The sequence below is a fragment of the Triturus cristatus genome, chromosome 3_2 (genome assembly GCF_964204655.1).
Source record: "Triturus cristatus chromosome 3_2, aTriCri1.1, whole genome shotgun sequence".
NCBI lineage: Eukaryota > Metazoa > Chordata > Amphibia > Caudata > Salamandridae > Triturus > Triturus cristatus.
Genome location: NC_140584.1, coordinates 1,095,507,028 through 1,095,651,206, shown reverse-complemented (window position 1 = coordinate 1,095,651,206; position 144,179 = coordinate 1,095,507,028).

Genomic DNA, 144,179 nt, shown 5'->3' with positions numbered 1-144,179 from the left:
TTCCTCAGCCCGACCCTGTTCAACATTTACATGGCCCCTCTCGCCCGCGTCGCCAGACTGCCAGACCTCAACATCATCTCCTATGCCGACAACACACAGCTGATCCTCTCGCTCACCAAAGACCCTCGCACCACCAAAACCAACCTCCACGAAGGAATGAAAGCCGTTGCCGAGTGGATGAAGAACAGCCGCCTGAAACTGAACTCGGACAAGACGGAGGTCCTCATCCTCAGATCCACCCCCTCAGCATGGGACGACTCCTGGTGGCCAACTGCCCTGGGTGCAGCCCCAACACCCATCGATCACGCACGCAACCTGGGAGTTATCCTCGACGCAACTCTCTCCATGACCAAGCAAGTCAACTCCGTCTCATCCACCTGCTTCAACACCCTCCGCATGCCTCGAAAGATCTTCAGGTGGATCCCCACCGACACAAGAAGAACTGTCACCCAGGCCCTCGTCAGCAGCAGGCTGGACTACGGAAGCGCCATCTACGCGGGAGCCCCGGCCAAACTGCTGAAAAGACTGCAACGCATACAGAACGCCTCTGAATGCCTGATCCTCGACATCCCTCGCCACAGCCACATCACACCCCACCTGAGAGACCTGCACTGGCTTCCCGTCAACAAGAGATCACCTTCAAACTCCTCACCCACGCACACAAGGCACTCCATAACACCGGACCAACATACCTCAACAAACGACTCACCTTGTACACCTGAACAGCCAGCTCCGCTCCGCCGACCGCGCCCTCGCCCTCGCCACCGTCTCCCGCATCCAAAGAATGACCACCGGCGGCAGATTGTATAAATGCCTTGATTGATTGATTGGTTGATGGTTACAAATTACATTAAGAGAATAAAACCCAATGTGCCTTTTATAAGTGACAGTGCGCAGGTATTTGCTCAAGCGATATTTGATAGTTTGTCTTGTGCTCTAGTGTTTTCTCCATGGAGTTTATGATAAAAAATTAGGTCGCCCTTCGTAGAGCTTTGTTTGTGCTGGAAAAATTCTTCCCACATTTGGATCACTAAGATACCGTATATCAAACCAGTCCCAGTAGATATGTTTAACATCTGCCTTCCTCGGGGGTTTTTGATTGTCCCAGGAATCCTTGAGGCCAAGAGTTGTCGTTAGGTTTTTTGACATTAGATATCCACTTAAACCCATGGTTAACATCTAGACTCATTACTTCTGTAAGTGCTTTAGCATAGTTCGTGAGTTCAGTGGTCCGCCTAAGGCGAGCCCAGAAAAGCAACGGGCGTAATTTGGCAATATCGCTGAATGCACGCCTACCCATATCTTACATCAAGGGGGTTAGTGGAACATTCATGGGTAGCATGACCAAATCACTTAAAAACGTATGCTCTGACCAACCAATCTCATCAGCATTATCGAAACCCCATAGCTAGGCTCCATAAAGTGCCGAACTAACTGCCTTTGCATCATAAACCGTGAGTGTCGGGGCAACTGGCCTACTTTGCGAAGAGCAATGTTCTCTGCTTAGTGCCCCGACCGCACGTTTATGGTTCAAAAGCATTTTATCAAGATGGGGCCTCCATTGCATTTTGTCTGAGAGCCGAATACCGAGGTAGTCAAATGTATTGACTCTCTCCAAATGTATCCCGTCTAAGGTGAGATTATTTCTGAAGGATTTGTGGGGGTCAAATATAAACTTGGTCTTAGAAGTGTTTATGATCAGCCCCCGGGAGTTGCAGAAAGATTAGAAACTGTTCAATAGTTTTTGCAACCCGGCTGGGGTCTTAGAGATCAGCAGTGTGTCATCCGCAAACAGGAGAGTGGGTACCTTGTCGCCCGCCAGGGACGGGGCATCAGCTGGAACTTCTTGTAGGAAGCTAACCACCCTATTCACGTAAAGAGAGAACAGGGTGGGTGCCATCACGCAGCCCTGGCGTACTCACCTGTTTACAGGTATCCTTTCTGTCAGCTGACCTTGGGTCCCTCATCTCACCTGTGCATAGTTGCCCTCATGGAACCTGATCAGTAAATTAAGAAGTAGTGGAGGGATGCCCAATTCTCCTAATATTTGCCACAACCTTTTCCTGGGGACCAGGTCAAAGGCAGTCCTTAAATCGATAAAAGCAAGGTAAAGACTGCCTCTGCCTATCACAACAACTTTTCAATGAATCATAAGAAGACAAAAGACCTGATCCACCGTGCCCGAATTGGCCCTAAATCCCGCTTGATATTGGGAGAGGATATCTTCATCCTCAGCCCAAGTTTGGATCCTCTGCAGCAGGACCCTGCCAACTACCTTCTGGATAGCATCAATCAGACAAATTGGTCTGTAATTGGCAGGGTCCTCTCTGGCTCCCTTCTTGAAAATAGGGACCACCTCCGCCCCCTTCCATGATTCCCGTACTGGGAAACCATTAGAATTAATTAATAGAAAAATGTAACGTGCCCGGTTTCATGGATATGCAAGAAACAGGTCTCCAGGGAGGCCATCTGGGCCTGCAGCTTTGGCGGGGACTATCCTACCTATGGCAGTTTCTACCTCAGCCAGCGAGAAAGGTTCGCTGTTGCTACCATCAGAGGGACTGAGGGAATAATCACATTGCCATTCCAGGCAAGCATCAACAGCCCCAGAATAAAGTTTCCCAAAATGGTCATGCCAATCCTTGGATGAGATATGGTTGGGGATTTGATCTGGATCCCTCTTGTCTACCCGTCTAACAAGATTCCAGAAAAGGTTTGTAGCCCTTGATTTGCTAGCATCCTTTAATTTCTGCCAGCGGTTCTCGTCCCAGTTCAGCTTAGCCTGAAGCAAAGCCACTCTATAGTCCTTCCTTGTATTTTTAATAGCAGGGCAATTCTTACTTCTGATTTCTGCAGCTAAAGCCTGTCTCTTAAGTCTGCAATCTTTAGTGTACCATGTCTGCCTGCTCTTTGTTTGCGCACCAAGTTTATTATGCTTGTTAGTTACTTGGAAGTATGCACCAATTATATCTATTGTGCTCAGGTGGATAATAGGGATATTTGCAAGCCCGTTTATACTTGTCGTTGCCTCCTGTAGCTCTACGATATTCTTACTCAATACTTCCCTAATACCATCTATTTTTGAGTCTTGTGCGGCAACCTTGTGCCATTTGAGGGACCTTCTGCAGTTTGAGGGGACCAGCTCTTTAATTGAAGATAACGTGTGGGTACCCAATGGAGGGCAGCGGAGGCTCCATGGAGTCTTCATGGTCACACAAAGGGGGTTATGGTCACTGTCCGTTGTATTACCCACTACCATGTCTATTACATTTCCCCATAGTCTTACGTCTAGTAAGATGTGGTCAATCCGGGAACAGCTCGCTCTAATATAAGTGTAGGCCACCTGGGCGTCTGATATGGATCTACCTTTTGCTGCCCTTAGACCAAATTCCTGGGTAAGGGCATTAAGCTGACTTGCTATCTGCGACCATCTTTTGACAGGAGGTAGACTCAGTGGGGGAACAGACCATTTTTTGTCATCTTCCTCGACTCCCAACATGTCCTCTGCACTTAGGGGCTCAAAAGTACAATTAAAATCTCCTGCAACCACAGCTCTAGAGTGTGACAAGCAACTCGATAAACCTTGCTCCAATAATGTAACCTTAGGTGAAGGTTTGCCCCCTGGAGTCCCCCTTATGTAAACATTAAATAAATCAAGCATTACGCCCCCCCTTGGGCCCTTGACGGAGAGCCTCATGATGTCAGGACTCGCGCTTTGTTGTACAGAGTACAACCCAAAGCGATGTTCACCCAGATGATCAACCCACCCGAGGGGCGCTCTTTCCCTATGGTGATAGCTGGTGAGTGAAAACAGCTATAACCCGATTTGTATAATGGAACCAAACTCCAAGTTTCTGAGAAAACACAAATGTCAAAGACCTCTATCAGTTCGTTCCCGTGGGGCAATGACAATTTCTTGCAAATCCCAGCGACATTCCAGGAAATTATCTTGAGATGGTGTGAGAAAGCTGGATCGTGGGTTGGTTCTCTACTAGGGATATGTTGACAAGGAGACGCAGGGGCTGGTGGCGAGGCAGGAAGTTCAAAGGCTATGGAGAAATTAGCCGCGTGAGCCCTCACAGTATCTATAGGATTTTGACTTTGGGCTATGGTTTCCAAGCTATTTGTGGGCCGCTCAGGACTGATAAAAGGGATTGGGTTATTTTGGGGGCCATGATTAGTTATTGAAGGGATATCATGTGATTCCAGATGTGACTGTGATTCGTTTTCCAGTCAATCAATGGCTTCTAATGGAGACCCTCTGCTTGGGGCCTTTGGTGGATGATGATCGTGTAACCTAGCTACTGTTGTGATAGGAAATCGTCTGAATTGTATAGCTGAGGAGCCAGGGGGGCAAGTACGGTATTCTAGTGTGAGAAGATTTTCAGCGAGATCGGCGTTAGTCAGGGTGAGCTCGATGCCGTCCAAGGATTGAGTAGGGGACATGCATCTCCGAGCCCTGACAATATCTTCTCGTATTACTGAACGGCAGGCCCTAACATGGCGGATCCAATGAATCCCTTTATTATTTAGGGAGTTCTCGTTTTCATAGCCGCCCTTTAGATCTAGTTTAGGGACATTGACCATAAAAACTTTTTGTGTCTGAGGAAGGGGGGAAATTACTGGAAAGCTCCTCTGATCTTTTGCGTGAGGACGTGTAACTAGTGGTGAGCTGGGTGGTTTTCAAGGGCTTGAGGGGGGGCTGGATTCTGATGGTTAAGTATAGGATTGTCAACCTGTTTTTGCTTGGAAGGTGATGGGGCCTGTTTGTGTGGTGCCGGGCGAAACAAAAAAGGTACGTTTCCTGTTGGGCCTCTTTCTTTATGGGCGGGAAAGCAAGCTTGATATGCCAGTGAACGTTGTTCGTGCAAGGGGTGTACAGGCTGCTTGTGATTGTGGGGTGTGTTCTTTGTAGTTAGGAGTTTAACCGTAGTGATGAGCTCTTCAATCATTTTTCTCATGGTTCCTATCTCCAACCTGAGGGAGGTAATGACCTGGAAAATGTTATGGGACGGTGAAATTTCCTCTTCCCTACTCTCAATTGGAGTTGTAGACTGTGACTGCAGCATCTCAACCCCAGGGGCATCAGGCCAATGCTGAAAACCAGTTCGAGCAGATAATAGGGAGTCCAGTTCGGCTCTCACCGATGCTAATGGTGAGATTTGTTGGTTGGGAAGAGGAGACATGGGAAAGAGAAGCGTTCACCTGTTCTACTCTATCTTCCTATAGCGCGTCTTTACTGTGTGCTGGTGCTCCTTTCCGAGGGGGCTTCCGGAACATTATGAGGATGGTGGTTGTGCGTGGAGGGCTTATGCTTTTGGGAGGTGATTCGGTGTTGGTGTGGGGGGATATTGGTTCTGCTTCTAGAATGCCTTTGCATTCATGGATAAGCGTGTCTATTCTGTCCATCACGCAATTACTTGTGGCATGTTTATGTGCTTTCTTTGCCTTTTTCCCCTTTCCTGCCCCCTCCGTTAGGGCCATTTCCTGCCCCTGCCCCCACTACCTCCATCATTTTCCTTTTACCCATCTTTTAGCCCCCAATAAATTAGTATGGCACGGTGCTTGCAGCAGCCCCCAAAATGTTTATACCCGCGGTACCCCAAGTCACAAGTTGTTTTGGAGAGCTTGTATCCTTAGTCCAAGGCCCTGCACAAAATGTTTATAATAGTAGACTCCCCACTTGTATCCTTTGACCGCAAACAGTCCCTTATACAACAGTTATTACAGTACCTTGTCGGGTTGCATCGCAGCTCAAGAGTTGGATGAAAGGGAGGTGGCCCTGCCCTGCTTCTTCCTGGCAATGAAGGCAAGGACGGGCCCGCCCTTGGCCTGGGTGCCGCCTGCACGCGTCCTGCGTCCCAGGGTGCGAGGCAGCGCTTTAAGCGCGGTGGTGGCGACTCCCCCTTGTTAGCGGCGGCGGCAGGAAGGAGACCAGTTGAACCCTGGGACTTGCAGTCCCACCAGGTTGGAGTACGGAATGCCGGGAATGTGGGCAGCAGAGTGGAGGTGCTCCCTGGGGCTGGGACTGCCAGGGAAAAAGTCAAGATGGAGAAAGACGCCCCCAGTGCTGGTCTGACGAGGGTGCCAGCAAAACAAATCACCAGCAGCAGCGTCCCCGCCAAGCACTTATGCAGATGCTAGCTAGTGATGGGGCTCTGTTGTGGTCTTGGTTCAAACACAACTGGAAGACTCTGGGTCAAGAATACTTGAAGTTTATTCAGCAGATGAAATCCTGTGCCTGGCAAACAAAACACCAACAGCTTCTCTCTGTCAAGCTCAACCACCTTAGAACTTTAACAGGTCATAAAGCTTACGTAGTTACCTTCTATGTACACATTACACCATAGATGACACAACCATGTACATTTAAGATTGAACCCAAACAGGAATCTTTATTATAACGGGCTCCTACTTACCTCCTGCTCCACAAGCTCCCTGTTTCTATCGAACTTTGGGGCATATCAGCAACAACCGGAGATAATTATCGCTCAGCGCTCTTAGCGTGAGGATAATTATCGCCGGCTAGCGAGGATTTTTATCGCTGAGATAGCGTGCTATTAGCAACGCTTATCTCCTCATCGATAAAAATCCTCACGCTAACTGGCTAACGTGAGATTATCGCTGGAAACCCAGCGATAATCTCACGTAGTGTGGCGTTAGCTTGTTGATAGGGACTCACAAACTTAGCCATGATATCCACCTTCCATAGGATATCATGGCTAAGTCAGTCCTGAAGCAGGCGTAAGGAAAGTAGCGATAACAGGGGTTATCGCTACTTTTCCTGATGCTATGCTTCATAGCGTGGGGCTTGATGATAGGAGAAATGTCGCTTAGCGACATTTCTCCTGTCATGTTAGGTCAGGAACGCCCACTTTGCATCTCATTAGAGATGCAAAGCTGGGCGTTAGGAATCCCCACGCTAAAGCAAGGTTTCACACGTTAGCGTGACCTTGCTAATTAGGAGATAAAATTATCGCCGCTTTTCGGCCGAAAACGGCCGCAAAAGCGGCGATAATTTTTTATCGCCAGCTTGTAAATATGCCCCTTAGTACTGCATCATTCCTGCCATCTTTTTTATTCACATCAAGCACACGATTTTACAGACAGAAACTCCCATTCTCAAAAGAAACATCTGATAGATATGATAATGACTTTCTTCTTGGTTAAATGTCAGAAGCCATCTTCTGGTCATAGCCGCTGAGGGTAGGACATTTCACGATGGGGCTAGAAGTAGTCTGAGCCAACCCAACTTCTATCTCCTCTGAAAGTACTGAGCGAAAAGGCATTCAATCACTGTCCACTTGTGTTTTATCTTCTAACAGTGTTTCTAGGAGAGACTGATTTATCACTTACAACGTGCAACACCCACTGTGTACTTTGTTTTTCCTTTACATATTTCCATGCAGTTTGTGAGCAGGTGCTCTCCTTTAATATGATTGACTTCTCTTTTGACTTTATTTTCAGCTCGCTTTTTTTCAGTTTATTCGAACTATTTAAGTCTCCTTCTTCTTTGTGGAGGATGGATTACTGACTATGTTTTTTTTCCCGGAGGTTTGGGCGATGGAAAAACAATATTATCTTGTTTAATCCCTCTGGGTTGTAACTGTGCCTTGAAAGTAAGATTTCCCATCTCCTCATTGCTCCTCTGTATGTGTTCATTACCATTCTTTAGACTTGATAGGTCATCTATTAGTGGTACCTCTTTTACTGCTGCTATTGTTCTTCGGTTTATTTTAGGATAATTTCAATCAAGTTCAGGAAGAAATAGTCCTTTATTGAATTGTACTTCTGAGTGGGGTTACCTTTACTACTACTTCCTTCTGTTAGTGGCCTACCGCCCCAGCCCACAAGATTATTAATATTAGCATCACCCACAAATTGAACAGCCCTTCTGATGGCAGACGCCTCACAATGTGCTTCTACCTTTATTTCCTTCCATCCTCTCTTTCCTGTGGGAACAATCCTTTGTTGTTTAATAATCATGTAATGTACCTCTCCTACCTTACGGGGACTTTCTGGAATGAGAAGATTTTCCATTGCCTTCACCCTCTTGTCATCCTTTGCTGATAGCTGTGGCTGCCTTGTACTTGTTCGAAGCCCGTATGGGCATACGGCATTCTTTGTAATTCTTTTTAGAATCCTCTCGATTCTTCCACTTTCATGTTTTTTTCCTTTTGGCTTTCGCAATCGATGTTCACAAAACATCTATGGCGTCTGTGATTTTTCTTATCTTCTTATCCCTCCTGCCTTAGTTACTCTTAATCTCTTCCCTCTCCACCACCATATGGTTCTGTCCACTTAGAGGCTTGTTTCTTTTAGGTTTCCCCATCAGCCTCACTGTACATTTTGAGATGTTCCTTCCAGCTGACATAGAGAATCCCAAGAGCCTCTAATAGCCATAGTTTTCAGTAATCTGTGCCTTAAACAGGGTTTTACAAGATTTAATGATTGACTCCCCTTGATTTTACCTCTACGTGTACCTCCCCCCAACAATGGCCTCTCATTCTCCCTAAATGCAGGAGTGCAGCAATGCCAAAAATGCTAAACCTCAGGAAGCAGATACAGGAGCCAAAACAGGAAGAAAAGCACTTGGCGAGGGGACACCACCTCCACTGATCTTACCGCCACCAAAACCAGCATCCTGTCCACGTCTCTGCTTGAAGCCGCTCCCTGGGGCTCTTTGAGAGGCAAGAGCCACAGCACCAGGAGCGCAAGCCACCCCAGCCGATGCTAACTACCAGTGGCGGTTCCTACATGAGGGCGTAGGGGCGGAGCATCACCAGTCTCAGAGGACAAAGAAGGAGATTGGACTGGTCTGAGGCTGCGGCACTTACACTGTTCATTCTGGTAGCAGTACAGCACAGCCGTGTATAAACACGCTGCACATGCAAGGTGGACGACTTCAATACCACACAAATCCCCCATGTGCAGTGTGTGTCTGTGAGGCAGTGGTGAGGGCAAGCAGGCGCTACTTAGAGCAGCAGCATGCTCGGCTCGACCGGATCTATGACGTAGCTCATAACATCCTTCTAGGATCCCGCCTCCTCCTGTGACTGGCTGACCCTTGTTACTGTCAGCCTATGAGACTAGGAGGCGGGATTTCCAGCACCGCTTCCTTCGGTCTGTGCTGGGTTCCTATTTCCCTCCGGACCCGAGAGACACCTCTCAAACACTGTGTCCGTGACCAAGCTGAAACCGGTGAGTACAAGTGCGCCTTGCCTTGTTTTTCAACAGCCGCCACTGTTAAATGGAGAATAATATGAGAACATTGTTCTTACAGAACTTAATTCTGCATATAGGCATTTATCATGCATTTTCCTCAAGGAAATAATAGCAGACCTCACCTGGTGACATTTACGTGCATGAAAACTGCAGTTGGGGAAAGGTCGGTAATGACTGCAAAATTCCAAATGCAGATATGCGAAGTGATAAGAGACAACGTCTATTTCTGAACTGAATAACCCACTTGTTTTCGGGCCCTTAACATAAACGAGTACGAAAACAGACAACAGCCTAGCACAACTGGTTTGAACCATGGGCCCGTTCAATAGGGCGTGAGGCAGCTCCATACACTTGACCCAAAAGTAGGAACAGTGCATGAAACACCTTTTTACCATACTCAGCACTGGAGCCTTAGCGGCCTGGCGCCTCATCGTCTGCCTTCCATGACTGCCGAATTTAAAGCCTGCGGGGATAAACGGAACGCCCCTCTACTTTCAAAATTCCCCTGGCCGCCCCTGCTAACTACTCCACCCTTCCCACTGTTGCAGCTAAAACACTGGCGAGCCTAGAGGCAGGTGATAAGGTTGAGGTCAAATAGCGTCAGCGGTGAAGCTCAAATAACGCAAGCAGCAGTGGTGAGTTGCTGACTGGTGGTAGAGTGAGCCGAATTTTAAAGGCAAAAACAGGGACATTTCACAAAAATAGAAGAACGGTCTACAATTTTACTTCAAGCGAGCGCACAGAATGACATCGTTCCTCAGCAGAGAACTACAGAACAGGCAGTAAGAACATGCATAAAATGCAATTTTTAAACCCAGTAGCTTGCCTGTTAATTAAATTGCTTAATTTGAAACAACTGATGGTGAGGGCTTAGTAGCTACGTGTGTTAAAATCTTTCCTCGCGATGTCGTGTATTGCCGCGCCGTGTCCGGTATACGTCCTGACGTCTGCAAGTGTGGCAGATCTTTATCGCCATGAAGAAGCCCCTGTTTGGGCGAAATGCGTTGGCTGTTGCTAATGAGATAAAACTGCGTACTACAAGACTCTCTGCTGATGTAATGTTGTAATGTTGTAAGCTTGTAAAGCGCACAGCTGCCCACCAACGGGGGCGTCCCGGCGCTGTGGACCGCTGGGGAACCCGTCCTGGCTATCCCTGTGAGATGGTCCCTTTCTGGGTATCTCCAAGGTGAAACCAGGCATCCCCGGCGTCTGTGGGGGGCCGTTGTAGAGATGAGGCAAGCTTAATGCCCAGAGTTGCCGAGTGTGTTCCTGGTTAGAGTAGGTACCGAGGCGAGAATTATCAAGTCCATTTTGACCCTGGTCCACGACCCTGCCGCGTCGGGAATTGAACCCTGGTCCATGGCCGATTCTCTGCTTACGGGTCTGCCGCCTCTACCTAGTGAGCCACACCTCTCCACAGCCCTGATGACCCGTTCTTCTGTGTCATATCAATTAAATTGCTTTCTATCCATTTTGCCTCTCATCCAACCTGTATGTATGCTTGTATTTGTGATTAAGGGGCAGCTAATCATTTGAGGTGGGCAATCTTATCAGACTATGTGACTTTCCAGGTAGTGCAGTCATCGACGGCCCGGCTGCTCTTCTCCTTTCTGAATTCTAACCGGTGAGCACTCTGCTTGCTTCCTGCTGCACCACCTTGCTTTGCCGCCTCAATACTCCTGGGCAGAGTCAGCACAACATGAAAAATGTAATGTACTGTAATCCAAAATGAATCTAGTGCACTGTTACTGAAGAGTTGTCCTGGTGCTGATACTAAGAACAGTAGGGGTAGAGGCCATACAGCTAGTTAGAGAAAAGCCAGGTTTTCGAGGCTTTTCAGAGGGGCAAGCTATTATTAAAAGAGAGAAGATTAGGGCGTGGCCAAGATGGCGACTGAGGCTCCGAGCTGTCGCTTGTCCAATACCATCCTGCATAGCGATGGGTCTCCTGGAGGGGGCGGAAGGCCCCAACATAAACGTATTTCTTGAAGACTGGTTGCTCTACACCAGGAGCGCAACGCCCATTGGGATCAAAGGGCTTCAGCCCCCCCCCGTCGTGTGTGTCAGCCCAGACTGAGACAGCTTCCCGGGCACACGCACAGTTTTTGAGCTGTTGTGGTCTGGCATCCGTCTTACTGCAGCCGCACCTGAGTACTTCACAGGTCTTTAAAAGACCATTTACTTGTTAACAAGGCTTTGTTGTTCTTTCAACCCTTCTTAGAGCCCCTGAATCTTCACTCTGCCAATTGCTGGAAGAATTAGCCCCCCACCCCTCAAACTTTTTATTACCCTCCCTCCCGAAATGTTACACTAGTTGCACCTCTGGTCAACACGTAGCTGTGAGGAAAGAGGTTCACCTTCTTTTCGGCAGTGCAGGCCCATAGGGTCCCTGGCAGGGCGCCTCCCCCAGGGGTTTCACCCAGACCGGTGGTGGAATCTCTCTTTAATTTTGGTGACTGCCACCATATTTTGCAAGTTGCCCTCAAAAAAGGCCCCTGGCTGGTGGACAATAGCCCATTGAACATATACCCATGCTACACAGTAGATGCACAAAAACAGCGAGTATCGTTCAAACTGAAACTTTGTCAACTCGGCCTACGATATGCACTTATGTTCCCAGCCAAACTACATGTCATGGACTCCAGACACATGCGCTTCTTTATGACACCAGCCAAGGCTTGAGAGTGGCTTGAATCAAAGGGGGTTGCCCTGCCTCTGTGGGACTCACTTCTACCAGCCGATCGGCGACATCAGTGGCCCCGACGGCGGCAATGCAGAAACAGAAACCCCAAAGGTGAACCTGTGGAGGAACAGGCAGCGAAGGAGCGTGCACAGACGATAGCTGAACTGGAATCTCACCGCAGTCAGTCGGCGAGTTCATCTAAACCAGGGCAAGAGTTGGGGTACACGGCATCCACCCACTATTTTCACAGGTTGGACACTGTCCCCCCTTCCAAGAAGTTGGGCTCCACAGAATTATGTTGAACTTGTCCCAGTGTTATATTCAGACAACGGGACACGTTCAGCAGCTCCTGCAAGTTATCTGTGGAAAAGTGTGGCTCAATGGTTAGAGCGGCAGACCCTGATTCAGAGGTCTGGCCTGGGACCAGGGTTCAATCCCTGCCTCGGCGACTCTTGGATTCAATTTCCCCGGGCCTGATAATTCTCGCCTCAGTGCCTATTCTAATCATGGGTCCCACTGTGCAACTCTGGGCAATAGCTTGCTTAATCTCCACACGGGCCCCCACAGTGCTAGGATGCCTGGCTTCACCTTGGGGGTGCCCAGGGGTGGACATCTCACAGGAAAACCAGGAAGGGTTCCACAGCGGTATGAATACAGCGCTACAAGACCCCTGGGTAGAAGTGTGCTATATAAGTTCAAATACATTTACATCTGCTTTCCATTCTCAGCAGCAATGTGCAGGCAGTAATGGGGCTTTTTCACACCTCCAGCTGTGCCAAAGATGAAGGCAGAAGTTAAGGGTCCATCAGGCCTCCTTTTGATCGAGTATCGGACGGGAGGCGGAATAGAACCTCTCAATTAAATGCAAATGCACAGGAGAGGAAACAAAAGCATAAAGCTTGTTATCTCTTCACAGATACTTAAGAGATGCATGCTTTTTACTTTCTTCAGTCTCTGTATATAAGTGCACGCACTGTAAGAATGTCAGATGGGATGGTCTGTCCCATTATTTACACAAATAAAAATAGAAATAGCACTATTGTATTTATTTTATAGGGCTACTCATCCTTATGCAGAGTCTTCCAGTGAGGTCACTTCCTATGATGCCATGTGGGATGTCACACGTCTTAACGTCATATGCTGTGTTGGCAGTCCCCCCACTTCTTTTTATAGGGCTTATGCCCTGATCTAACCGCACAGCAGACCCCCATGAGAGGGAGTGGGCTCATGCTCTGGAGGACATGCCACCGGATCTCCAAAAAATTGGCTCTAGCAGCAGTTAGAGCCAGTTACTTAAGACCAGAAAATAGCTGGTCTTAAAAATGGTGATAAAACTTTGGCCCATATCTCTGCAGGTTTTGGCGCTGGCCAGCGCTGCAAGCATTGTTGCAGTGCTGCCCTGCAACAAAACTACAGTGCAGGAATGCGCACTATCAATAAGATAGTGCGCATACCTGTGCCCCAGTCATGAAAAGTGTTGCTGCGACAAGACAGCGTTGCAACACTTCTCACTACGTCCTTCTTGCGACAGCATGGATGCACTGTAATCACTGGACAGCGCTCCATGACGCAAGTAACGACAGATACATCAGGAATCCTGACGTATCTGCTGGCGCTAAAGTCAAGCATTGCTGCAGTCGTGTCACAACCATGACGCAACTCCAGCAATGCATCGGGCCAGCCTATCCCTGTGGCACTGCCTCACCCTCACGCCTGTCATTAGGCAGGCGGAAGGTACTGACGCAGTACTGTTCAGGAGGGGTGCCCAAATGTCGGCGCTGTTGGAGATCCATCGGTGGTGGTTGCATGCTGCGGTGTCATCGTTTGGAAGCATTGTTGGAGCGTTGGTGCGGAGGGAGTTGACGAGATGTTCTTCGCTGGCCTTGATCCAGCTGCGAGGGGATGCGATCATGGCAGTGGCGTCCAGTGGGCAAGGTGAAGACGTGATGTTACCAATGATGGTCGGTCCAGGAGAGTCCGGTGTTGTGGCTGTAGTTGAAGTACCCGCTGGCGAAGGTGATGTGTTCGACCGTGTGTCCAGCTATGTGGCCTGTTGAGGTGACTTGTCGCTTGCGTCTGATGTCGGTGACCCTCTCCAGGAGGGGTTGGTTCTCTGGTCACTGGGGTTGTCCAGGTGGAACTTATGTGCACCGAGTCAGATGTCCTTGGGGATGGGAGACCCTGGGGTGCAATGAGGTCTACAATGGCATTGGAGAATGGGGGGCCATGGCCCGGGGGGCCTCCACATGAGGGTGCCGAAGAGGATGTTCTTGGGCTTGGTCCGGATATGGGAGTTGACGTGGTCCATGGTCTCCCTTGACACATTTGAGTGCGTTGTCAGTCGGAGTGTGCCTCTGTAGGTGATGGCAATGCCTCCTCCTTGACTGTCGGGGTGCTCCTTACGGGTGATAATGCAGTCGTCAGTGATGGTGAAGGCGACGTCCGGCATGGAGCAGAGGTTGGTCCTGGCAGGCGAGGTGGCGTCCAGGGTTGATGGCGAGGAGAGTGCTGGCGTTGTAGCGGTGGAGTGTCCAAGAGGAATGCTCCTTGGTGCTGAGCACGGTCCAGGGGCAGCAGGACGCAAACAGCGTAGCCTATGGGTTGCCTTTGGCACAGGAGACGACCATTACAACGCAGGCAGTACATCGTTAACAACGCAATTCCGACAACGCGGGTGCCTTAACATCGCATTGTGAGGTCAGTAATGGGGTAAATAAAAGTTATTCATGTGTGTATGGGTTTTGGGGTAAAATTTTAAAATGTAAGTTTTTTTTGCTGCTAAAATTATTAAAAAAGGGGTGTTTTGGGGGCGTAAATTATGAAAAATGGGGTGTTTTTTGGGGTAAAATATGAAAAATGGGGTGAATTTGGGGGTACATTATGAAACATTGGGTGTTTTTTAGGGTAAAATATGGAAAATGGGGTGAATTGTGGGGTAAAATATGAAAAATGGGTGAATTTTGGGCTAAAAAATGGGGAGTGCATTTGTCTCAAATGTGATTTGTGTGTGTGTTTTGGGGACTCAAAAAGGAATTCCAGGGTTCACGGTTGAGTTTGTGGTGCAAAGGTCAGTTTTGGGTTGCACTCACGGAAGTGGGAACAGTGATCTTTTTGTCTCCGCTATGCAACACCAACTCTACTGTTGCAATGTGCCTAGTATCAGTATGCATTGGAATGGAATGCGAGGTGATGGAATGCGTCGCAACAACGTATGTGCCTTTGGCACACGAGTGGTACTCCAGCTGTGCATGGGCTCACAGCGGCCAACATCGAGAAGTGGACAGCTGTAAGGTGGGAAACGTCGGAAATAACACTGGATGATGCATGGATGCGGGGATGTGTGTGTGAACACGTGTTCTTAAAAATATATTGAGGGAAATCTTACCTCGAAGCTGTGTTCCATGTCTTTGGAGCTCCTGCTCTCCTGCGTCTGCTTCCAGGAAAAGGAAGTAGGCAGCCAGGCTCCCTCCCCTGAGACAATCACAACGCTGCGATGCAGCGGTGGGATTGGTAATCGGCAACGGGACAAGTCATGCAGCCAGGGGCCGGAGGGGTGGCCATATTCTCCATGCAGGCTGTAATGCAGCCTGCATTGCGAACAGGGAAGTGCACATGACTGCTTTGGACGGCTTGAGTGGGCCGACCAAACAGCCATTGCGCACTTGAGTGGGCATGCCACTCCGCCCATGCCCTGCTCTGTGGTTGAAGCAGTCCTACCCACCCTCCCACCCCCTGAAGATACATAGCATGATTACATCAGTTGGTTATCCCTTATTAACGTTTGATGGGGTTTGTTGGCTTTTCGGAGCCCACACTTCCTGCTGCTGCTGCTCCTGTGGCCCCGCAAGCCTGTCCTCGCCCATTGCCACCTCCCAGCTGATCATTCCCCCCCCTCACCTACTAAATAGCTGTCGCTGCGCAGTTGCGCAGCGGACGTGCACCGCTGGTGCGCAGAAGGCACGCCTAAGCCAAGCCCGTCTGTGCCTGTCCGCGTCATGACCGCAACCAGCGCCAGGAACCCTGGATCTCCGGCCCCCCACTGCTACAGCACAGCCACCCTCCACGCGCTCAACCCCAGAAAAGTCAGAGACTGCCACCAGGCCTCACCAAACACGACCAATGGCTAGTTCTCCTGCCTCCACTGCCGCCAGACCTTAACCACTACCCCGGACTCCAACACAGCCGACACCAGCACCGGCGACACCCTAAGACACCCTAAGAGGCATCCTCCTAAACATGCGCTCCGTGCACAAACACGCCGTGAAAATCTGTAACCTACTCAAATCTCTCTCGCCCGACAATGACTTCTTCACAGAGATCTTGACCAACGCCTCCTCCACCCCAAACATCAACACCGCCATCCCCGAAGGATACAAGATCCAGAGGAAGGACCGCCCCAACCACCTGGGAGGGGGCCTCGCCATCGCCCACAAGAGCAGCCCCGCCTCAATACCTCCAGTGAAACCTTCCCCTCGGCCGAACACCTGCACGTCCAGATCCAGACCAGCCACAACTCCACACTCTGAGGAACCCTTGTATACAGGCCCCCCGGCCCCCGGAAACCCTTCACCACCACCATCATCGACTTCATCGCACCCCATGCCATCGCCTCAATGAACGACATACTCGTTGGGGACCTGAACTTCCACCTCGACAACCTCAGCGACCCCAACTCCACCATCCTTTGTGACAACTTCGCCTACTTAAACAACTCGTCACGACACAGACCCACAGAGCAGGCAACACCCTCGACCCCATATTTGCGGCAGGAAACAGCATTCACTTCAGCCACACAACGCAAACGCCATGGACAGACCTCCACAGTGTACACTTTGCCGTTGACAAACACAAGGCACCCGAACCAGACCCACACACACCACAGAGGAACTGGAGCAAGGCAACCGACGAGCAACTCAACTCCACCCTCACCCGAGACAACCACACCTGGGCACCGACACCAATATCACAGCCATAGAACTCCACACTTGGATCTCCAACTGCGCATACAAGCTTGCCCCGCTACACAACCCCGACAAACAGCACCCCAGGAAAGCCGCCTGGTTCACCTCCGATCCCCAAGAAGCAAGACACACCTGCAGATGTCTGGAGAAGAACTGGAGAAACACCAAGACACCCAAAATCTACACCACCTACAAGGACGCCATGATGGACTACCACAACCAAATCAGGACCACCAAGAGGGACTTTATCCACAACAAACTCCTCAAAAACTCCACCAACTCGAAGCAACTCTTCAGTGTCATTCATGAATTCAACAACCCATGCAGCAAAGCCTCAGACATCGCCCCATCCCAAGACTTCTGCGATAAGCGTGGAACCTACTTCCTCCTCAAGATCAAAATACTTTACGACAACTTTGCAGAACATTCAGCAGATGCCACAGCCGGCCCACCGCCCCCCAGACACACCAGTCAGCCTACCATCTCCACCTGGATGCCGGTCACAGCCGAAGGCACCGCCTTGACCATGCAAAGGCATCCACTCAGGGACCCCCACCGACCCCTGCCCTCCTCACATCTACCACAGAGCCGCGTCCGCCCTCGCACACGAACTACAATGCACCATCAACACAACCTACAAAACAGGCACCTAAGCAGATGACTGGAAGCGTGCAGAAGTCAGGCCCCTGCTCAAAAAGCCCACAGCTGACCCCACCGACCTCAAGAACTACCGGCCCATCTCGCTCCTCCCCTTCGCAGCCAAAGTTGCAGAGTAAACAGTCAACAGGAAACTGACATGATTCATTGAAGACAATGCCATCCTCGACCCGTCCCAATCCGGATTGCAAAGCAACCACAGCAACAAGGCCGCCCTACTGGCCGTCACAGACGACATCCGCAACCTCCTGGACCAAGGCCACTACGCAGCCCTCATCCAACTCGACCTGTCAGCAGCCTTCGACACTGTCTCCCAACGCACACTAGTCACCACACTACATGACGCCAGCATACAAGGAACAGCCCTAGACTGGATCCGATCATTCCTCACCGGAAGAAGCCAAAGGTTCAGACTGCCACCCTTCCTCTCTGATCCCACGTAAATCACCAGCGGAGTCCCACAGGGGTCATCTCTGAGACCAACCCTCCTCAACATCTACATGGCCCCCTCGCCGCCATCGTCCGACAACATGGCCTCAACATTGTATCCTATGCTGATGACACCCAGCTCATCCTCTCCCTCACCAAAGACCCCACCACCGCCAGACTCAACTTCCAGAAACGAATGCATGACGTTGAAGTCTGGATGAGTAACAGCTGACTGAAGCTCAGCGCTGAGAAGACAGAAGTCCTTGTCCTTGGAACCACCCCTTCAGCATGGGACAACACCTGGTGGCTGCCGCCCTCGAAAGTCCACCTACCCCCTCGGACCACGCCAAAAACCTCGGCATCGTACTGGACTCATCCCTCACCACAAACTGACAGACATACACCGTCACCTCCAGCTGCTTCAACACCCTCCGCATCCCCTGCAAGACCTTCAAATGGATCCCTCCGGAATCAAGGAAGACAGTCACCCAGGCACTCATCACCAGCAGACTGGTGCGCTAACTGCGGTTAGCGATAGTTATCGCCAGGCATTGATAATATGCCCCGTGGTCTTTGGAAAACCAAGGATATGAGGTGATGCTTGAGGTGATAAATGTCCCCGGCTCTGGTCCCAGCACCAAGGAAGAAATCCTGCCCTCCCCAAGAGGAAGTAGAAGCGTGGCAGTAAGATCGGCAGTGTTCCTACGATAGGGAATCATAGAACGGGCACAATGAAAGGCAGCGGTTATCAGGGGAATGAGAGCTGACCCCACCCTACTGTGATAGCTGATTAGGGACAGCGGTGATTGGGAGGTAGTGCAGTGTTTTTTCTGTCTACAATTGGAAGTGATACATGGGTACGCCTCAGATATTAACCCACCTCACGCGCCAAGAGACCTTTTTGTTGAATGTGCGCATAAACATAACATAATATAACAGAACAAGTACTGGGGAAAGGTTATTGGCAGAAAGAGCATCCTGGATATCTGTGGCGCATCTGACCTGTTGCACTGACTTGAGCTTGGGAGGATTTTAGCACCATTTTAAGAGGGGTGACAGCTTTTGCCATTAAGACTGAGAGATGATGATGTGAGGTACTTCATTCTCTTAATAGATCTCTGTTCACACACAGAGTGAAGATTCACATCTTCTCAACATGGTCAGTGCGTCAGCTATAGATGGCTCCAGAGTCCGCCTGGGCACGTGCATGGAAACACTCAGCTCACAGCAATCAGAATGCACAGAGTGGAGGGCAGCAGAGGAGAACTGAGTTCTGCAATTTACAATTGCTGAAAGCAGGTGCAGTAGAGAGAGTGGGCTGTAGAAAAGAGGTCCTCGTCAGCCTCCGAGCAAGGTCACGGCTTTGCTGAGATTGTGCTTCTCTGCACAGTGGATGATGTAGCAAGGGGCGGTGCGGGTGGAACTGGGCAGCTCTGAGTTCCACTTGTTTGTGATGTAGCTGGTAAAACAAAATTTTGTATACCTCCTCTAATTTGCATAAAATTAATTACGTAATCATTCTAAAATTAATTAAAATAACATGTTTGCAGTGGAAGTGTTATTAATCAACCTTTACATCTTGATAAACATAAATACACATGGGACTAAATTGCTAATTGCATGGCAAAACAATTAATTAATTTACTATGGTACCCAAACTAACCTTAGATTGTGGTGAAATAGTAAAATTGCATGATTTATGTTGCTTTGTGATCGTTTGTGCTCTAAAGTTATCAAGTGGTAAGTAATATTGCTTTAAATGTTGCTACAGCTAGGAAAATACTAATATATATTGGGATTAGTATGGGTTTGAACATCAGAAATTTCATTTCTATATTTTAATTGCTGTTATGTCTATTTCTGCTTCAATTGGCATTCAGGCGTACTAGGCCGCAGTACCCAAGATGGCGTTCTCTGAAGCAGATGCTACCATGCGCATGTGATGACTTCTGCGCATGCCCAAATGGCTCTTGAAATCACGAGGTAGCTTGAACTCCTGACATCGTGTTCCCTGCCACGGCCAAAAGTCGGGAACTTGTCCACCAGCCAAAGGATGACCAAATGAAAGTCAAGGAAGAGACAAAGAGAGGACCTATCAGTGGGACCCTTTTTACCTTGGGAAAAAGATACAGCTACTGTTTCCCCGCATGTGAACGGAACAGAAAATATAGATTTGAAAACTTTGTGAAAAGTCACTAGGAAGAACCAGTTTACACTGGGAAATTTCAATAAATTACAGATAACCCCGAACTGTCCAATCAGAACATTTGGTCTGCCCCTAAAGTTGCTATTCTAACATGAAGTAAGGGGGGAAAAAAGGTATAAAACCTATCATCAACCATTAGGAGGAGTGGTTGGAGTTGGAAGGGTTGGTTGCAGCAGCATTCATTCGTCGGTTAGTTCGTGGGGTGTTGGTTGTGGCTGCATATATCTTTGGGTTATTCCTTTGCGTTTCCAAAATTCTATGCTATCAGTCTGAGTGTGGAATTGGTCCATGCTCCGGATTGATGTTCGGACTTTGCTGAAATTCTGAACTTTATTACGCTGTATCCTGTAGTTCGCATACCGGTTTGATCCTTTGGTGAGAATTGGACTGCCTGTTCGAGGGAGTCTTCATTTGAGAATGCAGATAACTCCCTGTTTGACCTGAACCTTTCATCATTTCTCAATTGGTAGTGATTCAATGTACTTCTCTGAAAATCTATGTCTAAAGTAATCTCTGAATGTTCATAATTTTCTCTTTAATAAATTTAATGATCAATTAAGGAGTTTAGAAAATAAATGACAATTTAAGAGTTTAATTTACACCAAGATAAACAAAACTGAAATTAGAAGAATTGAGTTTATGGTTTTTAAATAATTGCAGAAAATATCAAAATTTAAATTGTGTTTTAGTCGGTTCTAATTCACCATCAACCAGTCCAACTTGTTGGTCCATCGACCAAATAGTGGAGTGCCTTGATGTTAAATTCAGGATCCTGAAGCTGTTTATAGAATGTGTATATAATGTAAAAGCAAATTAATCCTGATAGGTAATAAGGTACCCACATGTCCAGCAGCCTTTCTCCTGTGTACAGATTCGGGTGTGATTGAGTGAAGTTAATGAGTGTTGGTGTTATGGGCCCCACCAATGAATGAGTGAATAAATGAGGTGTTGTGATTAAGGATCTGTGACATAAGGAGAATATGTAAATTTTTGTCCTTCGCGCTGGATCAATTTTCTTGGTAGCAAATTGATGATTATTATTGTATTGGTTTGGTGATTATCGATTTATGTTTAACACTATATGTTTAGTATTGTTTACGTTAAGTGTAGTCGGAAAACTTGAAGCTTCCGTGAAGTAGGGAGTGGATTTATGTGGCAAGAGAAGTCACATGGAATTGAACATTGTCTGGTTTCAAGAATTGTGATAGCACCGAATTGTGTTATGTTAGGGAAATCTCTGTATGAATGTGTGTGAGTGGAATATTAATAGGTTCTCTTGTGAAACTCTGTCAAGAAAGCCATGACGACAGAATGAGAAGATGGCGAAATGCGAGCATGACAGAAGGTATGTTTCCTTTGAGAGGTGCTGGAGATACAAGTGGCAGAAAATGTACAGAAAAGAGAAATAACACAGAGTCAGAAGGTTACAGATATGGAGTGAGTGAATCAGAGGATGAAGTGCTGGAGGACATGTTTTATTAAAAAAAAAAAACAGCCATATCAGCAAAATTCTGCGTTGGTGACGCCAAGTGCACCACCACAGGACACTGTAATGAATAAAACATTTGAGCAAATGCCGAGTAATTTTGGGAAAAATTATCCATTTAAAGATTTAGAAATGTCACAGACAGTAAGAATTGAAAATGAAAAATCTGCGGAATTAGCTAGAACTACCCTGGAATTAACTGAAAAGATTAGAGAATTAACAAAGAATATGGAAGCAGTAACTGTGCCTGTAACTATAGGACCAGTGATACCTGTTTTTGATAAACAAAAAGATAGTGAGCATTGCTTAACAGTTCCATATAATACAGTATGCAAAAGGAAAAAGAAAGACGTAGTTCAGGAGAGAATGAATGGAAGGTTACTGCAGGAATATCAGGATTAAGTACCCCAAAAAATGTAACCATAAATCAAAGTCCAGCAAGTAAAACACCTATGGCAACAGAATCAGCAACGGAAACCCCAGAGGGAATGGCAGATAAAATGAGAATAGCGACAACCCCTGTAGGACCAACATCCGAAGAATTAAGTGATTGGTTGAGAAGTTTGCAGAAAAAGGATACAGAACCCCAACCTTTAGATGTGGCAAAGTTAAAAGTGACTTTAGAAGAGTTAATTGTAGGGACAATTCCAACTGAGAAATTAAAAGCATACCAAGATGAGGAATTAATGTTTTTGTGTAAAAGCATAACTTGGAGAGCGAGGACTTTGCATGAAAAGTTAGAAGAGACAGCGAGTGAAATGGGAATAGATTTTGAGAAAATAAGGTCATTACAGAAGCCATACAGGGTAGATTTTTCTGAAAAAGATATTGAAAACTTAAATACTGCAGGGAGATTGACTCAAATTAAAGAATTAATTGCATTGTTAAGAAAATAGTGTGATGTAGATCGATGGAAAACTAGATGGTTTAGAAGGAGAGAGGAGACTACAGACAAGGCCTCTCTAGCTTTCCCAATGAGAGAAAAAGAGCCAGTGGTAACAGAATGTCCCATGAGAGAAATTCCTGGAGGAGGATATGTACATGTTCCATGGACTAGACAGGATATTTTGTCCTTTATAAATGATTTTCCGAGGTTGAGAGAAAAGCCAGTTGAATGGTACAGGCAGGTAGACAGGTTTTTCAAACTTTCAAAGGTGTTGTGGATGGGGAACAACCTTTACAACGCAACTTTTACAACGCACTACACTTACAACGCATTTTTTACAACGCACAATCCATTACAACGCATGACATTACAACGCATGACACTACAACGCATTTTTAAAAACTACCTTTACAACGCATTCCATTACAACGCATACTACCATTACTACGCATACCATTACAACGCATAATATAGTAATTTTTACCCCTATACTATCCAATACTTACCCTACTGTTGCACCCCCTGGAGTTAGAATAGTAATTTTTACCCCTATACTATCCAACACTTACCCTACTGTTGCACCCCCTGGAGTTAGAATAGTAATTTTTACCCCTATACTATCCAACACTTTCCCTACTGTTGCACCCCCTGGAGTTAGAATAGTAATTTTTACCCCTATACTATCCAACATTTACCCTACTGTTGCACACCCTGGAGTTAGAATAGTAATTTTTAACCCTATACTATCCAACACTTACCCTACTGTTGCACCCCCTGGAGTTAGAATAGTAATTTTTACCCCTATACTATCTAATACTTACCTTAAATGCAATGTAATATTATGCGTTGTAATGGTATGCGTTGTAAAGGTAGTATGCGTTGTAATGGAAATGCGTTGTAAAGGTAGTTTTTAAAAATGCGTTGTAGTGTCCTGCGTTGTAATGTCATGCGTTGTAATGGATTGTGCGTTGTAAAAAATGCGTTGTAAGTGCATGCATTGTAAAAGTGTGCGTTGTAACGACATACATCCGTTGTGGATAGATCTGAATGGTCTTTTTGATATAATTGTACCTGCAGATTTATGGGCTGAATGTAAGATTACAATAGATTGGCCAACACAAGAGTATCCTAGGGATCCTAAGACGGGAGCCCCAGATCCAGAAGTAATGAAAAAATATGATCAGGTAATTACTTTTTTGAAAAATAAAGTACCTCTGAAAGAAACAGATTGGGTAAAAATTGACAGAACTCATCAAGAGGTAAAAGAATCAGTACATGCATATACTTTTAAACAATACAGTAGAGATGAGAAATTGAGTGAAAAAGATTTGAGTCATTTTGTTTACAGATTTGTTTATGGTTTAAGGCCTGAAGTCAGTGAAATGATTAAACAGCATACAGTAGATTGGCAAAACAAAAAGATAGACGAAGTGTTACGATATGCAAAATATCTTAGTGATGAAATTGAAGCGAAACATCATAAATTGAAAGAAAAAGCAATGTGGGCACAGGTTAAGGTAGCGGAGCGACAAGAAGCCCAGATAATCGAACAAGCCAATGGAGTAGGGCAAGCAAGACCAAAACCTAATATTGGAAAAGATTAGCATAGATGAAGCTAAAAAGAAGTGGCCATGTCATAATTGCGGAAAATTAGGGCATTGGAAATCCGAGTGTAAATTGCCACCGAAAGCTAATCGTGATAATTCATCATTAAATCCACAGGTGCAGAATGAGGTGAGTTACCAACCGCCGTGACAGCAGCAGGTTGTTACCCAACAGTGTCAGGTGCCAAAGCCACCTTTTCCACAGAACGTAAATCCTCAAAGATACAGTAATGAGACAGGATTCTACAACGAAGAACAGGTAACAAAGCTTCCGCGCGCTGGTGCCATTTCGCAGTATTGGCTGCAACGTGATGAATGTGAGTCGGAAGAGAGTTATTGACGGTGCCTAGGAGAGGAAGAGGAGTGTATACTTGGCGCAACTCTAGAGGTAGACCAGACAGGACCCTTTGTGGATGGAAAGGTGAATGAAGTAAACATTACTTTCCGGTTGGATACTGGTGCTACTCGTTCAACTGTTAGATCAGCTGAAGTGAAAAATCTTCCTCTCTCGGGTGAGACAATCCAAGTGGTTGGAGTTTCTAATAAACAGATAAAAGCTTACCTTACTGATCCTGTAAAAGTTAGAATAGGGAAATTTGCTGATATGCATCGTTTCGTAGTGTGTGACACTAGTCCTGTAAATCTGTTAGGAAGGGACTTACTTTGTAAGATGAATTGCACCATCTTTTGTACACCTGATGGTATAGCCTTTGAAACTCCAGACGATGATGTACTGTATAGAATGACAATGGCTAACCAAGAACCAGAAATTACTGAAGCATTTGTTGTATTTGATTCAGAAAGATTACCTCAGGAGTTAAAAGAAACAGTGAAAACAGAAGTGTGGGATTTCACAGGAGAAGATGTTGGATTAATTAAAAGAGTAGATCTTGTGACAATAACTGTAAAAGAAGGAGTAAATTACACGAACATTCCTCAGTATAAATTAACACCAGAAATAATTGCAGGAGTAACGCCTGTAATAGACAGAATGATTGAACAAGGAATTCTGAGAGAGATAATGAGCATTCCATGTAACTCTCCGATCATGGGTTTGAAAAAGCTGAATGGGACATTTAGAATAGTGCAGGATTTGAGAAAGGTGAATACAATTGTTGTTCCTTGCTGTCCAATTGTGCCAAACCCTTCTGCAATTCTATATCGGATTCCCCATGATGCAGAATGGTACACAGTCATTGATTTGTGTCATGCTTTCTTTTCTATTCCATTGTACCCTGATAGCCAACAAATCTTTGCGTTCCGGTTCGACGAGCGTATTTTGGCATGGTGCCTTATCCCTCAAGGGTATACAGAGAGTTCTTCAATATTTAATCAGATACTAAAGAAGTCGCTGGAAGATTTAAGGATGCCAGAAAGTTCTGTGCTTGTTCAATATATCAATGACCTACTGGTGGCATCGAAGACACGAGAGGCATGTGTGGTTGGCACAGTTACATTGTTAAATCATTTGGCAGATGGAGGACTTAAGGTATCAGCATCAAAATTACAGTTTTGTTTGAAAGAAGTACAATACTTAGGACATAAGATTGAAAAGGGCCTGAGAAAAGTAACAATGGACAGAATTAAAATCATTAAAGGAATGAGAGCCCCAATGACACAGAGAGAGGTCAGAATGATTCTTGGAATGGTGGGATACTGTCGTCAGTGGATCAGCAATTTCTCGTTGATTGCAAAACCATTAGTGCGTTTGACAAAGAGTGATGTGAAAGATCCACTTGAGCTGAATAAGGAAGAGATTAAATCTTTTAAACAATTGAGAGACAGCTTGTGTGAAGCACCAGCTCTTGGAATGCCCGATTATGAAAAAGAATTTGAACTTTATTGCAGTGAGAGAGATGGATGTGCTCTTTCCGTGTTAGTGCAGAGACATGGAAGATTGAGAAGGCCGATTGCTTATTTTTCAGCTGGACTAGATCCAGTAGCTGTAGCATTGCCTGGATGTTTGAAAGCAGGAGCTGCTACTTGTAAAAGTTTGGAACAGAGTGAAGGAATTATAATGGGATATCCTGTGAGAGTGTTTGTTCCCCATGATGTGGCTATCCTTTTGACAAGAAGTAAAACACAGTTCATAACGCACAGTTGTCTAACTAAATATGAAAAGGTGATTTTGGGTGCTACAAATGTGAGTCTTGTAAGATGCACTAATGTGAACCCATCGACATTACTGCCTGATGCTGTGAATGCAGAAGTGAAAGATGATGTTGATCATGATTGTTTGGAAGTGCTCGATTTTTGCACCAAACCGCGTCCTGACAAAAAAGACGTGCCTCTGAAAGAGAGTGACTATGTGATGTTTGTGGATAGGTCATGCCTAAGAACTGGAGAAGGGATTTTGAGTGCTGCATATGCTGTGTGCACCGTAGCGACTGTGTTGGAAGCATCTTGTTTGAGAGGAGTACGATCTGCTCAAGTTGCTGAATTGTTTGCACTGATTAGAGCATGCAAGTTGGGAAAGAATTTGCGAGTCACTGTGGTTACTGACAGCAAGTATGGGTTTGAAGTGGTGCATGATTTTGGGCAAATTTGGTCCCAAAAAGGTTTCTTGACGTTGAGTGGAACTCCAATTAGAAATGCAGAAATAGTTGGAAAATTGCTCGAGGCGATACAGCTGCCTAAACAGATCGCTGTTAAAAAATGTAGTGCACACAGGAAAGGAACCTATTAAGTGTCAGTAGGCAATGAATTTGCCAATGATCTAGCTCAGTGCTGCACACAAAATCAGACTTCCTTAAATCGTAACAGGGAAAAGGAAATGGATTTATGTCCCTTGCTTTTTACTAAAACCGTAAGTACATGGGATGAAGTGAGACAGTTCCAGGAAGAGGCAGGGGAAGAGGAAAGGAAACAGTGGATAAAATCAGGATGTACATAACGACAAGTAGACAGAGTTTGGGTTTACAGAGATGGAAGACCAGTAATGCCTGATCGCATGATCTCTACCATGGCATGGATGTACCATGGGCAGGCCCACATAGGCAGGGATGCCGTGATTAGACTTTTTAAGCAAACTTGCTATAATGCAAAATTTCGGCTTTTAGCTGAGAGCCTTTGTCAAAGATGTCTCATATGCCAGCAATTCAATCCAGGAAGGAAAACTGTAGTGAGCTTGGGAACCATAGGACGGGAGGGAGGTCCTTTCACTCGTATGCAGCTTGATTTCATTGAAATGCCCTCATGCAACAGGTTAAGATATGTATTGTTGATTGTTTGTCTGTTTTCCCGTTGGGTTGAGGCTTACCCGACCAGAAGGAACGATGGAGTTACTGTAGCGAAACATTTACTGAAAGCGTTCATTCCTAGATTTGGTTTTCCAGTAAGGATTGAAACAGATAGAGGGAAGCATTCCAGAATGAAATTATACAGTTGATTTGTGAAGCATTGAATGTACAACAAAAATTACATTGTGCCTACCGACCAGAGGTTTCTGGAGTGGTAGAACAGGTGAATGGCACCATAAAGAACCGATTGGGAAAAATGTGTTTGGCCACAGGTCTCAAATGGCCAGATGTCTTGCCTCTTGTTCTGATGAGCATTAGATCAATTCCTGATAGATAAACTGGTCTCAGCCCCCATGAAAGTCTCATGGGTAGAGCAATGAAACATGTTTTCATTCCTGTCAACAAACTACTGTCTATATCTGATGACTTCGTCTTGGATTATTGCAAAGGATTGGCTGATATGGTACATTCTGTTTTTCATCAGGTTGGACCAGATGCGACAACTCTTGAAAAGAAGCCAGATCATGACTTGAGTCCTGGAGATTGGGTCCGCACAAAGGTACACCGAAGAAGAAGTTGTCTGGTTCCATGCTGGGGAAGACCACGTCAAGTAATTCTGACAACAACAACTGCTGTGAAGTGTGCAGGGGTGAAGAACCGGATTCATGCCAGTCACACTCTTCGAGTCCCAAATCCGGAAGATCAATCTGAAGAAGAATGTCGAGAAGTATCAGATACCAGTTTAGAATCAGAATCAGAAGAATCAAGAACAAGACAAGAACCAGAAGCAGGTGAACAAGGTCCAAGTCTGATCGCTGGACAGGAAAATGTACCACTAAGAAGACGCCTTGAAATTTCTGATACTAGCTCTGAATCTGAGACAGAACCAGTAGGAATACACGAAAGAAAGGGTCATGAAATTGGGAAAACTGAACAAGTAATCTTTGGAAAAGAAATCCCGAATACAAGCACAAGAGAAATTCCCCCAGAGGTTATAGATAGAAGGTGAGAAATTAGATACAGAGAGTGAGGGTGAAGTAATTGCGGAAGAACCCAGAAGAGGTGTAGGGACACAACACACACAGGTAGAAAAAGGGTCAGATAGTCAGCAGGAAGCTTGTGTGGAAGAAACACGAGGAGGGATAGGTACAGATAGTGAACCTGAAATATTGAGGATAAAATCAAAAGAAAGTGAAATCCATACGGAGACGGAATTAGAAGAAAGTGAAGCAGAAAATAAAGGTGGGAGAATTTTGAGGAAGAGAGCTTGGAAAACAGAGCGAGAAAGGAAAGGATCTAATTTGAAAAGGCCGTTGAAAGAAGATATTTGGCCCAACAAAATCAAGAAGTTGAGATACCGATTGACCAGAATAAAGCATGATAATGCTGAACAAGTGAAGGAAGTGTCTAGTCAAGAGACACAAAAGGACACGGATCAGAAGCACTTGCAAAGCACAAAGAGAATAAAGAGGTAAAATCCGAAGTACAAGTCACCGGAATGGACATATATGCCACTTCCTGATATACAAGAGGAAGCTGATAGCCAAGAAAGTCTAAGAGGGACTGTGCAGGAGGTGGACAAGGAAGAAGAAGATTCAGAAATCCTGAGAGTTATCTTGTCGGACACTAGAGAAGAAACGGATGATCAGGAAATTCTGAACAAAGACAGTGAACCTAAGGATAAGGACAAATCATACATGGATTAAGAGACAAAAGAACTCAGAGAGAATTGAAAGACCGGACAAGACACATGACCAGAAAAGAACCAAGTAGGCAACTAAAGACTTAGGTGTAGACAAAGGAAAATTGTTGAAGAAAGAGGCTAAGTCAAAAGACACTGATCATTACCAAAATGGCAAACAATGAAAATAGAAATCCAACATGTGGATTTCTTCGGAGATGGTGTAAAATGTGTTTTTGTTGTACAGGATTTTTTTTTTTTTTTTTTAAAAAACCTTTATTTTCAAAAGTCAGGACACAGCTATTCAGCCGACAACCCGGAGGTTCGGCAGCATCAATACATAGAAACAGAGATGCGTCTCCAGTACCGTGAAAGGAGAAGTGCAAAGATTCAATTTTAATTAAACACAAAAACACACAACAAACCCCAGCAAGGCAAGAACACTGAAATCCCATGATGAAGCCCCCCAGGGGAGGCCGGACCCCACTCATCTAACAGTTACAGTACAGAGTAAAGAGGAGGAAGAGGAACAGCAGAGGCCAAATAGTCCATAAACCATACTGAGCTGGAAAGAAGGTTAGGAGGAAAGCTGTTCCTCGGGAGGATCCAGATCCGGGGCAAGACATATTCCCCCCCTGTATTGATTCCACCGCCCCCAGATGGCGTGCCACTTCCGGGGGCGGCCTCTAGCGCAATAGACCGTCTTCTCCCTTAACATACTCCAGTCCATATTTTCTTTCCACGCGGTCAATGTGGGGGGCCCCGCGGAGCCCCACAATCGCGCGATATCTCTCTTAGCGACCATGTTGCCCAGAGTCACCCATTGGGTCTGCGCCGCATTATGATCAGTGGGCCCCCAGACATTCAGGAGACAACACCGCGCTTCCGGCAGCATAGCAATGCCCGTCACCTCCCCCATCACTGCATGGACTCTCCTCCAAAATTCCGTGATGACACCACATTCCCAAATGATATGCAGGAAAGTACCCACCACACCACATCCCCTCCTGCATAGGCCGTCCTCCGAGAATCCCATGTGAACCAGCCTTGGCCCCGTCACATACACTCGATGCAGTATTTTAAGCTGCACCAGCCTCAGACGCGACGGGATCGCAACCTCCTTAGGAGAGGAAACAGCAGACTGCCAATCCTCGTCATCCAACTCGAGGCCATCCCTAGCCCACTGGTCCCTCAACCCCAGAAGCATATCCGCCCGGACGTTGATCAGTTTCTTATAGATGAGCGAAATCGTGCTCTCGGGCATATGGCCATCAAGGACCCGGTCCTCCAAAGGAGAGGACTCAGGCACCTTCTCACCCTCTATGAGGACTGATCGGAGGGCGTGACGCACCTGCATATAGCGGGAAAACTCAGATGGCCCCAGCTCATACTCCTTCTGCAACTCTTCAAAGGACTTCACCCTCCCCTTAATCAGGACATCTCCGACCCTGGAGATGCCGATCAAGTCCCATTTGTCAAAGCCTTTTGTGTGCCAAAGCCTACCCAGTCTCTCAGATTCAAACAGAGGGGTAGCGAGGGTGAGCCTATCCTTCCAGCCCAGCGAGTCAGTTGCCATCTTCCACACTCGCACCGCCACACCAGTGGGCCCCGTGAGGGACGAGTCCAGGGACCGCGAATACAACGCCCTATAATAGTTACCACCACGCAGCAACCACCTGTCCATGGCATACCCAGGGCTGAGGGCAGGGCCATAAAACCCATGATTAATCGCACTCAGCTGGGTGGCCCAATAGTACCGTCGGATGTCTGGGAGCGCAATGCCCCCGTCGTACCATGGAAGCGTCAACTTTGCAATAGCTATTCGCGGCCGCCCATCCCAAAGCAATGTTCGTTGGAGGCCTTCGACCTCCCGAAAGTATTTGGCCGGAACCCAGTCCAAAGTATTCTGCAGTGCGTAGAGGAAGCGGGGAAGCGACATCATTTTGAACAGAGCCACACGCCCAACGAGGGAGAGCGGCAGCCTCCGCCAGCCTTCAACATCCCGCCTCAGGCGTGCCAGGGGGGGGAGCAGGTTCTTCTCATATCGCACAGCAGAGTCCATGGAGATAAATATCCCCAAATACACGAAACCCTGCTGAGCGACCTGTATCGAACATGTTCTAGGGATCGGGGGAACCTCGCCACTAAGAACATACAAATATGATTTACTCCAGTTGATAACAAGACCCGAGTTCCTACCAAAAGATGTGAGTACGTCACAGACCACTATAAGTGATTTCTTGGGTGAGGCAAGATACAGCAGGATATCATCGGCATAGAGCGAAATACGGTCCTCGTGTTCAGGCGACCATCTAAGGCCCCGTATATCCGGGTGCCAACGTATCCACGCAGCCAGCGGCTCAAGGGCGAGGGCGAACAACAAAGGCGACAGGGGACAACCCTGCCGAGTACCCCTCCCAAGCTGAAACGGAGTCGACGCCCGACCATTCACCACCACACTCGCAAGTGGCCCCTCATACAGCAACCTCACCTAACTCACAAAACCGTGGCCAAAGCCGAACTTGGTCAGCACGGCCCACAAATATGCCCATTCCACCGTGTCGAATGCCATCGTGGCGGCAAGAGACGCCACAATAGCTGGTTCACGCAGTGTGCCCGCCCTGGCGATTACGCCATGAAGGCGCCGAAGATTTAACGCTGTGTTTCGGTGCGGGATGAAGCCGGATTGATCCGGGTGGACCAAGTCACCGAGTACCCTAATCAATCGGGTCGCCAGGATTTTAGCCAGAATTTTCGGCTCTGCGTTAAGAAGTGAGATAGGCCTATATGAGGCGCACTTATCTCGGGGTTTGCCCTCTTTGTGAATAACCACGATCGTCGCCAGTCGCTGGTCCAACGGGAGGGTCCCACTCCCCCGCGCTTCCATAAACATGGCGCGCAGGTGAGGGGCGACCCTATCCGGAAATAGCTTGTACAGGTCGACCGGCAAGCCGTTCGGTCCCGAGGCCTTGCCCGAGTTTAACGCGCGGATAGCCCCCGCCACCTCGTCAACCGTTATGTCACCATCTAGATCGTCCCTATCTATGTCGGAGAGACAGGGCAACTCGATATCACGGAGGAGGTCAGACGAGTCCTCGGGCGGCCTATCCGACACTGAGGCATAAACCCTACAAAAATAGTCCGAGAAACACTGTACAATCCTCTCAGGTTCCACAATCGCCTCTCCCCTCTCTCCCGTCAACTCTGGCACAACTCTATTGACCCGTTCTTTTTTGTCCAGCCAAGCCAGGAGTTTCCCTGCCTTGTCACCAACATCATACAATCGGCCCTGCTGTTCCCTACTGAGGGTCTTAGCGGCGTTCGTCACCAGGTCCTTATACTCAGCTTGCTTCAAGCAAAGCTCATGCAATGAGGACTCTGTAACCTCCTCCTCCAGCGTTCCCTCCAGAGCCGCGATCTCCTCCTCAACCTGCAGAACCTCGCCATCTCTCCGCCGCTTGGCAGCTACTACTAGGGAGAGGGCTTCCCCTCGGAGCACGGTCTTAAATGCTTCCCACAGCGACACTGCCGAGTCCACGGATCCCTGATTATCCTTGAAAAAATTATCTACTTTCTTTACCAGCGCGCTGCGCATCTTGGGGTCTCGGAAATACCACGGGTTGATAGGGGCCACCCTTCCTCCTCCCTCCCGACCTAGATCCAGCCGGATCCACACTGGCGAATGGTCAGATATACCACGCGCCATGTGCCTCGCCTCGGAGACCAATGAGGCATGCGCAGCCAGAGTGAGTAGGTAGTCAATCCTGGAAAGACTACCATGTGCCCCGGAGTGGAACGTGTATTGGCTCTGTGTGGGGTGCCGGAGCCTCCAGCAGTCTATCAGGCCAAGCGTGTCTAGGAAGTCTGGGAGCCACTTCTGAGCCCCCCCTGTGTCTCTGGGCGGGTATCTATCCAGCAGGCCGGAGCCAACAGCGTTGAAATCACCTCCCACCACAAGCATACCCCCCGGGAGATCCAGCAGGGCCCTACCCAGATCTGTGAACGTGGAGGCCTGCAGGGCCGGCGGGACATAAACCGAAACTAAAACCAAAGTTCTTCCCTCCCACCGCCCCGCCACCGCCACAAACCTCCCCCTATCATCAACAATGGTGGAGTCCACCTCAAATGGTAGGGAGGCTCTGACTAGGATGCCCACACCCCTGGACCCAGAGGAGAATCCCGAATGTGCTATGAATTTATAACCCTTCCTATTCAGAGCATAGCACGTATTACCAATAAGGTGCGTCTCCTGCAGCAAGGCAACATCCGGCATTGACCGTTTCAAGAATTGCAAAACAATCCCACGCTTAATGCGATCCCCCAAACCATTAACATTCCAGCTTATAACACTTAAACCCCTACCCCCCATCCTCAAACGTAAAGAGGCCCACCCCACTCCCGAAGAGCCACCATGGAACAGTCCTGGAAAGAATCATCATGCCTTGCAGAAATAAACCCCCCAACAACAAACCCAAAATCCCAGAAACCCCCCCACCCTGCACCCCTGCGGCAGCTTACAAAGCCCCCCCAACTTGCAGTGTGCCTGTCGCCCTACAAAAACCCCAAAAATCTACAAAAAGTACCCCAAGGGAGGAAAAGAGCACCCCTCGTCCTCCCGCCGCCCTCCGCATTGACTGCACTCTATTCAAGTCTTCAAATATAGCCAAATCGAGTCAGACCGGCTCCGAAAAATCAGCCCTGCCCATCCCGGCCACTGTCCCCATCCTCGGCAATGTCCTCCCCCGTCCGTCGCCGGGGCAAAGCGTCCAGCCATTCATCGGCCATAACAGGAGAGTCAAAGAAGAATGTCCGATCTTCGTGCCCCACACGTAGTCTGGCAGGGAAGAGCATGGCATACTTCAGATCCCTCTCCCGGAGCCGCCTCTTCACCCCCAGAAAGCCCTGTCTCTGCCTCTGCACCTGCTGGGTGAAGTCCGGGTAGAAATTCACCGACGCGTTCTGGAAGGGGACCGGGCCCATCACCCCCGATGCTTGCAGGATAGCGTCCCGATCTCGAAAATGAAAGAGCCGAGCGACGATCGGCCTCGGTGGGGCACCCACCTTGGGCCTCCCACCCGGCACTCTATGGGCCCTTTCAACCGCAAAGAACTTTCCAAGACCCTTAGGCTTCAGATGATTAAGCACCAAGTCTTCGACAAGCAGGTCAACCGAAGCCTCATCCGAGGACTCCGGGACCCCGATGACGCGCACGTTGTTGCGCCTGGCCCGGCTCTCGAAATCCTCCAGCCGGCGGGCGGCGAGATCACTCTCGGTCCTCAGCTTACGAACCTCGATCTGCAGTTCCGTGACATCATCGGTGAGGCCCGTGGTCTTGAGGTCCAGGGTCCTAACCCGTTCATTCGTTTTGCCCAAGTCCGCACGGATCAGGTTAACATCCACCAAGATGGCATCCACCTTATGCGCCAGGGCATCAAACTGTCTCCCAATCGAGGTCTGCATCCCTTCGAGCGCGCCCATGACATCCTGTAGCGAAAGCTCCGGGGCCAAAGGCGAGGCCGCCTTCTGGGTATCCGGCGACTGGCTCGACCCACTCGGTGATCCCTTCTGCAGAGCATAGCGGTCCATACTATTGACTTGGGTATAGGCTCCCCGCCTGGTAGACTTAGCCTTCAACCGATCCACCTCTGCTTTGCCCGACATGGTTGATACCAAGCCGGTCAGTCCAGATAAGACGGGTCCCTCTCAATGAAAGGAATCAGGGGTAATCAGTTCTGCAGTGGGCCACCAGAGTAGCCTGCAGAGCGTCCATAGGGTAATAAAGCCACCAAGAGCTCTCCAGGGGCAGGGCTGACAAAGGGAGAGAAAGCGAAAGTGAAAGGACGGGGACCTCCGTCCGACAGTTCACACCTCGCCTGGCCGTTGTTGTTCAACTAGAAGTCGGGCATCCTGCCAACTCTAGCCCCTGGCATCCCTCGGAGATAGGCCGCAATCTTCCGCCAGGCATAAGTCCGGTTCCCGGTGGGCGATCCGACCGCGGGTAGCATCAATCGCCTCCCTGACCGGTCATCCACACGATGCCATGCATACCGACAGGATTAGAGACAGGATAGTCGACGGAGGGCGCGAGGGTCTCGGGAGCTCAGAGATCACGCGGCCATCTTGGTCAAGCGCTAGGCTCCTCCCTCTGTACAGGATTTTTAATGCTTGTTTGAATTATATTAGCAATAACAATTTCATTTAGAGTAACATTTGAAAATATTTGTGGACACACAATAAATGGAACTAATAATGAAAATGCTGGTAATAGTCATGTCACGAAACTGGTAGATAGAACAGAACCTCACTAAGATAAGTCTATAAATGATTTCTCTAAGAATGTTTTTTCAAAGTTATTGTATGAGTATGTAAAGACCATGGACGTTAGAGATTGCTATGTATGCATGCAGTTACCTGAATCTGTATCAGAAGGTGTAACTTATCATCACCTTCCTTTGACCTATGGGATAACTTGTAGTGTCCTAGCGAGTTTGTTTTATAAAACAGGAAAATTCGAATACTATTACACTGACATAGATAATATTTTCTCACAGATTCCTGTAGTTCCTGAACTAAACAAGATAATTAACTTTAGAAGAAGTGTTTAAGAATAACCTTACTTGTAGTTTAAGAAAAGAAGAGAAAACTTTGCTGACCTTGGTAGAGGAGAGGAGAGTTAAAATGCAAAATAAGGTGTCTGGGGAAAAGATGGAAACAACATTTTGGGATGTTGGGAAGGAAAATCATTTAAAGGGAGAATGGCTTTCGATTGGCCCCAGAAAGGGAAGTTATGCATAAGTAGAGATAATACTGTATATGATAATTATTTTGTAGGAGCAAGTGAGTGACATGACTTATACAAAATCATGGGAGGATGGGGATTTAAAGGAGGAAAAGATCCGGTATTCCTGGGAATATATTACATCTGTGGGAACAGAGCTTATTATAGGTTGCCGGATCATTGGTACAGGACTTGTTACGTAGGCCTGGTCTTTCCAAAAATATTTCATGTGGAAAGGGGAGATGACGGATTGCACGAAATAGGTAGACAGCTAACACGTAGAAGAAGGGAGAGTTGGTCAGAAATTATTAGGGATTTCTTTGGAGCACTGATACCAGCAGTTGGATTATCTCTGAATGCACATAAAATTAGAAAATTGTCTACAGTTGTGGATCGTTTCTCAACAAGCACAGCAGGAGGGTTCTTAATGGTAAATACCGAAATGGTTGCCATGAGAGCTATGGTAATGCAAAATCGACTTGCCCTTGACATTTTATTGGCAAAAAAGGGAGGAGTCTGTGGAATGCTGAAAGTACAACATTGCTGTACTTACATTCCTGACGAAAGTCAGAACATAAAGAAATATATTAAGAATATAACTGAATTGCATGAAGAAATTGTTCCAATGGAGGTTGAAGGTGTATGGGAGAAACTTGGTAAGGGTTTTTCCACTATTAAGAATTTATTAACAAAATTAGGTTGCTCCTTTGTGGGAAAAATATTGATACCCTGTGACTTTTGTGATAATATTAGTATTACTAATGAGATTAGGATGTTTGTGCATAAAAAGAAGAAAATTACAAAATAAGATAAAAAGAGAAAACAAGAAAAATAAAGAGAAAGAAATAAGAGAAAGAGAGATAGAAGAAATAGAATTAGAAGAATTTCAAGAAAATATGTACAAGAAAACAAAAGAGGATAGTATGGAGAACACTATGACTTAAACTAACAAATGCAAGTGGAACTAAGTAAAACCATTTCCATAGATACATTTAGTGAAATTAGTGAGTAGTGGTGATGTTTAAAATCACCAAAGGGGGGATTGATGGAGCAGGTAAAACAAAATGTTGTATACCTCCTCTAATTTGCATGAAATTAATTACGTAATTGTAAGACCTGGGGTCACCAAGCCCTAAGGGGGCACACAATAATGGACGCCACACCGTAGGTTCAGTGAAAATCAAACAAGTTTATCTAAGCAGTTCAATGCAAATGCAGTTCATGAGATAAGTATAAGTATAAAGAAATTTCTAAAGCGCTCTAATACCGAAGGTGTCTTGGCGCTGTGGTGTAAATAGTGATGCAAGAGAGCAAATCAGATTATGGTTGGGTCTTAAATAGGTGATGCTTTAGCATTTTCCTGAAGAGGGCATGATCAGGTTGAAGTCGTAGCTCCAAAGGCTGAAGGTTCCACAAACTTGCTGCGCGCCTGCCAAAAGAGCGACCAACCCATCTAGCCAATTTGAATCTGGAGGTACAGATAAGGCCTTGATTAGCAGACGGCAGGGCACGGGGCGGGAGATAGGGTTTAAATCTCTCTCTTCCATCATTGGCACCACCCCCAAAGCGGGCCTGGTGAACCAAACAGAGAGCCTTAAACTTAATCCTCTGCTGGACCGGGAGCCAGTGCAGGGATTTCCTCCCTTCAGAGGTAGGACAGCCCCTGGGTAAGTTCAGGATAACTCGAACTGCAGCATTCTGTAGGGACTGGATTTTTCCCACCTGAAACTTGTCCATCCCCAAAAACAAGGCGTTGCAGTAATCCAGTCTAGACATAAACAAAGAGGCCATCACAGTCTTTTGGAGCGCCTGAGGGATGTAAGGGAGAATTTTCCGGAGAGTTTTTAGGAGATAAAAGCTTGATGATGTTAAGCTATTAATCTGTGCAGACATATCCAGGTTGTCATCCAAAATCACACCCAGATTCCTTACCTTCGCGACCGGAAGGGGGCATTGGCCAGCCGCCGCTGACCACCAAAGGGAGTTCCAGATAGAGGGACCCTTTCCAAACTCCATCACTTCCGTCTTTTCGGTGTTAATTTTTAAGAAACTCAGGCGCATCCAATCTATCACGTCAATCAAGCAAGCATGAAACTTAGCTGCTGTTTGGTCGGGGTGATCCACAGTTGATATTACTAACTGTGAATCATCCGCATAGGAGACCAGCGTGAAGCCGTGACGTCGGACCAAACTAGCCAGAGGTCTAACATAAATATTAAAGAGGGTCGGGGACAGCGCTGACCCCTGCGGAACTCCGCACGGGAGGGAAAAATTGGACGAATGTAGCCCGGACCATTGTAAGCTTTGTGTGCGATTGTCTAAAAAGGCCGCCAGTAGTGCCCACACACGAGCCACAATCCCTACTCCCTTCAGACGTTGGAGCAATACCTCGTGGTTGACGGTATCGAATGCAGCGGATAGATCCAGGAGGACGAGCACTGCTCGCCCCCCTCTGCCCACTGCATCCCTAATCCCCTCGGCTGTGGTCATAAGAGCCGATTCCGTGGAATGTCTAGGTCGGAAACCGTGTTGGGACCTATCCAGTATATCGTTCTTATCGAGATATTCCATCAGACACTGATTTATGGCCTTCTCGGCGATTTTAGGTACTAGCGGAAGGCCGGAAATGGGACGGTAACTAGAAAATTCCGCTGGGTCGAGTGAGGGTTTCTTCAAAAGAGGTTTTACGCTCGCAGTTTTCCACATACTTGGGTAGTGTCCAGCGGCTAGTACTTGGTTAATCAGAGCCGTAAGAGTAGGTATGGTCTTGTCAGCGGCCTGGAGTAGAATATAAGGCGGACAGGGGTCTGATGCGGCTCCCGATTTTATAGAGCCCAGTAGAGTCCCAACCTGATCGCAGGACAAGGGTGGGATAGTTGACAGGCTGCAACTGGATATCTCATGAGGGGGAGACGGGGGACCTACAGTGTTAAGTAGATCAGCATAGATGGTAGTGACCTTATTTATAAAGAAATTGGCTAGCTGATCGCAGAACAACTGATCCGGTCTGAACTGGCTCGTCTGTTGGGAATTTGCCAAGAAAGATACTGTCTTAAACAGTTCCTTAGACGAATTGCCGGCCTCCGAGATTTTCCGAGAGAAGTAATCCCTCTTAGCATTCCTAATGGCGAGTTTATAGTTAGTCAATGCCAGACCATAAGCTTGCTTACAGATCCTGTCGCAGCTTACTCTCCACAACCGTTCCTGCCGCCTACATTCCACCTTAAGTCGTTTCAGCTCTGAGCCATACCAAGGGGCACCAGACTAACGTCTGTTCTGAGTGGCTACCTGAAGAGGGGCGACCTGATTAACAGCATTCGTGATCCAGTCAGTAAATTGCGCAGCGGCTGTATCATTGTCAGTGTCAAGGGTAGGGGGGGGGGGGTACCCAACGTCACAAGAAGGGAAGAATGTGTGATTCTACTCCATCTCCTGAACATAATTCTTGCAGGTCTCTGCGGACCTCCTCCAAGTCTAGCCCTAACTCCAACACTAAAAAGCACAGCCCGATGGTCGGTCCACGGAAGAACTTCCGTCCCAAGATATAAAAGGTCGGGGTGGCTGGAAAAAAGACCATCCAGCGTATGTCCCCCAATATGGGTCGGGTCAGAGACCAACTGCCTGAGACCATATCCCTCCATGCTGTCCACCAGTCTGGCAGTGTCCGAGAGATTCTTAACCTCCAAATGAAAATTGAAGTCCCCAAGAATAATGTAAGACTCAAATTTAGTACAGGACTCCAGATGTTTTTGGAGGGCCCCCAAGAAGACGGCCCGTGGTCCAGGTGGTCTATAGACTAAAAGCCCATGGGAGACAATTATATCTTTAGCAAAAATACTAAATTGTAGTGCATGGGGCATTACTTGAATACATTGACATTAGAATCACCAGCATTTCATTATGGTGCCATAGGCAGTACCTGAATACGTTAGCGTCAGATTCACCAGCAATTCATTATGATGCAATAGGCAGTACCTGAATACATTAGCGTCAGATTCATCAGCAATTCATCATAGTTCCATTGGTAATACCTGGCGAACCTGGGGGAGCGGTAAACACAGCGGTTAACCAGTGCGCTGCGCCACTCCCACCACTAGCGTTTCAACCTGCCGTGGGTACCTTGCTCGGTATCTAGCGATTATCAGCGCTTGAAATAGGGCTGGAAAATGTAGCGCCACACCTGGAAGACTACTAGCGCTTAAGCGCAGACTTTGAGGACCCAGCGCTCCTCGGAATACCCAGGCACTAAGCACTTCAAAGCAGAACTTACGAACACAGCGCTACTCGTAATAATCCAGCATGGGGCACTTCAGAGCAGAGCTCAGGAACACAGCGCTACTCGTAATAATCAAACATTAAACATTGGTGAGCAGAGCTTAGGAATACAGCGCTACTCGTAATGATCAAACATTAAGCATTGGTGAGCAGAGCTTAGGAATACAGCGCTACTCGTAATAATCAAACATTAAGCATTGGTGAGCAGAGCTTAGGAATACAGCGCTACTCGTAATAATCAGGCCGTAGGCACTTGGTCCCCTTTTACGCGGCAGTCTAGAAGCAAGGGGGGCAATCCCACGGAGGGGAATCAGAGTCTCCGATGTCAGGGGGGAATCCCACGGAGGGGAACCAGAGTCTCGGAGTGCGGTGCCGCTCCCGATCGACAGGGGGCGCACCGGGTCTTCCACCAGCCTCCCGGGGAGCAGGGGGGTGAGTCCCAGGCCTCCGCATGGCCACGCTACCTCCCAGCCCCCGGGGGTTACCTCGATCTCGGCATCCTGGGGGGAATCTTCACTGCGGCGACGTCCGTCACGTCTCCGGGCCCTCGCACTCAAGGCGCTCAGCAGTCTGGGGACAGGTCACAGCCTCTCACGCCTCCGACAGCAGCTGCGACGGCAGCAACGGGGCTCCGGGCTTCTCCGCGGGCCCCGACTCGATGAGGGTGCACACTTCAGGCCTCCGGGCCGCGGCGGTGAGCACGCTTCAGGTCCCCACTCCAGGGGGGGTTGACAAATTAAGCGGGAGGGCTGCAAGCTCAGCGCACGACAGGGGACTGACGCAGGGGATCCCAGGCCAGGTCGGGGAGTGCAGGGGTCACAGCGCTAGTACCTGGTTGATCCCCAGCAGTCCAACATTCAATCGTAACGTGAAGTTTCAGCATTCAGTTTTGTCATGCAGTTTCAGCAATTGGTTTCAGCATTCAGTTCTGGCATAAAGTTTCAGCATTCAGTTCTTGCGTAAAGTTTCAGCATTCAGTTCTTGCGGCGCAGATGTCACTGGCGCCCTTGGGGGGTTCTGTTCCTTGGGGTTAGGGATTGAGTTGGTGACTAGTTCCTTCCTAGTCAAGCTTAGCAGATGGCCCCTGGGTTCTCCTGTCACTGGGCTAGATCAGTGGGCTGTACAGGATCCCTCACTCACTTAAAAGGCAGTACCTAAGTCCTGTCACATTCAGAGGCATAAGTCCCTGGCTAGGCCCTACCGCCTAAAACTCCTGCATGGATCCTCCAGGTCTGCTTTACCCCAACTGGCCAACTGACTAGAAAAAGTTCCCTCCCTCTGTTAAGTAGCCCTAGTTCAGGTGACCTCTATCCAAGGCGGCAAAAGTAAAAACCCCACCTCCCTTCTAGAAGGTTCCAGCACATTCCAGGAGCTTCCCCATTCTACCTATGGGACAAAAAAGGCGGGCTGGTGTCGCAACATTGTTGTGGGGTTCCAGCCAGCTCCTGGCAGCTAGGGTGCTACTAGTAAAGACCACTCTGCAGTAGCAGGGGCCTGTGGCAGCCATCTTGGGAGAAGGGAGCACCTGCACCTTAACACTGATTGGCAATGAAAAGGCGCCCGGAGACCTAGGTCCAACATAAAAATGAGGGTGGAAAAAATGAGGCACGATCAAAAATAGATGGGGAGACCACCCTCGGGCTGACAGGTCCAACACGCGTCCCCCCCAGCCGAAAGAGGGGAGAGCTACCCAACCTCTAGAGAGTTCTCATCGCTAAGGCGGAAAAACCTGGAGAGACCGTCAGCATTGGCGTAGTCAACTCCGGGCCGATGTTCCACCCGAAAGTCCATCCCCTGTAGGAAAATGGACCACCTCAACAACTTGGGGTTTTCGCCTCTCATCTGCATGAGCCAGCGAAGGGGCCGGTGGTCGGTCTGAATGAGGAAGTGAGTTCCAAAGAGACATGGCCTCAACTTCTTCAGAGCCCAGACCACCGCGAAGGCTTCTCTCTCAATGGTGCTCCATCGCCGTTCCCGAGGGAGGAGTCTTCTGGAGATGAAGGCCACTGGTTGATCCTGGCCCTCGGTGTTGAGTTGCGAGAGCACCACACCTATGCCGTGCTCTGAGGCGTCTGTCTGTACAATGAATTCCTTACTGAAATCTGGAGTTGCGAGTACTGGAGCGGTACACATCGCATGTTTCAGCGTGTCAAATGCCTCCTGGCAAGCAGCTGTCCATATAACCTTGCGAGGTTGCTTCTTAGATGTCAATTCTGTCAAGGGGATTACGATGGTACCATATCCCTTGACAAACCGGCGGTAATACCCAGTGAGGCCGAGGAAAGCTCGGACCTCTGTTTGGGTCTTGGGGGGCTCCCAAGCCAAGATGGTTTCTATTTTGGCCTGGAGGGGTTGCACCTTACCTCCGCCCACCAGGTGTCCCAGGTACACGACAGATCCCTGTCCAATCTGGCACTTGCTGGCTATAATGGTTAGGCCTGGAGGTGCTGCAGATGGTCCTCCCAGGTGCTGCTGAAGACAGCTATGTCATCCAGGTATGCCGCTGAGAAGGACTCCAGACCAGATAGTACCTGATTCACTAACCGCTGGAATGTGGCCAGAGCATTTTTGAGCCCGAAGAGCATCACTCGGAACTGAAAGTGGCCCTCGGGGGTGGAGAATGCTGTCTTCTCCCTTGCTCCATCGGCCATGGCAATCTGCCAATATCCGGATGTCAGGTCAATGGTGCTGAGGTACCGGGCTGCTCCCAGCCGGTCCACCAGCTCGTCTGCTCGTGGGATGGGGTGAGCATCTGTTTTCGTGACAGAGTTCAACCCCCTGTAGTCCACACAGAACCGAAGTTCCGGTGTGGTACCCGGTGGGGCCGCTTTTGGCACCAACATCACCGGACTAGCCCACGGGCTGCTGGAAGGTTCTATCACCCCCAGCTCCAACATCTTGGCTACCTCACGCTGGATGCTATCCTTCACTCGGTCAGAGAGCCGGTAAGACTTGTTCTTCACCGGGGGGCTGTCCCCTGTGTCCACATCATGGGTACACAGATGAGTGATTCCAGGCGTGAGGGAGAACAATGAGGCGAACTGTCCCAGGTCATGGCGGCAGTCCCTCTGTTGCTCTGGAGTCAAGGATGGGGAAAGGACTACACCTTCTACCGAGCCATCCTTCTCCTGTACCGCTAGAAGGTCAGGAAGAGCTTCACTCTCTTCCTCTTCGCTCCCATCCGTCACCATAAGGAGAGCAAGCTCTGATCGCTCATGGTGCGGCTTCAGGCGGTTGACGCGGAATACCCTCAGGGGCTGTCGGGGGGTCTTTAGATCCACTACGTATGTGGTCTGGCCTCGTTGCTCCACAATGTCATACGGGCCAGTCCACCGGTCCTGGAGGGCACAAAGCTCCCCAGGTTCCATGACCCACACCTTCTGTCCAACGTCCAACTCGACCGTCCGAGCGTTGCGGTCGTACCACTCCTTCATAACGGTCTGGCTAGCCTCTAGGTTCTCTGAGGCCGCCTTCCACAGCTTGGCCATCTGGCTGCGGAACGCCAGCATGTAGCTGACAATGTCATGGGGAAGCTTCTGCGAAGTCTTCTCCCACCCCTCCTTCACTAAACTGAGGGGACCCCTAACGGGATGGCCATAGAGCAACTCAAACGGGCTGAACCCGACTCCCTTCTGCGGTACCTCCCGTAGGAGAACAACAAGCAGGGGAGGAGGACGTCCCATTTACGCCTCAAGCCCTCTGGCAGGCTCCGGATCATTCCCTTCAAGGTTTTGTTGAAGCGGTCTATGAGCCCGTTAGTCTGGGGGTGGTAAGGAGTGGAGAACCGGTAGGTCACTCCACACTCCTTCCACATGGCCTGCATATAGGCCGACATGAAATTCGTGCCCCTGTCTGACACCACGACCTTGGGGAATCCCACTCGGGTAAAAATCCCCAACAGTGCCCGCGCCACCACCGGTGCAGTGATGGTCCTCAGAGGAATAGCCTCTGGGTACTGAGTGGCGTGGTCCACCAAGACCAGAATGAACCGGTGTCCCACTGCGGTCGGAGGGTCCAACGGCCCAACAATGTCAATGCCGACCCTCTCAAAAGGGGCCCCGACCACCGGGAGCGGTTCCAACGGGACCTTCAATTTAGTCCCAGTCTTGCCACTTGCCTGACAAGACTTACAAGTCTTACAAAAGGTGTCTGAGGCGATCTTCATCCTGGGCAAATAAAAATGTGGGACCAACCGCGCAAAGGTTTTGTCCTGACCCAGATGTCCGTCTAAGGGTATCTCGTGCGCTAACTCCAGCAGGAAGGCCTGGTAACATTGGGGGACCATTATGGCCCTCGAAGATCCATGTACCGGCACCTTGGGCTCCCTGTACAGGAGACCATCCTCCCAATACACATGATATCCGCCCGTCTCCTGACTGGCCACTTGGGCTTCGGCCTGTCGCCGCATGCCTTCAAGCGTGGGGCACGCCCTTTGTGCCTGACAAAATTCCTCCCGGGTAGGCCCTCCTTCCACATGCCAGTCGGCAAGGGCCGGCAAGTCCCCCACGGGAACGACATCCACCTCCGCGGACTCCGGGGGCACCTCTGCGGCCTCCCCATCCACCTCACGGGGCGTGTCCTCTACCACCTTCTTCTTTCCACACTTGGCATTGGGTTGGGCTCTAATTCCAGGCTCCAACCCGGGGTGAGTTCCATGCCGGGCAGCCATGGACCGCGTGACTACGCAAGTCCACCCTGGTAATCCCAGCATCTCGGTATGCGCTCGAAACTTGACATCTCTCCACTTGGTATGCTCTAGGTCGTTCCCTAGCAAGCACCCCACAGGCAAGGCAGGGCTCACTGCAACTCTCAGTAGGCCTTTGACTCCTCCCCACTCAAATGGAACACGAGCCACTGGATAGTGACTCACACTGCCGTCAGCCAATACGGCCGGATGGAACTCCTCGGGGACTACTTGGTCTGGGGACACCAGCCGCCTCACTACAGTGGTCACGCTGGCTCCTGTGTCCCTCAGAGCCTCCACCTCCTCCCCGTTAACTTTCACCCTCTGCTGATATTTAGCAGTGTTCGGGGGCAGGGACACTACGGGGACCACCTCTCTATCCCCGAGTGAAACCAGGGTCAGGCCTGTCCACTCCCCTTCCCTATCTAAGGGCAGCTCCACCCCAAGCGCTACACTACTTACCCCGGGGCTCTTCCCGCCCGGTGGGGCTGGGGGTCGCTTGCGACACTTGGGATCTCCTTTGTAGTGTCCAATCTCTCCACATTCGTAGCACCTCACAATCCTTGGCTGCTGACTCCTGTCAGGGTAAGTGGGTTTTGTGGAATTGGACGGGGGTGGGGTTCCTACTCCTTTCCTAAACTTATTTTGGGGGCCTTTTGAGAACTCCACCTTTTTATCTCCCCCCTCTTTCTTCTGGGGGAAACCCTGTCCGCTTTTCGAGCCATCTCCCCCGGGGCCCTTGTGAGACACCCGGGTGCTCACCCAAATATCTGCCTCCTCCGCAAGCTCACGGGGATCCGTTAACTTGCGGTCCACCAGATGTTGGCGCAGCTCCGGAAAGCTCTTATCCAAGAGGTGCTCCCGTAAAAAAAGATTGTACACCCCTTGGTAGTCCTGCACCTCGCTGCCATGCACCCAACCATCTAGTGCCTTACGGGCATAGTCAAAAAAATCCACCCACGTCTGTGTGGACAGCTTATGGCTGCCACGGAACTTCTGCCTATACCTCTCGGGGTTGAGACCAAATTTCTTTAGTAAGGCCTCTTTCATGGGGGCATACCTGACCTGATCCGCCTTGGCTAAGTATAACAGGGTGTCCCTGACATTGGGAGGTATATAGCGATACAAGCCCCCTCCCCAATTGCTCTCGGGAACCCCATGGGCTGTCAAGGCCACCTCGTATGCCTCCAACCACTTGGCAATATCGTCCCCCACTGTGTAGCTGGCAATGACTTTTTTGGGTAAATAAAATTTTGACTCATGGGACTCTAAAGGTACGCTGCCACCATTATCCTTATTGGACGCATTTAACTGGAGGGCGCGCAGCTCCAACTCCTTCAGCTGAAGCTTGTGCGCCAGCTTCTTTTCCTCCATTGCCCATCTCTTGTTTTCTCTCTCTTGTTCCAATTTGGCCAATTCCCTTTCTCTCTCTTGTTCCAACTTGGCCAGCTCCCACTTTAACTGCCTCTCCTCCCTCCTGTCCTCACACTTCTCTGGAGACGCGCTCCTCCTAGACCCTGTCCTACTACTGGCCCCAGAACGTCTCCCTGGGGGCACATTTTCAGACACATCTACGTTTAGTATGTCTAGTGCTTCCTGGGCGCTCTCCTCCACTGGAGGGCGCGCAGCTCCAACTCCTTCAGCTGAAGCTCGTGCGCCAGCTTCTTTTCCTCCATTGCCCATCTCTTGTTTTCTCTCTCTTGTTCCAATTTGGCCAATTACGTTTCTCTCTCTTGTTCCAACTTGGCCAGCTCCCACTTTAACTGCCTCTCCTCCCTCCTGTCCTCATACTCCTCTAGAGACGCGCTCCTCCTAGACCCTGTCCTACTACTGGCCCCACAACGTCTCCCTGGGGGCACATTTTCAGACACATCTACGTTTAGTATGTCTAGTACTTCCTCTGCGCTCTCCTCCTGAGGTGCATCTGGCGCCTCCTGTCCCTCATCCTCTCTCCCCTCTGGGTGGGCCTCTACCCATGCCCTTAAGGCTGTACGGAGTTCCGGTCCTTTGGCCCTCCGCACCCCAGGCACCCCCATCCCCTGCCCGAATTCCCTCAGTTGCCTTACAGTGTACCCCTCGAGGTCGGCTAACCGGAACTCCATCGTGACAGTTGGGGACCTAGATACTAAGGAAGAAAAACTCTAGGATATGGGTGACAGTTGCAAGCTAACCAGGATTTTTACACCCTCAGTCTGGACAGTGGAATGTAATAAGTGCAGTAATAACAGTTGCAGAGCTTCAATACAATAGGCGTGTAATTGTGGCGCCCTCCGCTTCACGGAAGGGTGCTGTATGGTCACAGGTCCTAATCCCACCGCTGCCACCAATGTAAGACCTGGGGTCACCAAGCCCTAAGGGGGTAACGTGACACGAGCGGTTGAGCACCCGAAGGCTTAAGTGTAAAGCGACCATACAACACACACATCCCCTGAAGCAGGAAACGCACACAATAATGGACGCCACACCGTAGGTTCTGTGAAAATCAAACAAGTTTATCTAAGCAGTTTAATGCAAATGAAGTTCATGAGATGGCAAGGGGCATTACTTGAATACATTGACATTAGAATCACCAGCATTTCATTATGGTGCCATAGGCAGTACCTGAATACGTTAGCGTCAGATTCACCAGCAATTCATTATGATGCAATAGGCAGTACCTGAATACATTAGCGTCAGAGTCATCAGCAATTCATCATAGTTCCATTGGTAATACCTGGCGAACCTGGGGGAGCGGTAAACACAGCGGTTAAACAGCGCTACTCGTAATAATCAAACATTAAACATTGGTGAGCAGAGCTTAGGAATACAGCGCTACTCGTAATGATCAAACATTAAGCATTGGTGAGCAGAGCTTAGGAATACAGCGCTACTCGTAATAATCAAACATTAAGTATTGGTGAGCAGAGCTTAGGAATACAGCGCTACTCGTAATAATCAGGCCGTAGGCACTTGGTCCCCTTTTACGCGGCAGTCTAGAAGCAAGGGGGGCAATCCCACGGAGGGGAATCAGAGTCTCCGATGTCAGGGGGGAATCCCACGGAGGGGAACCAGAGTCTCGGAGTGCGGTGCCGCTCCCGATCGACAGGGGGCGCACCGGGTCTTCCACCAGCCTCCCGGGGAGCAGGGGGGTGAGTCCCAGGCCTCCGCATGGCCACGCTACCTCCCAGCCCCCGGGGGTTACCTCGATCTCGGCATCCTGGGGGGAATCTTCACTGCGGCGACGTCCGTCACGTCTCCGGGCCCTCGCACTCAAGGCGCTCAGCAGTCTGGGGACAGGTCACAGCCTCTCACGCCTCCGACAGCAGCTGCGACGGCAGCAACGGGGCTCCGGGATTCTCCGCGGGCCCCGACTCGATGAGGGTGCACACTTCAGGCCTCCGGGCCGCGGCGGTGAGCACGCTTCAGGTCCCCACTCCAGGGGGGGTTGACAAATTAAGCGGGAGGGCTGCAAGCTCAGCGCACGACAGGGGACTGACGCAGGGGATCCCAGGCCAGGTCGGGGAGTGCAGGGGTCACAGCGCTAGTACCTGGTTGATCCCCAGCAGTCCAACATTCAATCGTAACGTGAAGTTTCAGCATTCAGTTTTGTCATGCAGTTTCAGCAATCGGTTTCAGCATTCAGTTCTGGCATAAAGTTTCAGCATTCAGTTCTTGCGTAAAGTTTCAGCATTCAGTTCTTGCGGCGCAGATGTCACTGGCGCCCTTGGGGGGTTCTGTTCCTTGGGGTTAGGGATTGAGTTGGTGACTAGTTCCTTCCTAGTCAAGCTTAGCAGATGGCCCCTGGGTTCTCCTATCACTGGGCTAGATCAGTGGGCTGTACAGGATCCCTCACTCACTTAAAAGGCAGTACCTAAGTCCTGTCACATTCAGAGGCATAAGTCCCTGGCTAGGCCCTACCGCCTAAAACTCCTGCATGGATCCTCCAGGTCTGCTTTACCCCAACTGGCCAACTGACTAGAAAAAGTTCCCTCCCTCTGTTAAGTAGCCCTAGTTCAGGTGACCTCTATCCAAGGCGGCAAAAGTAAAAACCCCACCTCCCTTCTAGAAGGTTCCAGCACATTCCAGGAGCTTCCCCATTCTACCTATGGGACAAAAAAGGCGGGCTGGTGTCGCAACATTGTTGTGGGGTTCCAGCCAGCTCCTGGCAGCTAGGGTGCTACTAGTAAAGACCACTCTGCAGTAGCAGGGGCCTGTGGCAGCCATCTTGGGAGAAGGGAGCACCTGCACCTTAACACTGATTGGCAATGAAAAGGCGCCCGGAGACCTAGGTCCAACATAAAAATGAGGGTGGAAAAAATGAGGCACGATCAAAAATAGATGGGGAGACCACCCTCGGGCTGACAGGTCCAACACGCGTCCCCCCCAGCCGAAAGAGGGGAGAGCTACCCAACCTCTAGAGAGTTCTCATCGCTAAGGCGGAAAAACCTGGAGAGACCGTCAGCATTGGCGTAGTCAACTCCGGGCCGATGTTCCACCCGAAAGTCCATCCCCTGTAGGGAAATGGACCACCTCAACAACTTGGGGTTTTCGCCTCTCATCTGCATGAGCCAGCGAAGGGGCCGGTGGTCGGTCTGAATGAGGAAGTGAGTTCCAAAGAGACATGGCCTCAACTTCTTCAGAGCCCAGACCACCGCGAAGGCTTCTCTCTCAATGGTGCTCCATCGCCGTTCCCGAGGGAGGAGTCTTCTGGAGATGAAGGCCACTGGTTGATCCTGGCCCTCGGTGTTGAGTTGCGAGAGCACCACACCTATGCCGTGCTCTGAGGCGTCTGTCTGTACAATGAATTCCTTACTGAAATCTGGAGTTGCGAGTACTGGAGCGGTACACATCGCATGTTTCAGCGTGTCAAATGCCTCCTGGCAAGCAGCTGTCCATATAACCTTGCGAGGTTGCTTCTTAGATGTCAATTCTGTCAAGGGGATTACGATGGTACCATATCCCTTGACAAACCGGCGGTAATACCCAGTGAGGCCGAGGAAAGCTCGGACCTCTGTTTGGGTCTTGGGGGGCTCCCAAGCCAAGATGGTTTCTATTTTGGCCTGGAGGGGTTGCACCTTACCTCCGCCCACCAGGTGTCCCAGGTACACGACAGATCCCTGTCCAATCTGGCACTTGCTGGCTATAATGGTTAGGCCTGGAGGTGCTGCAGATGGTCCTCCCAGGTGCTGCTGAAGACAGCTATGTCATCCAGGTATGCCGCTGAGAAGGACTCCAGACCAGATAGTACCTGATTCACTAACCGCTGGAATGTGGCCAGAGCATTTTTGAGCCCGAAGAGCATCACTCGGAACTGAAAGTGGCCCTCGGGGGTGGAGAATGCTGTCTTCTCCCTTGCTCCATCGGCCATGGCAATCTGCCAATATCCGGATGTCAGGTCAATGGTGCTGAGGTACCGGGCTGCTCCCAGCCGGTCCACCAGCTCGTCTGCTCGTGGGATGGGGTGAGCATCTGTTTTCGTGACAGAGTTCAACCCCCTGTAGTCCACACAGAACCGAAGTTCCGGTGTGGTACCCGGTGGGGCCGCTTTTGGCACCAACATCACCGGACTAGCCCACGGGCTGCTGGAAGGTTCTATCACCCCCAGCTCCAACATCTTGGCTACCTCACGCTGGATGCTATCCTTCACTCGGTCAGAGAGCCGGTAAGACTTGTTCTTCACCGGGGGGCTGTCCCCTGTGTCCACATCATGGGTACACAGATGAGTGATTCCAGGCGTGAGGGAGAACAATGAGGCGAACTGTCCCAGGTCATGGCGGCAGTCCCTCTGTTGCTCTGGAGTCAAGGATGGGGAAAGGACTACACCTTCTACCGAGCCATCCTTCTCCTGTACCGCTAGAAGGTCAGGAAGAGCTTCACTCTCTTCCTCTTCGCTCCCATCCGTCACCATAAGGAGAGCAAGCTCTGATCGCTCATGGTGCGGCTTCAGGCGGTTGACGCGGAATACCCTCAGGGGCTGTCAGGGGGTCTTTAGATCCACTACGTATGTGGTCTGGCCTCGTTGCTCCACAATGTCATACGGGCCAGTCCACCGGTCCTGGAGGGCACAAAGCTCCCCAGGTTCCATGACCCACACCTTCTGTCCAACATCCAACTCGACCGTCCGAGCGTTGCGGTCGTACCACTCCTTCATAACGGTCTGGCTAGCCTCTAGGTTCTCTGAGGCCGCCTTCCACAGCTTGGCCATCTGGCTGCGGAACGCCAGCATGTAGCTGACAATGTCACGGGGAAGCTTCTGCGAAGTCTTCTCCCACCCCTCCTTCACTAAACTGAGGGGACCCCTAACGGGATGGCCATAGAGCAACTCAAACGGGCTGAACCCGACTCCCTTCTGCGGTACCTCCCGGTAGGAGAACAACAAGCAGGGGAGGAGGACGTCCCATTTACGCCTCAAGCCCTCTGGCAGGCTCCGGATCATTCCCTTCAAGGTTTTGTTGAAGCGGTCTATGAGCCCGTTAGTCTGGGGGTGGTAAGGAGTGGAGAACCGGTAGGTCACTCCACACTCCTTCCACATGGCCTGCATATAGGCCGACATGAAATTTGTGCCCCTGTCTGACACCACGACCTTGGGGAATCCCACTCGGGTAAAAATCCCCAACAGTGCCCGCGCCACCACCGGTGCAGTGATGGTCCTCAGAGGAATAGCCTCTGGGTACCGAGTGGCGTGGTCCACCAAGACCAGAATGAACCGGTGTCCCACTGCGGTCGGAGGGTCCAACGGCCCAACAATGTCAATGCCGACCCTCTCAAAAGGGGCCCCGACCACCGGGAGCGGTTCCAACGGGACCTTCAATTTAGTCCCAGTCTTGCCACTTGCCTGACAAGACTTACAAGTCTTACAAAAGGTGTCTGAGGCGATCTTCATCCTGGGCAAATAAAAATGTGGGACCAACCGCGCAAAGGTTTTGTCCTGACCCAGATGTCCGGCTAAGGGTATCTCGTGCGCTAACTCCAGCAGGAAGGCCTGGTAACATTGGGGGACCATTATGGCCCTCGAAGATCCATGTACCGGCACCTTGGGCTCCCTGTACAGGAGACCATCCTCCCAATACACATGATATCCGCCCGTCTCCTGACTGGCCACTTGGGCTTCGGCCTGTCGCCGCATGCCTTCAAGCGTGGGGCACGTCCTTTGTGCCTGACAAAATTCCTCCCGGGTAGGCCCTCCTTCCCCATGCCAGTCGGCAAGGGCCGGCAAGTCCCCCACGGGAACGACATCCACCTCCGCGGACTCCGGGGGCACCTCTGCGGCCTCCCCATCCACCTCACGGGGCGTGTCCTCTACCACCTTCTTCTTTCCACACTTGGCATTGGGTTGGGCTCTAATTCCAGGCTCCAACCCGGGGTGAGTTCCATGCCGGGCAGCCATGGACCGCGTGACTACGCAAGTCCACCCTGGTAATCCCAGCATCTCGGTATGCGCTCGAAACTTGACATCTCTCCACTTGGTATGCTCTAGGTTGTTCCCTAGCAAGCACCCCACAGGCAAGGCAGGGCTCACTGCAACTCTCAGTAGGCCTTTGACTCCTCCCCACTCAAATGGAACACGAGCCACTGGATAGTGACTCACACTGCCGTCAGCCAATACGGCCGGATGGAACTCCTCGGGGACTACTTGGTCTGGGGACACCAGCCGCCTCACTACAGTGGTCACGCTGGCTCCTGTGTCCCTCAGAGCCTCCACCTCCTCCCCGTTAACTTTCACCCTCTGCTGATATTTAGCAGTGTTCGGGGGCAGGGACACTACGGGGACCACCTCTCTATCCCCGAGTGAAACCAGGGTCAGGCCTGTCCACTCCCCTTCCCTATCTAAGGGCAGCTCCACCCCAAGCGCTACACTACTTACCCCGGGGCTCTTCCCGCCCGGTGGGGCTGGGGGTCGCTTGCGACACTTGGGATCTCCTTTGTAGTGTCCAATCTCCCCACATTCGTAGCACCTCACAATCCTTGGCTGCTGACTCCTGTCAGGGTAAGTGGGTTTTGTGGAATTGGACGGGGGTGGGGTTCCTACTCCTTTCCTAAACTTATTTTGGGGGCCTTTTGAGAACTCCACCTTTTTATCTCCCCCCTCTTTCTTCTGGGGGAAACCCTGTCCGCTTTTCGAGCCATCTCCCCCGGGGCCCTTGTGAGACACCCGGGTGCTCACCCAAATATCTGCCTCCTCCGCAAGCTCACGGGGATCCGTTAACTTGCGGTCCACCAGATGTTGGCGCAGCTCCGGAAAGCTCTTATCCAAGAGGTGCTCCCGTAAAAAAAGATTGTACACCCCTTGGTAGTCCTGCACCTCGCTGCCATGCACCCAACCATCTAGTGCCTTACGGGCATAGTCAAAAAAATCCACCCACGTCTGTGTGGACAGCTTATGGCTGCCACGGAACTTCTGCCTATACCTCTCGGGGTTGAGACCAAATTTCTTTAGTAAGGCCTCTTTCATGGGGGCATACCTGACCTGATCCGCCTTGGCTAAGTATAACAGGGTGTCCCTGACATTGGGAGGTATATAGCGATACAAGCCCCCTCCCCAATTGCTCTCGGGAACCCCATGGGCTGTCAAGGCCACCTCGTATGCCTCCAACCACTTGGCAATATCGTCCCCCACTGTGTAGCTGGCAATGACTTCTTTGGGTAAATAAAATTTTGACTCATGGGACTCTAAAGGTACGCTGCCACCATTATCCTTATTGGACGCATTTAACTGGAGGGCGCGCAGCTCCAACTCCTTCAGCTGAAGCTTGTGCGCCAGCTTCTTTTCCTCCATTGCCCATCTCTTGTTTTCTCTCTCTTGTTCCAATTTGGCCAATTCCCTTTCTCTCTCTTGTTCCAACTTGGCCAGCTCCCACTTTAACTGCCTCTCCTCCCTCCTGTCCTCACACTTCTCTGGAGACGCGCTCCTCCTAGACCCTGTCCTACTACTGGCCCCAGAACGTCTCCCTGGGGGCACATTTTCAGACACATCTACGTTTAGTATGTCTAGTGCTTCCTGGGCGCTCTCCTCCACTGGAGGGCGCGCAGCTCCAACTCCTTCAGCTGAAGCTCGTGCGCCAGCTTCTTTTCCTCCATTGCCCATCTCTTGTTTTCTCTCTCTTGTTCCAATTTGGCCAATTACGTTTCTCTCTCTTGTTCCAACTTGGCCAGCTCCCACTTTAACTGCCTCTCCTCCCTCCTGTCCTCATACTCCTCTAGAGACGCGCTCCTCCTAGACCCTGTCCTACTACTGGCCCCACAACGTCTCCCTGGGGGCACATTTTCAGACACATCTACGTTTAGTATGTCTAGTACTTCCTCTGCGCTCTCCTCCTGAGGTGCATCTGGCGCCTCCTGTCCCTCATCCTCTCTCCCCTCTGGGTGGGCCTCTACCCATGCCCTTAAGGCTGTACGGAGTTCCGGTCCTTTGGCCCTCCGCACCCCAGGCACCCCCATCCCCTGCCCGAATTCCCTCAGTTGCCTTACAGTGTACCCCTCGAGGTCGGCTAACCGGAACTCCATCGTGACAGTTGGGGACCTAGATACTAAGGAAGAAAAACTCTAGGATATGGGTGACAGTTGCAAGCTAACCAGGATATTTACACCCTCAGTCTGGACAGTGGAATGTAATAAGTGCAGTAATAACAGTTGCAGAGCTTCAATACAATAGGCGTGTAATTGTGGCGCCCTCCGCTACACGGAAGGGTGCTGTATGGTCACAGGTCCTAATCCCACCGCTGCCACCAATGTAAGACCTGGGGTCACCAAGCCCTAAGGGGGTAACGTGACACGAGCGGTTGAGCACCCGAAGGCTTAAGTGTAAAGCGACCATACAACACACACATCCCCTGAAGCAGGAAACGCACACAATAATGGACGCCACACCGTAGGTTCTGTGAAAATCAAACAAGTTTATCTAAGCAGTTTAATGCAAATGAAGTTCATGAGATGGCAAGGGGCATTACTTGAATACATTGACATTAGAATCACCAGCATTTCATTATGGTGCCATAGGCAGTACCTGAATACGTTAGCGTCAGATTCACCAGCAATTCATTATGATGCAATAGGCAGTACCTGAATACATTAGCGTCAGAGTCATCAGCAATTCATCATAGTTCCATTGGTAATACCTGGCGAACCTGGGGGAGCGGTAAACACAGCGGTTAAACAGCGCTACTCGTAATAATCAAACATTAAACATTGGTGAGCAGAGCTTAGGAATACAGCGCTACTCGTAATGATCAAACATTAAGCATTAGTGAGCAGAGCTTAGGAATACAGCGCTACTCGTAATAATCAAACATTAAGCATTGGTGAGCAGAGCTTAGGAATACAGCGCTACTCGTAATAATCAGGCCGTAGGCGCTTGGTCCCCTTTTACGCGGCAGTCTAGCAGCAAGGGGGGCAATCCCACGGAGGGGAATCAGAGTCTCCGATGTCAGGGGGGAATCCCACGGAGGGGAACCAGAGTCTCGGAGTGCGGTGCCGCTCCCGATCGACAGGGGGCGCACCTGGTCTTCCACCAGCCTCCCGGGGAGCAGGGGGGTGAGTCCCAGGCCTCCGCATGGCCACGCTACCTCCCAGCCCCCGGGGGTTACCTCGATCTCGGCATCCTGGGGGGAATCTTCACTGCGGCGGTGTCCGTCACGTCTCCGGGCCCTCGCACTCAAGGCGCTCAGTAGCCAGGGGACAGGTCACAGCCTCTCACGCCTCCGACAGCAGCTGCGACGGCAGCGACGGGGCCCCGGGCTTCTCCGCGGGCCCCGACTCGATGAGGGCGCACACTTCAGGCCTCTGGGCCGCGGTGGTGAGCACGCTTCAGGGCCCCACGCCAGGGGGGTTGACAAATTAAGCGGGAGGGCTGCAAGTTCAGCGCTCGACAGGGGACTGACGCAGGGGGTCCCAGGCCAGGTCGGGGAGCGCAGGGGTCACAGCGCTAGTACCTGGTTGATCCCCAGCAGTCCAGCATTCAATCGTAACGTGAAGTTTCAGCATTCAATTTTGTCATGCAGTTTCAGTAATCGGTTTCAGCATTCAGTTCTGGCATAAAGTTTCAGCCTTCAGTTCTTGCGTAAAGTTTCAGCATTCAGTTCTTTCGGCGCAGATGTCACTGGCGCCCTTGGGGGTTCTGTTCCTTGGGGTTAGGGATTGAGTTGGTGACTAGTTCCTTCCTAGTCAAGCTTAGCAGATGGCCCCTGGGTTCTCCTATCACTGGGCTAGATCAGTGGGCTGTACAGGATCCCTCACTCACTTAAAAGGCAGTACCTAAGTCCCGTCACTTTCAGAGGCATAAGTCCCTGGCTAGGTCCTACCGCCTAAAACTCCTGCCTGGATCCTCCAGGTCTGCTTTACCCCAACTGGCCAACTGACTAGAAAAAGTTCCCTACCTCTGTTAAGTAGCCCTAGGTCAGGTGACCTCTATCCAAGGCGGCAAAAGTAAAAACCCCACCTCCATTCTAGAAGGTTCCAGCACATTCCAGTAGCTTCCCCATTCTACCTATGGGACAAAAAAAGGCGGGCTGGTGTCGCAACATTGTTGTGGGGTTCCAGCCAGCTCCTGGCAGCTAGGGTGCTACTAGTAAAGACCACTCTGCAGTAGCAGGGGCCTGTGGCAGCCATCTTGGGAGAAGGGAGCACCTGCACCTTAACACTGATTGGCAATGAAAAGGCGCCCGGAGACCTAGGTCCAACATAAAAATGAGGGTGGAAAAAATGAGGCACGATCAAAAATAGATGGGGAGACCACCCTAGGGCTGACAGGTCCAACAGTAATCATTCTAAAATTAATTAAAATAACATGTTTGCAGTGAAGGTGTTATTAATCAACCTTTATATCTTGATAAACATAAATAGACATGGGACTAAATTGCTAATTGCATGGCAGAACAATTGATTAATTAACTATGATACGCAAACTAACCTTAGATTGTGGTGAAATAGTAAAATTGCATGATTTATGTTGCTTTGTGATCGTTTGTGCTTTAAAGTTATCAAGTGGTAAGTATTATTCCTTTAAATGTTGCTACAGCTAGGAAAATACTAATATATATTGGGATTAGTATGGGTTTGAACATCAGAACTTTCATTTCTATATTTTAATTGCTGTTATGTCTATTTCTGCTTAAGTTGGCATTCGGGCCTATTAGGCCGCAGTACCCAAGATGGCATTCTCTGAAGCAGATGCTACCATGCGCATGTGATGACTTCTGCGCATGCCCAGATGGCTCTTGAAATCACGAGGTAGCTTGAACTCCTGACATCGTGTTCCCTGCGAAAGTCGGGAACTTGTCCGCCAGCCAAAGGATGACCAAATGAAAGTCAAGGAAGAGACAAAGAGAGGACCTATCAGTGGGACACTTTGTACCTTGGGAAAAGATACAGCTACTGTTTCCCCGCATGGGAACAGAACAAAAAATATCGATTTGAAAACTTTGTGAAAAGTCACTAGGAAGAACCAGTTTACACTGGGAAAATTCAATAAACTACAGATAACCCCGAACTGTCCAATCAGAACATTTGGTCTGCCCCAAAAGTTGCTATTCTAACATGAAGTAAGGGGAAAAAAACTGTATAAAACCTAATATCAACCATTAGGAGGAGTGGTTGGAGTTGGAAGGGTTAGTTGCAGCAGCGTTCATTCGTCGGTTCGTTCGTGGGGTGTTGGTTGTGGCTGCATATATCTTTGGGTTATTCCTTTGCGTTTCCAAAATTCTATGCTATCAGTCTGAGTGTGGACTTGGTCCATGCTCTGGATTGATGTTCGGACTTTGCTGAAATTCTGAACTTTATTACGCTGTATCCTGTATTTCGCATGCCGGTTTGATCCTTTGGTGAGAATTGGACTGCCTGTTAGAGGGAGTCTTCATTTGAAAATGCAGATAACTCCCTGTTTGACCTGAACCTTTCATCATTTCTCAATTGGTAATGATTCAATGTACTTTTCTGAAAATCTATGTCTAAAGTAATTTCTGAATGTTCATAATTTTCTCTTTAATAAATTTAATTATCAATTAACAAGTTTAGAAAATAAACGACAATTTAAGAGTTTAATTTACGCCAAGATAAACAAAACTGAAATAATAAGAAATGAGTTTGTGGTTCTTAAATAAATTGCATAAAATATCAAATATTTCCTAGGCTTTAAATTGTGTTTTAGCCGGTTCTAATTCACCATCAACCAGTCCAACGAGTTGGTCCATCGACCAAATAGTGGAGTGCCTTGACGTTAAAGCGGTACAAAAGGGTGTGGTGATGGACGGAGCATCAGAACCAATCAAACACTCACACCCAGTAAACAGATCTGGCTTTGATCCATCACCGTTCTTTAGCCCACTCTGCCACCCCAGTTCAGACATGGCCATATGCAAATCAGTCTGATCCTGTGCCTCATGGGAACAGTCCAGCCCGAACTGCCAAGCCATGCCTTCCCTGGACTGGAAACAAGTTTCCTAGGACCGGTTTCTGGCATTTCAGCCATCTTCAGCCAGGCTTGCTTGAATCCAGTGGCATAGTGAGCAACGGACTCACGTCTGAGCATACCCTGCCAACTTATGGCGAACAAAGCGGTACAAAAGGGGGTGGTGATGGACGGAGCATCAGAACCAATCAAACACTCACACCCAGTCAACAGATCTGGGTTTGATCCATCACCGTTCTTTAGCCCACTCTGCCACCCCAGTTCAGACATGGCCATATGCAAATCAGTCTGACCCTTTGTCTCATGGGAACAGTCCAGCCCGAACTGCCAAGCCATGCCTTCCCTGGACCGGAAACAAGCTTCCTAGGACTGGTTTCTGGCATTTCAGCCGTCTTCAGCCAGGCTTGCTTGAATCCAGTGGCAAAGTGAGCAAGGGACTCACGTCTGAGCATACCCTGCCAACTTATGGCGAACAAAGCGTTACAAAAGGGGGGGGTGATGGACGGAGCATCAGTACCAATCAAACACTCACACCCAGTCAACAGATCTGGGTTTGATCCATCACCGTTCTTTAGCCCACTCTGCCACCCCAGTTCAGACATGGCCATATGCAAATCAGTCTGACCTTGTGCCTCATGGGAACAGTCCAGCCCGAACTGCCAAGCCATGCCTTCCCTGGACCGGAAACAAGCTTCCTAGGACCGGTTTCTGGCATTTCAGCCGTCTTCAGCCAGGCTTGCTTGAATCCAGTGGCAGAGTGAGCAAGGGACTCACGTCTGAGCATACCCTGCCAACTTATGGTGAACAAAGCGGTACAAAAGGGGGTGGTGATGGACGGAGCATCCGAACCAATCCAACACTCATACCCAGTCAACAGATCTGGGTTTGATCCATCACCGTTCTTTAGCCCACTCTGCCACCCCAGTTCAGACATGGCCATATGCAAATCAGTCTGACCCTATGCCTCATGGGAACAGTCCAGCCCGAACTGCCAAGCCATGCCTTCCCTGGACCGGAAACAAGCTTCCTAGGACCGGTTTCTGGCATTTCAGCCGTCTTCAGCCAGGCTTGCTTGAATCCAGTGGCAAAGTGAGCAAGGGACTCACGTCTGAGCATACCCTGCCAACTTATGGCGAACAAAGCGGTACAAAAGGGGGTGGTGATGGACGGAGCATCAGAACCAATCAAACACTCACACCCAGTCAACAGATCTGGGTTTGATCCATCACCGTTCTTTAGCCCACTCTGCCACCCCAGTTCAGACATGGCCATGTGCAAATCAGTCTGACCCTGTGCCTCATGGGAACAGTCCAGCCCGAACTGCCAAGCCATGCCTTCCCTGGACCGGAAACAAGCTTCCTAGGACCGGATGTTAAAGTCAGGATCATGAAGCTGTTTATAGAATGTGTATATAATGTAAAAGCAAATTAATCTGGATAGGTAATAAGGTACCCACATGTTCAGCAGCCTTTCTCCTGTGTACAGATTCTGGTGTGATTGAGTGAAGTTAATGAGTGTTGGTGTTATGGGCCCCACCAATGAATGAGTGAATTAATGAGGTGTTGTGATTAAGGATTTGTGACATAAGGAGAATATGTAAATTTTTGTCCTTTGCGCTGGATCATTTGCATCTCACAATGCGTTGGAATTAGGAACCAGAATACAAAGGGGAAACTTTGCACGTAGAATATTCACTTCACTACCTATGGGCACATGGATACTTACCAAACAATTTGTTATTCCAAATATTTATCTAGCTAGAAGATTCCACGTCACAACTTAGATTGAGGTTCCAATTCCTCTTGAGTAAGGAAACCTAATCCTGTCCCTAACCAAGGCAGCCCTTGGCACTACCTAAGAATTCCATTTCCTTTTGAAGGTCCACGTTCACCACTTCCTATTTAAGAATGGGTTTTTCTTTCTGTGCATCTCAATCTTGCTTATTCCAGCTTGTTGCGTGTACTGGAGTGCGCCAACCTTGTTTCTTTGCTCCAGCTTCATTGTATAGCTTTTTCATGGATCTTCTGTTTCTTCAGTGCCCTTGTAGGATTTTTCTCGCATTCCTTTTTCATTCCTCTGTTTTCTAAAAATGCATCACTTTATTCATCATTTACTTTGCAAATGAGAGAGCTGGTGGCCTATATGGAGTATAGTTAAGTGCATCTAGCCAGTCACACTGGCTGCTACTGAAAAATATTTAACAGTGGCTTTGAAAGTCCTCCCTCAGGAAATGTCAATTAAGTTACTGGTGGATGGTGGACACTGCTGCACTTGCCTAAAGAACGCCATGCAGGGTTGCAGTCTCCTAGTATCTTCATCAAGCGCTATGGTGATCTATTAGTGACTGCACTACACAGCGATGTGGTCTACGCACCGCAGCACTGTTCATGATGACCCTGCACGGCCAGGATTCTGCTGCTGTCTTCTGCACAACACTGCACTTTATTAATGGTTTTCCTCAGTGTGCAGCACTGTGTTAGCTGGTTTGCCAAACACTGCATCCGGTCTGTGTTTTGCTTGGAAACTGAGGAAGTTAGTGGCATAGGGAGCATTCTAAATGTCATCACAATGGCCAGTACTTGCACGCGTTTTGGGAACTCTTTCACTGGGGATTGGAGGATTCCACCAAGGTAGTATTTGAGAATGCCGCTGGCAAACGGCGCGCGGTACTGCACTCTTTTACAGCGGTGCATTCTAGTCTTGATGTCCCCCAGAGGATTGTGGTCCTGTATTTGTTGACGTACACAATACATCACTCGGGCGCGGTTTGTGCTCGCAGTCAGGGCTCTGTTGAAGAGTTCCACGTGGTACTGCACTATATTAATCATTCGCCCAAAGTTAGTCCAGCACCCTGTTTGTGACTTTTGCACACAGTGCGTGCCTTGCTATATTTGTGATGACACCACAAAGATGCACGTTGGTCAGATTTACCACATATTGCTGTCACGAGTTTCCTGGCAGCACTGTTCCCGATAAGTGGTTTTTCCACACATCGCAGCAGGATTCCACAGCACTGAGGTCTATTTGTATCTCTCCACACGGTTCTGCCCTCCGTTCCTGATTCCCCTACACTGTGAGGTTGTTTTATGTATTTTCACATGCTGTTCAATTCAGTTTAACATTTGTCGTTGAATGCTTCGCAGTCCCATTTTACCCATGTTGTGTCGCGGGACGAGGGAGGGATTCCAGGACATGTTAATCAAACTGTTTTCATTATGGGTGATGGTCTAACTCTAGGGAGACATGCTGACTGTACAGTGGCAGTGATATTGACCTCGCACACCCATTAGCTGCCATGCCAGCTGCTCTGACGTTGCAGGTTTGTAGAAGGAAATACTCTGTAGAGAAGAGGCCCAAGTGTGCATTCCAGGGAACAGGGAAAGAACTACCTAACATGAGCATGCAAAACAAAGGGGCATATTATCATGTCCATTATCGTCGCTTTAACGGGACTTTTCGTGCCGCTAATGCAGCGACCGCTAGGTATCGCCCGCTACCTCCTAAATCACTATCGCCATTGCGCAGAAGTTAGCGGGAGTTTTCACCGGGGATAGACGGTGATCAAAAAACTCCCGCTAACTAGCTTTGGCGATAGTTATCACCAGGCATTGATAATATGCCCCCAAGTGATCTGAACTGAAGCGCTATATTCTTTGTCTCTGTTTGTAGAAGTGGGTTCTGTTTTTGGTGGGGGGGGGAGGGGGGTGTCCTATACATCGTAATATTATGGGCGTGGCACAGTCCCATCTTCTTAATGCACAACCCTCCTCCTCCCCCCCAATATGATTCCGAAGGGAACCCTTACTACTGTTCTCTATGCAGTTAATAACTGGCCCAGGGCTTGTTGCTGCCCTGACCTGAGTTAGGATTTATGTTATTGCTTTATTCTTTTGTGAACAGGCGGGGTTGGGAACAATGGTGGGTTTGGGTGACCTCACTGATTGGGACAGAGGGGGGTAATCTGCATGCCAATCATGGCAGCATGCTGTCACATGGATTTTGGAGCTCACTTAGAGTTTGGCATAGAGGGTGACAACTACCCTGCCTGCTATACTATTTGTCTACCCACTCCATCTAGAGTCAGGCAGTCCATCATTTTTCCACTGGCAGAAACCTTAGACTATCCACCCTATTTAAAGCAGATGGCCTGTCAAACATTTATTTTCTTCGGACTGTCAGAAAAAAGATGTCAGCCCTCCACAAAATAAAAAATGACACCCACAGCCTAGGGTAAATCTCCCAGGTCAATATCTGCTTTGGTATTTTGTTTTTCTGAAAACAAAAAAGTTTGTTGAGAGGTCACGTGAAATACTTAACAGAAAACTTGTAATGCCTTCAGAGGAGCCTCCATGACAGTGACAGCTCTGAAGACATAGAGACCTCCACCAAGCAGGTGGAGATCTCTAAATATGGTAGTTTAACCTCCAGCCCCCTTCCTCCCTGGTGGAAGGTGGGCCGCACACCAATCTCTAATTGAGACCCTTTATTCTCTGTAAAGTGCACAAATACCTTATGATGCATTAATCCTGTGTTTAACCATTAATAAAATAAATGAATGAAGTGGTGCGCAAGAGCAAAGGCTCTTACTTACGCCCAAATGCAGAGTTCAAAGAAAACGTACAGCAGATGCCCTTTGTGTAAGTAGGAAGGAAGCAATATGATGCGAGGAAAGGCAATGAGGAGAGAAGTAGTGGGATGTTGGGGCAGAGAGGCATTAAGGCAGACCAGTAACATGCAGCAGGAAAGGAGAGTACCTACAGTTATGTCCGCTGCGTAAGTAAGCGAGCAGGGTGTGAGGATAATACCAATTCCTAAATGAACAATGCATCAAAAGGAAGCAGTAAAGACCTCTGTTTAAGTATGAAACACGTGAAATTAAGGGAGTGTTGAGTTAGCCTAAAGGTATCACCAGCTAAATTATCAGTTTCGGAGAAGAGTAAAGGGGCAGAAAGGGCAGGATAGGAGGCAAAAGTTCAAGGAAACAGTGAGTAGGTGTGGTTTGAGGTTGGGGGTATGGGTGTGGATTCCCTTTCTTCACTCTTTCGCCTTCTGAAGGTCCTAATAGAAGTCAAGATGTCAGCTTAGAAATTAGCATCTCTGTGAGGTTTTAGTTCAAATGGCGATGTCCCAAGCTCTATAAGCCATACATCAAATCAGATTGTGTGGGACACACAATAGCATAAAGGCCGATTATAGGTAAAAACAGCACTATGCAACAGCCGAAAGTGACACCACCAGGGTGCAAACAACAATAAGTAATCCTGGGCTCTACATTAGTGTTACAAAAAGTGTGGAAAGGACCCCTACAGACAGTTTTAATCAATGAAAAGTGTATAGGTAAAGTGAAACAAAACCAGAAATTACGCCCAGCTAAGCTATCTGGGGGCACCTCCCTTTAAAGGACGAAATCCCTCACTCACCAAAAGGTGACATGCTTCATCATTTGGGATTCTCCTCCCAGAGGAAAAACCTAGTTCCTCTGGGGGCTACAACCCCCTCTCTGAGAGGGAGGAGCTCAGGGATGTTTTAGATGGAGGTGGACAATGTAAATCCACAAATGAAGAGCTAACAGTGTGAATGAGGGCGCAGCGCAAAAGAATCAAAAAGTGAGGAGAGTGACTTAAAACTAGCTCAAGAGCGTCAAAAAAACTTTAATGTGAGACGTACTTGGCCAGGATTAAAAGAACAGTGCATCTACGGTCTGTATCTACAATTTTAAACCGCAATGATTGAATGAATCGGTCGACATGTTTCAGCCATGGTGCCAATAAGTAGGCAAGGCTTTCATCAGGACCTAAGCTGCTGCTGCAAACTATTATGTGCATGTGATAACACAAAAAAGGATTTCAAAACTGCAAGGCTTTGGTTTTGATGTAGCTGTTTTCAAAGAACGTTGCCTGTAATTGAAAACAGAAGAGAACAAGGTAAAAAAACTTGAACATAGTAGACATAAATATTTAAGAAAACTAGTTAAGTCTCACAAACCAGGGTGCGCCAAGATGCTAAAACTTCCAGTGAAGGCTGCTTTGTATGGAGCAGCAAAAACTCTAACACTGGCCACAAGCACCTCCTAATGGATTTGATGTGATAGAGAGAAAGATAAGGATACCCATTGCCGAAGTAAGAGGCACCCCCTTATCCTAACTCCTACTTCTCAGCTCTTCTCTGACATGCTCCACAATGTTTCAAGCAAAGCTGTGGCAAACACACATTCTGTACTCACCTATCACCTGAATTACAGGAAACGGGCTGGGCATCAGGAGATTATGATGTTGGTAAAATGGACATAGATCCCATAGTAATCACTGTTAAAAAAACTGGTGTTCCCTTACCCTGCATTCCTCAGTACAAAATGTCCTGGGAGGGAGAGGAAGGTCTCAAAGAGGTTATCTCTGATTTAATACATAATGGGATAATAAACGAAACAGGAGGCAGCCCATGTAATAGTCCTATACTTCCAGTTCTTAAAAAAACACAGAGGGGACCCCTCATAAATATAGATTAGTGATTGAGCTTTGAGCTATAAATAAAATTGTGGTACCCCAATATCCTGTTGTTCCTGACATGAATTCTATTTTTACCATGATTCCGTCTTCAGCCAAATATTTTACTGTGCTTGATTTAAAAAATGCATTTTTAGTGTACCTATGGCTGAAGGAAGACAATACCTCTTTTCATTTTTATTCCAAGGCCGTTACCTAAAATTTACACGTGCTCCTCAAGGGTGTACAGAAAGCCCTAGTATATATAGTCAAGCTTTGAAATAACAATTAGATCTTTTTACCCCCTAAAAAGGCTCTATATTACTACAATACATTGATGATTGCCTCAGATACAGATGAAGGTTGTAAGGAAACAACAGTTAATTTGTTACATCATTTAGCACTCCTATGACATAAACTGTCCTTTTCTAAAATGCAATATTGTCAACATGAGGTTGCCTATTTAGGTCACTTCCTGTCAAAAGAGAGTAGAAAAATTGATTTGGCACAGAAAATTAAACGTCTCCAGACTCAATCTAATGTTCACACCTTTATAGGTATGACTTCCCTTTGCAGGCAGTGGATACTTAATTTCTCTTTAATTGCAAAACCTTTGATTGCATTAACATCTAAGAATATTAGTAACCCACTCCGATTGAACAGATGAGTTGAGCATGCTTTTCAACAACTAAAAAACGCTTGATGCAATGCATCTGCTTTGGGTAACCCCTGAATATTGTAAGGATTTGTTTGTCCATGAGGCTGTGGTCTATCGGTTTTAACAGAATCCCATGGGGGGAGGAATAAACCATGTGCTTATTTTTCCTCCACATTGGATCCAGTAGCTAAGGTTTTGCCAAATTGTGTGCGTTCGGTAGCAGCTGCTGCTGTTACAGTCAAACAAGCTGAATTATACGTTCTAGGTCACAATTTGATAGTTATGGTACCGCACGCTAAGGATGTGCTACTAAACAAAACTCAGACCCAGCACCTGACCAGTACACATTTAACAGGGTATGAGTTAACACTTTTTGCTCCAAATATCATTCTGAAATGTTGCAATGTTTTGAACCCAGCCACAATGCTACCTCTCCCCAGTGATTCAGGGTAAGAACACCATGATTGTGTGTTCATCACTGAAGAAGAGACCAAGGGATGGGTAGACCTCACAGATACTCCCTTATCTGACCCACAGGGAGAGTTGTTTGTGGATGGTTCATGTTTCAAATTACCAGATGTTACAAACACTGCTGCATGTGCCATCACCACTTTGAAATCAGTGGTAGAGTCATGTAAAATATCGCAAATGTCAGCACAAGCAGCAGAAGTAATTGCCCTTATGCGGGCATGTGAATTGAGTAAAGATCTGATTGTAAATATTTATACTGATAGTCAGCATGCCTTTGGCGCTGCCCACTCATTTGGGCAACTATGGAAAGAAAGAGGCTTTTTGACCTCACATGGTAGTAAGATAACATATGGGGAGTTAATAGTAAAATTATTAGATGCTCTGATGTTACCAAAAAGGGTTGCCATTGTTAAATGCAGTGCCCATAAAAAATGTTATTGATGAGGTGGGTCAGGGAAATGCTTTTACAGATGAAACAGCCAAGCAAACAGCCAGGTCTTAATATAGTTTAATGTATGTTACAGGACAAGCTAGAGGGGTATCGAAGTACCAATGTTTAACAATACCTTAGAATGTGTTAGAGAGATACAATTGGAAGCTACCATGGAAGAGAAAGAGGCATGACAAATGTATGGCAGATTAGATGATACCGGATGTTGGATAGATCTGTCAGAGAAACAAAGATGGATGCTTCCTAATTGTTATGTTAATGCTATTGTTACTATGACACATAGCCCAGCTCACATTGGTGCCAAAGGAATTGTGGCAACATTAGACCACATATGGTTCAACAAACTGATTCCTAGGGTGGCAGAGTCCTTTGTCAAAAGATGCATGATTTGCTCTATTTATAATCCAGGAAAAGGTAGCCCAGTCCCAACAGGCCATTTTGCACCTCCAGATTTGCCCTTTGAAGTCCTGCAAATAGAGTTCATACAAATGGAACGAGTGGGTAAGCTTAAGTATATCTTAGTGGTGGTTTGCACCTTTAGTAGGTTGGTGGAGGCTTACCCTCTACGAGATAACACAGCCCTAAGTACTGCAAAAATACTCCTAAAGGAGTACTTCTCAAGATTTGGTTTGCCCAGAGTGCTCTGGAGCAAAAATGGGTCACACTTCATTGGCCAAGTGATGGATCTGATCTGCAAAGGCTTGAAGATAAGGCAAAGGTTTCATGCTGCCCACCATCCACAGGCTGCAGGCCTAGTGGAAAGATACAATGGAATCTTGAAAGGAAAACTGGGAAAGATATATGCTGAAACAAAATTAAAATTGCCTGATGCTTTGTCCATAGCTTTGTTTTTAATTCGCAATTCTGAACACTCGAAAATGGGTTTATCCCCATTCAAGGTAATAATGGGGAGGCCTGCAAATGTGTGGGGTGTGCCTAGATCTAGGAGATTGAGGGAAATTTAATATCCTCTGCTTGTTGATTATTGTGACCAATTAACTAAAGAATTGCGTTTTATTCATTCACAGGTGAAGGCCAGTCTTCCTCCTCAGAAGGTTCAGGTCATAATTTGAAGCCTGGAGACTGGGTCTTCACCCGTCACTTTCAGAGGAAATCCAGTCTTGAGTCATGCTGGAAAGGACCAGTGCAAGTGCTCCTCGCCACTCAGACTACTGTGAAGTGCATGTGACACAAACATTGGCTGCATGCCCACCATGTTAAGAAAGCTCCTTCATCTTTGTTTGATGATCAATGTGTGAAGCAAGAAACCTCTAAATTGGAAAATGAACAAATTCCACAGCAAGTATCATTTTTTTTTTAAAGATCTGCTTTTATTTTCTATGAACAAAGTAGAACAGAGGTCCAAATTGACACAGCGTTAAGCCTACAACCCATTTAGGGCCGGCCGCGTTTCACCTAAGGCTCTCCAAGAATATGTAAAGGCATTAAAAGACAATTGAAAACACAGCTTGTCGCCTACAACCCTTGGTGGGCCGGCCGCGTGACATTGTATATGTAGCAATATTAGGGTGGTGTGCGAAGTCTCAAGACGTTTTTGGTGCAACAACAAGAACAGTAAGAACACGGGTATGAGGCCCATCTAAAGTGGATAATAGTGAAGGGGCAGAAAAGGGTCGGAAGATGACGGGAGAAGAGAAAAAAGGAAGTATGCAGCAATAATAGCGGCTAGGTAGGCGGACGGGTATATGAGCGCAGGAGTGCATAGTGTTGAGAGCGCATGTCTTGAGGCCTGCCGCAGGGAGCATCGCCCAGGGCTGGTATGGTTACGCAAGGAGCATATTGGGGTCCGACGGGAGTATGGCATCTTCAAAAAGTCGTAACACTCTAAGCTTGGAGGGTAGATAACGTGCATGTTCTATTTTACAGAGATAGTGGACTAAGGTTCGCCAAACAGCAGTAAAGCGGGTGTCGCGTGATTGCAGTCGCACTGTAAAAAGTTCCATGGTTATTACATGCCATAAGCGCATGAACCAAGCAGCTATTGGGGGAGGCTCCGTTTTTTTCCAATACAACGCTATAAGTTGTTTAGCCGCCCCAAGCATATGAAGAGCTATAGTCCATTGGCTGCGAGTAAGTGCCTTTAGGTTGGTGGGTTTAAGGCCCAAAAGGATCGTGGTTGCAGACTCAGGCAGGGGAAAGCCCAATACCTCCTTGATATGGCTAAGGACTGCCTTCCAGAGCAGGGTCAAGAGCGGACAAGCCCACCAAATGTGAATGAAATCCCCAGAAGCATTCGAACACCTCCAGCACAATGAGGACACGGCAGGGAACATTTTGTGCAGTCGAGTAGGCATATAATACCATTGCGTCATAATTTTATATGCATTTTCCCTTTGCGGGATGCTGAGATAGACCCTAGGAATATCCCGCCAAAGGCGATTCCACTGTGACGGTGTGATTTCCGTGGTTGACGTTGATTGCCATTGACGCTGATACGAGTGTGCAGTTAGCATTGGAGGGTGCTGTAGGATCTGGTATGTCCGAGAAATAAGGCCTTTCGAATTCATCGATGGAATGGACCAGCCGTTCAAAGGGGGTGAATGGTCGGACAGCGGCCTGTTGTATCTCAGGTGAGGACACCCAATGCCGCAACTGAGCATATTGTAGTCTTGTGTTCAGTGGAAGACAAAAGTCCTCCCTGCACTGGGAAAATGTCTTAAGTGTTCCCCCCCTATACAGGTCTCCAATCACTCTGCATCCCCCCTGTAGCCAGTTGGCGAATGTTTGTGAATGAAAAGCCGGAGGGAATAGTGGGTTACCTGCAATGGGGGTATGAGGAGAGGGGAAGGTCGTTAGTCCCTTCCGCACTGCTACCTTGTCCCATATATCCAGAACCGTTTTAATAGGTACCGCAATATAGGCACTGCGTGAGCGCGCCGTACGCTGGTGCCACGCAAGGTCCCAGATGGAGCGTCAAGTTAACGTTCTGTCCATATGGAACCAGATCTTTTTTCGCTTTCAACGGCTATCCACTCCGAGACAAAGCAGAGATGCGAGGCCCAATAATAATCCAAAAGATTAGGGCACGTTAGCTCTCCCCCTGACATGAGGGTTTTATGAGAGAATCGTGGCCTATGTCCGCCCCAGATGAAGCGAGTGAGGTCTCGCTGGAGGCCCTGTATTTGGTGCTGTGGGATAGGGGTGGGAAGACATTGAAATAAATATAAGATTTTAGGGAGTATCGACATTTTCACGGCGTTAAGCCTACCCAACCAAGATAGAGTTAGGGATTTCCAGTCCCGTAGGTCTTCCAGAACGGTTCTCTTGCATTCTCACCAATTTACCTGGGTCCATGTGCCCAAGGAGGAAGTCAATTGAAGCCCTAAGTACCTGATATACTCTGTCGCCCATTGATAAGGGGCAAGCGTTTTCAATACTGGTATCTCCTCCTTCGGGATCGTAAGGTTCAGAGCCCAAGATTTGCCGTGATTAACTTTAAGGCCTGAAGCCTGCTCAAAGGACTGTAACAGATTGTGAAGCGCCGAGAGGGATGTATGTGGACGCGATATGGTGAGAATAAGTTCATCCGCGAAGAGCGCTACCTTGTGCTGCCTGCCTCCAAGAGAAATACCATGTATGTCCGCATTCTGACTGATCATCTCTGCTAAGGGCTCTACCACCAGGGCAAAGAACAAAGGTGACAAGGGGCAACCTTGCCGTGTACCTCTATGTATGGAGAAAGGGTCTGTAAGTTGTCCATTAACTCGAACCCTAGCTTGCGGGGATAGATATGGGGCCATGATCATAGAGATCATGTTTCGGCCCAGTCCGATCTTTTGCAGCACCGCGCGAAGAAAACCCCAGTCTACCCGATCAAACGCTTTCTCCGCATCAAGCGAGAGAAGCCAGGCTGGTATATTCCAGTGCTTTGCTTTCCCCACCAGATGCGCGATTCTATGCACATTGTCCGCCCCCTGTCTATTGAGAATGAAGCCAACTTGATCGGCTCCACAAGGCCAGGCATGTGGGGGTCTAAGCGTCTGGTAAGCATTTTGGTGTAGATTTTGAGGTCAGTGTTCAGCAAAGCGATGGGATGATACGAGGCACACATCGTGGGATCTTTTCCCAGCTTGGGGAAAAGAGCTATTTCAGCCATACCCATGGAGGGCGTCGGCCCTTCCGTGTCCAAAAAGGAATTGTAGAGTTGCAGGAGGTGTGGCTGGAGTTGTGGTAGGAACATACAGTAGAAGACTAGTGGCAGGCCATCTTGTCCTGGCGTCTTCCCAAGAGGGAGATCTTTCAGCGCTGCCATCAATTCCTCTGCCGTGAGGGGACATTCTAATTGTTTGGCATGATGTGGGTGGATTGGAGTCCAGGGGCACTGATTTAAAATAGCATCAATATGGGCTTAGGAGGGCGTTTTTGCCGTAAAAAGGGCAGTGTAATAGGCCCTAAAGGGCTCGCATTTAGCTCGCTCCGTGACGGCCCAGTCTCCATCCGGTGATCGGATATTTGCTATGTGAGCCTTTGCTGCACGTGCCCTCAAGCGCTTCGCCAACAATCTGCCCACCTTGTCCCCCCCCTCAAAATATCTTTGCTTTAAGGCTAGCAGGGATTGCTCTGATTTATTGGTGCGCAGGGTGCGGAGCTGACCCCGGAGGTAAGCAAGTCGCCGCTGACCCGCGAGCGAGGAATGGCCCTGATCTTGCTTTTCCAGCATCTTAATGTCCTTGGAAAGGCTATCTTCCAGACGGCGGGCTTCCCGCGCCCGTGCGATCGATAAAGATGTAATGTGGCCGCGGATTGTAGCCTTGAAGGCATCCCACACCACAGAGAAGGGAGTCTCGGGAAGGGCATTGCTCACGAAATAAGAGTCAATAGCGGTCCGTATGCTCTTCACATCGGCCGGATCTCGCAAGACATGCAGCGGCAAGCGCCACCGCGGGAGGCGGGTGGGGCAAGCGGCCGGATCCTGCAAGAGAAGCTCCACGTGGGCTTGGTCAGACAGCGATATATCAGACATAGACGCCTCCAACGTGTCCCTCATGATATCGTGCAAAATGAAAAGATAGTCGATACGTGAGTATGAATGGTGAACGTGGGAGTTGTACGAATAATCCTGCATCTCCTTAGAGTGATATCACCATACATCCAGCAGGCCAAAATATGTTATCTGTTTCCGGAGTGCGGAGCACATAGCCCCCGTCCCATTGGAGGAAGCTTCACTATGGTCTATCGCAGGATCCCACACCAGGTTAAAGTCTCCCCCCCAAATTAGGGAGGGGTCACCACATGGCACATGTTCCCGTAGAAGCATTCGGAGATAAGAGTCCTGCATCTTGTTCGGTGCATAGACATTGCAAAATCTAGGTAGGCGTCTCCCCAGCCTCATCCCTGCCCTGATGAAACGTGCATCTGGACTGCGAAAGACTTTGAGGTCCCCCTGCCTGATACCAGATCTGCATAAAATAGCCACTCCAGCCTTTTTAGTAGTTGCTGTGGCCCAGAATTGGAGGGGGTAGCTTGGGTGCGCCATGCGGGGGGAATCTATGTGCAGCAGGTGAGTCTCTTGCAAAAAGATAATGTCTGGGCTATGCTGCCGTAGGTAGCACCACACCTGTTGCCGCTTATTGGGAGAGTTCAGCCCCTTGACATTAAGGGTTTGTACCTTTAAAGGGCCGGGAAGAGCCGCAAATAAAACGGATCGCAAGTTAGTCCATCATGCCACTGCAGCAAGTGTATCAAGGCAATGGAAGGGAGATACAGGAGTGGGCGGTCCCTGGCAACAAGCGTGAGTTGCATCCTTGGGGTCATCCATCCGCCTTACCTAGTGAACAAGAAAGAGGAAGAGAAAAGGTACAGACAAGTGGGAAGATAGAGAATAGGAAGATGCCAACCGGGCCACATTGTCCTCTTCCAGTCGCGGACTAGCCTACACCCAAAGGTTCAGATAAGCCCAGAGACGTCACTCTCTCAGGAACAGAGGGGGGGTGTCGTCTGCTGCTCTCTAGGTCTTTCAGGCAGAGTGCTCTGGTACCAGCTACATTGCAAAAAAGGAGTTGGGGGTATATGAGCCGTTGATCAAGGGATTGGAGAATCCGGACCTGACTCTGACCATCCAAGGACCGAATGTGCTCTATAATGTCCTGTTTAGCCTGCAAAGACGCTTGTTCAGTGAAGGGTGGTGAGCGTCTGCGCCGATGCACAGTCGGCCAGATTGGCTTGGCAGGCACCCGTGCAGAAGGCGAAGGGCGAGTGGGGCTGGTGGGCCGTGAGGAAGGAAGTCGGAGTAATTGAGCCGCATCACTGTAGGACCGAATCACCCTGCGCTTGGACTCCCATGTAAAAATAAGGGCAAAAGGGTGGCCCCACTGGTAGGAGATGTTCATGCTCCGCAACTTGTCCATCACAGGTTTAAAGTCACGGCGGCGGCGCAGAGTAGTGGGTGCCAGGTCCTGAAAAATCTGGATCTTGTGCCCCTCGTACGTGAGATCTGGCTTGGCTCGTGCTGACCGAAGGATAGCTTCCTGTAAAAATGTGGACCCTGGTTAAAATGTCCGGAAGGAGGCCCAGCCTGCCCGCGGGCCCGGAGACTCGTGAGCCTGATCCAAAGCCTGCGGGGAGGCGTCATCATCTCCCCACACCTCGTGTAGCAACTGCGCCACAAAGGTCATAATGTCCTTCCCTTCCGCTCCGAGAGGAACCCCCGGATGCGGAGATTATTCCGGCGGCTTCGATTTTCCAGGTCTTCCTGCTTCAGTTGCAATTCTATGTGTTGGTCTTCCAGGACGGCTAAGCACTGCCAAAACTGCTCCTGGTCTTCTGTATGGGCATCAACCGTCTTTTCCAGCCCGTCTACGCGCTCGCCTAGATCTGTGACTTCTTTCCTGAGTTCCCGAACACAGGAGTGCACTTCGGTCCGCAGGGAGCCAATCTCAGACTTCAACTCTGACATGAAGGAAGCCAGAAAATCCTGCGTCACCGGTAATGAGTCCCCCCCTGCCTGCGGGGTCCCCTCAGTGGGGGCAGACGAGCCCACCTTGCCCCACATTGCCGCCACCGAGTTGTCTTTGGAGGTTGCCCCTGGAGCGTCTTTGCCTCTGTTAGTGCGTGTCATTCTTGTGCTGCAGTTGTTCAACAGGCTTCTAGTCCCTGAGGGTAGCAAGTGACCATCCGCGGTGTATGTAAATCACGGGTCCCAGTAGAAGCACCGTCCCCAGCCACAGGACCCCCCAGAGGTGACCGGCCCCACCGCAGAACCAGGCGAATCAGGCAGTTCAGGATAGTAAGTCCCAACACTTAGGCTGTCGCAGCAGTTCCACAGCACACATCCGTACGCAAGTCCAGCATCCCCTGTCGACCCTGCAGCATTCCTGCAAAGCTCACGACAGTACTGCGGTAGAAGGTGGTCGGGCCCCCAAGACACAGCACAATGCGCCAGCTGGGTCTCCCAGCCAACCCACCATTCCTCCAGCAGGTGGGCATCCAATGGTCGCCTCTCAAGAGTGGAAGCAAGCGCACCGGGGTCAGGCCAGTCTCCCCTCAGAACCCAGTCACGTGAAGTCCGGTATGTCGTGGCCCAAAGCTGTCATCACAGGTCCGAAGGCCCACAGTGAGCCCCCACGTAGGAGGGCCCCCAGACCAATGCAGATGAGTCAAGGCCAACAGCGCACAGTCTCCCTCGCCTGCCCTCCACACCACCCCAAAGCAAGGGGCACGCAGGGCACTGCCAAGACGGCGGTCGTGCAGGGCGCCAAGAAGCCGCAAGGGCCAGGCAGATGAGGAGGCACAGCGGAGACCACCCAGAAGGGGTCCAATGGCGTGCAAGGTCCGTCGCCTCGCCCCAGGGTTGGCATTGTGTGTGTGGTGAGGCAGCCCCTCTTGTTGCCCACCAGCAGGCTGGGGAGGGCCAAAGGTCTTGCAAAAATCACGGGCGAGATCACAGGGAGCGACCCCCACCAGCTCCTCCAGGGGGAACACCAGTGGAAAGACTGTCAGTCGACAGGGCCCCCCGATATTCGCCCGGCTTAGTCCGCAGCGTTCCAGCTCAGTCCCAGGGCAGGTGCAAAGTGAGAGGGCCCCGCGGGGCAATAAGGCGCGGGATACCAGAAGGGGAGAACAGAGGAGCGCACCACCAGGAGGGGATCCCACCTTCCACACCGTCTCTCGCGCTGTGGGGTCGCGCTGCTGATGTCTAGTGGCAGTTCATTCAGGGAGGATGCCCCCTCCGTGCCTATTCACCTCCAGCGGGTTCTCAGGCCTTCCCCCCGCCCCGCGTCGGTTCCAGAGGGGCAGGGGAGGCTCACACAAAGGGCTGCGGCGCTGCACAGGGCAATGTGAATGTTCTCCCCCTGGGTACCCCACAGGGCTCGCAGCGTTGCCCCAAGGCCGCACGCCCCACTGGACACCAGATACTCACAGTCTCCTCAGGGGCGGTGCAGGCAAAATGGCAGCCACCACCGCAGCAGGCTCCCGGAGGCCCGAGACTCACTTGGACTGCTGTGATCGCCTCTGTCGGTCCCCGACCAGGACCAAGCGTCGCCGCTGCCTATCGGGTTGGCCGGAGGCCCCGCCGGACCTGGTAGAACAGCCAGCCAGGATCCAAGCCTGAAGGTAAGATGGCGGCCCAGGGTCATCCACAGAGCCGCCGACCGCTCGTCCGATCCGAGCCGGCTAGACGCGCCTTACCCTCTGACAGAGGCATCCCCGCCGCTCCGTCGTCTCCACTGGAGTCACAGAGTGTCAGGAGGTCCCGGAGCGCTCAGGGACAGCTTGTGTCGCACCACAAGGAACCCACGGTCCGGGCGCCGTAATATGGCGGTCACTCCGATCGCAGGCCAAGGCGTTGCAGCTTCATCACCGCTGCCGCCACTCCCGCATGGCCCTCTGCTCAACAAAGGGTGCCCCTCGCCATCCGCGACCAAGGCACCCCCAGGGCCGGTGTCAGTGGGCCCCCAGCTCCGCTGAAATAGCGTAAGTTAGCAGCGGCCCGCCGGAGCACCCCGAGCGCACGTCCTACTGCATTGCCAGCAAGACCACGCCCCCAGCAAATATCTTTTAATGATGGTGAGCTGATTGAAGAAGGAGCAGTAGAACATCCACTGGTCAACTTCACTCCTGTTCAGCCCAAATTTATACCAATACCTCTATTTGAGCATCGGGATTGTGATTCGCCTAGGTATAATTTGAGACCCAGAACTGTCAAAAACTATAGACTTTGAATGAAAAAACTATCTCTGGAGAGATTGCAACCCATGCCGGTGGTCAAGACCGCCAACGTCTGGATCTGTACATAAGCTTGCCAGTGAGGCTTTGAAGTAAAGGACACTGGGAACTTTTGACATTCTTTGGTAGAATAGATAAGGATTTTGTTTTTTAGGAGGTCTTAGCCAAGTTACTTTGCTTTTGGCTGTTAGGTGTTTTTGATTTGGTTCTCTTTTTGGAAAAGAAGAGAAAGAAAGGGAGAAGGTCTGAGCATAAAGTCAAAATATTAGGAGAAGCAATATTCATCAAGAACAACCATTTGTACATCACACACAAATAATACAATATGGGTAAGACAGTATTGAACTGAGACCGTTAGTGAAATCACCCTCTGATTTATGTCAGGAGGAAATGACTCCAGTGTCTGGTATACAACAATTTTGGACCAAGAAAGTGAACATTTTTGTGCCTCTGTGTCTTTTGATAATAATATTAGGAATGCTAGGGTTGTTCTGGTGGTTAGAAGAAAACCACACAGTCTCTAAATCAGTGACATCAGTAACCACACCAGTACCAGAGCACCAGTACATAAATCTTGCCCCTCATAAACAAGCACACCGCTTGCAATATGTGAATAATACTTTAATTCAGGTTTTACATAATGGCCATCTTGGATATAATACTACAGATTGTTGGATGTGTGGTTTTCTGCCATTTTTAGGCAAAAGGAAGGCACCTCTTATTCCTCTACCTTTAACCTACAATGGGTCTTGTAGTGGCTAGTGGGAATTGAATTTTGCTTCTTATATCAAAGTTACTAATAAAGCAGTACAGAGTCAGCTTAGGGATCACCTTTATTATCTATGCTGGCCAGATGCTGTTAGAACCTATGGCACTATGGAGGAGAAGGAGGAATTTACAGGCTATGATAACTCCTCTATGTTATTATCCTTTAATGAGAGAAAACTGTCCAAGGTGGCTATGATACCCATGCCTGTGCATGCCTAGAACGCCCCCTTTTGTGTTCAAGTTGAAGGGCTTCTTGCTGTTGGGAATTGTATTTGCTCCCATACAGTGATATTAAATTGCACTAGCTCTTCATTATTTGTGGCTTCACAAAACACCTAGTTTGTATGCGGTAATCAGACATATGTCTGGCTCCCTGAAGGATGGTCAGGCAGATGCTATATCGCATTTATTCTTCCTCCCACTTACCTTGCACCATCTGATTATCACGGGACACATCAACTTAATAAACGGGAAGTACAGGTTGACCAGACAGATACCATGCTGCAGCAGTTTATTGATGCAATGAAGGCTATGTTGCCTTTTTGGGGTCCTATGGCCAATAGTGTACAGGTGCACCAATTGATCAGAGTAGTGGAAGCTGTTATTAATGAGACTACTGGTGCACTCAGTAACATTACTGTAGAATTGAAAGCTACCCGCCTTGTTTCCCTTATAAACCGGATTGTATTAGACATTCTTTTAGCAGAGAATGGGGGGGTATGCAAATTGATTGGCAGTTCCTGCTGTGTATATATCCCAGATAATGCACCTAATGTCAAATTGGCCATTCAAAAACTTCACAAAATTGCTGCTGAAATACATCAGGATATCGGAGACTGGATTTTGTCATGTTGTATAGAGAAGTACTGCTCACATAGGGTTGGAAACTATTAGTGATAACCTTGGTTATAGGAGGGATTATTTTAGGGTGATGTCTATGTGTCAGTTGTCTTCCCATGTATTGTAGTATGTTCCTTTCAGCCTGCAAGCCCCCTTCAGTTTCTGTTCCACAACAGAATATGCTTATGAAGCAAGAAGAAGAAATATGGGATTTAATGAACATTAGTGTTAGTGCCCTCACAGATTAGCCTTCTTACAAAAACCCATTTGTTTCTTATTTTCTCTGTTAACAATCGTATAATGTTGAATATCTGAAAATGAAGTACTGTCATAATATGAGTGGCCAAATCAAATTATCTATTACTGATTCTATAGGCTAGTGATAGAAGGCAATTGCTAAATGTTGAACTCATGTTCTAGGACCATTTGAAGAAAAGTTTATATAATATGAACGTGAGTGCAGACATTTTTTTAAATCAACCTGACTTTGTACAACGATCTGAAATTGTACATTCTTTTATTCTTTTCTCTCTGTGTCCATGGAAAAGTACAGAGGGGCTGTTAGAATAATTACACTTTGTTAATCATTTGTGTTTCTCTGTGATGGAAAGTCACGCTGGGCTTTTTCCATTCAATTTGCAATTAAGCAATGGCTTGTGATCCCTTATCTTGAAAATGTAGTGTGGTTAGCTATTCTTTGTGTATGTATAACTGGAAGTAATTTTCCAATGTATTAGGAGGAGGGAAGTGAAGGGGTGTAGGCAGACTTGTTTTAAGTATAGTATAAAATGAAAGGAGAATTCTGTGTGGTCATTCGTTACCTACACTGAATAACTTTTTCCTTGTGGGTCTTGCATCTGTTCAAGCTTGAATAAAGCAAATGTTTTACCTCCGACTCCCTCTACTCCTTTTAATGTAAAGTGGACAAGAGGTGCGTTTTCTCAGCACACCTTCCTGCACATAAACAATCTTAACAGGCATTTTGCTCTATCCATGTGTGCAGCAGAATGCAGCCCACGTGGAAAGAGCAATATACGAGGAGAAATAAAAAAATTCTCCTCATATCGCCTGTTTGAGACCAGGTATTTCCTGGTCTTATTTTTGGCGCTACCCCATACCTTATAAATATGGGGCAGCGTCAAAAAGCAATGGGTGTTGCGGCAGAACGCACACTACAACACCCATTGCACGCCCCTTTCACGCTAAGTGTTGTGTGAACAGGGGCAATTTTTACAAGGCGGCGCTAAGCCAAACCAAAGGAGTCAACACTACCAGAAGGTTACAAAAAGTGTTGTTCTGGTGGCATTCAGTCCTTATACATATGCCCCTTTGTTTCATGTCTGCCAGAGAGCATCAAGTCTAAGCGTGAAACAAGGCATGGTGTTCCTATCAGGAACCTTCCATTTGTAAGAATTCTATCTATTATATGTGGGTACATAGGCAAACACAATGGTGGGAACGCTGATGCTGAGAATAATATGTTGCAATGATTAGAGGCTCATCCTTCTGGAAACATATTTTCCTTTAGATGTGCCATGTGATAATAATGTCCTGTTATTATCATTTTCTTTTTGCACTTCTCAAATAGCAGTGGGGCGACGCTCCTCTGCCTTAGCGGAGAAACCACCATTGTCAAGTCTGCAATAATCTCCCAGCAAATTTTACTCACCCTCTCCTCCTCCTCTTCTACTTTATGTTTCTTGTTTGAAGGAGAGCGAGAACCATAGGATGAGAAAGAAGATTCAATCTGACGTTTTCTTGAATGTTTCCCCATCTTGCTCAAAAGTCTTTAAGTGCAGCAGCCACAGATAATAACAAAAGGCAACAACAAAAAGAGCCTCTTGAAAGCTTGAGTCCAATTATCTCCAAATTGCAACATATTGCGGTTTGCAAGAAACACGAGTAAGTGCTCATCCTCTTATGACGACCACTCAGCTCATCCTCTCATCGAGACCGCTCACAGCATCGGTTGAGCATGTGCAGTACAACCGCTGTAGATTTTCATCATGCATGTTAAAGAAATGCTGCTTGTCTGTTTGCAAAGATATTACTCTGTGTCTCCACAGTCTTAAAGCTACCTTCACAGAATAACAAAATTAAATCAACAGCGGGGATCAGTTCCACAACTGGCCTTTATAACGTCTCTCATAGCACCAACATATTTCTCACAAGCCGGACAGGGAAGGAAACAAGGAAGCAAGAATGTCACAGGTTCAAGCCCAGCAACCTGCTAGGCATGTAGCGCAACTACTCACCCGTTAGGGTCTCAAGGCACTGAGGGGGTATGGCGGGCTGCTGATCTGTCTGGGTGTTAGGGTTCAGTCGAAGAGCCAGGTCTTTTTGATCCTTCCTGAATTGGGTCAGCGATGGGGATTGCCTGAGGTGGAGAGGCAGGGTAATAAAACAACGCGTTTCCTTCACCTATGTCTCATGTGAAGCACACAAAACAGGGCCAATGCTGGGAAGGATAGCCTCTCTGTGTCACTCAGTCAGGGTGGGCAGAGCTTCTTTCACAGCTTTCTTGGCTTTGTCTGTTTCGAAGAAGAGAGATTAATCGCAAAAGCAGTGCTTAATTTGTGCTGGTGTTTCACGGTGTTCGGCACCAGCACTCATTTGTAAACATTGGCATGTGTTTGAGATTCTACCACATGGTGGCGCTCTGGGCCTATTTTCTTTTTAGCAGACCACTCAGTGGAGCATTTGACTATTTGATATACTTTTAAAAATACTCCACTACCACTTTAGGCAATCCCGACAGTTTGAGGACACATGAAATAGTCCAAAATGTCACTTTGGTTAGAATGTGATCGTGGGTAAATAATGCTGGCTTTGTCTTTCAGCATCAGTGGCAGGAGCTATGGCTGTAGGGGGCGCCTGTGAAACTAACCCGGGCCCTATCAATTAATTTTTTACAAACTAAGCACTGCTCCAAAGTAATATCTGGGATGAGGGAAGTGGGTGGAATGGTCACGACTGATGCTGACGCGCCTGTTCCTCAAGGCAGGGAGTCTGTCTCACCACTTTAAGTTGCTCTTAGAGGATAACCAGATAAATGGAGCAAGGCACACAAGGGAAGGATAAAGAGAAGCTTTCATCCTTTAACTGCTCACTCAACTTGTTTTAGTGCCGACACCACTTAGCTGACCCTACCAAACCTCTACTTTGAGTGCATGCGAGCTTGCAGTTGGCTCACAAAACCGGTGGAAAGAATGATCCCAGTAGCTGCTCCTGAACTCGGTTTTACTCAAAGACACCATGCAGCTCTGGGGTCACAACAGGAACAGCTGGAACCAGCTTGGTGCTTTTCATACAGAGCCTCTCTGCTGATTAAATGACTATGCATGATTGGCATGTGCAGACTTCTCTCATTACCAGGGCCTGCTCAGGAACTGGAAGCCCTCAGAGGGGGTGAACCGGATGTGCACTTCACAACTTAGCGGTGTGACATGTTTTTTAATAGTGAAACATGCTTTAGTGATGAACTCCAGCCTATTAGAGAATCAGGTTCCTGCGCGTTCCTGTAAAAAGTAGCAAGTCGTCTCCAAGGGTGGGTGTGAAGAGTGCTAATTAGATCTCTAGACTTCAGACTGAACAAGGGAACTCCACTCTAACGTCAAAGGAAACAAGCATTGGCAACACCAGTAGACCTGGCCTCAGTAAGTTGGAGTGATTTAAAAGAAATGTATTTTGAATGCTACAAAAAAGGAGAGAAAAAAAGGAAAACTTGCTGTTACCGAAATGTGGCATCAATGTTTACAATAAAAATGTAAATGTTAATTAATGTAAATTAAACAAAGTAGCAATTGAATATATAATTTGAATAGAACATTGATGATTCAGGTAAATCCTCATCTCTCTGGGAATTCTAGGGAGTTTAAATTTGAATCCCCATGAATTTTGCCACTCCAAATGTAACTGGACCCCTGAGATAACTCTAGTACTGAGGAATTAAGAACTCAGCATCAGGGGCACTTGTAATGGGTCCCTAAATTTGGATTATGATTAAAATTAGAGCAGTGCTTAATCTGTGCCAGTGGTTGCAGGTACAGGGCACACACGCTCATTTTTAGTGATCTGGATTTGTTTTTCATGATTAGACCTTGGCCTAGAACAAGACAAAGAAAGGCAGAAAAGGGAGAAAGAATGAGTATGAGGAAGATAGGAAAACAGTGACAAAGGACAGAAGAAAAAAGAACCTGAAAGATTGAGCTAAAGACGCAGGAAGAATGAGGTGGAGATAGACAAAGGAAGGCAGTGGAATCGAGTCTAGGCAGTCATGGTCTTTGGCTATCAAGGCTAGCACCTTAACCCCTTCGCTGCGGCGGCAATTCCGCCGCAGCGCTGGAGGGTGCGGGGGGGCAGCACGGTGGCGCTGTGCTCATGACGGAGCCGCTCCGTCATGAGCCACGGTTGAGCTGTGCTCATGACGGAACGGTTCCGTCATGACTCCGCCCAGTTGCGTTGTCCCCCCGCACAGGCGGGGAAACAGCGCCACGTGGGCGGAGCGGCCGCCAACGGTCGTGGCATGACGGAACCGCTCCGTCATGAGCACACGGCAACCGTGGCTCATGACGGAGCGGTTCCGTCATGAGCGGGGAAGGGGTTAATATATGAGTTAACAATGCAGAAATATACATTGGCAGACATAATTTGTTTATTTCGCTACTAGAAAAATCTATCTCCTGCTTAAAAATCACCCTCTGCACCCATTTCTCTTCCTGCCCTGAGAGGGTAGTTCATACTCATATTTTTGAATGTTTTTCCAAGATGGGACACAACCTGGCCATTCTTTGTGTATACATTCATTTCACTGCAAAAGTGACAAAGTGCACACCTTTTTTTGAAATTGTATCTTTCATTGTTCCTTGATGTTCTCTTCTTCCGTGTGCTACCCGGAAAACGTGGTCAGCCCAAAGCCACGCTGTTAACAATGATGCACAGAACAGGAGTGGCATACCACCCCATGCCGGATGCACAGCTTTAATTTCCGTTGCATTTCACAAATGCCAACAAACTTCATAATTTTTCTCCAAACTCTTTTATTTCTTTCATTGTAAACAAAAGTTTCCCATTTCTTCATGTTTTTGCCATTTCTTCATGTTTTTGCGCAAATCACAAGAGAGGCACTTACATCTTCACTGGATTCTAAATGGTGCAGAAATGCTAATCCAAGCCTTATCCTGCGCCACAATAGTGTACGTAGGTTTTATCCACAAACATAAATCTTGTTTACCCAATGCATTTCGGGCCCACTGTCCCGCCCTTTGTCAGGGGTTTGTTAATTTACAAATGCAAAATACATTGGTTAGACTATGCTTAACCCAATCCCACTCGATAATTCATGTGCATAAACACCCATGACGTTCCCCCCTAATCAACGTTTTCCCGCTAAAGAAACATAGCTTTGAGTGAATACCTCCAATTTCTATTCCTAATCCAGACTGCCATTCTCCCCGCGTGCCTCTCATCAAGTGCAACCTCTATAATCATTACGTAACCCCCACCTCAGTGACGTATTACTCCTCTCCCCTAGTCCCTCAAGTCAAGTGCCACCTCTTTGTTCATTACACCACCCCACTTTACAAACATCAGTTCAACTTCCGTTATTCAAACTTCCTGACTACCTCATCGTTATTTGTCATCCATACCTTTCAAAATGTCTGCGCTCTCGTTCTTTCAACTCCTCTATCACCAAACCGGAATCAACCTAATGTATAACTCTCTAAAACGTGCTTCTTATACCTCTGTTTATCTCCGCCCCATTCTTGTGGTGAGCAACTATGCCAGAACATCTGTATTCCCGTCCCAGGACCAGAACATATGAATACAGAAAATACACTACAACAGTCGATTTTGTCTAGGCATAAGTGCAATTTATTAGAGTACAGCTAAACAAATCCTAATTTAGTAAATTAAGAGTTTTGGTTGTACACTTTATATAATATTCATGAAGGTCTAATGTCCACCAAGGTCAAAACATCTAGAACTGAGCTGAAACACACAAATACAGTATAATACAGTATGAAACCTGTAGTACATTTACAGACGGTTTTCAAACATCAAATTTTTTCAAAAAGTGGTGAAGACACGCAGACTACTGTAACAAAAGGGAAGAAAACAATTATCCATAAAAAACAGATCACTTTGTAATGTTTAAGGCTCGTGGCTACAATGCTCGTAAATCTTTAGAGCAACACCGAAATAAAACATACAAAATGGCAGATCAACGCAGTATCTTTGTTACCTGCAAAGCAAGAGCAGAGAGTGGCTTGCAGTATGTGGGTGCATTTACTGGAAGCAGGAGGCATGATGACCTTGTTTAGGGCTAGAAATAAAACAGGGGTGCCAATACAAATAGCCTGTAACAAAGGATTTGCAAATCCAAATGTTTTAGGGTTGTCCCCGACGTCTACGAAAACACAACTCAAGCCACTATATCCATCATGAACTCCATGCTCTCAGGTGCACCCGCGGACCCCTGTCCTTACCACATCTTCAACCCCCGGAGCAGGATGATTGGCAATGAGCTCAAGAAAGTCCTGAACACCTTCATTACTACAGCCTCCTTCCCAGAAGACTGGACGCATGCTGAATTGAGGTTCCTCCTAAGAAACCTTCTGCTGACACAGAAAAACCCAAGAACTACCGACCTATCTTCCGACTGCCATTTCCAGCAAAGGTGCTAGAGAAGGCAATCAACCAGCAACTCACCGAACATCTAGAACGCAACAACCTCCTGGAGCTCTCTAAATCCTTATTCCGAGCCAACTACAGCACAGAGACAACCCTGATCGCAGCCAACGACGACATCAGGGCCATCCTAGACCACAGTGAAATGGCAACCCTCATCCTCCTGGACTTATCAGCCACCTTCAACACCGTCTGCCATCACATCTTGATCAACAGCCTCCACCACATTGGAATCCAGGGAAACATACTCAAATGGATCGCCTCATACCTCACCGGAAGAACATAGAGAATCAGTCTCCCCCAAGGATCTTCCCTCAGCTCCACCCCCTTCAACACATTCATGATCCCCTCCCCGGCCAACATCGTCAGATCTCATGAATTCAACATCTTCTCCTATGCCAATGACTGTCAGCTCATCATCTCACTATCAGAAGACCTCTCCACCACCAGAGCCAACTTCCACAGCTGTATGATGAACATCGTCAACTGGATGAAGGACAACTGTCTCAAGTTCAACACGGATAAGACAGAAGTCCTAATCTTTGGGAAAAACACCTTTCCATGGAACGACGCTTGGTGACCTGCTGATCTCGGCCCATCGCCCACCCTGACAGAGCACGCGTGCAACCTTGGCATCATTTAGGAGCGCACGCTTTTCATGAAGGAACAGATACGCACAGTCTCCTCTGCCTGACTCCACACCCCATGCAGCACCGCAAGATCTTCAGGTGGCTCTCAGTCAACACCATTAAGACCGTCATGTAGGCCCTTGTCACCAGCAGGTTGGACTCTGGGAACGCATTCTATGTTGGAATCACCCATGCCTCCTGACGAAACTAAAGAAAATATAAAACACAGCGACCAGACTCACCCTTGACCCACAGAGGAACCCACATTGCACATCACCTCAAGAAGCTACACTGGCTCCCGATCCAGAAGAGATGCTAGTTTAAGATGTTAACCCACGCATACAAAGCCCTGCACAACGAAGTACCAGCCTACATAAACTAATGCTTGACCTTCCATTATCTACGATCCGCCTCCCTCTTCCTCTCAGCGACCCCCCAGATCCACCGAAGCAACAGTGGAAGACGCTCCATTGCAAACCTGAAGCATTGAACGCCCTTCCCCTGCACCTCAGGACCACCCCCTCGCATCAGCTTTTCCGGAAAGGGCTCAAAACCTGACTGTTTGAAAGAACAGCCCACCACAAAGCAAGCAGCAACCCTAGTGCCGTGAGACCCTCGCGGTGTGGAAGAAATAAGCCTTTTTAGGGGCTCACTGCTGCAGGGGCTCACCCTTATCAGTCCACTGGTCCTTAAACCAACAAGATAGAGATTGGCACAGAGGCTGGAATATAAAACCAATGTTTATTAATCACTCATGAGTGGGACTACATCGATACAGCACCCTCGGGCACCGTATGAGATAGTACAAGGAGTACAGAAACCAGGGGCCTTTTATTCCATATTTGTTGCACAGTCAGCATGGGACCAAGGGGAGGTACTGGCACATACAAGAATAACTATCAACTAACATGGGCAGACAGAAACTACTTGCTCAGGAGGAGACATAGTACAGCTTAGTCAGTTAAAAACAGCCTGACAGTTACACTCTAAGACAGGTGTATTAAAGCAGCTGCAGGTCTTTCTGTGCATGCGCAGTGCTCTGGCAAAGTACTGAAAGAGTTAACTATAGTTGATGATTCAAGCGGAATACAAAAGCAGGCAACATTGAAGATGAAAGAAGCACATGGCTAACACATGGCTAACTAAAATGGATGCCACAAACAAAATGGCTTCAGCTTATGCTAACGACAATGTCAGCGGTTTCCACAGACGGTCTTTTTAGCATTAGCTGAAGACATCACTATGCAATAGAGGATACATGAAGTTTATCTTCCATATTAATTAGCATGTATTCCTGGATGAGATGACCTGGGTAACTCACTTTACAAATCTTTATAAACAATACGATGGCGACAGTAAAGGGAGCTTATGGTGCCCCCCCCTTATTGAATCCCCCCTTATTGAACCCCTCAACTTTACACTGGATGAGACAGTAAGGGCGATCAACGAACTTAAAAACACCAAAGCCCCTGGCCCGGATAAAATACCGGGGGATCTTTACAAACACGAAGTTGATGTCTGGGCCCCATATGTGAACCGCCTGTTTAATGCTTTATCATCAAACTGCAACTTTCCTGATAGTTGGCGTGCAGCGGAGGTTGTGTTAATATTTAAAAAGGGGGATAGACTGATACCCTCTAATTACAGACCCATTAGTCTGATGGACACGCTCCAAAAATTATATGCTAAACACTTGCTATTCAGGATTAATGACTGGCTGGAAGATTCGAACATAATTTCGAAATTCCAAGCTGGTTTTAGGAGTAGGACCAGCTCTATTGACCAAATTTTTCGATTTTGTTGTTTGATTTGGAAGTATGTGCACATTAAAAAAGGTCACCTGTATGTTGCCTTCGTTGACCTGAGGGCTGCATTCGATCTTGTCCCACGCAGTCTACTTTGGAAAACTTTAAGAGAAATAGGTCTACCGGGATGCCTCCTAGCCCAAATAGTTGAGCTGCATGCCGACAACTTTGCAAATATCAGGTGGGGCCCTAATGGCGAGTTGACACGCAATATTCCTATTGAACGCGGGGTTCGCCAGGGATGTGTCCTGGCCCCTACCTTGTTTTCTCTGTTTATTAATGATGTCCCCGAATATTTGAATGTTTGTGTTAATGATTCGCCGCAGCTCAATGGTGAAAGGGTGCCTGCGTTGCTCTTCGCAGATGACACAATACTTATATCTCAAACAAAAAAGGGCCTCCAGGCACTCCTTAATTCATTTAGTTGCTATTGCCAGACAAAGGGCTTGGAAATTAATGCTGACAAAACAAAATGCATGTCATTAAATCCCAGTATGCCAGATAGAGGGTTCTTGACCCTGAATAGCCAAAAATTAGGTATTGTGGAAAACTTTTCCTATTTGGGTGTTGTGCTCGATTCCAAACTAAGTTGGAAAGCCCAAATCGAGAAAAGCAAGATAACATATGCCCAAAATGTCAAGCCAATTTTATGCAAAATGAATACTAGCACGAGCAAAAGTGTAACTCCGGTTTTAGAACTTTTTAAATTTAAAATACAATCTGCTGTGCTATATGGAGCAGAGATATGGGGTACATGGGCCAAGAATAGTTTTCAAAATCTGGACAACAAATTCATGCGTGCTTCTGTAAGGGTCCCTAATAGTACACCTCTTTTACCTCTCCAACTTGACCTGAACTTTAGGAGAACAGACCACCTAGCTATCCTAAGACCATTAATATTCTGGGTTAGGCTCTGGTCCACCCCGGAACTGATAGAATATAGAAATGGTCTACATGAATTGATGACTCTTGATTCCTTTAATTCCATCCAATGGCTAGTGCATATTAAAAAATGGTTTACACTCCTGGGCTTATATTCAATGTGGGAGACTCCCGACAAAATGTCCACCTCTTCCAAACTAATAGTTAAGCGAGCTTTTTGGATCCAAATGAGCGGAAATTTAGTGGATGGAAGTAGTGTTGGCTCCGCAGTCCAGGTCTTTCTGTCATTTAAGGATGAGTTCCGTTTTGAACCATTCCTGGACGAGATAGAGCCACCCATTGCAAAAACCCTTTACTTAAAGTTCAGATACGGGATACTTATGCTTAATTACAACACCGAAAGATGGGCACAAAAAAGACTGGGAGAATTGAATGTTAAAACGGGGTGTTGCCCTATGTGTTCCAACGTCTGTTCTGAGAATGAGGTTCACATGTTTTTTGTTTGTAGCGCCTACATGAATGCTAGAAAGAAATGGCTAAAACCAATGTGCAACCTCTTGGGAACTAGGTCCTGCCCAATAGCTTTTAGGATCATGAAAAGTAACTCAACCCAGTACATTGTATTTAGCATAAGTAAATTCCTATACTCTGCCTACATAACCCGTAAGAAACAAGGACAGGTACTCTGAGTTGGAAAGGTGTATATGTTTACATAACTCTTACATTTTTAATATTTTTATATATTCTTAAAATTGAAATGAAATGAATTGTAAAAGCTATTCTTTCTCCATGTACCATTTTCTTAAATTGCTGCCATGTTTACAGCTTGATTTTCTATGTATGTATGTGACTTTTATGGCCAAATTGGCCGAAATAAAGTAATAATAATAATAATTAGCATTAACTGGCTAATCTCTTGGGGGCATATCATCAAGGGCCTTATCTCCGCTTTTTTGGCTTTAAAAGCCAGAAAAGCGGAGATAATGTTTTCGCCCTATTAACAAGAGGGTGCTAACATGCATAATCGCATGTTAGCACCCTTTTTCCCTACGCCTCCCTTTGCATCTCTAATGAGATGCAAAGTGGGCGTTCTGTCCCGAAATAACTGGAGAAATGTTGCTAACCGACATATCTCAAATTAGCAATGGGCACGCTAACAAGCATAGCGATAAGAAAAGTAACGCTAACCGCGGTTATCGCTACTTTCCTTACGCCTGCTTTTAGTTTCACTTAGCCATGATATCCAATGGAAAGTGGATATCATGGTTAAGTATGCCCTGCCCTATTAACAACATAGCGCCAAACGTTGTGCGATTATCGCTGGAATCCCAGCGATAATTGCACATTTGGCAGCTAACTCGGTTATTCTTATCGCTCTGGAGATAAGCGTCGCTGATAGCGCGTTAACTCTGCGATAAAAACAAGTGATGGCCGGCGATAATTATCCTAGCGCTAAGTGCGCTTAGCGATAATTATCGCCGGTTGTTGATGATATGCCCCCTGATCAGTTACTAGTTGGGCATTTACTTTCGCCACATTACGTTTAACTGGTGCACAAGAGGTGCAAGAAGGAATACATAGGGAACAGAGCATTGGGCCACATTTAATACACAGGCAGCAGGAACAAAGAATTGCAATAAATATACATAAGGCGGATAATATTTTCCAGCCCCAAGCACAGAATAGGGTCCAAAACCAACCAGTCCAAGTCCATGTCCCTGAATCAGGGTGGATTTCAGTGGCTATTTTGTGTAATTTAGAAATTGCTTCAAAAACAGAAGGGGCGTGGTCTGGGATGTACACACAGCAGCTGCTCCACCACGGTCGGCTAGGATGAGATCAAGGACCATCCTATTTTGGAGCTCCACAATTCTCGCAATCTGTAGTTCTTCCGTGATGTTTCCAAGTGCCATGGCTGTCTGATTGGTTACAGTCTCCACAACAAGTGCCAAGAGCCTGATTTTTCTGCTGTTTAAGGCCGCACCAACAAAGAAGAATAGCCCCAAATTGAAGTCAACATATTGCTGTAGTGCAGTATCAGTTTGATCCACCTCATCATGATTTATTTTCCTCTTATATCGGTTCTTAGAAATGTCATTATACAGTTTATAGTCTTTGTAGTAGGATGCAGGAGCCAAAAACACAGGTCGTAACAAAAAGGACACATAGCAGATACCTGACTACCCAATAGGTAGGTGGTAATACCCTTTACTTCCACAGATAAAGTAAGTATTATGTGATGACAAAAAACTACTGTTGTTTATTCCAGTAATGTTCAGTGTATTGGTGCAATCACTTTTCCCCACAGGAATCCTACCAATACTGCTCACACATAGGTCTGCTCGAGCTCTAGTAACAGCTATAACAGGAGATCCATTTCCTTTGGTTGTTCGAGTGTTTGAGAAAACATTACGTGTGGTGGAGTTTCCACGGCGATACTCCTTCATTTCCCATACAGTTCCTTTAGCCTGTGGATCTCCTTCCTCATCAGGGTAACACACCTTATTGAGCTGAAAATTTAGTCTTCCTACATCAGCATAAGTAATATTAGCAACTTCAGATGCCCATAACAGGGCAAACCAAGCCTGACAAGAACGATTGTGTGAAAACGGTAGAGGAATAAAAGGTGTTCCTCCCTTTTTCTGATGAGCTGGCATCATTCCACACACCCAACAGTTGGTGACGTTCGTAGCATTATGGGTGTGATGCAACATTTGAATGAACGTATTGTTGAGATAGGAATGTCGATGCTTCTGCTCATGGTAAGGGAGAGTGTAATAATGATGTTCAATGAGGACAGGAGTAGTGACAGTCAGTAGATTTCGAGCTGGAGTTACTCTCTCTATAACCCATGTTATCATAGCAATGATGATAACAATGGAAGTGAGTCCAACAATAAACACTCCTTTTCTGTCATAAACTCTCACAGCAGTTGATCTCTTCTCTGCAGACATATTCACCTCGATGTTGAAAAACAAAACAGATGGAGTCGTAAGGCCGTTGGTTTCTTCACTGAGGGTTGAGACGGGTATCACTACAAGGGTCCCCCCTTTGTAGCTGAGCCTTTCACCAACCCATGACGGCGACTCAACCAGTCTTTTTCTGCAATGCGGTCTTTGGTTTACGGGGTCGCAGCTGATATCGAGATGCACCAGGGATTGTATGGTCCGGGAAGACTTCCTTAGGTTCTGTAGGTGACACAGCTTGGCCTCTCTCTGTGTCCAGGATGTCGCAATGATAGGTCAATGTAGCAGGTTCCACCAAGGCAGACGGCACCCTCTTGCAATGAGTGGAATGCACCGAGTTCTTCCGATTGGTCACTCGGACTGCAGTTCTGGTGGCCAGGAGGATTTGTTTAGGTCCTCGCCATCTGGGTTCTAGGCTGCTCGACCGCTGGAACACCTTGATCATCAAATACTCACCGGGCCGTAGATCATGAATATCACCTTGCGACCTTCCAGGAAGAGCTTCTCGAACCTTTTGATGAATAGAAAGCAAGCTGTCAGTCAACACATAAGGTACATCATGTATAGGGTGTGGTTTAGGAATCCCCCAAATGTTCATTGGCCTCCCAAATACCACCTCATACGGTGTGAGGCCAGATCATGTATGTGGTATCGATCTAATGGAGAGCAGAGCAAGGGGCAGTGCATCAGGCCATTTCAAAGAGGTGGAAGCCAGAATTTTAGCAAGTTTCAATTTCATCGTGAAATTGTAACGTTCCACCAAATCTGCTGACTGCGGATGAAAAGCTGTAGAAACTTTTGCTTAATCCCCAATCCTTTCAATACATACTCAACAACTTGCCCAATAAAATGAGGTCCGTTGTCACTCCACGGGACTCGACAAACGCTGAACCTTTAGGAGCACCTTTCCTGTAGTAAGAGCTGTATTATCTTTCGTAGTGTACGCCCCGATCCACTTTCTAAAGGCACAGACCACCACTAAGACATACTTCAGATTATTACAGCGTTCTAGCTGGATGTAATCCATTTGCAGAACCTCAAAAGGTGCAGTTGTTGTGGCAAACCCTCTTGTTGGTGTTTGTGTTCCCTTTCCAGGATTATACTGGAGACAAATCAGACAAGACTGGACTATCTTTTTAGCTATACCGGCAATATCTGGATGGTCCCAAACCTGCATAAGTAGTTTTGCTATTGAGGATGCTCCAACATGTGCCGGCCCATGTGCCATGTGAATCATAGGATGTAAATAGACTGTGGGCATCTCCACTTAGTCATGTCTTTAATCCGCCAACAGCCCTCATCCTCCAATGTTCCCTCCTTAGACCATTGGTCTAATTCTTCAGCAGAGGCAGATCGCTGCATGTCAAGCAACTCTTGCCTGGCATCATGCCAACGTTCAGCCTGTGACTTAACCACGTACATAGATGTAGTGCTTCGCTGCATTGCAGTCTCACGGGCTGTATGATCCGCAAAGGCATTTCCGTGTCCTATTTTATCTGTCACTTTCTTGTGTGCGCTACACTTAACAATCGCTATTTTTGTAGGATATGTCAAAGCAGTCAAGAGATTATGCACTAGTTCTCCATGCACTATTTGTGTCCCGTGTGATGTAAGGAAGCCTCTTTCCTTCCAGAGTAGCCCATAATCGTGAACCACTCCATAGCATACCGGCTGTCAGTATAGATATTAACAGACAGATCAGTGCTAAGCTCAAATGCTCTTGTGAGTGCTATCAGTTCAGCTGCCTGAGCTGACCTCTGTGGAATGCTAGCTGTCTCATTTACAGTCTGAAGTGTCGTAATTGCATAAGCAGCAGATGTTCTGCCATCGGGTTATTTCAAGTTAAACCCGTCAACCAACAGTTCCCCATCAACAATATAAAACGGCGTATCTTGTAGGTCAACACGACCCTTTGTTTGCTCTTCAGTAAGGAATATACAGTCATTTGACTCTTGTGACTGAGGCTGAGTAGCTGGAAATGGCAATAGTGTGTACCTCACAAAAAATAATGGGATGCTACTATGCACAAAAGAAATGAGAGGGTGTGTATAGGCCGGGAATCTTTATTTTTAAAGACGAGAACCCTCACTCACCCAAGGGTGACATGCTTCATCATTGGGTCCCCTCTTGCGCACTGCAACCACAAGGTATACAGTTTGGGCTACAACTCTCAAACGAGAGGAGCGTGAGGTGTTTTAAGAGGATACCAACTTAGGCAAGGGGAGTAAGGGGCAGAGTGTGAATCAGAAAAAAAGGGTGGGGTTGTGTATATAAAACTAGCTACTGGGTAACAAAATTCAATTTACTATTAGTCCCCATAGGCTAGGCTTAAAACGAGGTGATATAGGATTGAAATAATATCCTAATTGCTAGTGGTCGACATGTTTCTGCCAGATGACTATGAGTTCGCGGCATTCATCAGGACCTCTTGAAATTATCACTCTGCTTAACAAACAAAAATGGAAATAAAAACCATACTCAATGTTAGGGTGGTTTGAGACAACAGAACCAGCTGCAGTCCGGTCCAGTGTCTAGAGGGCAATGTTAATTTACCTTTCCCTTACGAGGAATGATGCCTCAGATCACAGTTTACTTTCGTTACCCGTGTCTTTTCATTCAGGGCACCAAACGAGCCCTGTAGTGTGATACAATGGCAATAGTGTAGCAGGGTTTAGGGTCGAACATCTTTTCAATGTGATATGAGGGGCCAAAAGTGTCAATTCATAACCTGTCAAGCGAGCACTAGTTAAGCGTTGTGTTTTTGTTTGGTTCAAAAGGGCTTCAACTGCATGGGGCACTAACACAAGCAATCTGTGAGACAAGACTATTCCCTCACTCTGATGTATGGACACAGCTGTCACCGCTAAGCGCTCGAAAACACCCAGGCAACGCACGAGCAACTGGATCAAGGACAGCTGAAAAATTGGCACAAGGACGCTGCTTATCATCATGTGTCTAGGTTAGGACAGAGAGAGCGCAACCGTCCCTCTTGTGTACGTAGAGTGTGAAGGCCTTAGTGTAGTCTTGAGTTCCTAATACTGGTGCAGAGCAAAGAGCGTGACGTAACTGTTGAAAAGCATTCTGGCATTCAGTAGTCCATGGGAGAGGCATCGGGGTGTCTTTAGCCAAAAGGCCAACAGGGTTTAACAATGTAAGAAAAGCTAGGGATCCACTGCCTACAGAAAGAAGTAAAGCCAATCAGTGCACGAACATCCTTCTGAGTACAGGGCACAGCCGTGTCCAAAATAGCTTGAATGCAATCTGGTGTGAGTGCACGTCCCTCCTTAGACAGGAGGTGTCCTAAGTAGGTAACCTGCTGTCTACAATACTGCAATTTCTTTTGAGAAACCTTGTGATGATGGGATGCAAGAAATGAAAGCAATAACAGTGTTCCTTCTTCACACTGTTCAGGGGTATCAGCTGCCAACAAGATCTCATCAACATATTGAATAAGAGCCACCCCTTTCGGTACAGGGAAAGAATTAAGCTTTCTTTTCAATGCCTGGATATAAATGCTAGGACTCTCTGTATACCCCTGTGGAGATCTACAGAATCTGAAGGATCGATTATTCAAAGTGAAGCCGAACAAGTAACGGCTGTCAGGATGAATAGGTATCGAGAAGAAAGCATTCTTCAAATCGATCACACTGAATGTATTTGCAGTAGGAGGAACCATAGTAAGAAGTGTCGTGATGTCAGAGACAACTGGGTATTGGGGCACTCCGATCTTATTGACTTCTCGCAGGTCACTGATACATCTATAAACCTTAGAATCAGTGTCCTTTTTCAAAATGGGAAGAATAGGGCTATTACAGATATTATAGGGGACTTCCTCCACAACCCCCACTCCAATCAATTCCTGCACAATGTGTATCAATGCTTCTTCACCTTCTCGAGAGATTTTATATTGGGGTAATCGAGGCAATGAAGCACCTTCTTTTACTTGAATATGCACTGGTGGGATAACCATTTGTCCCACATCGGTAGAAGATGTAGCCCGCAAAGTACTAGGTAACGATGCCAGAGCAATATCCTCTTTAATAAAACAAGACCTCTCAACCATGGGATAGTTGTCATTTAAAATAACACGCACACCTTCTGGGAAACAACGTATTGTAGCATGAAAATGTGAGCATATCAGTACCCACAATATTATCCGGTGTGTTAGGGGAAAGCAGAAATGGACATGCTGCATTGAATTTATTAAGACTGAATGCAAGTGGCTGTGAAAGTGGGCTAAGGGAAGGTGTCCCATCGAATCCTATCGATGTTATCATTGCGCCAGACAGGGGAGCCCTAGAAACCAATTCTTTATACAGAGCATAACGAGTAGCTCCTGTATCAACCAGAAAGCGATCAGAAAAACCCAAGACGTTTGCATCGACATAGGGACCCCTCTGATCTACTGGGACTTCAACCGGTTCCTTACCCCATCCTAGGCATTCCTATGCATAATCCAAATCCTTAGGGCCACTAGCCAAATAATCAGACATTTGGTATTGATTTTGTCTGTCAAAAGTATTAAAAGAAGTAGGATTAGCTCCAGCTGGCTCATATCTGGTACGATTATCCATGCCTCTCCTATTTCCTGTGTGCCCTGGGCTGCCTCTCATACTGCCTCTACCTTGCTGATACTGCTGACCTCGCAAAAGGGGGCACCCAGAACGCCAATGTCCAAACTCCTTACAATACGCACATTGATCAGAAGTCAAAGTTGTTTGAGGGAAAGGGGTTACACCAGGGTGATACATTGCACGTCCACCTCTCGCGCTACCTCTAAATGGTAGACCATAGAATTGAGCCAACATGACTTTTGTTTTCAAATCCTTAACCTTTTTATCCTCCTTGCCTTTTGCTTCCAATTCCTGACGCTCATAATACTGGTTTTCCAACAAACAAAGACCCAATCTATTAAGTACAGGACTACTTTAAACACTATGTAGAAAAGGGAATCGAGAGGTATCAAATTGGCCTCTTCAGAACCTCCCCCAACTATCTAGATTTGTGAGGTGGATTCCCAATTTACTAGGGTCTGTACTGATTTATAAGAATTTGCAAGAACCCTAGACCAATGTAGCAGTCACTATGTTCAGAAAAATCAATATGTGAAAAAAACAGTTCAATCACAGGGATGTAACAACCCACACCGTGAATATCAGTGAGAAAAAATGTGCAGAGCAAGGTAGCACCTCACGTGCGCAACACCATAGTGGGCTGACACTGGTTAGATCATCACCAGTACTGCCACGTTTCTCATCATAGGTTGCCACCTTGCTCAAAGGAAACTGGGTAACTCAACCAGAAAAAAAATCAAAAGAGGTGAAAATATGTGAACATCACACACCATAGTCCTGAATTAAAATTGATAAAGAACCATGGCCACCATAATTTTATTCTTAGCTCATGGGTCAATTCAAAGATAAAAAGTGCTGTATTTTAACAGACTGGAAGCCAGTAAGCCGACATGTTTCATTGCCTTACTTTTACGGCAATTTCTTCAGGGCAACAGGACTTCATCACCTTATCAGCACACCTGCAATGAACTATTTGTGACTGCAAAACACAGAAGAAGAGGGTTCTTGCCGTTATACACTGAGCGCCAAAACAGAATCTCACACGATCCATACTCTTCCAATCATACATGTAAAAAATCAACCACATGGGTTATCATTACCCGTTGTCAGCCATGGTTTTTCATACCAGCTCGACAGCGTGTCAAACAGGTACTGTAAATTTTGCAGTGATCCTGTGTTTTCAAGCCCTCATCTACTTTGGGCATTCTGTGAAAAAAATTAGCTTAAATCAGAAACCAATCTTTCAACAAATGTGTTCCAAAGCGCATCTAACACATCGTCTATGTTCATCAGTTATAGAGGCTTAGAGATATTGAAGTTCATCTCAACTTTATATCCCTTATCTATCTAGGGATGTAATCATACTGATTCCGCTATCTGACACCGTCTAAGAGCATCTTATCACACAATGTAACCCGTGGCAAAGTTCTGCACAGGATCGGTGACCATAGCTCACACATAGGTACACACTCGCCATGCATATAGATGTGAATATACTCATTCCTGCATCGCTCCCCCACCCATACATCTTACCGCAAAATAATCGCGTCCCGAGCTTCGTCTCAGCCGCCTCGGGATCCCTACGCGGCCATCTGATATACACGCCAATTACTGCGTGACTTACGTTGATTTCTACAAAGTCACGTGATACATCGAGTAGGTCCGGGCGCCATCTTAGAATGAGCAAATATTCACTTTTTTCCCTTAGAAAACCAGGCATAAATGGCTCTTAGAAAACCAGGCATAAATGGCTCTTAATCCCAAAGTGTGTATTATATGTAAACAACATCCAGGCAATTTCAATGTATATAATAATGTACACCCGTCCTCGTTTAGATGATAGCATAATTGCCCCAGACTCAAAAATCACACGTGCGCGTTCATGTCTATGGAACAAACATAATGGAATGGGCAACAGGAAGCGCCTTGGGGCAGATTTATGTTGCACTTGCGCCGCCGTTGCGTCACTTTTGTGACGCAGCAGCGGCGCAAATCCTGCGCCATGGTGTGGGGTATTTACAACGTGACGCATCTGGGAGATGCGTCACGTTGTAAAGCCCTGCGCCACATGTAGGCGTTCCAGGGCAGGTAGGGGCGTTCCGGCGCAGGAACGCCTCCTAAAAGTGGCTGAGTGAAATCTACAAGATTTCACTCAGTCACTTTTAGGCCCATGCTGCGTCAAAACCCTGCGCCTGCTTGAAGCAGGCGTAAGGATTGACGCAGCATTGTACAGATAGGGCCCCCCAGAACATTGCTGGAGCTGAGTCGCGTTTGCGACGCAACTCCAGCAATGCGCCACTTTTACGGCACAGATGCGTCACGCATCTGTGCCGTTTTTGCCCCATGGTGCGCCGCATTATAAATGCGGCGCATCCATGGTGGCGCAGATGTGGCGCATAATAACTTGCGCATCCCTGCTGATATGCAGGGATGCGCCAGTTATCATAAATCTGCCCCCATGTTTCTAAAATGCAGTGAGTTGATACCTTTACAGCTACCAACGGCTACCAACCCAGTCCTCCGGGGGATTCTCAAAATATATCCATTTGATGGTATAAGCACGTTTTTTTCAACTAGACATATTTTCACTATTACAGATTTTTCATGTACCCCACACGTTACAGCTCGTAAAGGGAATTAAAAACAGACTCCCCCAGATTCCCAAAAATTGGAGACAATAACTTGAGCCCTAGAACAAAGTTCATTGAGCGCAATCAGGCTCGTTTTGAGGCCCGTGTTGGGGGCGTGCTGACACAAAGAAACAATCACCAGCCTCAGCCTCACAGGGAGATTCTGTTCCATTCTATCTCATCGTTCAATCCAATTTTATCGACTCTTTCAGAAAAAATCCAGCGAGCTTCCTTATTGATTAACAATGTATCCATATTCGAAGCATCACCCTTGATTTTCTCTAAAATTGTCCAAGTCAAAGATCTAGGGTCATGTTTCTCAGTGACACAATGTGCACATATTTTGTAGTCAGTTTCCCTATTCTGATGGTACTTAGATGTTCCTGAATTCTTATCTTGACCTTCCTTGAAGTCAAACCATTGTAATGCAATCCGCACCTACACGTAATGCGATAAATCACATTGGTTGTGTTGCAATTGGTGAACTGAGTTAAATACCATGTTCTACCATCCGTCAAAGTTACTCTGTCACATTTGGAAGTCAAGCCACATACAGAGCATGACCCGCACGGGTAATGGCCTGCCGGTAATGTAGATGTGGTTGGTTCAACTCTAACCCGAGAGTACTCTAGTTTATCCTTCAGGTTGCCTGCTCTTTTAAATGCAAACCTGGGAGATGGCATCTTAAAATCTGCTGTAGACAGTAAATCCCAATTCTTACGCATAAGTTGTCTAAGTCTGCTTGCTAACGGATCATATGTCATAACAACTGGCAGACAGTCACTTTTTGACTTTTGAGTCGTCTCCAATAGAGCGCTACGTGGTGTATTCAAGGCTCTTTTTCTCGCATTTTTTACCACCTTTCTAAGATACTGTCTTTGAATCAATCTATCACACAGACCCTCAGATTGTTGCATGAAATCCGCTGTGGACGAACAGTTTCTCCTATAGCGGAGGATTGACCCACTGGCAGATTATCTCTGAGGGCCCGAGGATGAAAAGAATTGAACAATAACAAGGAATTCCTATCAGTGGTTTTTTGATGTACCATCGTTCTCAATTGGCCCTGTTCAGCCCGGATATCAAGATCCAAGTAAGTTGCAGACTGGCGACTATATGTCCAAGTGAATCTAAGGCTCGGATCTAGTGTGTTCAACCGATTCAAAAAGAGCAATAGCTCCTCCTCAGTGCCTGCCCAGATGCACAACACATCGTCAATATATCGCTTCCAAAGGAAAATATTCTTCTGGAAGGGATTGGCATGATGATAAATGTGATGTTCTTCAAACTGGCCTACATAAATGTATGCCAGACTGGGGGCAAAGGTTGCGCCCATTGAAGTACCGGAGACTTGCAGGAACAAGTCATTCTTGTAACAGAAATAATTCCTAGTTAATGCGATCTTAATGCATTGCAGAACGAATGACTGTGGTGTGTCGTAAAACCACTCCTGTTCCTCCAGAGCACGAGCTGCTGCCTCCAGCGTCGCATCCTGGGGGATACAGGTGTATAATGACTCGATGTCAATCGTCACTAAAAATTCAGATTGTGTGTCAAAATTCGCGGTTTCTAGTACATTTAAAATGTCTCTAGTGTCCTGCACAAAGGAAGTTTGTTTGATGGCCGATTCTCTTAGAAAGAAGTCCGCAAATTGCGAAAGGGGTTCGAGGACTGATTGTATTCTCGATACTATAGGGCGGCCAGGCGGTGGCCTGGCGGCCTTGTGAATTTTCGGGAGAATATAGCATGCCGGTGTCCTAGATTTGACATTCACAAGAAATTCAGCCTCTTTTGCAGTAATCCATTTCTTTTCTTTCGCCACGGATACCATGGTCCCAATGAGCACCAGAAGTTCGCCACGAGGGTCACGAGTCAAAGGATGGTAATTTTCACGATTATTCAAAAGTCTCAAGACCTCATCCTCGTACTCCCTAGTGTTCATTAGGACTATCGCACCACCCTTGTCCGCAGATTTTATGGTTACAAGGGGGTTATCCTGTAGACCTTTAACCGCTGCCCAGTCTTTTTTACTCATATTATGAAAAATATGATTCTCATTCTTATTTTCCAGGACATCGATTTCATGAAGAATCTTATTTTCAAAGACCGCCACCTCTGGACCCAAACTCGCTGAAGGCGGGCAAAAGTTTGTGGGGCAGCGTAAATCAGAAGAGAACAAAGAGGGGGGGTCCTGTGTCTTATTGGCAAAGAATTTTTTGATTTTAATCTTCCTCATTGTTTCGTGAAACTCAGTACGACATTTGAATTTATTATGTGCTGGAGTGGGCACAAATCCCAAGCCTTTATTCAAGACCCGTCTTTCATCGTCTGACAAAATATAGTCAGATAAGTTCACTACAATGTCATTTAAAGTTGATTCCGTCCTCGACTCCGTGTTATTCGAGGGGAAAACCTTTGCCACATTTGGTCTTGATTGAGTCGAACCTGACCTCTGCCGCTCTGGCCTCCCCGCCCTCTGTGTCCCCTCTGATTTTGTCCTAAAAAAGACCTCAACAGTAAACCTAGATCTTCATTGGTTTGCTCAGGTTGGTTAAACCTAACCCTGTTGGTCTTATCACCCTGCCCACTTGGTCCACTAACCTCGTCTTCCTCAGAAGAGGTGTTATCAAAGGTCCAGTTGTAGGGTGATCGTTTAAAGGGCTGTCTCCCTCCCCTAGCAAACCCACCCCGGGGTCTCACATCAGTTATTTGCTGGTAATAGCTGTCTTCCACATATGGGAATGCCCATTCGTGGGTGAAGCGTTCTAAATTGTGCTTCAAACCCTTTATTTTTTGATTTATCATGTAGTTTTTATAATCAGAGAGATCCTCCTGAATTCTGGATAACTGCTCCTTTGTGTCAGCAAGTGTGGTATCCCTCTTAATGCTTTCTTCCAATTCCAAGATCTCCTTTAAAAGGTCCTCGCTTAATCTCTTGGCCGTATTAATAATTAGAATCAGCCAATCACGGGTGCACTTATTTGCGATGTAACTCCAATCAATCCTGAACTGATTGTCCTCCAGGAAAATACGAGGTTCAATTCGTACAAGGAGACTAGCAGGGGCAGCCCCTGCTCGCAAGTACTCAGTCATCAGTGCCCCGTGAAGGGCTATTCTGACCTGCTTCTTTTTAAGTGTGCTCAGCTTCTCCCATTCTTCCCTAGCAGTGTATAACAGCAAGAACTCTCTTCTTCTGTGTTTTGCAGTCACAAATAGTTCATTGCAAGTGTGCTGATAAGGTGAATGAAGTCCTGTTGCCCTGAAGAAATTGCCGTAAAAGTAAGGCAATGAAACATGTCGGCTTACTGGCTTCCAGTCTGTTAAAATACAGCACTTTTTATCTTTGAATTGACCCATGAGCTAAGAATAAAATTATAATGGCCATGGTTCTTTATAATTTTTAATTCAGGACTATGATGCGTGATGTTCACATATTTTCACCTTTTTTGATTTTTTTCGGGTTGAGTTACCCAGTTTCCTTTGAGCAAGGTGGCAACCTATGATGAGAAACGTGGCAGTACTGGTGATGATCTAACCAGTGTCAGCCCGCTATGGTGTTGCGCACGTGAGGTGCTACCTTGCTCTGCACATTTTTTTTTCTCACTGATATTCACGGTGTGGGTTGTTACATCCCTGTGATTGGACTCACATATTGATTTTTGTGAACATAGTGACTGCTACATTGGTCTAGGGTTCTTGCAAATTTTTATAAATCAGTACAGACCCTGGTAAATTGGGAATCCACCTCACAAATCTAGATAGTTGGGGGTGGTTCTGAAGAGGCCAATTTGATACCTCTCGATTCCCTTTTCTACATAGTGTTCAAAGTAGTCCTGTACTTAATAGATTGGGTCTTTGTTTGTTGGAAAACTGTTTTGAGTGGGGGATGACCCAGTCTTGTACTTTTCCCCTTTAGCTCCTTTTTGCTATGTCATGTTAAGTACGGCGTCTCAGCCGTGAGAGCGTGTAACGGTCCTTGAAAGTTGATTGGGACCTGTTTGTTGTTGTGTACTGAGTGGCCAAAACTGAATTCATTGATCCGCATTTTGGGTTTCAAAACAACCTTCTAAGTTTTTAAGGGTATTAGTCCATAAACTTTGAGTCCTCTATTCGGAGAGGTTTTCATAGGTGAGTCAAGATGGATAGACACTGCCTAGCATTTACAGATGAACAGATGGCTGCCATTCTATCAGGTCCCTCGCTGTTCCCAGATACACCCCTCGCAAATTCCACCACTGCTAGGGAAGAATTAGAGAAGCTGAGCACACTTAAAAAGAAGCAGGTCAGAATAGCCCTTCACGGGGCACTGATTACTGAGTACTTGCGAGCAGGGGCTGCCCCTGGTAGTCTCCTTGTACGAATTGAACCTCGTATTTTCCTGGAGGACAATCAGTTCAGGATTGATTGGAGTTACATCGCAAATAAGTGCACCCGTGATTGGCTGATTCTAATTATTAATACGGCCAAGAGATTAAGCAAGGACCTTTTAAAGGAGATCTTGGAATTGGAAGAAAGCATTAAGGGGGATACCACACTTGCTGACACAAAGGAGCAGTTATCCAGAATTCAGGAGGATCTCTCTGATTATAAAAACTACATGATAAATCAAAAAATAAAGGGTTTGAAGCGCAATTTAGAACGCTTCACCCACGAATGGGCATTCCCATATGTGGAAGACAGCTATTACCAGCAAAGAACTGATGTGAGACCCCGGGGTGGGTTTGCTAGGGGAGGGAGACAGCCCTTTAAACGATCACCCTACAACTGGACCTTAGATAACACCTCTTCTGAGGAAGACGAGGTTAGTGGACCAAGTGGGCAGGGTGATAAGACCAACAGGGTTAGGTTTAACCAACCTGAGCAAACCAATGAAGATCTAGGTTTACTGTTGAGGTCTTTTTTAGGACAAAATCAGAGGGGACACAGAGGGCGGGGAGGCCAGAGGTCAGGTTCGACTCAATCAAGACCAAACGTGGCAAGGGTTTTCCCCTCGAATAACACGGAGTCGAGGACGGAATCAACTTTAAATGACATTGTAGTGAACTTATCTGACTATATTTTGTCAGACGATGAAAGACGGGTCTTGAATAAAGGCTTGGGATTTGTGCCCACTCCAGCACATGATAAATTCAAATGTCGTACTGAGTTTCACGAAACAATGAGGAAGATTAAAATCAAAAAATTCTTTGCCAATAAGACACAGGACCACACCCCCCTCTTTGTTCTCTTCTGATTTACGCTGCCCCTCGAACTTTTGCCCGCCTTCAGCGAGTTTGGGTCCAGAGGTGGCAGTCTTTGAAAATAAGATTCTTCATGAAATCGATGTCCTGGAAAATAAGAATGAGAATCATATTTTTAATAATATGAGTAAAAAAGACTGGGCAGAGGTTCAATGTCTACAGGATAACCCCCTTGTAACCATAAAATCTGCGGACAAGGGTGGTGCGATAGTCCTAATGAACACTAGGGAGTACGAGGATGAGGTCTTGAGACTTTTGAATAATCGTGAAAATTACCATCCTTTGACTCGTGACCCTCGTGGCGAACTTCTGGTGTTCATTGGGACTATGGTATCCGCGGCGAAAGAAAAGAAATGGATTACTGCAAAAGAGGCTGAATTTCTTGTGAGTGTCAAATCTAGGACACCGGCATTCTATATTCTCCCGAAAATTAACAAGGCCGCCAGGCCACCGCCTGGCCGCCCTATAGTATCAGGAATACGATCAGTCCTCGAACCCCTTTCGCAATTTGCGGACTTCTTTCTAAGAGAATTGGTCATCAAACAAACTTCCTTTGTGCAAGACACTAGAGACATTTTAAATGTACTAGAAACCGTGAATTTTGACACACAATCTGAATTTTTAGTGACGATTGACATCGAGTCATTATACACCTGTATCCCCCAGGATGCGACGCTGGTGGCAGCAGCTCGTGCTCTGGAGGAACAGGCGTGGTTTTACGACACACCACAGTCGTTCGTTCTGCAATGCATTGAGATCGCATTAACTAGGAATTATTTCTGTTACACGAATGACTTCTTCCTGCAAGTCTCCGGTACTTCAATGGGCGCAACCTTTGTGCCCAGTCTGGCCTGCATTTATGTAGGCCAGTTTGAAGAACATCACATTTATCATCATGCCAATCCCTTCCAGAGGAATATTTTCCTTTGGAAGCGATATATTGATGATGTGTTGTGCATCTGGGCAGGCACTGAGGAGGAGCTATTGCTCTTTTTGAATCGGTTGAACACACTAGATCCAAGCCTTAGATTCACTTGGACATATAGTCGCCAGTCTGCAACTTACTTGGATCTTGATATCCGGGCTGAACAGGGCCAATTGAGAACGATGGTACATCAAAAAACCACTGATAGGAATTCCTTGTTATTGTTCAATTCTTTTCGTCCTCGGGCCCTCAGAGATAATCTGCCAGTGGGTCAATTCCTCCACTATAGGAGAAACTGTTCGTCCACAGCGGATTTCATGCAACAATCTGAGGGTCTGTGTGATAGATTGATTCAAAGACAGTATCCTAGAAAGGTGGTAAAAAATGCGAGAAAAAGAGCCTTGAATACACCACGCAGCGCTCTATTGTAGACGACTCTTAAAAGTCAAAAAGTGACTGTCTGCCAGTTGTTATGACATATGATCCGTTAGCAAGCAGACTTAGACAACTTATGCGTAAGAATTGGGATTTACTGTCTACAGCAGATTTTAAGATGCCATCTCCCAGGTTTGCATTTAAAAGAGCAGGCAACCAGAAGGATAAACTAGTGCACTCTCGGGTTAGAGTTGAACCAACCACATCTACATTACCGGCAGGCCATTACCCGTGCGGGTCATGCTCTGTATGTGGCTTGACTTCCAAATTTGACAGACTAACTTTGGCGGATGGTAGAACATGGTGTTTAACTCAGTTCACCAATTGCAACACAACCAATGTGATTTATCGCATTACGTGTAAGTGCGGATTGCATTACATTGGTTTGACTTCAAGGAAGGTCAAGATAAGAATTCAGGAACATCTAAGTACCATCAGAATAGGGAAACTGACTACAAAATTTGTACAGCATTGTGTCACTGAGAAACATGACTCTAGATCTTTGACTTGGACAATTTTAGAGAAAATCAAGGGTGATGCTTCGAATATGGATACATTGTTAATCAATAAGGAAGCTCGCTGGATTTTTTCTGAAAGAGTCGATAAAATTGGATTGAATGATGGGATAGAATGGAACAGAATCTCCCTGTGAGGCTGAGGCCGGTGATTGTTTCTTTGTGTCAGCACGCCCCTAACACGGGCCTCAAAACGAGCCTGGTTGCGCTCAATGAACTTTGTTCTAGGGCTCAAGTTATTGTCTCCAATTTTTGGGAATCTGGGGGAGTCTGTTTTTTAATTCCCTTTACGAGCTGTAACCTGTGGGGTACATGAAAAATCTGTAATAGTGAAAGTATGTCTAGTTGAAAAAACCGTGCTTATACCATCAAATGGATATATTTTGAGAATCCCCCGGAGGACTGGGTTGGTAGCCGTTGGTAGCTGTAAAGGTATCAACTCACTGCATTTTAGAAACATGGCGCTTCCTGTTGCCCATTCCATTATGTTTGTTCCATAGACATGAACGCGCACGTGTGATTTTTGAGTCTGGGGCAATTAATGCTATCATCTAAACGAGGACGGGTGTACATCATTATATACGTTGAAATTGCCTGGATGTTGTTTACATATAGTACACACTTTGGGATTAAGAGCCATTTATGCCTGGTTTTCTAAGAGCCATTTATGCCTCGTTTTCTAAGGGAAGAAAGTGAATATTTGCTCATTCTAAGATGGCGCCCCGACCTACTCGATGTATCACGTGACTTTGTAGAAATCAACGTAAGTCACGCAGTAATTGGCGTGTATATCAGATGGCCGCGTAGGGATCCCGAGGCAGCTGAGACAAAGCTCAGGACGCGATTAATTTGCGGTGAGGTGTATGGGTGGGGAAGCGATGCAGGAATGAGTATATTTACATCTATATGTATGGCGAGTGTGTACCTATGTGTGAGCTATGGTCACCGATCCTGTGCAGAACTTTGCCACGGGTTACATTGTGTGATAAGATGCTCTTGGACGGTGTCAGATAGCGGAATCAGTATGATTACATCCCTAGATAGATAAGGGATATAAAGTTGAGATGAACTTCAATATCTCAAAGCCTCTATAACTGATGACCATAGACGATGTGTTAGATGCGCTTTGGAACACATTTGTTGAAAGATTGGTTTCTGATTTAAGTAAATTTTTTTCACAGAATGCCCAAAGTAGATGAGGGCTTGAAAACACAGGATCACTGCAAAATTTACAGTACCTGTTTGACACGCTGTCGAGCTGGTATGAAAAACCATGGCTGACAACGGGTAATGATAACCCATGTGGTTGATTTTTTACATGTATGATTGGAAGAGTATGGATCGTGTGAGATTCTGTTTTGGCGCTCAGTGTATAACGGCAAGAACCCTCTTCTTCTGTGTTTTGCAGTCACAAATAGTTCATTGCAAGTGTGCTGATAAGGTGATGAAGTCCTGTTGCCCTGAAGAAATTGCCGTAAAAGTAAGGCAATGAAACATGTCGGCTTACTGGCTTCCAGTCTGTTAAAATACAGCACTTTTTATCTTTGAATTGACCCATGAGCTAAGAATAAAATTATAATGGCCATGGTTCTTTATAATTTTTAATTCAGGACTATGGTGCGTGATGTTCACATATTTTCACCTTTTTTGATTTTTTTCGGGTTGAGTTACCCAGTTTCCTTTGAGCAAGGTGGCAACCTATGATGAGAAACGTGGCAGTACTGGTGATGATCTAACCAGTGTCAGCCCGCTATGGTGTTGCGCACGTGAGGTGCTACCTTGCTCTGCACATTTTTTCTCACTGATATTCACGGTGTGGGTTGTTACATCCCTGTGATTGAACTGTTTTTTTCACATATTGATTTTTGTGAACATAGTGACTGCTACATTGGTCTAGGGTTCTTGCAAATTTTTATAAATCAGTACAGACCCTGGTAAATTGGGAATCCACCTCACAAATCTAGATAGTTGGGGGTGGTTCTGAAGAGGCCAATTTGATACCTCTCGATTCCCTTTTCTACATAGTGTTCAAAGTAGTCCTGTATTTAATAGATTGGGTCTTTGTTTGTTGGAAAACTGTTTTGAGTGGGGGATGACCCAGTCTTGTACTTTTCCCCTTTAGCTCCTTTTTGCTAGCTCATAATACTGGGCCATAGTCAAAAGGGAGACGGGGGAGGACGTAGTCCATGAACTCTCACTGGCCTTTAGGCGATTAGCTATTTCTGGCAACATGTTAGCGACAAATTTGTCGATAAACAGATGCTTACCCGTGTCATCTGTCAATGACTGCCCACTAAAGTCATGGAATGTCTCTTCGAATCTTGTAAAGAAATCAGAAACTAACTCATTTGCTTTCTGCTTACAAGACGCTAATGTAGTCCAATCTATTTTCTTAGGGGGTATAAGAGTTTTCAACTTAGTTACAATAGCTTTGGGAAGATCTAATATCACCTGTTGTGGTTTCTGCGCAAGTGCTCTATCAGCATCTATTCCCTCTAAATTCACCCAAGTATCACCATAAGCTACATTCTCATCTATCTTCCGAATTGATCTCCACATATCAGGGGGTAAAATAAGTCGAAAGAACAAGTCAATATCAGGCAATGTCATAGTACAAGAACTCATAGCTCCTTCTACCTCTTCATAAAAAGCGGCTGGATTTTTGCGTGGATCAGGCAAAGCAGCTTTAAGAGCCATAACGTCTGCTCTACTCCAAGGGGTATGGACCCAATTATAAATAAAATATCCTTTTGCGTTATCCGAAGTTTTATCGTCACTCGTCCCCGTGCCCTTTGGAGGAACCTAGAGACGCAGCTTCACGCATCGGTTTTACAGTGACTACAGGATTACCAGTGTCTGTATCTGTACCTGTAGCTCCTTCTTGGTGTACTGGGATCTGAACTGTTTGCTCAGCTGCTGCTTTCTCAGCTGCCTTTTTCTCATCTCGTAATCGAAATACATCAGCGTGCAACTTAACCACTCTCCTAATTAGATCGGACACTCGTGAAGGAAGAAAGGTGCCATCATATAACCGTTTATAATCAGAATTCATAACAGCAGGCTCCAGAGTATCGGAATATTTTCTAAATCTGGCTACTATTTCACAAGTAAATGTGTCTGAAAAATATACCTGCTCTAGGTCTGACCATTGTTAAATCATTGCAAGAATCTCTGAAGCGGACTCATGCCCATAAGCTGCTTTACGGGCAGCGGATCTAAGAGTGGCCTTATGGTCAGTGGTCAAAGTAGAGCGAGTTGCCCACCCATCTAATTTATCCTTATCTTTCTCATCCGCAGACCATTGCTCTTCATCAGAAACTTCATTCTCAGGGGCACTATGGGATTTATACGGGGCGGAGGTCTATCTAACAAAATAGAATCATCTTGTGGTCTAAAGGGGGCGCCGATAAGGGTACTGGCCAGTTATCTCTAAAAGACGCTCCCTTTCTTCTTTCCAGTGGCGTAACGAAAGTTGAGGGGGCCCCCCTGCAAAGTACACGGAGGGGGCCCCCTCCCTGGGCCACCACCTACCACTTTTGCAGAGGAGGTCCCCTGGAGCTTGAGGGTCCACCCTGCACCGAGGGGGCTGTGGGGGCTTATCTTACGCCACTGTGAAGATGCCAGACATGCCTCTTATTTCAGTTATGGACCTATCTCATTAGAAAAACAACAGACCTACAACTTCGGGCCATAAGACATCCACTTTAACACCAGGTAAAAAACAGAACAAATTCATTTTGCACTGACATAGCAACAATAATTAGCCCAAAGTAAGATTATTCTATTTTGGCCACAGCTTAAAAATAGAAAAACGTTCTCATATGACCCGGCAGTGAGGTCTGTGGGACTGGCATGTTTCTGTGCCCGGGGAGGTTTGTGGGACTGGCAGGTATCTGTGCCCAGAGAGGTCTGTGGGAGTGGCAGGTTTCTGTGCCCAGAGAGGTCTGTGGGACTGGCAGGTTTCTCTGCCTGGGGAGGTCTGTGGGTCTAGCAGGTTTCTCTGCCTGGGGAGGTCTGTGGGACTGGCAGGTTTCTCTGCCTGGAGAGGTCTGTATGACTGGCAGGTTTCTCTGCCTGGGGAGGTCTGTGGGTCTAGCAGGTTTCTCTGCCTGGGGAGGTCTGTGGAGCTGGCAGGTTTCTCTGCCTGGGGAGGTCTGTGGGACTGGCAGGTTTCTGTGCTTGGGGAGGTCTGTGGGGATGGCAGGTTTCTGTGCCTGGGGAGGTCTGTGGGGCTGGCAGGTTTCTGTGCTTGGGGAGGTCTGTGGGACTGGCAGGATTCTGTGCCTGGGGAGGTCTGTGTGGCTGGCAGGTTTCTCTGCCTGTGGAGGTCTGTGGGACTGGCAGGTTTCTCTGCCTGGGGAGGTCTGTGGGGCTGGCAAGATTCTGTGCTTGGGGAGGTCTGTGGGGCTGGCAGGTTTCTCTGCCTGGAGTGGTCTGTGGAGATGGCAGATTCTGTGCCTGTGGAGGTCTGTGGGACTGGCAGGTTTTTCTGCTTGGTGTGGTCTGTGGGGCTGGTAGGTTTCTGTGCCCGGGGAGGTCTGTGGGACTGGCAGGTTTCTGTGCCCTGGGAGGTCTGTGGGGCTAACAGGTTTCTGTGCCTGGGGAGGTCAGTGGGGCTAATAGGTTTCTCTGCCTGGAGAGGTCAGTGGGGCTAACAGGTTTCTCTGCCTGGAGAGGTCAGTGGGACTGGAAGGATTCTGTGCTTGGGAGGTCAGTGGGACTGGCTGGTTTCTGTGCCCGGGGAGGTCTGTGGGGACTGGCAGGTTTCTCTGCCTGGGGAGGTCTTTGGGACTGACAGGTTTCTGTGTCCAGAGAGGTCTGTGAGACTGACATGTTTCTGTGCCCAGGGAGGTTTGTGGGACTGGCAGGTATCTGTGCCCAGAGAGGTCTGTGGGACTGGCAGGTTTCTGTGCCCGGAGAGGTCTGTGGGACTGGCAGGTTTCTCTGCCTGGGGAGGTCTGTGGGTCTAGCAGGTTTCTCTGACTGGGGAGGTCTGTGGAGCTGGCAGGTTTCTCTGCCTGGGGAGGTCTGTGGGACTGGCAGGTTTCTGTGCTTGGGGAGGTCTGTGGGGCTGGCAGGTTTCTGTGCCCGGGGAGGTCTGTGGGACTGGCAGGATTCTGTGCCTGGGGAGGTCTGTGTGGCTGGCAGGTTTCTCTGCATGTGGAGGTCTGTGGGACTGGCAGGTTTCTCTGCCTGGGGAGGTCTGTGGGGCTGGCAAGATTCTGTGCTTGGGGAGGTCTGTGGGGCTGGCAGGTTTCTCTGCCTGGAGTGGTCTGTGGAGATGGCAGATTCTGTGCCTGTGGAGGTCTGTGGGACTGGCAGGTTTCTGTGCTCGGGGAGGTCTCTGGGGCTGGCAGGTTTCTGTGCCCGGGGAGGTCTGTGGGACTGACAGGTTTCTGTACCCTGGGAGGTCTGTGGGGCTAACAGGTCTCTGTGCCTGGGGAGGTCTGTGGGACTGGCTGGTTTTTGTGCCTGGGGAGGTCTATGGCACTGGCAGGTTTCTCTGCCTGGGGAGGTCTGTGGGACTGGCAGGTTTCTCTGCCTGGGGAGGTCTGTGGGGCTGGCAGGATTCTGTGCTTGGGGAGGTCTGTGGGGCTGGCAGGTTTCTCTGCCTGGAGAGGTCTGTGGGGCTGGCAGGTTTCTGTGCTAGGTGAGGTCTGTGGGGCTGCAGGTTTCTGTGCCTGGGGAGGTCTGTGGGGCTGGCAGGTTTCTATGCTTGGTGAGGTCTGTGGGGCTGGCAGATTCTGTGCCTGTGGAGGTCTGTGGGACTGCCAGGTTTCTGTGCTGGGGGAGGTCTGTGGGGCTGGCAGATTCTGTGCCTGTGGAGGTCTGTGGGACTGGCCGGTGTCTGTGCTTGGGGATGTCTGTGGGGCTGGCAGGTTTTTCTGCTTGGTGTGGTCTGTGCGGCTGGTAGGTTTCTGTGCCCGGGGAGGTCTGTGGGGCTAACAGGTTTCTGTGCCTGGGGAGGTCAGTGGGGCTAACAGGTTTCTCTGCCTGGAGAGGTCAGTGGGGCTAACAGGTTTCTCTGCCTGGAGAGGTCAGTGGGACTGGCAGGATTCTGTGCTTGGGAGGTCAGTGGGACTGGCTGGTTTCTGTGCCCGGGGAGGTCTGTGGGGACTGGCAGGTTTCTCTGCCTGGGGAGGTCTTTGGGACTGACAGGTTTCTGTGTCCAGAGAGGTCTGTGAGACTGACATGTTTCTGTGCCCAGGGAGGTTTGTGGGACTGGCAGGTATCTGTGCCCAGAGAGGTCTGTGGGACTGGCAGGTTTCTGTGCCCGGAGAGGTCTGCGGGACTGGCAGGTTTCTCTGCCTGGGGAGGTCTGTGGGGCTGGCAGGTTTCTCTGCCTGGGGAGGTCTGTGGGACTGGCAGGTTTCTGTGCTTGGGGAGGTCTGTGGGGCTGGCAGGTTTCTGTGCCCGGGGAGGTCTGTGGGGCTGGCAGGTTTCTGTGCCCGGGGAGGTCAATGGAAGTGGCAGGTTTCTGTGCTTGGGGAGGTCTGTGGAACTGGCAGGATTCTGTGCCTGGGGAGGTCTGTGTAGCTAGCAGGTTTCTCTGCCTGTGGGGGTCTGTGGGACTGGCAGGTTTCTCTGCCTGGGGAGGTCTGTGGGGCTGGCAAGATTCTGTGCTTGGGGAGGTCTGTGGGGCTGGCAGGTTTCTCTGCCTGGAGTGGTCTGTGGAGATGGCAGATTCTGTGCCTGTGGAGGCCTGTGGGACTGGCAGGTTTCTGTGCTCGGGGAGCTCTGTGGGACTGGCAGGTTTCTGTACCATGGGAGGTCTGTGGGGCTAACAGGTTTCTGTGCCTGGGGAGGTCTGTGGGACTAGCTGGTTTTTGTGCATGGGGAGGTTTATGGCACTGGCAGGTTTCTCTGCCTGGGGAAGTCTGTGGGACTGGCAGGTTTCTCTGCCTGGGGAGGTCTGTGGGGCTGGCAGGATTCTGTGCTTGGGGAGGTCTGTGGGGCTTGCAGGTTTATGTGCTAGGTGAGGTCTGTGGGGCTGCAGGTTTCTGTGCCTGGGGAGGTCTGTGGGGCTGGCAGGTTTCTATGCTTGGTGAGGTCTGTGGGGCTGGCAGATTCTGTGCCTGTGGAGGTCTGTGGGACTGCCAGGTTTCTGTGCTAGGGGAGGTCTGTGGGGCTGGCAGATTCTGTGCCTGTGGAGGTCTGTGGGACTGGCAGGTGTCTGTGCTTGGAGATGTCTGTGGGGCTGGCAGGTTTTCCTGCTTGGTGAGGTCTGTGGGGCTGCTAAGTTTCTGTGCCCGGGGAGGTCTGTGGGACTGGCAGGTTTCTGTGCCCTGGGAGGTCTGTGGGGCTAACAGGTTTCTGTGCCTGGGGAGGTCAGTGGGACTGGCAGGTTTCTGTGCCCTGGGAGGTCTGTGGGGCTAACAGGTTTCTCTGCCTGGAGAGGTCAGTGGGACTGGCAGGATTCTGTGCTTGGGGAGGTCAGTGGGACGGGCTGGTCTCTGTGCCAGGGGAGGTCTGTTAGACTGGCAGGTTTCTGCGCCCAGAGAGGTCTGTGGGACTGGCAGGTTTCTCTGCCTGAGGAGGTCTGTGGGACTGGCAGGATTCTCTGCCTGGAGAGGTCTGTGGGGCTGGCAGGTTTCTCTATCTGGGGAGGTCCGTGGGGATGGCAGGTTTCTGTGCCTGTTTAGGTCTGTGGGACTGGCTGGTTTCTGTGCTTGGGGATGTCTGTGGGGCTGGCAGGTTTCTATGCCCGGGGAGGTCTGTGAGACTGGCAGGTTTCTGTGCCCGGGGAGGTCTGTGGGGCTAGCAAGTTTCTGTGCCTGGGGAGATCTGTGGGACTGGCTCGATTCTGTCTCCGGGGAGGTCTGTGGTGCTGGCAGGTTTCTCTGCCTGGAGTGGTCTGTGGGGATGGCAGATTCTGTGCCTGGAGAGGTCAGTGGGACTGGCAGGTTTCTCTGCCCGGGGAGGTTTGTGGGTCTGGCAGGATTCTATGCCTGTAGAGGTATGTGGGACTGCCAGGATTCTCTGCCTGGGGAGGTCTGTGGGACTGGCATGTTTCTCTGCTTGAGTTCTGTGCGACTGGCAGGTTTCTGTGCTTGGGGAGGTCTGTGAAGCTGGCAGGTTTCTGTGTTTGGGGAGGTCTGTGGGGCTGGCAGGTTTCTCTGCCTGGAGTGGTCTGTGGGGATGACAGATTCTGTGCCTGGAGAGGTCAGTGGGGCTGAGAGGTTTCTGTTCCCGGAGAGGTCTGTGGGACTGGCAGGTCTCTGTGCCTGGGGAGGTCTGTGGGGCTGGCTGATTGCTCTGCTTGGGGAGGTCTGTGAGTCTGGCAGGTTTCTGTGCCTGGAGAGGGCTGTGGGGCTGGCAGGTTTCTGTGCCCGGAGAGGTCTGGGGGCTGGCAGGTTTCTGTGGCCGGAGAGGGCTGTGGGGCTGGCAGGTTTCTCTGCCTGGAGAGCTCTGTGGGGCTGGCAGGTGTTTGGGGCAGGATGCTGGGTGATCTTGTCACACCCACAGAGTCAGGGATTTGGAGACATTTATGGACCAGAAACATTGATCCTTTTACTGCTGCTGAGTGGAGTACGACGGCTTCAGGGCAGGAAAGTGCATGGAGCGCCCCACAGTTCAAAGGTCGCAAGTGAGGTAGGTTGTGCTGGTGTTAAAAAAAAAAAGTCCAGAAAGAGAAGAATGTTACACACACTGGTTCCTGTTTCCACGAATGTCACGTGCAACCTTTGGTAGAACATGCTTCAGAACATAGAAAGGCTGTAAATGTTATTTTTTTCCTTTCATATCAATGGGGTAGGATTGGTGGCTCTTTGCGACAGCAGTAAACAGAGGGGAAGTACATGGTATGCAGTGCCATGAGAATTATGCTGCAGGTACTCAATTATGCAGCAGGAAAAGGCAAATTATGTGGTCTAATGCCGCACATTTTGTGATACTTATACTTAATTTTTTGTAATTTTTGCACCTTTTAAGACTGTTCTGGCAAATGTTTCACCTCAGTCTCAGTTTAACAACCAAACAACAAAGAGTAACTGAAAGATGGCCTGTCAATTTTAGGGAAGAGCATTCCACTGTGCAGCAATGCATGTTGCTGTATTTTAGTAACTTTTAACTGTTTCAGCTAGAAACCATTTTATCTGCTAGCTGCAATTTATGTAGCACCACTGCCACCACAGCCCCAATCCTCCCCCTCTCTGCCCCACTCACACCCTGATGTCCAGTTCAGCTGGACCTGCCCCTTCAGAACCGACATCACTTGACAACTAGAAATCAGCGACAAGAAATCGGGTCAGTTTTGGGGGGAAGTGGGTATCACTTTGCCTTGACAAAGTCGGGCGAAACCGGGAAACTTCTCCCAAAGTCACAGACTAAGGTGTAAATTCATAGGTGAAGGGTATATTTTCTTGCGCCCACAAACTTCAATGACGATTTTTGTGTTTTCTGTAAAATCCGCAAATCAATATAAATCGCAGGTGAAACTGATGACACGCACTTTTAATCTTTAATGTGTAAAATAACACCCCCCATATTTTCCAAACAACCTTCATGTACCAAAGGCGCCTTTCTTTTACTAAATGCCTACACACTAAACTGGAGACCTTACGCACACAAGTGGTCGTCGCAATTATTTTGGGTGGGGTGCACTTGTCTGCGGGGGTGGCATAGACTAGGCGAACAGACAGACTCACCTGCGCGAGCCGCAGAAGACAGGGCAAACAAGACTAGCCAGAGAAATAATTAAATTATGGCAGGTAGTCGCCGCTGCACGTTACCTCTCAATTGTCTCCACTCTGGCCTCTGGGATGCCTCCTCGCTTCACCAGTCAACAATGCGCATGACAATTGGTCACCAGCCCCACCCTAAGGGTGAAGAGTAAGACCGCGCAGACGCGGCGACGGAGACATCTGCACGCTGCGCAGTGTGCACCATTACCATTTTTTAAATGTTACCATTTAATTTATGAAGAAAAGTCTAGAGCAAGCGTAAGTTACATAACCTACCTATATTAATTAATTACCTATCCCAGACAGTCACGGATTTGTGGTGCTTGCTGGCACCACTGAGGGGGCCTCTGGAGCGCTGGGGCCCCCCCGCAACACGGGAGCTGTGGGGGCCTGTGGTACGCCCCTGGGGCCTGTGTTACGCCCCTGCTTATAAATCCGCACTGCACAATTCAACTATAAATAATTTAACCCTACAACATTCCATACCACATAATTACAATCCAAAAAATACACATATTTCCACTTCACTCCATACCACATAATTCCACATCACAGAATCACATTCCACACAACTTAATACCACTCCCAACCACATAATTACACTCCACACAACATATTTACACTCAACTCTAAAACACATAATTACCCTCCACAAAATACAACTCTGCAACATGTTGCATAATTCCACTGCGCATAATTATACACCACACCATGCCACATAATTCCACACGTCACACAATTCCACAATTCATCCCCACACAATTTATCACACAGCATAATAACACTCCACATAATACCACTCAGCTCCACATAATTAACCTCCACATAATTATGCTCTACTCCATACTGCATACATACACTCCACATAAATCCAGTCTATGCCACGTAGCAACGTTCCACATAGCTACACTTCACACCATGCCTCATAATACCACTCAACATAATTTCACTCAACACCGCAACTTCCACATCACACAATTCAACTCTACACATTTCCATTCCACACCACATAATTCACAACAAACTACATAATTCAGACTAACATCACAAATGCACAACACACCACATACATCCAATCTACACCACAAATTCCACATCATGCTATAATATTTAACAGCACACCACATAAGGAAACTCCACTACATACCACTCCACAACACAAAATACCATTCCAGATAATCCCACTCCAAGACACACAATCCCACTCCACTAAATACCACATAATTGCACTGCACACCATGCCACATTATTTCACTACACAGATCCAATCCACGCAACACAATTCCACAACCAACAATTCCAATCCAAACCATATATGTCCAATTGACACCACACACATTCCCTCCACTCCAAACAGAAAACGCATAGGTAAAATACATTGTCTATTACAACATCAATAGCTCTAACTCTCACCTTCTGATGTGTCCCAGCAGATCCTGTTTCTGGAGCTGCAAACTTGTTGGCTGAAGTCAGCTCTGTGCTGCCTCAGAGGAGCAGTGCCCTGTGGTGAATGCTGTCTCTGGGGCCTCCACCCCCATCCATTCCCCTGTCAGATCTCCTCTGTGCTGCCTCCTGCCTGCTGTCTCAGGGGCCTCCACCCCCATCCTTGTCCTCTCCCTTCTCAGAGGCAGTGCCCTGTGGGGAATGCTGTGCGGCCTCCTGCTCTCTCTGGGACCCCCACCCCCATCCTTGTTCCGGGACTGGCTGGTGCCTCTGACTGAAGAGAAACAATGTAACTTGTTACATTGTTTCTCTTCAGTCCTGGGTCAGCGCAGTGCAAGCTGCTTTAGTTAGAGAGAGAGGCTTGATTTAGAGCAAGCCTCTCTCACAGCTCTCTACCGAAGAGCTGAGGGGGCCCCCTTCATTTACTGAAGAGTGGGGGCCCCCCCGCACCGCGGGGGCTGCGGGGGTGTTTGTTACGCCCCTGCTTCTTTCTCTTTAGTTTCCCTCATCTCTTTATTTTTCAATTCCAAGGCCTTCTGGAAGATTGTCCTGCGCTGTTCTTTTTCTACTATAGCTTCTTCACTCCTCACTCACTCATTCACCTCTTTCACCCACATTTGTACACAATCAAACATAGCCTGATGGCTTTCTTTTTTAACAAACACTGTTCAACATACTGGTTCTTCTTAAGGTCAAACGACCCATTTACTGGCCATCGTAGATCAGGATCCTTTTTGGTGTATTTGTTCCACAGTGTACTATACATTATGGAAGAAATACCGTATTTAATGTACATGAACCTATTAGGTTTCCCCTCTAGGGGAGCTGGCTGAGTAATTTCTAAATCCATATTGGTACCACCAAGACAGCAACACATTCTACGAAGTGTGCTAGGAGCAAGCATGCCAAAAATATTACAATGCGATATAATATTATAGTCAAAGCATATTTATCCTGAGAGTTATCAAAAAGTATAGAAAAATCTCCTCATTACCTGCCTTTATTTGCAGCAAACAAACAAACAAACCAGAATCTTGGCCAAGCTAATCCAAAACAAGAGTGTCGCTACAGCGACCTTACCAAACCAAAGTCTCCAACCTCCTCCTGCCAAGCTCTGGGTTGGCCTAACGGTCTGCTCAAGATACTCACGCCAAAGGAGATCTCAGTCGGGACCGGACATCACCTGGAGGCTCAGATCGGGAAAACCGGAGAAACACGTCGGTCTGCAAAGACAAAGGGTCTCCTCGTGCAATGTACCTCCTCAGTGGATTCCTGCCCTCCGTCACGACCACACTTTTGGATGGCTGCATCTCCGATGAGTCCCTGTTCGGGCGCCAATTTGTGGAAGAAATAAGCATTTTTAGGGGCTCCCTGCTGCAGGGGTTCACCCTTATCAGTCCACTGGTCCTTAAACCAACAAGATAGAGATTGGCCCTGAGGCTGGAATATAAAAACAATGTTTATTAATCACTCATGAGTGGGACTACATCGATACAAGGAGGGACATGTCTTTGAGACTATACAGTGGGCAAACCAATCGAAGAGCTTCCCTCGTCAAGGTGCACGAAACAGTGTCAGTGCGATGCACCAATTCAACTGTTTCAAGGGTCCATGGTGAATAGGGAATATTCAAGGGAAAGATTTTGGGACAAATAAAAAAAGGCAGGCACACAATGAGTTTTCTTCTCTTCATGGTCATTTGTAGTGAACACCCACAAACCTGCCGGGAATGTAGTGAACACCAACAAACCTGTAACTTTGTGACTATTCACAAACTTCCTCATTAAAATTCCACATCCATTTTACACGCGTACATACTGTTGTAAATAAATGCTGGAGTAAGTGCAGACATTGGGTGTGAAAGTGCCTCAAGCACACCCTTAATGTCTTGGCTTCCAGACGAAGGGTTTTCAACAAGTGGAAAAATTCCTTTCAAGTCAAAAAATTTTTTTTAAAATGAACATGTGCCTATTTGCTATAGGTACCTAAAGCCCACATGTAAAAAAGAATTATGCTATGCAATGCACCAAGACAACTTGGTGCACTGCGTGAAAAGTAGCGGCAGGAATACGCCATATCTATTAAGATATGGTGCATTTCTGTCCTCTGCCTGCGCTGGCACACAATTTGCAACCTAGCGCCAACGCAAGTATTCTTGCGCCGTCGAGAACAGGTGCCTGCGTTACAGGTGATTTTGTGCGGGAAGGAACAAGGCACAAAAACAATCATCTGTGGCCTTTTTAGGTCTCGCCTAGCTATTGCGTTTACGCAATCGCAATACGAGACTCTAGTAAGAGGGGCTCCGAAAAGTGCTCCCAAAAGTGGATTGCATGGCGAGCACACGCACAATCACGTGCATCGTGCCGCCATGCAATCCACTTTTGGGGAAGCGCTTCATCCCACTGGCACGTGCACTGGCGACGGGCGTGCGGTTACGCGCACAATGACAAGCAGAGGCGCCATATGGCTTTCCTCTCTTGTCATGGTGCGCGCACATCGCACACCACTCACCAGCCAGCCTGCTTTCACTTTTGCGCCTCAGTCTTGTTTATTTAACTAGTACGGAGTTTGAGCCACCCACGGAAACAGGTTGCTTTTTGTTGACAAGTCACTCTGCCTGCGTAATTATCCTTCCGATAATTATAGCTGAGCTAAACTTTGAATAAAATGGAAAAATAAATTATCTTCAATTTGTAAATTGTAGTCATGACATTTTGCTCTTTGTTCTTCGGATTATCAAGGAAATATTACAAGAGGGTTGGAGCGCTGCTTGCACTCTGTCCTGGTATATTAGAGAAAATAGTGGCTGACCGTAGCTGCCTTGCACCAAACATCGATGTTGTATTTCAGTCATGGCCTCACCCGTTTTACAGTTTGCTCAGCAATCGCGGCTGAAGTGCAGGCTTCTGCATTCTTGCAGCCCCGCCTCACTCCACAGTCTAGTCTACGCCCAGTACTCGGGAGTCGCTCACCTCGGAGCAGCGATGCTCTGTTTTCCGCCGTCCTCCAACTGCCTCTATTGGTCCTCCTGCCTTCGGTGCTGGCTCTCTCCCTGTCACGCTGTAATCTGCTGTGCGAGGGCTGACAGGCTGCTTTCCGCTCCATTTCCAGTACAGCTGTGCCTGTCGGCCCCTGATCGTGGGTGGTGCCTCTCAATGCGTCTCGCCGCTGACACCAAACATTTCCTCAGAACCGCCAAAGAATTTACAAAGGTAGGGCACTCAATGCTTCAAAGATTTTATTGTTCGGGTGGGCTTACAACGGTCGCTCGGGATGCGTTTCGGCTTCCGCCTTTTTCAACATAAATGTCGCCATTTTGGAAAGATGTATTTATATCCCCATACATGTTCCTGGGCATGACTTCATCATAACAAGCATTTGCAATGCAATAGGTCTCGCATTATTAAAGTTTGAGCTATTGGTGTTGCATTATTACTAGCAATGCCAATAGCTCAAACTTTAATAATGCGAGACCTATTGCATTGTAAATGCTTGTTTCCTCTTTGTAAGTGTGCTGCAAAATGCAGCACACTTACAAAGAGGAAACAACCCCTCTTACCAGTGTTGGTAAATCTGTGTATGCTTCAGAATACATGGGTGGATGCGTGGGAACACCCACGCATCCATGCATGGAACGCCTCCACCACGCAGAGTAATGTAAGGAAGCAACTTGTGCTGCCTTGTGTTACTTCAGATTTACCAAGCCACAAAAGGGCACACAAGAGCGACGCCTTAATAAATCTGGGCCTATGGGGCATAATTACAAGGACTTAATGACACCAGAACGTCACTTTTAGTGACGTTCTGGTGGTGTTAACTCCTTCATCTTATTTACAAGGCGGTGTTTAGCACCTTAACGTAGCTTACCGCCGCCTTGTAAATAATGCCACTATTCGTGCAGCACTTAGCGTGAAAGGGACGTGCAATAGGTGTTGCAGTGTCCGTCCCGCCGCAACACCCATTGCTTTTTGACGCTGCCCCATATTTACAAAGTATGGGGTAGCGCCATAAAGACCAGGCAATAACTGGTCTTAAACAGGCAAAATGTTTTATTTCTCCTCGTATATTGCTGTTTTCACGCGTGCTGCATTCTGCAGCACACATGGATAGAGCAAATCACCTGTTAATGTTGTTTATGTGTAGGAAGGTGTACCCTCGCTGCCCATAAACAATACCCCCAGCAGTGCAGGCTCCCTAGCAAAATGGCGCTAGGGTGCCTGTGCTGGTGCTATGCAGCTTTTTTTACACCAGTGCTAGGGGAAATGCAGGGGTGCACCGTATTTTTGCAAATACGGCACACCCCTGCATTTTAAAACTGTCACAGCACGGCGTTACCAATTTTGGTGTAACACCGAGCTCCACCAGTTTATTGTAAATATGCCCCTAAGTGTTGAAGAAGCGCTGCAGGAAATCTACACCTTATCTAGATTTCTACCAGCAGATGATTACCTTAGTTAACAGCGAATTCATTATTTTTTGTTCGCTTGTCAGGTCGCTTATATTATATCTGACCTCTGTTCTTGGCTAGCGCCTTAACCTTTCAGGAAAATTGTTTTTTTCTCTTTTTCTCATTTTGCAGCTCATTGCTTCAGCTGTGGGCCTACGTATATTATGTGTCACCTGTTTGTGTTTAGTAATTTCACTAACAAGACATGTCTTTTTTGCTAGGGTACTGAAATATGATTTCTATTATGCAGGGCCTTATTAAGATGTATGTCTCATTAACCACCGTTTTAATAAACATATGCCTCTCTCATTTACTGTTAATGTACATGACCCGCTGCTGGCAATGTAAATTGGCTGCATCACTGTATGATTGAGTGTTTAGAGTTTACCAGTGTGCCTAGCAGAATTAAACAGTTTTTTGACAGTGGCGATAGATAGATAGATAGATAGATAGATAGATAGATAGATAGATAGATAGATAGATAGATAGATAGATAGATAGATAGATAGATAGATAGATAGATAGATAGATAGATAGATAGATAGATCAGTTAGAGCTCAGATAAGAACAAATAGATTCGGAGAATAATGTGAAACTGGCCAGATGTGAATCCCTAAATAAACATCAACAGAAAACCAGAGGCACAACCCTATTGTCTAGTTGGTTCTAATATTTATTTGGCAGAACAGCACATGCGTGAATCAGAAACCATATCTAAATAAGAGTGGAATATAGTGAAACAAAAAAAAGCTTCAACTATCATAGAGCAGTAAAAATGTGCAGCAATATTTTGTCATTGCATACTTATTGACTGTACGAAAGGGAGACATGTTATCAAAATATTGTGAGTGGGCTCAAATAATTTATAGGGATCCCATCGGTAAATGGGCTAGTTTAACACTCAACACATTTCATCTGAATAATGTTAGGCTTTGCTTTTGGAAAACAAGCAATAGTCAACCAATAGCATTATTGAACCTACAGCAAATACAAACATCGCCCTTGTTATGGAGTTGATGAGGCCATCATGAAAGAGCCATTCAGCTGGCCATGCTAAAATTTAAAAAAAACCTAAGCCCATATTATCAAGAATGGCGATAATATTATTGTCGCTTTATCGGCAGGAAACTGCTGCTAAAGCGGCGATAAGGGGCTTGATAATAGGCCCTTGTGAATTCCAATAGAAGCCCAGGTTTGATGTCCTTGACACCAGAACCTGGGCTTCTATTGGAATTCACAAGGGCCTATTATCAAGCCCCTTATCGCCGCTTTAGCAGCAGTTTCCTGCCGATAAAGCGGCAATAATGTTATCGCCATTCTTGATAATATGGCCCATAGACTTCTCAGCACTCAAACTTCACTTAAACAGCTTACGTTGGTGATCCTTGTGAAAGACCTGCTCCGAACGTTTACCTGTAGCCTTAGAAAGATTTCCATCAAGGCCTGGTGACTCTCCAGACTAGACTATGCCAATGGGATCTGCCTTTAGAGTCCCAGCCATGCTTACATCTACATTACATTAATAAAGGTTAAGAAAACCACAACGTTTCATATTCCTATTTCTCAACTACGCTTTGCTTGTTTTCTGTACCAGATTGTGCAACTGGATGTATAAAGGTGATGGTGTTGGATATATTGAGAGTTCTCTGTCAGTTGCCACCCACTGCTTTCCTGTTCTAAGGATCATATTGCATTTTTTCAGAGCTTAATTTGTAAAACTGTAAGTGCCAAAGCCCACATCCCGAAGCCACTGTGTTTGGCACTGCTCACTGTCTCTGCCAGTTCTGACATACGCTAGCCATCACTCAATGTAAGTGTGGCATCTCGACTATTCGAGGTCACTTAACTCTATGCACAAAAGTGGAGATAGACCTAACGCCCCATTCACAAGCTGGTGCAAACTGCAGACATCACCAGTATTCCCGCGATAACTGCCCCAAAATTTGTCTCCACGGTGGACACCACCAACTAACCTTAATGAGATGCAGAGTAGGTGTTACCGTGCAAAACCACACGAAAAAACCACAACACCACTGTCACAATGAACTGCCAGATCTGCGAAGCGAACTAAAAACAGGCGGTAAGCCGCGGTAGCCGCAGGTATTTAACACCTGCCTCAAGCAGGTGTAAAGACGGACGACTTCCTGCAGTAGGCAACCGAGCCCCGCACACAGCCACACTCGAAAAACAAACGACGCCATAGAGCTACTCATCATGTAGCTCAGAGCCCCAACAGGGCCACAACACCCACCCCCACCACCCCCAGGACCCGGACCCGCCTCCCCCGGACCACCACAGAGGCAGCGCAGAGTAAGGCAGCAGACCTACCGAAAACGCACCACTCTCACAGACCTAATGCCCGAGGAAGTCGTTGCCCACTACAGGCTCAAAAGGACAACCATCCTCCGCATCATGACCCACATCGCCCACATCGCCCACATCGCCCACAGGCTGACGGTCCCAACACAGTGGAGAACCAACATCCCTCCGCAGACAAAGCTGCTGGCTGCGCTGCACCTTCCAACCGACAACTGCCAGAGTCAAAGGGGTCCCTATCAAAGTTCATCACACCTGTCCTGGATGTCATCCTCAGCTTCATACCCCAGTACCTTCACTTCCCCAACACAGGAACAGATGGAGACATGGCAAGGCTTCTACGCCATAGCCATAGCCGGATTCCCGGCCGTGTTGGGGGCAATCGACTGCACACATGTCCCACTTGTGCCCCCTGCGGATACTGCACACCACTACCGCAACAGAAAGCACACGCATTCCATCAATGTGCAGGCAATAGTGGACCACTGGGGACTCTTCATCAATGTCGTCGCCAACTACCCAGGCAGTGTGCATGATTCCTTCATCTTCCGACAGTCCATCATCAACCAGCGCTTCCAGGATGGCACATATGGAACTGGACTGCTCGTTGGTAAGTGCCAAATCAACACATAACACGCCCCAAAGCCACCGACACACAACGCACAACTGTGGGAATGCACACATGACCAAACTACATACAACATGTCAAACTACACGACCACCTACCAGACACGACAACATCACTCCATGGTGAGCCTGGTCTACCCCTGCACCCAATACAGACATATCATTGCACCACAGCCACACAACAGTTGAACGTCTGGAGATGCGGAATGCAGCCATGTGCGAGGTTGCAAGTGACCCGTGAATGGGAATATACACAGCGAGAAGTGAGCCATGGATGTGGAGGACAGACATAGGTATGCAAGCCACAGACATGTCCATGCAGACCACAACTGCTGGTGACTAGAGAGTAGTGAGCAGTGGATGCAACCATCTCACCCCAGGCCGTGGGTCAGATAGCTGAAGTGTTGCATGCTGCGTCCCCCCCTGTGCGTGAGCGTAGTGGGTTGGCCCTGAGTATGCCAGGGCTGCGCAGGGGTGTGATCAAAAACCCCATTACGCAGAGCATGGTTCACTCCTGGGAAAGCCAACGTCACTGACAGTGTGGCGCCGCACGGCCTGCCACGAGGCTGACGCCGTGAGCAGTGGGGCCTGCGACCCTGTGTGCCTGCTGCACCCCAGGACGCTGATGCACAGACCAGGCCTGCCCGCCCCAGCACACCAGGGCCACACTGCTCACCTGCCGACACCGTCATGTGTCAAAGAGGGCCCACCACGTGCCAGTGCAAGCTCCAAGCCCCAGTCCCGCGACCTCTGCAGCCTCCGCAGACAATCGGTGCCCCCCCCCCCGAAGCTGGCCCACATCACTCCTTATATATTAACATGCTCCACTGGCGTCCTTTTCGGCTCAATATGTCCCACATGTGGAACAGTGTCCTGAGTCCTGAATGGCAGTGACCCCAAGTCTGTGGCAACGGCCATAGCACCAGACTCCTTTCGATCAGTGAGGCATAATTCCATATCGCAGGCCTGCGACATGTGGTGCCACTAACCCTGTTCAACGCAAGCCGGCGACACATGGTGCCACTAACCCTGTTCAAGGCAAGCCGGTGACACGTGGTGCCACTAAACCTGTGCGCTATGAGTGACCGTCATCCTCCGGCGGAACATCGTTGGTGTCTGAGCCTGTGGCCTGGGGGTTGTCATCAGCAACGGGCAGGTACGGACTTGGTGTCTGGCAAGAGTCTGTGGCATTCAAATCCGCCATGTTGCCGTACACAGCTGGCATGTGCCCTATGCACCATGCCCTGGGGGAAGACCTCCAATTCTCCCCCGTGACACTCCGCGGAAGGCACCTATGACACATGCAAGGCTCTGCTCTGCCCTCATGACCCTACCCCAGTCTCCCGCAGGTCAGCGTCCCGTGGCGGTGGGCCCATGTCGGCCGCTGTGCATCCGGGGCCACTAGCCCTGTGCGACTCAAGTCATTCCCCCTTGTTGTTCTGACATTGCATTTCTGAGTGCCTGATGACTGTTGAAGTTGTTGCCAGCACCAGCTACTCCCTGAGGGTTGGCTTACACACAACCAGCACAGGCGTCACTGGATTAGTGGGCCTGCCATCACATCCTGCCGCACCAAGTTTTGACTCTTCTCTCCCTGCACGGTCACAGGCGATCAAGGATATGCACTCTGCCCTTGGTTGATGACACCCCACCGGGACCCGGACACTCCCCGCCTAGAGGCAGTACAATGCAGCCCACATACGCACCAGGGGCATCATTGAACACACATTTGGCGTGTTGAAGTCACGTTTCAGGTGCCTGGACGGCACAGGTGGAAAGCTCCTGTACAGCCCGGACATCGTGTGCAAGATGATTGTTGCATGTTGTGTGTTGCACAACATCTGTGTTTGCACCAATGCCCCATGGATCCCAGTTCCAGAGGTACCGGACGATGATGGTGAAGATGGGGCAGGTGGCCCACATCCCACTGCAGCTGCGGCAGGAATGGCCCGTAGGAACACCATCATTGGCACTTACTTCTCATGAGCATGTCACACTGTGGCTGTCCATGGCAATCATGGGACACTATAAGATGTCCAATTGCACAGCATGTGTGATTAAAACATATTTGCAGGTTACAGGTTGTACTTGTACATTGTCATGTTACATTTACCTGCGGTTTCAGATGTGATTTGCCATGTTGTGCACATTTGCGGAACCAGTTGTGTCCTGTGTTCTGTTGTGGAGGTGTTGCTGTTTGTACCGGGATGTTGTCAATGTCGAGGTGCACTTATGCTTATGTGCGTATGCTGCACGGTTGGCGAGTCGCTCCTGCGGCTCTGATTTGTCTGCCACTGGTCTCTTTCATGCGGTGTGCCTGTCAGTTCTGTTCTTCCACAGTGCTTAAATGTTGTGGGGTACATGTTGTCCTCTGCAGTCGGTCAGGGTGCATCCGTGGTACTCCGCAGTTGATGTATTATTTTCTGTGGCATTTTCCGTATGCTGTTCTTGTGCTTTTTCCCACATTACGCGTGAGTATTGCTTCCCTTGCGCTGGTTGCCACTATTTTCTTATCACGCTTTGGCCCATCGCAGGTTTTTGGGGTTGTGGTTTGTGTTTTTACCTCCATCGAGGTGGTTGTATCGCGGACATTGTCCGCGGTTTCGGCAGACTATCGCATGGTACCGCCTTGTTGTGAATTCCACGTTGACACAGGTTATTTTCCCACGATAGGCTGCGATGTGTAAAGTTGCATTAACATTTTTTGGTGATGTTTAGCACACGTTCTTCTGAATATACCCCTTCATGTCTAGACACCAGGTGGGTTTGCTCTTCACGAGCAAACTAAAATGAGAAAAGCATATTTTGATCCATCACTATGTAACAAAGCAGCGTGTCTAAATATCCCTTGTCTTTTTCAGGCTCATTGACAGGTGTTTGCCATAATACTGTTGGTCACATCAAGGAACTGCAGGTAATAATAGCTGTCTTATTACATAAAAGTCTTTTAGAAATAACCACATGTTGTAAGGCCTGTGCTCTTTCCAGCCATCAGGAATGCATTTGTGTTAACCTCATTCCATTCCAGTCAATTTAAAGCTCTTCTTGGGGAAAATACAAACTATATTATGCTTAAAAGTGCATTTAATGTATTTCCCGACCCTGTCGATTGAATCAGTTTGAAATGATTTGCAGTGTAGCCCAGTTTTAAATTTTACACGTTTTTCTGAAAAATGCCATTGTAAGAAGGCCCCAAAGAAGGGACATTTAAGGTGGGCATAGATTATAAATAACAGATTTCATTATATGAAGTTGAGTATGTGCAATTAGAAAATTAAAGAAATCAAGCATTAAGAAAGAACATCTAAACCCAAAATGGCAATTCGTCATATTTTTTCCGAGGGGGTTCTCATCATATCTTTCAATTTTTTATCAGGAATGTCCTCAGTCTTCCTTCCCTCGTTTGCCACCCCCAACACACATTGATATCTTTGGTGTGTCTGCCACTGTACCACTGTTAAGTGCAATGATTTGTTTTTGATTTCTTATTTTTTTCTTTCTTAACCCTGTGAGTCTGTCCCTTTAGAGAGCCCTTCATTTAATTTGATAACATTATTTCTGTAACACTAAAAACCACTAATCAGTAGTGACAGATGTTTCAGGGGTCTCAATGTTTCGCTCTCTCATTACATTTACTAATTTATAATGTGTAGATGTACATGCTCCAGATATACCAAGGACATTGTATTGTGATAATGCTCTATCTGGCAGAATAAGAATTAACAGAATAAGAACATTGATTCTATATAGATTCAGCCTTTTGTAGAGTGTGCCAAAGGTTTCACTATTTTATGAACAACTATGATTAGAAAATGTTGAAATAAATGTCTTGACGCTCTGCCTACAGCATTTGAAATGCAGATGAAATTACACATAACTCCATTATCTCATCACACGTTAGGTAGGGGTGTATTCCAGAAAAAGTAAAGTCGAATCAAATATAAACAGATAGGGCCAACTATATAGATTTTTTTTTTTAGAAAATGCCTACTGGACCTGAGATTCAAATGTCTCCTCCAAAGGGCTCAATTCTTATAAAGAGAAATATTTGTAAAGGTAAATCTGGGGAAAGTTTTTTTAATCGTGTAAAAACATAAAAATGTAGTTAAATGTAATTACATTTACATGAAGGCTCAGTAGAATAATTTTCTTAAAACATCTTATGAATGTTTTATGTATGACATATGTCAATAGGTAAGGAGCAATGCTGCGCCTGCAAAAAGTCCACATCATGAATGATGAATAAATTACAAAGTACAGACTGGTAGAGGACAGTATACAAAGTAATCGTGACAGGGTGAACAATCTACCAATAAAGAACCAATACCATTGGGCACATATAAAAAGGTAAGATATGCAAGCATGTTACATCGAAAAAGAAAAAAGAACAGGATTAGATGCGTGTAAGGGAGGGGAGCAAAACCAAACAATAAACACAAACAACATTGCAACAAGCTCTAATTGAGGTGTAAATCACACTAGAATCATGATAGAGTTATGAAATGTCTGCTCAGAAGCCTTTAGAGTTCTCCCACAGAAAACAAGAGTGGCAATATGCTGTCCATGATATCCTCGCCAAAAGATTTGCAAGAATGTCATGTGAGCAATGAATTTAGAAGACAATTAGAATTTCTCACAAACCAGCATGAAATTCCCTACTTGAGCAATACCATTTCTCTATGCATTATTATTATTATATCTGCCATTGTAGCCATTATCAATAAGAGATCAATACCTGAGTAGCAGTGTTATTAATACCTTGTACACCTTTATGTTTCTGATTCTTTTATGACAGAATATCGAGAACAACAATATCAAATGGCATGAACATTGTGTCAAAAATATCATATACATAATATCGCGTTTACATTAAGCCTGGGCGTTGAACTACGCTCCGTTCGCGGAGCTTGCGAAGTTTAGGCAACTTCGCGATTCGCACAGAGCGCGAAGTTGCAGATTGCTACGCAATCTAGCGCGTAGCGTAGTAGTTTTGCTTCCTCGCGCGCTTAATATTCATTCTCGCGCGCGTGGTAACGTCTTACCGTGATTCTGCGATCGCCAACTTGCTTTTCTGTCCGTTCGCGAGCGCCATGAGATTTGTAATATGGCTGCCCAAGCCCGCGAGAGTGTGCGAACGCGAACACGTCATTCGGGCGCGCGAGCTGACTTCCGGCGGCTGTCTTGGTAAGATCGCGATCCCGAACATGCAAAGACTACAATCTGGCGAAGAATATCTCGCGATCTTCATAAAACCTTCTCTAAAATGATCATTTTAAACTCCTCAGATTGTGATTTTGCTGTAGTCTTTTGTGTAAGGAGGAGTCCTTTAATTTTTTTAACTCTTTTTTTCAAGAGGAAGGAAGTGCCCCTGAGTCTACAACTTCCTGTTCCTGTCCAGCAGGCTCCTCCCAGTGCTTTGTGCATGTGCTGTTCACTTTCATTTGGATTTGGAGCTGGAAGGATCACTTTTTGTGTCTGTCTGCTGCATCATACCATTGGATTGGATTTATTTGAGGACTTTTTGATTTGAGATTTAATTTACTACAAGTAAGTTGGAGAATTGGTGTGTTTGTTTCATTGGGGCTTGTATTACCTACATTTTTCTGGGTTTTTCATTGTTTTTTAAAATTATTGTTTTGGCGGGTGGCCTGTGCTTTCAATAGTGGCCTAGTTGTTTTTTTCTCCAATTTCAGCCAGTAGGGTACCCATGGGTCCATGTTCCGTGGTGTCTGTAGAATTTTCAACATCATGTAGGGCATGGATGGCATAGGATTATTTCAAATGCTAAATGTGGCTGTGGTGTATTTCACTGTTGGTGTGTGTGTGTGTGTGTGAAATACCTTTTGTTGGATGTATGTGCTTGATGTGTAACTTCCTTCCAATCCTTTCGTAGCCCTGTTGATTTTCATTTTTGTAATAAAGCTGTGTTGTTTAGCATTAGCAGGCCTCCTTTGTCCGGTCATATATTATAGGCCTGCTTCAGTTCATTGTTTTCCATGGCCTGTTGTGACTGTGAGTGCCCATGTGGCTTGTGGCAATTTTGTGGTGGTAGTTTAGTAGTGTGTGCTTCTTTTTCCATAAAGGCCTGCATTTCTTTTCTTTGTTCCCCTTGGCTTATGCTTGTTGTTGTTGTGCACTCCTGGCCATGTGTGTGGCGGCCATTTTGTAAAGGCAGGCATTGTGCTTTTGCCATAGGCTTACATTGACTGTTCCAAGCTTGTGGCCTAGTCTGCCAGTAGGCCCAGACGTAGTCAGCCTCAAATCTTTGGTGCGTTATTTAAATTTACAGTTTGTGTTGTCTGTTGATTTTTGCTTTACACCATGGATGGCTTTGGATTTTATTGCAAACTGTGTGTTTTGGGGTGGAATGGCATTTTTTGGGTGTGTGTTAAATAAATAGGGCTTTTTAGCCAGTAGGTAACACTAGAGATTCAGCTCGCGTACTTTTGGTAACTCTGCACAGCGCGACAACGCGGACTTACAGTTTTCGTCATTGTCGCGCTCTCAATATGCGTGTTCGCACACGCGATAGAGCCTTTTTGTGCAGTTCGCGATCCCGAACACGCAGCATTTGCAATCTGGCAAACAATATCTCGCGAGCAACATAAATCCTTCTCGAAAACGCTTTTTTTGTGCATTTTGCTAAAAAAACTCCTCAGGTTGTCATTCAGCTGTAGGTTTGGAGCACGGAGAAGCTTTTATTTTTTTGAAAATATTTTTATGAGAGGAAGTAAGTTCCACAGACACGTACAACTTCCTGTTCCTGTCCTTTGTAATCACTTTTTGGTTATTTGTGGTGGGTGGCCTGAGCATGTGTGTGGCGGCCATTTTAGGAAGGCAGGCATTGTGCTTTTGCCATAGGCGTACATTGACTGTCTTCCATTTCTTGTTGTTTTGGGTGTGTGGCGACCATTTTGTGGAGCCATCCAAGCAGTGTGCTTGCTTTTGCCATTCTGTTCCACGCTTGTGGCCTAGTCTGCCAGCAGGCCCAGAGGTAGTCAGCCTCAAATCTTTGGTGCGTTATTTAAATTTACAGTTTGTGTTGTCTGTTGATTTTTTTTTTTACACCATGGATGGCTTTGGATTTTATTGAAAACTGTGTTTTTTGGGGTGGAATAGCATTTTTTGGGTGTGTGTTAAATAAACAGGGCTTTTTAGCCAGTAGGTAACCCTAGGGATTCAGCTCGCGTACTTTTGGTAACTCTGCACAGTGCGACAACGCAGACTTACAGTTTTCGTAATTTTCGCGCTCTCAGTATGCGTGTTCGCGCACGCAATAGAGCCTTTTTGTACGGTTCGCGATCCCTAAAACACAGCATTTGCAATCTGGCAAACAATATCTCGCGAGCAACATAAATCCTTCTCGAAAACGCTTTTTTTGTGCATTTTGCTAAAAAAACTCCTCAGGTTGTCATTCAGCTGTAGGTTTGGAGCACGGAGAAGCTTTTATTTTTTTGAAACTATTTTTATGAGAGGAAGTAAGTTCCACAGACACGTACAGCTTCCTGTTCCTGTCCTTTGTAATCACTTTTTGGTTATTTGTGGTGGGTGGCCTGAGCATGTGTGTGGCGGCCATTTTAGGAAGGCAGGCATTGCGCTTTTGCCATAGGCGTACATTGACTGTCTTCCATTTCTTGTTGTTGTGGGTGTGTGGCGGCCATTTTGTGGAGCCATCCAAGCAGTGTGCTTGCTTTTGGCATTCTGTTCCAAGCTTGTGGCCTAGTCTGCCAGTAGGCCCAGAGGTAGTCAGCCTCAAATCTTTGGTGCGTTATTTAAATTTACAGTTTGTGTTCTGTGTTGATTTTTTTTTTTACACCATGGATGGCTTTGGATTTTATTGCAAACGGTGTTTTTTGGGGTGGAATAGCATTTTTTGGGTGTGTGTTAAATAAATAGGGCTTTTTAGCCACTAGGTAACCCTAGGGATTCAGCTCGCGTACTTTTGGTAACTCTGCACAGCTCGACAACGCGGACTTACAGTTGTCGTCATTTTCGCGCTCTCAATATGCGTGTTCGCGCACGCGATAGAGCCTTTTTGTACAGTTCGCAATCCCGAACACGCAGCATTTGCAATCTGGCAAACAATATCTCGCGAGCAACATAAATCCTTCTCGAAAACGCCTTTTTTGTGCATTTTGCTAAAAAAACTCCTCAGGTTGTCATTCAGCTGTAGGTTTGGAGCACGGAGAAGCTTTTATTTTTTTGAAAATATTTTTATGAGAGGAAGTAAGTTCCACAGACACGTACAACTTCCTGTTCCTATCCTTTGTAATCACTTTTTGGTTATTTGTGGTGGGTGGCCTGAGCATGTGTGTGGCGGCCATTTTAGGAAGGCAGGCATTGTGCTTTTGCCATAGGCGTACATTGACTGTCTTCCATTTCTTGTTGTTGTGGGTGTGTGGCGACCATTTTGTGGAGCCATCCAAGCAGTGTGCTTGCTTTTGCCATTCTGTTCCACGCTTGTGGCCTAGTCTGCCAGTAGGCCCAGAGGTAGTCAGCCTCAAATCTTTGGTGCGTTATTTAAATTTACAGTTTGTGTTGTCTGTTGATTTTTTTTTTTACACCATGGATGGCTTTGGATTTTATTGAAAACTGTGTTTTTTGGGGTGGAATAGCATTTTTTGGGTGTGTGTTAAATAAATAGGGCTTTTTAGCCAGTAGGTAACCCTAGGGATTCAGCTCGCGTACTTTTGGTAACTCTGCACAGTGCGACAACGCAGACTTACAGTTTTCGTCATTTTCGCGCTCTCAGTATGCGTGTTCGCGCACGCAATAGAGCCTTTTTGTACGGTTCGCGATCCCGAACACGCAGCATTTGCAATCTGGCAAACAATATCTCGCGAGCAACATAAATCCTTCTCGAAAACGCTTTTTTTGTGCATTTTGCTAAAAAAACTCCTCAGGTTGTCATTTAGCTGTAGTTTTGGAGCACGGAGAAGCTTTTATTTATTTTAAAATATTTTTGAGAGAGGCAGTAAGTCCCACAGAGACTACAACTTCCTGTTCCTGTCCTTTGTAATCACTTTTTGGTTATTTGTGGTGGGTGGCCTGAGCATGTGTGCCGGCCATTTTGTGGAGGCAGGCATTGTGCTTTTTTCATAGGCCTCCAAGCTTGTGGCCTAGTCGTACAGTAGGCCCAGGGGTACTACTCATCAATCATCACGGGTGCATGGAATTTAAACAACTGTTTTTGTGTTGTGCGTTAAATTTCAACATCATGTATGGCTTTGGATTGAATTGTAAAATGTGTCCTTTACTTTTTTACGGGGGTAGATTTCACTTTTTGGGTGTTGTAAATAAATGCCTTTAGTTTTTGTGTATATGTTCGTTGTTGTTGCTCCCTGATGCTGCATCCATCCCATAAGATGCCCAAATTTTTATTTAGGGCAAACAGGCTAGACTACATTTATGTTTTTGTTCTTTGCTATTCTTCTTCCTGAGTGTACACAGTACAAATACAACAGGATCCCTGGCCTTGTCAGTCTCTTAATGGCTGGCTATACCGTTGTTGTTCACTGAGTTCATAAAATGTATTAATTGTGACCACCCACCAGACACTAATAAGTTATATATTATATTATGGATCTTTTGACTGATGTTCTTCTGGCTTTTTTGCTTTTAGGTGCACAAAAGACAGAGGAGGTGTGTCATCATCATCCACCGTTGTGGTGCCAGACCGACGTCCCGCTGCTGTACACAACGTGACGTGTGAGTGACCTGACCAGGCATCTCTGCAACTTGTGCAACTGAGTGCTGTTTTGAAATCTGTTGAAGATGCCCCCAAAGAAAGCAGGTAGCAGGTCCTCCGGTACCAAGAAAGTTGCCATGGAGAAGAAGGAACAGAAGAAGAAGGAAGTGTTACTTAAGTCTGGTGTGCCTTCCAAAACCTTTTTTGGTACACCAAAAATGACGCCTGCAGCAGCGGTGTCGGGGGGCCAAGCTGGGGGCAGCACCTCCACATCAGTGGGCCCAACCCACCAACCCAGGCCCAAGCAGATGAGTGTGGAAGAGGTAGCCAGCCTTATGGTGGAAAGCAGTGATGCTGAGCCTGAACTAAACTTATCGCTATCTCAAAGTAGTACACAATCAACGCAGGAGGGAACACAGCAGATAAGTGGTCAACAGCCGCAGCCACCGCCCGCAATAGTAGCTGTTGTTCCTCCCGAAGTAGGGGCAGTTCAGGAAATTGAGCCTCATGCAGAGGAAGAAGAGGAAGCCACTCCTTTAGAAGTTCCATTGGCTTCCAAATCCCCAGCAAGGAAAAGGAGGGTTAGTACATCAAGTTCTTCACCAAGCCCCCCTTCTGATGATCTAGATGCCACTTGGAAGCCACAAACTGAGTCTGAGAGGGAAACACATCACAAGGGCAGGCATGGGAAAAGGAAGGTCCCAGAAAGCCTTACACTTATGGATGTTGATGTAGAAGAGCAGGATGATGATGATGATGATGATCCAGTCATCACAAACATCACTCCCGGGCCTGAGGATATGGAGACCAACATTTTTACACTATCCAAAATGGCTACGAGGGATGTAGCACACATACCTCCAACACAGGTAACACCACCACGACCTCCAGCTTCCATATTTACATTAGCAAAGGGCCGGCAGCGTCCTACATCCAGCACAAGCACCACCTCAGCAGAAGTAGGTAGTGGTACTGCACAGAGTCAAATTCAACACACACCCTACAGGTCATCCGGCATTGGAAGTGGGAGTGGCACCTCCAGCAGGAGACAAAAGTTAAGCTCCCCAGTGTGGGACTTCTTTACGGTTAGCGGAAATGAGGAGAACATTGCTATATGCTCCGTTTGTCATACCTCTGTTAGTCGTGGTAAGCTTGGTACAAACTATGGTACCAGAGGCCAAATGACCCATCTGAAAAAACACCATGCAATCCAGTGGGAGGAGCACCTTCGTCTCATCAAAACTGGAACCATTACTGTTGGGCATAAACGAGTAGAAAGTCCGCTCACGGTGGAACAGGAAGAAGAGGGAGACATTCTCTGTGGTAGTGGTGCACAAAGTAGCCCTGTCCCCAGCACTGCAGTGGTAACGCCCACATCCTCAGCCACATCTCATTGGCACAAGAGTAAGAGTCAGCCTGAGACACCAAGGAGTACTGCTGGTCCAAAAAGTGCGACGTTGACCACAGGAAGGAATACCATGCAGCCTACCATTCTTAGCATGTTTAGTAGGCTGGAGGGGCAAAACGAACGCAACCACCCAATAGCACGTTTGTACAAAGCAAAGCTGGCTAAAATGTTAGCACTGGACTTTCTACCTTTTTCTTTTGTTGAAGGGGTGGGTTTACTTGAATTTGTGACCACCATCTGCCCAAAATGGAAAGTTCCCAGCCGCTACTACTTCGCAAGAGTTGCTGTTCCAGCACTACATCACGACGTGCTGGAATTGCTTGGAAAAGCCTTAAAACAGAGTGCTGTTCAGAGTATACACCTGACAACAGACATGTGGACCAGTCGCCAAGCCACTGATTACATGAACATCACTGCACACTGGGTCTCTTTTTCGGGTGTCTGATATCTGACGGTGTTGTTGACACCGCTGAGATTTTTAAAGACACTCGCAAACATGCAACTGTAGCCATGTTTGCTATGGAGAAATCACATACTGCTCAAACATTTTGGATGAGTTTAACAGCAAGGTGTTTGAGTGGCTGCGACCAAGAGGGCTTACCATTGGTTTTGTTGCCACGGACAATGGCAGTAATGTAGTTAGGTCCATGAAAGATGGTGGCTATTTCAGGGTCCCGTGTTTGGCACACTGCATTAACATAGTTGTTCAGGACTTTCTGAAAAATGAAAGCAAAGTCAGCAGCTTACTGACCACCTGCAGAAGAATATGCACACATTTCAACCATTCTTTTAAAGCCCGGAAGCAGCTGAGGGTCATTCAACGTGAGCATAAAATGCCAGTCAAAGCACTCATCCAGGAGGTGCCAACACGTTGGAACTCAACGTATTACATGCTTGAGCGTCTTTTTGAACAGTACATACCACTTAATGCGTATGTCATGAAAAGGTCAGGGGATCCTACTGTGAAAGGCATGACAGTTGAGATGGCCCAATGGGACCTCGTAAAATGCCTGACAGAGATGCTACTTCCTTTTGAGGTCTTCACACGTGAAGTGAGCAGGGAGGACTGTACTATGGGCCAAGCTATCCCATTGTTGTACATGCTAGAGCAAGAGCTGAAGGAGGTGTTAGAAATGTACGCAGGTGTGGATGACAAAGTAGACGCATATTATTTGGCAGACACCTTAGTCGCTCGCTTATCTGACAATACAAGGATTCAAAATAACATTGTGTCACATCCACATTACATTACTGCCTCAATTTTGGATCCACGTTACAAATTATTGCTGCGCAGTAATGAAGTAATTCCTTTTTCAGAAGTGGATGTTGCCCAGTACAAAACTTTGATAGCTGAGGAAGCTGAGGTTGACCAGCGTAGCACCCTGAGGCGGAAGCCGGGGTGTCTGTTAGTGCTGCTAGACTTGTGTGTTTTTGTAAATCTTTTTAAATTGCACTGTGTTCTTGTGTTTTTAAAAGACTTAAACACTTACTTTGAGTCAGCGGCTTGGCTCGTTTTGCAGTAATTGCGCCGAGGGGGAAGTCCAAAATCCCTTGTCAGCGTCACTGCACCCACGTGACTCGGGGCCACGCCCACCCACGTAGCCACGCCCACTCCAGGAAGCAGATAAGCGCCGTGCTCGCCCTTAGCCGGTGTTGACCAGCGTAGCACCCTGAGGCGGAAGCCGGGGTGTCTGTTAGTGCTGCTAGACTTGTGTGTTTTTGTAAATCTTTTTAAATTGCACTGTGTTCTTGTGTTTTTAAAAGACTTAAACACTTACTTTGAGTCAGCGGCTTGGCTCGTTTTGCAGTAATTGCGCCGAGGGGGAAGTCCAAAATCCCTTGTCAGCGTCACTGCACCCACGTGACTCGGGGCCACGCCCACCCACGTAGCCACGCCCACTCCAGGAACCAGATAAGCGCCGTGCTCGCCCTTAGCCGGTGTTGACCAACGTAGCACCCTGAGGCGGAAGCCGGGGTGTCTGTTAGTGCTGCTAGACTTGTGTGTTTTTGTAAATCTTTTTAAATTGCACTGTGTTCTTGTGTTTTTAAAAGACTTAAACACTTACTTTGAGTCAGCGGCTTGGCTCGTTTTGCAGTAATTGCGCCGAGGGGGAAGTCCAAAATCCCTTGTCAGCGTCACTGCACCCACGTGACTCGGGGCCACGCCCACCCACGTAGCCACGCCCACTCCTCTATCCCCTCTTATCATGCTCACTACTCGACAGCGCAGCGGTCGAGCGCAGCGGGCACACCATCAGCACGCCGAAGACACGCCAAAGACTAGCCCGTCTGTGCCCGTCCGTGTCAGGACGGGGCACGAGGCCGAGGCTCACTCTCCCACTGCACCTCCCAGATTGGTAAGAACTTCTACCGCTTTGAGAGCGCTGCGCCCTACCCATAAGCCGAACTGCTCTCTGTACAACCTTCACAAAGTCGGAACCCATGTTTGCTCCGAGTGTAAACTATCCATTGACGTTCTTCAACCCTACTCCGACCCACCTAGGAGACACAGGAAATGTAAAATTTTGCGTAAAAATGTACAGCCAACATACGTATTTTACAGTACAAACTGTAGATCACTGCCCAAGCATAAGTATGACATTTTTAATCTCCTCACTGAAGAATGTCCTAGCGCCGTCTTCCTAACCGAGACATGGCTACATGACAGCGCTGGCCCAGATATTGCCATTGCCCTCCCTGACAACTATGCCATTGTCAGACTTGATAGGGAAAAACAGGTAGGGGGCGGGATAGCCATCATTTTTAACAGGGTTTTCAAATGTACTTTGGAATCTGTACAAATTCCAGATTGTGAAGCGGGTCTTTTTAAAATTACCTTGAACCCCAATTTCACAATGTCAGGCCTTCTGATCTATCGTCCACCAGGAAACCCCTCTCAATGGGTATCTAACTTTGCAAATCTTATTACCCCCTACTCTATGTCATCTAGCAATTTCTCTCTGCTGGGTGATCTTAATTTACACCTGGAAGATCCCACCATCCCCTCATGCTATAATTTTCTGGAAGATCTAGCTGCACTGAACTTATCTATTATTAATTCCAGCCCTACTCATATAGCTGGCCATCTGTTGGACCCCATAATATCTAACGTCAGTGAACTCACGCACATCGCCACCGTACCTTCTGGCTGGTCCGACCATCATCTCATCAGCTTTAGCATTTCTCTTCCACCCTCCCCTAGTGTGAAACAAAACGCTATTGCCACTAATAGAAGGAACTGGAAGTCAGTCGACATCGATGCTTTAAATGCGGCACTCAAACAAAACCCTCCTAGCCCTAACTCCAACATCGACCACGTAGCAATGGAGACCCAAAATTGGCTAACAAATGCAGCAAATAGCTGCCTGCCTTCTACTCACACCAAAGGGAGTAGGCATCGTCCTCCGGCCCCATGGTTTAACGACAGCCTTAAATCCGAAAAATCAAAATGCAAAGCATTAGAACGTCAATGGCGTAAAAAGTACGACCCTAATGCCAAAAAATGCTATCATGAAGCCAGAAACCACTATCATGCGGCGTGTACAAAGGCAAGAGCTGCCTTCGTCCTAAAAACAATTACCGAAGCAACTAACATGCCTAAAACTCTTTTTTCTAAAGTTAAGGAATTGGCGGGCGCACATACTACAGCCGCCGCTCCCCCCCTAAGCGCTCAACATTGTCAGGCGTTAGCTTGCTTCTTTACAGAGAAAATTGACAAAATTATCTCAGACATCAATACTAAAATATCTGACGCTGATCCACCCCCTCCATCTAACTCTATCCTGCCTCAATCCACTGCTTTAGGCGGAAACCTGCTGGAATCCTGGCCGAGTCTCTCATTAGAGAATCTCAAAGGAATCCTAAAATCAGTTAAATCTGGCTCTCCTAGGGACCCCATCCCTATTAATATTATAAAAAAACTGGATGACCAGTCCTTGAATATCATAGCCAACCTCCTAAACTTGTCCCTCGACCTCGCCACTGTCCCGGCCTTATGGAAGCACGCTATGGTGACACCCCTTTTGAAAAAACCAAATGCTAACCCTGAAATACTGGCCAACTATAGGCCTATATCTCTGCTTCCTGCTTTTTCAAAGTGCCTCGAGAGACACGTGCACTCCACGTTAGCCATTTTTGCAGAGGAAAATTCCTTACTCCATCCTTCGCAATCTGGTTTCAGGGCTGGTTTCTCGACGGAGACCGCCCTGTTAGGTGTCACTGAAAATATCAGAAAACTTCTTGACCAAGGCCAGACGGTAGCACTCGTGCTATTGGATCTAAGTGCGGCGTTCGATACCATCTCCCACGAAACGCTCATTAGAGAACTACACACAAATGGCATAAGAGGAAAGGCTCTGGAGTGGATTAAATCCTTCCTGGCAAACAGAACCTTTCAGATCGTATCAGCACAGGCCGAGTCAGACACCTTACCTGCAGATCATGGAGTGCCGCAGGGGTCCATCTTGAGCCCTCTGTTTTTTAATATCTATCTCAAACCACTGGTAGAACTTGTTGAAAAGCTAGGGCTAACGCTCATGAACTACGCCGATGACACCCAAATCATTTTTTCCCTGTCGAATTCTTGTCCCCACTCCCCGTCGTTACTCAAGGAAGGATTATTAAAAATATTGAACTGGATGACAGCAAACCAGTTAAAACTGAACGGCGACAAGACGGAAATTCTGATCTTGGGAAAAGACAAAGATCTCTGGAACCCCGCGCATTGGCCAGAACAGATGGGCATCCTTCCTACCCCGGTGTCCCATGCTCGAAATCTGGGCTTTGTATTAGACAACGCCTTATCCATGGACAAGCAGGCCAGTAAAGTTACTGGATTGTGTCTCACCATAGCTAGATGGTTGAGGAAAATCTTGTGGATGTTGCCTATGTCAACACAGAAGACCGTAGTCAATGCCCTTATCACATCAAGGCTTGACTACGGCAACATCCTATATTTAGGCGCTAATAAATCTGTCATTGGACGACTACAAGTTGCGCAAAACGCTGCGGTCAGACTCCTGTGTAAGATTCCTAGGAACGCTGGAGTCTCGAACCACCGCCGGGACCTTCATTGGCTCAGGATAGAGAACAGAGTTCGTTTCAAGGCCTTGAACTACATGTTCAAAATAAAAACAGGAGGAGCCCCAAAATACCTCCAATCCCTTGCTTGCCTCTATACGCCAAAGAGAAACCTCCGGTCCCAGACAGCAGCATGCTTCTGTATACCAAGGTTTAAACGTGCAAGATCAGGGGGCAGATCTTTTGCCTACCTTGGACCCTCCCTGTGGAACACGCTTCCACCAGGCATTCGGAAGGAAGATAACTATTATAGTTTTAGAAAGCTAGTAAAGACCTGGCTGTACGAACAATAAACACCTTAAAATCTCCCTCCGTTTCTGTCTCTCTTTCTAGCTGTGTCTAGGCGCCGGGAAACCCTTCTTGGGTAGCTGTTGCGCCCTATAAATTGACAAAATAAATAAATAAATAAATAAGCCACTGACTTTGAAAACGAAAGGATCTTAATTAGAGGCCCGGCCCCCCAGGGCAGAAAAAGTACTGCAGGGCACCCAGAGTCAAGTTATGTTATGTTATGTTATGGTATGATATGTTATGTACATTTATTACGCGCGCAGATACTCAAAGAGTGTCCCGGCGCGGTCAGGGAAGAACCAAATTAAAAGTAGAGTTTAAGAAAAGAGGTACGTTTTTAACAGTTTTTTAAAGACCTCCAGATCTTCAACAGAACGTAGTGAAAGGGGGAGTGCGTTCCAAGCGTGGCCTGCAGCTACGACCAGAGAGGCACCGCCTAACCGGTGACGCTGAAAACCAGGGGGCAGATTTACAAGCCCCTTGCATCACTTTTGCACAGTCGTTGCGTCACTTTTGTGACGCAGCGGCAGCGTAAAAGTTGCGGCCCATTTACAACGTGACGCATCTAGGGAGATGCGTCACGTTGTGAAGCCCTGCGCCACATTAAACCTGCATCAGGTTTAATGTATGCAGGGCGGGCGTTCCGTCGCAAGAAGCCCCGTAAAAGTGACGCAGTGAAATTTACAAGATTTCACTGAGTCACTTTTACGTCCATGCTGCGTCAAAACCCTGCACCTGCTTGAAGTAGGCGTAAGGAGTGACGCAGCATGTTAAGCATAGGGCGCCCCTGAGCATTGCTGTAGTTGCATCATGCTTGCGACACGACTCCAGCAATGCGTGACTTTTCCGTTAACAGATGCGTCAGAATTTCTGACGCATCTGTCAATCCTTTCGCCATGGTGCGCCGTATTGTAAATACGTCGCATCCATGGTGGCGCAAGTGTTTTGCGTGTTGGCGCAGGGAAAGTGACGCATCTCTACAAATGCGTCACTTTATTGTAAATCTGCCCCCAGGAATCTTCATTAGCCTAAGAGAAGAGGACCTCAAAGATCGACCCGGCACGTAGAACGAGAAGCGTTTCTGTAGGTAACCGGGGCCTTGCCCATGCAGAGCACGATGGGCTATGGTGAGGGTTTTAAAGGCCACACGAGCCTTAACCGGAAGCCAATGAAGGGAGCGACGATAGCCATGAACGTTCTGCCTAGGACCCAGCCCACCCAGCAAGTGAACAGCCGCATTCTGGGTCACTTGAAGCTTGTTGAGAGCATAAGCTGGAATCCCAGCATAGAGGGCATTAGCGTAGTCCAAACGGGACAGAATAAGCGCCCGAACCACCGATTCCCTGGCCGCTTGAGGGAGAAGCGGCAAAAATCTTCTCAGAACTCTGAGTAGGCCGAAACAGCAACCGACAAACGCTTGACCTGACTGGAGAAAGAGAGATTGCAATCGAAATAGACTCCCAGATTCTTCACGGTCTGGCTGTTAGAAGCAGGTGGTGGGAACTCGGGAGGCCAAATTGACTCTCTAAACCCTGAGGGGAAATTACCGAACAGCAGAACCTCAGATTTTTCCTTGTTGCATTTTAAATGAGCCGAAGCCATCCAAGCAAAAACCGAGGAGAGGCATCTCTGCACAAGGGCCACCGAGGACCCCTGCTTATCCCAAGTGAACAGAAGTTGAGTGTCATCGGCATAAGCAATGACCTTAGCCCCCAACCCCTCCGCTAGGTAAACCAGAGGAGTGAGGTAGATGTTGAACAGGAGGGGGCTAAGGGAGGAACCCTGAGGGACCCCCGTGCCTACTTGTCTGGGTGAAGAGGCCACCGGTGGTATCCAGACTTGCTGGAGCCGGCCATCCAAGAAGGATTTAATCCAGCCCCAGGCAAGGCCAGACACCCCAATCTCCGTCAGTCTGTCAAGCAACAGTGAGTGGGGGACAGTGTCAAAGGCCGCCGACAGGTCAAGCAGCACTAAGGCTGCCTTCCCGCCAGCGTCAAGACACTCTCTGATAGATTCAGAGACCTCCACAAGAGCACCTTCCGTGCTAAAGGAGGGGCGGAAGCCAGATTGGGCAGGGTGAAGAAGACCCCCACTCTCGACAGACTCCGACAGCTGTCTATTCACTATTTTCTCACAAACCTTAGACAAGCCAGGAAGGAGACAAATAGGTCTGTAGTTGCCTGGGGTGGAAGGGTTAAGGGTAGGTTTCTTCAATAGAGGAAGAATTTTAGCCTGCTTCCAACGGCTGGGGACCCTGGCTTCCTGCAAGGACAGGTTAATAATGTAGTTGACCTCCACATTCACCGTCTCAGCTGCCGAGGCCAAAAGTCTTGCCGAGCACGGATCGTCCGGAGAGCCGGATTTAAGACCTTGAAGGATTCTCAGGGTGCAGGACAAATCCACAGGGGAGAATTTAGACAGGGAGTGATTAGGGGGCAGAGCTACCGGACCAATAACTGATGAGTCCAGGGAAACGGTGGGCCCATCAGCACTGACTGGGCGGGGGAAGCAGCTTTGTATCTTAAGAATCTTGTCCCGAAAGAATGCAGAGAGCGTCTCACACCAATCCACAGTGGCCGGCAGGATGCTACTCTGCGCAACCGGGGACATAAAACTTTGGACAATAGAGAAGATCTCCTTGGAATTGCTCTGAGCCAGATCAATCCGGGTGGCAAAGAACGCCCTTTTAGCACAGGAGATCGCTTTATAATAACTCTTCTGAGCCTGCCTGAGCTGCGCCTTAGCTGCCGGGCAGTAGTTGCTGAGACGCCAAGAGCGCTCCAATTTCTTGCAACCCTGCTTAAGATGGCGCAGAGCCTCCGAGAACCACGGTTCGGAGGGTGATTCCCGTGACTGTCTAGCAGAGGTCGGTATGGCAATTGCCGCCAAAGAGCACAGAAGCCAGTTGGAAAAAGCAACCAGACACCGATCAAGGTCTTGAGGCAGGACTGGCCTGTTGTCCTCCAACGCCCTGGCATAAAGGATAGGGTCAGCCTTCTTAAACGCTGGTTGAAGTTCTACTTCAGAGGCCAAGAGCAGTGCGTTTGCCTCTCAGCAGTCAACAACACTGCCAGCAATAACATCAACAGCACCAACAGGATCATCAGGCACATTTAAAAAAACGTCAGGTGATTGGTTTCTACGGAAAGGGTATTGTACGTCCATGACTGATGCAAAGGCAAAAGAGGCCCAGGAAATCTGAGCACCCCTGAACATTGAGCGGATGGTTCAGGCCTATCTAGATGACACAACAGAGGTCTTCATGGAGCAAAACCCATTGGTGTATTGGTATGGGAAAAGAAGCCAATGGCCAGTGCTCAGCAGGCTGGCGATAAAGTATGTGGCTTGCCCTGTCGCAAGTGTCTCTTCAGAGCGTGTTTTCAGTGCTGCTGGTGCCATTGTTACTGTCAAAAGGACCAGTCTCTCGCCCAAAAGCGTTGAGAGGTTAACCATGATCAAAATGAATCAACACTTTATACCACCGGAGTACAAAATACGTGAATCACAGCAGGAAGAGGAGAGCGACTTTGATGACATAAGTAGTGGGTTGTTAGACGTACTTCTGTCCGAACCACCAGAGTTTGAGGACGAGCTCCTCTTCCCTGCCAACTAGGCTTTCAAATTGTTCTCCCTTCCTTTATTTGTGTGTGACTGTGTATCTGTTTTTCTGGTTCAAAATCTAATCACAACAAATCCATCAATAGTCTCCTCATATTATTTCCCTATTGGAGTTGCACGTCTGTGCATAACTGTCCACTCCACTCCTCAGGGTCCTGCTCCATCTTCCTTACTCTCCCTAAGTACATTTCAAGCAAGTCAGACATTGGATGGAGATGGAGAATAGTACAATACATGTTGCCTCTAACAGTCCCTCCATAAGAAGTGAAACGTGACTCCAGCTATATTCCCTTTTGTTTCCAAGCCGAAAGAAACTCATCACTGACTGCCTGAAGGCTAGGCAGGCATCAGATCAGACAGCCAAAGAGAACACCAAGACAGTTAATGAGAGATTATTGTGAATGATGGTGGCATGCATTGCATTGGATGCTGGCTGACTACGAATAGTTGTGCATGAAGTAGAACTATACTAGTTTATCGACAAAGTAAAAGTGACTCAGGTGTGGTGATAGTTAATGTTTCCTTGTTGTTTAATAATAACCACATTGTACTCCTACCACTGCAGGTGCCAGCCAATATCCGTTGCAATTTTGTAATATGGAATATATTATTAACTTAATCAGTCACTACAGACTGAGTTGGTGTTGGAGAATACGTACCACACGGTCATCATCATGATGCTGCTGAGCATACTATCTTTGCACACAGTCAGTTGGATCAGAGAAAATTGATGGAATAACTGCGTTTCATGGGCTGACTTAAAAGGTAAACAGTTTGAACAAGAACTACAGCAGACCTAGGCTAGATGTCCGTGTAGTGGTGTGGACTGGAGTAGAGTGTAGTGGTATGAGGGACAGTGGCGCATTGATTTAGTCACTTCATTTGGAAAATGCTAGGTTGCTGCAGTGCATATGACATTTCTCTGGCTCGGTCAAAATGTAAGTAAGGGGTAGGGTGCCTGGCCTGTGCCGCGGTTCTCCTGTTCTGTGGCTGTGCTGGCTCCTGAATCCTGTCCCGTTGTTGTTGTACCTTAATGCACAAGAGTAAGAGTCAGCCTGAGACACCAAGGAGTACTGCTGGTCCAAAAAGTGCGACGTTGACCACAGGAAGGAATACCATGCAGCCTACCATTCTTAGCATGTTTAGTAGGCTGGAGGGGCAAAACGAACGCAACCACCCAATAGCACGTTTGTACAAAGCAAAGCTGGCTAAAATGTTAGCACTGGACTTTCTACCTTTTTCTTTTGTTGAAGGGGTG